Source organism: Bufo gargarizans, chromosome 3 (genome assembly GCF_014858855.1).
Source record: "Bufo gargarizans isolate SCDJY-AF-19 chromosome 3, ASM1485885v1, whole genome shotgun sequence".
Taxonomy (NCBI): domain Eukaryota; kingdom Metazoa; phylum Chordata; class Amphibia; order Anura; family Bufonidae; genus Bufo; species Bufo gargarizans.
Window position 1 is genome coordinate 79,071,007 of NC_058082.1, and position 144,179 is coordinate 79,215,185.

At 44.1% G+C, this 144,179-nt stretch overlaps 1 protein-coding gene across 1 annotated transcript; it reads left to right on the forward strand.

The window, feature by feature from the left end:
- The first annotated feature begins 23,801 nt into the window (after positions 1-23,801).
- On the forward strand, positions 23,802-103,388 carry KATNAL1 (katanin catalytic subunit A1 like 1). Its single transcript, XM_044287252.1, has 10 exons — positions 23,802-23,969; positions 28,274-28,434; positions 41,224-41,389; positions 64,625-64,752; positions 75,884-75,989; positions 79,614-79,772; positions 83,700-83,826; positions 90,628-90,762; positions 100,757-100,883; positions 103,011-103,388. Exons 1-10 carry the CDS (start codon positions 23,808-23,810, stop codon positions 103,207-103,209), a joined length of 1,470 nt encoding a protein of 489 aa, XP_044143187.1. The 5' UTR covers positions 23,802-23,807; the 3' UTR covers positions 103,210-103,388.
- Positions 103,389-144,179: the final 40,791 nt, after the last annotated feature.

Sequence of the window (144,179 nt, forward strand, 5' to 3'; positions counted from 1 at the left end):
GAAGTAACTCACACTCATGCACACGAACGTATTTTCATTCCATGTCCATACTGGGTTTTTTTTGTGGACCGTATACAGAACCATTCATTTTCGTATAGCCTCATGCACACGACCGTTGTTTTGGTCCGCATCCGAGCCGCAGTTTATGCGGCTTGGATGCGGACCCATTCACTTCAATGGGGCCGCAAAAGATGCGGACAGCACTCTGTGTGCTGTCCGAATCCGTTGCTCCGTTCCGTGGTCTGCAAAAAAAATATAACCTGTCCTATTCTTGTCCGCAAAACGGACAAGAATAGGCAGTTATATCAATGGCTGTCCGTGCCGTTTCACAAATTGCGGAACACACACGGACGCCATCCGTGTTTTGCGGATCCGCAATTTGCGGACCGCAAAACACACAACGGTCGTGTGCATGTAGCCTAAGTCTGTATTTCCGTTCCGCAGTACTCCATGTCGTATTTTTATTCTGGCCCCCTCTCAGCATGCTCCATCGTAACTCTGCCCTGCCAGAGCGGTAGTCCGGGGGCACGCGTGCACTAGCGGCAGCACGGATCCGACAGGCTGTTCACCCGCCGGAACAGCCTGCTGGAGTTCCTTGCCGCTAGTGTGAAAGTACCCAAATGCTTCCAGAAACATCTTCAGTTTAGCGTTCTCCTCAAGCATGGCAGTCCCAAGTTGACAGGGCAGCAATTCATCTCTCAAGATCAACAGCTTGAGGGCAGCTCATTGGCCGGACCCCTCTCCTCTCTCACAGACTAGGTTGGTTTGCTGCTGCAGCTCACCATCAGCATTGTGCAGCCTGTCACACTGCACAATACTACGTTACAAGCTATGCTCACCACAAGGCACGAAAAGCTACCTATCAACACAATCCATGTGCTGTTACGCTTCAACATCTGCACTAGTGACCGTTCGCAACGGCTTGGCCAAACGTGTATTTAATGGGGAAGGCAGAGGTACATCCGTGAGGCCTGGTTGAGCTGCTGGAATTTTGGCCATATGGGGATGTTGTGGCAACTTGTGAGTTGTGGTGTGAACTCACAATTCATTTACATTGCTGCGTTGCTACACAGTGGTCATTGGTCAGGTGTTGTGGCCAGGATTGCTGTGTAGACCCAGCTTATGGTGCACGAAATGGCAGAAATCAGACCCAAGCAGCTCTTTTTAACTAGTCCAAGTCCAGGAAATTTTGGGCCTTCAGGACCAGACACATTGTACCTGTTTTAGTAGACGGTACTTGAATGGCTATAATTTTTTCCCTAACGTAATTATGCAGTTTTCAAACAGGGGCTTTTCAATACAGTTCAGTCATCAACTATTCAGGATTAGTAGATCACCTTTTGGATAACTTTGTTTATTACCTTTTTCTTAAACAGTAATACAATAGATGACATCACCTATTGTGAATGGTGGATCCAATGTTTTTTTTATATCTTTTATTTTAATCCTGCCTAATGATAATGACATGACTGCTCAAAAGTGATCTGTACAGTACAGTAAGTCTCAACATATTATTAGGCTTAGTGATCAGTGTGAAAGCTGCAGGATTTTGAGATCTTTTTAAAATGTAGGTAACGACATGGAAAATTTGAAATAACATCACCAACAATTCCTAAACATATTTCTAAAATAAAACCTTGACTTTATACAATAGTTTTTTTTTTTAAGACACTCCCTTTCCCTTTTTTTCATCCATTTTTTTCTGTTGATGTAGCTTTTTATTGTTTATGCATTTTTTTTTGTTTAACATACAGTAAAAATAACGATAACTTTTATACAGTTCGGTACGAATGTTTTCTTGGAGCTTTAGTGCTGTTTCACAATAAAAAGTCATTTTCATGTTGCCATACTATGATATTTCTGTTGACATAGCCCTATGAGGGCCTAGTTGTTTTGTAGGATGAGTTATATGTTGTGATTGGTACTATTGTGGGATAATAAAATATATTTACTGACTCATTTTTTTTTATTTTTGTCTTGGTGGAAAAAAATCCCCTATAATTTTTTAATGTTAAAATGTTGGTGCAATTTTGTTGCCTCTAGTTGCATTTTAAACCATGCAGTTAAAAGTTAGCCTATTAGCAGACTATCCCTCCTGAGTTCCGTCAGCTGACGGCTTATGTGAAGCCTTATCTTTGACCTCATAAACACTCAGAAGATCATCCATTGAGAAGACCCTAACAGATTTTTTCTGTGTCCAAGTTTTCTTCCCATTATACCCTATAGATGCTGCCACTCCACACTATAAGCAGAGCACCCCCATTCCAACCACAGACTACTTTTTTTTAGCACATTTTTCAGTTGGAACCCCTTTGAGAAGACCGTACATTGGACAAACACACACTGCAAATCATCTGATCTGCACTGTGCTGCATCAACAGACTGGAGTGAGCAGGGGCAGGAGACCTGCAAGGGACCTCAGGGGAGTGGAGGAGAAACATTTCCACAGAGCATCACTGGAGGAGGAAAACGTTGTCAGAGAAGAGGAGGGTGGAGTCCATGTCATGCTGCACTGAGCAGCCTTCACAATTGCTGAACAAGGGAGAACACAGACCGCCACTGAGGTGTCAAGGTTTTAGCAATAATAGGGGAAAATGGAGTGGCCATGTTGGGGACCAGGAGTGAGAGGAGACCCACGCAGGGGATTGAGAAACAGATGGGGCCACCTATGATTGCACGTATAGGATGGGGCAACTTACTGTATGTACAGTATCACAGCTGTTTTATTAGTTATTAGCGTTATTCTTTTCCGGTATTGAGTTCCGTCCTAGGGGCTCAATACCGGAAAAAAACGCTTGAGTTTTATCCTAATGCATTCTGAATGGAAAGCATCAGGATGCATCAGTTCAGTCCCTCTTACGGTATTTGGCCGGAGAAAATACTGCAGCATGCTGCAGAATTTTCTCAGGCCAAAATTCCGGAACACTTGCTGGAATGCAGACATTTAATTTACATTGAAATGTATTAATGCCGGATCCGGTATTAATGCCGGTATCTGCAGACCTTTAAAAATGCGAAAAAAATAATAACCAGATACGTTTTTCCGGATGACACCGGAGAGACGGATCTGGAATTTCAATGCATTTGTCAGACGGATCCGCATCCGCATCAGTCTACAAATGATATCCGTTTGCATACGGATTTCCGGATCCGGCAGGCAGTTCCGGCAATGGAACTGCCTGCCAGATCCTTACAACGCAAGTGTGAAAGTACCCTTAGCCTGCTTCTGTGTGATAGGCTGATGTGATGCCAAGCATAGAAAACATGATTTTTAGCTCTTTCATCATTATTTGTGTTTATACATATTTGCTGACATTAGCTACTTCAAAGTGCATTCTGTATAATTCTATCTTTCAGGGGACCACCCCACAAAAGACTATTTTTTTGTAGCATAGGGTATGAATTTATTTTGCCGTCCGAACAAGGGACCGCTTGTTAGACAATTGGCACCACATGTGGAAATGCAAACCAAGGGATATGGGACAAGGTATAGAACATAATAAAACCTGGCTGGAAGAAATAGCCTACGGGGAAAACTCTCCAAAAGACCACTTATTGGAGAAGACCTCATCCAGACCAGCAGGGAGCTGACGACTGAGGAACGTGGCGAAGGTGAGCATTTACAGTGGAGGCAATGTGAGGCAGCTCTCCATGGGGGTCTCAAGGAGGCATCACTCTGCAGTCTTTAGGTGAGGGCATAAGAGAGCATCACTGTGAAGGGGCATTTAAGAGGGCATCGTATTCTGTGGGGAGCCACTTAAGGGGGCATCACTGTCAGGGACCTACATAAGGGTGCATTGCTCTGTGTAGGGGACCACTTAAGGGGGTATCACTCTGTGAGGGGGGCACTAAAGGGACATTACTGTGTGGGACCCATCTAAGGGGACAGCATACTGTAAGAGGATACCACTGTGCGGAGGCACTTAAGAGGGCATCATATTGTGTGGAAGCCACTTAAGAGGTCATCAGTCTGTGAGAAGGCATTATGGAAGAGGTGGACACTTATGGGGGCGTCACTATCTGTGGGGGCCACTTAAGGGAACATCATACTGTGTACCGGGAACTGAGAGTGCACCACTTTGTGTGTGGACATTTAGGGGCCTCATCCTGTGTCAGGACATTTCAAGGTTATGTACACCTTTAGGGACAATTTTTTTTTAATTATTATTGCATTATACTGATTTTGAGCTAAAAATATATTTTTTAATTGGTCTTTATGAAACAGGTGCACATTGCTATGGCGAAATACAGATACAAATGCAATTTGATAAATGATCCCAAAAGTTTATTAGATGACTGGCACAAAGTGAAAATGAAAAGTACGATACACACAGTTAGAAAAACAGTTAACCCTTTGTGACAGAACAGCTCAATATTTTTTACTAAAGACCAAAAAATGATTATTAGCTCAAAATGAATAAAATGCAATCATAAAGATAAATTGCCCCCGAAGGTGTGCATAGCCTTTAAGTGATCATCCTGCTGTGAGGTGGCCACTTAGGAGCATCATACTGCATGGGAGTACTAAGGGGGCATCATACTGTGTGAAAAGGCACTAAGGGGTATCATTACTGTCTAGAGGGGGCGACTGAGGGCGACACTATTGTGAGGTGGCACTAAGGGGACATTCTTATTGTGTTGGGGCTCTAAAAGGATTGGGTGGGATTACAGGCTGGTGTTATAGATCCTTACATTTGTGGCTCGGACCTTCACCCAACGGTAGACCCAGGTGTGTGGACCTTTACAAGAAGTATTTGAGGATCCTTGGTGTAAAGGATGTTTTATTGCATAGAATATGCCTATTAGCAGATCTACATTCAGCTTGGACTGGTTTGCCTTGGTTTCTAGGGGAAAGTTGCTAGTACAGTGGGTTTTTGGACTTGTGCTTCTGATTATTAGGTCTTACTTGTTACAACATGGATGGCTGCCAAATGCTGAACCTAGAAAATGATCTACTAATGAAGTGTTCAGCGCGGAGAATGCACTGGATGGCAGATATTCAATGCCGTCTGAGATCTCCAGAGCTACTGGATTCTGTGGTTTGAAGTATTCCCTGTAACGTGCTGACTGCAGATGAATCTGTGACGACATCCAGGCTGCCTCACCGCGGAGCTCCGCTTAATATTGATTCATTTGTTTTTCAGAGTCTTAGCTGCCAGCCGTCTATAATAGCCGGGCAGGGGTGTTTCTAGCCTTCTTTGAGGTCTGAGTCAACAAGTGAAATGGTGCTCATCCTCCTCCCTCTGAAAAATTGCAGATATTAAAGTTCAGGGATAAATACTTGCAGTGCTGCCCCCTACAGGTAGGGAAAGGTGTCACCTGAGACAAACCTTTCATCTCACTCACCGATGGACTCAGGGGTTAATATCACTGATTATGTTGGGGTTACTTAAAGGGGTCGTGTCACAAAACATATTCTACATTTTTCAAACCTGCACCTGGGTCTGAATACTTTTGTAATTGCATGTAATTAAAAATGTAGTATAGCCAGTGAGCTATTCAATAAAATGCATCTGTATAGCGCCACCTGCTGTTTGTTCTTTACCTTATTTTCTGTCCGTCCGCAGAAAGGACACCCCCTGAGCTGCAGCAGAAAGGACCCCCCCCCCCCCCCCCCCCCGAGCTGCCAGGCTGAAGATAATCTAGCAGAACAATTGGAGCAGTGAATGGGGAGATCTCTGGATCCATGTGAGGTACAGGGCTGGTTCTAGCTTTGTTAGAAAGGTATTGCTATGTACTATGTGATGTCTGAAATTTAATTTTTTACATTTATAATAGGATAACCCTTGTAATAGTGCAAATTAAAAAAAAAATTCTTGAGAATTGTACCAAAAAATGAGTGCAAACTTGTTCTATGATATAGGAATTTGGTGCAAGTTACTGATGACCACTCCAGACAGAAGGTGGCGCTGTGAGTGCTAAGGATAAAGCCTCATTCACACGTCAGTGATTCACGGACAGCACACGTCCCCCATTCATTTTAATGTGTGTAGTCAGACATCCATTTTTTAGCACGGTCCGTGGTTTTACAACGGAAGCATGCTTTATTTTGTCTGTGTTCATGGATCCATCACGCCCATTATAGTCTATGGGTCCATGAAAAACACGGATGCAACACGGCTGCCATCCGTGTTTCGCAGACCATTAGGAGGAGAGGCTAGAAAAATGTATTTTCAGCTGTGCAGTGTACGTGAAATACGGATGACTCACGGAAGGCAAAAAAACGGACAGGCGGACCAAACAGGGATCCTTCACGGACATCTTCACGGATGCATCACTGACCATCTTATCACGGATTTCATCACGTACACATAAGGGAGGCTGAAGTGACTACTGCGAAAAGGGAATCACTGCTGGACACTGCTGCGGTTACTGCTTGGGTAAGTGCACACATGGCACTCGTATGTTGACCATATTTCTATGACTGTCCCATTTATGTGAATGGAGCTTGCAAAAAAACCATGTGCTTGCTGCTGAAGTAACCTCAATCACATGATTACTGCAACAAATCTGCTGTGTGTGAATATGCCCTTAGTTAAGGTATGTGTTTGGGGGGGGGGGCTGCAAATGAGTCATAGATTCAGGTTCAAAAATGTGGCTGACCTGCATGTCTGTTTAGCTATCAAGACCAAGTGCCGTATATGTACGGTGATTGGCGCTGGGCTTTAATCCTTTGAGGACACGGCGACTTTCCGTTTTTGCATATCCGTTTGTTACTCCGTGCCTTCACAAAACCTTAACTTTTTTATTTTTCCGTTCATAGCTGTATGAGGGCTTGTTTTCTTTTTGTGGGACAAGTTGTACTTTCTAATATCACTATTTATTATTGCTTACAATGTAGTGGGAAGCTGGAAAAAAAATTCTAAATGGGGTGGAATTGGAAAAAAATGCAATACCACCACAGTTTTATGTTATTTATTCATTGTATCATCGTATTCTGATGCCCATAACTTTTTTGTTTTTTAATGCGGGCACATATGAACATGGGACCAACACAGATGTCTTTTGCCAAGCGTACATGGAACAGGTCAGCCGGTGTCATAGGCACAAACCTGCTGACAGTCGTCTCACGTCAGCAAATAGCATTAATCATGTAGAGGAAGTTAATACCAGGCACTTACTAATGTATTGTGATTGTCCATATTGTCTCCTTTGCTGGCTGGATTCGTTTCCCCCCCCATATTATACACTGCTGGTTTCCATTTGCAATCCAGCAGCGGTGGTCGTGCTTACACACTATAGGAAAAGGCGGTAGCCTATGTGCGCTCCCACCGTCCCGGCCACCATAAAAAAAAAGTTTAAAAAAACACACACCAAAATATTAAGTATAAATTACATATAAAATATATAAACAATAAATAAACATATCACATATTGCCACGTCCAAAAAATCCAAACTATTAAAATATATTTTAGGCTACTTTCACACTAGCGTTCGATCGGATCCGTTCTGAACGGATCCGATCATAATAATGCAGACGGAGGCTCCGTTCAGAACGGATCCGTCTGCATTATTTTTAGCATATAACAGCTAAGTGTGAAAATAGCCTCGGACGGATCCGTCCAGACTTTCAATGTAAAGTCAATGGGGGACGGATCCGCCTGAAGATTGAGCCATATTGTGGCATCTTCAAACGGATCCGTCCCCATTGACTTACATTGTAAGTCTGGGCGGATCCGCACGCCTCCGCACGGCCAGGCGGACACCCGAACGCTGCAAGCAGCGTTCAGCTGTCCGCCTGTCCATGCGGAGGCGAGCGGAGCGGAGGCTGAACGTCGCCAGACTGATGCAGTCTGAGCGGATCCGCTCCATTCAGACTGCATCAGGGCTGGACGGCTGCGTTCGGGTCCGCTCGTGAGCTCCTTCAAACGGAGCTCACGAGCGGACCGACGAACGCTAGTGTGAAAGTAGCCTTAAATAATCTCCTATGTGGTGAACGCCGTAACAGAATATATTTTTTCAAAAATGAAAATATCGGTATAAGTGATCGGCTATCGGCCTAAAAGTTCACAGGTTATCAGGATCGGCTCTAAAAAACCTATATCGGTCGATCCCTTTCAAGGAGTGCTTAGAAGGGAGCAATGTGTAACTATGTCCCTCAGCCGAGCAGTAGTGATCTCAGCGCCCCCTGGAGGACGCAGCAGTAGCTGCAGGATAAGACGCTCCTCCTCCAGCTCCGTGCCCTGCATCCGCCCGCAGCCATGACAACGCCGCAAACACAACATGGTAACGGCTGAGGCGGGGAACCTATCACGCTGGAAATAAAGAGCTGGGCTGGACCCCTAAACCCGGGCGGGAGACCCCCCCACTGTACCGGCCATTAGTCCGCCTGAACGCTGCTGGCATCACCCAGTGCCATACAATCAGCTGGATCACTTACCCCTGAATCGGGCGCGCAAGGCATGCCGGGATATGTAGTTTGTTCCTTGCTGGTGGAGTAAGGAACCAATAGGCGCAGAACTACAAGTCCCAAGATCCCAGGTCTCTTTCAGGGATTCTCCATCCTTATCCCTCTGTTCATTTATCCCTATTGTAGTGGATACACTGGATCAACCACCCAGGCTGGAATAAAAGGGCGAGCACTGGAAGGTGAGTGAGGTGGTCGGCCATGACGGCTGGTCTGCTGCCTGCAGTCATGTAACATGGGGTGTGAGGGGCTTATTATACGGGGCCTGGTGCTCTTAGTAATGTGTCTGCCTAGAGTCTGTGTTATTCCCTTTGTAATGCTGCAGTGGATTATAATTTTATCTAGAAAAGTAGCTCTGCAACTTGTGGTCCTCCAGCTAAAGGGGCACTACAACTCCTAGCATGCTCTGCCTGTGGCTGGCGTCTTCCAGTGCCACACACCTATAATGCAGGGATGGGTGCTAGCCGCCATCTTCCTTAGCTACAGTATGTGATGGGTTTCCATGGTAGTCACCCACCCGCCACATCCCAGCTGATCAATATACAGTGGGGCAATGGGGTTATTCAATGCAAAGTTTTATTGTCAGCCTAACCATTGATTAGAATGGGAAATTCCTGGTGTTACTGGAGTACCCCTTTAAGGGTGCGGTTTGGTAAAATCGTGTGACAGTGACTGGGAACTGACATGATTTAAAGAGCATAACCGCGGTGTGAGACTCCATTCGCAGGATATCCCTGCGCCCAGGCCCTCTCAGGTTGGAGTCGCAGCGGAGGTTTGGTAATTGTGCTTTATTTTATGTCAAGAAATTGTTTTTTATGTCAAGAAAGATGTTTTTGTACGAATGACAACAGGAAGTGCGGCCATGTTGGCTTTCTGTTTAAAGTGGTATGTACAGCTCGACAAATGTGGCGTATCCCTGCCGTAAATGTCTGGTAGGGGAACGTCCCACCCCAGAGACGCCCATCTGTCTTGAGAACAAAGCCTGGTCTCTCGGGAAACTGAGAGGGAGTTCCAGAAAATAGTCCAAGGTGGGACCCGTAGCTACTGGGCGTTTTATCCTGTGGATATGCCAGAAATGTCGAGATGAGAATACCCCTTTAAGGAGTCTACGAAGATGAGCAGAGTCAGCCAAACCCACCGATTTCATAGATACCAGCAATGTGAAAGGGGTTCTCCGCCCTTTTTTTTTTGACAGATGATTTGGATAGTTCATCAGCATCTGATCATTGGGGGTCCCGAGTGTCATCTGCGCCCAGGCCACGTGACCCAGCCGTGACGCCACTGGCCTGTGGAAGCAGCGAGAAGGCCGCGGTGCTACTGTGAGCGCTCGTGCCCTCTCAAACATCTGAAAGGCAGGAATCCCAGGTGGCGGACCCGTGACAATCAGATGCTGATGACCTATTCAGAAGATAGATCATCAGTAAGAAAAAGGCGGAGAACCTCTTTAAGTGTGGAGTACTCTCTCTCTGTGGTGCTAAGCTAGAAGAGGGAAGGCACCCTGATGGAGGTCAGTTCACACCCTGCTGTAGAATCATCCGACCAATTTATTAAAAGGGTTTTCTGCGAGTTGAATATGGATGACCTGTCCTCAGGATAGGTCATCAATATGTGAACGGTGGCTCTCCGACCACACATAGTAATGGGATCCAGCAGGGATCTGGTGGCTTTCTGGTATAAATGTCAGCTTTTGGCCAGACAAACACTTTTCCGCCGGAAAGCCGGCATGCAGTACTTTTACCCTGGGTTCACACCTGAGCGTTTCCCAAACGCGCGTTTTTGACGCACGTTTCTGACGCGCGTTTTTGTAATAGTGAACGCGCGTTTGACGCGCGTTTGTGTCATTGACTGCAGTGTCCTATGGCCACAAACGCGCGTCAAAACGCCCCAAAGAAGCTCAAGTACTTGTTTGAGCGTCGGGCGTTTTACAGCGCGTTCGTACGCGCTGTAAAACGCCCAGGTGTGAACCATTCCCATAGGGAAGCATTGGATTTCATGTCTTGAGCGTTTTACAGCGCGTTTGAACGCGCTGTAAAACGCTCAGGTGTGAACCCAGGGTTAGTCCGGCTGCCTCTCGGCGTGCGCTGCCGTGCTGCCGCCGGAACTCCGCCCCCATTATAGTCAATGGGGACGGAGCGGCAGTCCGGGGGCACACGTGAACTAGCGGCCGGACGGCTTCGACAGGGTGTTCACCCACCGGAACAGCCTGCCAGAGTCCCCTGCCGCTAGTGTGAAACTAGCCTAAGACTTGTAACGCCCTAAAAAATAAAGTGACATTTACAAAATTAGGCTATATGCACGTGAATGTTGTTTGTTTCCGTTCGTTTTTTTTTTTGGGGCGGATAGGATGCGGACACCATGTGCTGTCCGCATCAGTATGTCCGTTCCGTAGCCCGGCAAAAAAAAAAGAACATGTCCTATTCTTGTCCATTTTAGGCATTGTTACAATGGATCCGCAAAAAAAAAAAAAACGGATGGCATACGGATGTCATCCGTTTTTTTTTTTTTTTTTTTGCGGATCCGCAATTTGCAGACCGCAAAACACATACGGTCGTGTGCATGTTGCCTTATGCCTACATAAAGTAGACATATGAGAAATGTTAAGTAATAACTATATTTTAGAAGGTATTACTATCCTTCTTAAGAGCAGAGAATTTTATATTAAGAAAATGCTACATTTTCAAATTCTTTTGGGCAATTTTTAATAAAAAAAAAAAATGATAACTTATCGACTCAAATTTACCAGTAAGGCTACTTTCACACCTGCGCTAATGCAAACGCTTGTATCCGTTCAGAACGGATCCGTTTGCATTACCATGAACAATGCATTACCATGATAATGCAAACGGATCCGTTTTGACTTACACTGAAAGTCAATGGGAGGCGGATCCGTTTTCAATTGCACCATATTGTGTCAGTGAAAGCGGATCCGTCCCCATTGACTTACATTGTAAGTCAGGACGGATCCGTTTGGCTCCGCATCGTCAGGCGGACATCAAAACGCTGCAAGCAGAGTTTTGGTGTCCGCCTCCAGAGCGGAATGGAGGCTGAACGGAGGCAAACTGAGCGGATCCTTATCCATTCAGAATGCATTGGGGCTAAACTGATCTGTTTTGGACCGCTTGTGAGAGCCCTGAAACGAATCTCAGAAACGGAAAGCCAAAACGCGAGTGTGAAAGTAGCCTTACATGAAGTATGACATGTCAAGAGAAAATCTCAGAATTGGTTGGATGAGTTAAAACATTCCAAAGGTATTATCACATAACGTGACACATGTCAGATTTCCAAAATTTGGCCCGGCCCTTAAGGTGAAAAATGGCTCAGTCCTGAAGGGGTTAAAGAAGTTATCAGAGATGCTTTGCGATCCCGGGCAGCCGCCACTTCTGGGATCATGTACCCAATGTACGTACATTGGGTATGTGATCCCAGACTGGGATTACAACCAGCAGGACAAGCATGAGTCTGAATCTTTTGCCAAAGCGCTTGCGAGAGATTCAGACTCGCACATGTGCAGCGGGTTCTGACCCCAGGCTGGGATGACGTGCCCAGTGTGCGTCACGTGATTTTGGAAGTGGCGGCTGCATGGAATTCTTTTTTTGCGGGGCAACGGAACGGACATACTGATGCGGACAGCACACGGTGTGCTGTCCGCGTTTTTTGTGGACCCATTGAAATGAATGGGTCCGCATCCTATCCGCATAAACAAACAAACATGGAAACAAACAACGTTCATGTGCATGTAGCCTAAAACTAAGGCTGCATTCACATCACCGTTTAGCTTTCCATTCTTATGATCCATCAGAAGAAGAGAGAGAAAAAAAAACAGGATCCTGTTGCATCAGTTGTCAGCTGTTTTTCGACTGAGATCCGTTTTTTTTTTTGTTTTTTTTCGGACAGTATCTGATCAGTGGGGTCCGACACCCGGGACCCCCATGATCAGCGGTTTTGAGAAGGCATTGGTGCTCCTGTGAGCCCGCGGCCTTCTCGCAGCTTATCATGCACAGCGCCGTACATTTTATAGCAGTTGTGCTTGGTATCCCGGCTCAGCCCCATTCACTTCTATGGAGCTGAGCTGCGCCCAGGCCACGTGACCGATGAACGTGTCATCACTCGGCCTAGGGAAAGCTGAGAAAAAGCCATGGTGCTACTGCAAGTGCCGGTGCCTTCTCAAACAGCTGATTGTCGGACCCCCACCAATTAGATACCGATGACCCATCCAAAGGATAGGTCATCCAGTATTAAAATGTCAGAAAACCCCTTTAAGACCTTTTCCGGCCTGGTCTTTAAAGGGTTAACCAACGAGTGCTAACTGCTAACCTACAACTGGGGGGCAGGAGGCGGTAATAACCAATGAGCGCCATCCTCTGCCATGAAGGAAAGCGATCATTTATGAGTAGGAGGCAGGAAGGAGATGTCGCCACTTAGGCCCTTATTACATTTTCATAAGATCGTTCATTCCTGATATCTGGCCTGTATAAATGCCGATCAGCCGGTAAAGGAACAATTGCTCGTTAGTCGGCTGATTTACATCTTTTATCAGGATGATAGATGTATAATAATCGTCGTCACGTCTCCCTGTGTAATCAGGAATGTTCTGCCGACAGTCAATAGAACTGACTGAGGGAGGAACGACTGTGGTAGTGATCATTCCTCCCCCATTCACTTTGCATCAGCCAATGCAAATGAGCGCCGATCTACATTTTTTGCAGCCCCTTGAACTGTGATGATGAAGCGGGCCGGACCAGTAGAAGTTTGTGCACCCCTGCTTTAGTTGGTTTGTAAGGCGAGTGCCATTGAGTACCAAAGGGGGATCACCCACAGCTCTGTACTACTTTCTGTTGTGTCCTCCCGTCACCAAGACCTGGTTACTGACAGCAACAATAGAGAAAAGGAGGAAAACTCATAGGCTGCTCATTTCTTCTCTTGCGCTTTGGGCAGATTTCGGTGGGCCGAGACCTCTAGCGTCTTGACTCCAGTTCAGAGCCAGAATGCTATAATCCGTGCCTTACATCAAGAACATGGCGAGGCGGACATCAGTCACATCAGAGCTCAGCGATGGGGCCTTTTCTTGCGGCTAAATGGTTGCCCCATGACGGAAACTTTATGATTTCAATTATTCAGTGCAGTGATGGAAACAGATCCAGCTTCTCGAACCCCCATAAATCTGGAAGCCATACATCTCCGGTACACCTCAGCCGTTATGGTGACTGGCCCGTTATGTCATTTGTGGGTGGGCTGTACCTGTCAGAGCACAGTTTAAAAAAAAGATCAGGACAGGCCAAAACTCGTCCATTAAATTGGTTTTCCGGGACTAGAATATTTGGTCCTCATCTTGGATAAGACTCCTGTCACTCCTGCTGATCAGCTGTTTGAAGAAGCCGTGGTACTCTGTAATCCTTGCAGCCTCTTTCCTAGGCCTTTGGTGTCACATCCATCGGTCACATGGCCTAGGATCAGTTCAGACCCATTCAAGTGAGTGGGGCTGCGCTGCAATACCAAGTACAGCCACTATACAATGTAGGGCGCTGTGCTTGGTGAGCTGAAGCGCTGCAGCCTCTTCAAACAGCTGACCCATGGCGGTGCCCAGCGTGGGAACCCCACCAATCAGATATTGATGATCTATCCGGAGGGTAAGTCTTCAATGTTTTACTCCTGGAAAAAAACCTTTAATCTTTATGCCTCCCCTTCCATGTACATCGCCACTGCCTGTGTGCCGACCGCTGGAATCTTACTACCATTGTCAGAGCCGGAACTGCTGTTAAAGAGGTATAAGCTAGTCGGAATCTGCACTGAAATCCGCAGGTGTTTGCAGGGAAATCCTTGCGGACAATCCACATCGATTGGAATGGAGAAAATCCGGTCAGGAAAAATTAATAAATTGACATGCTATGGATTTTAAAATTCAAAGGTCAAAATCTGCACAGAAAAAATCTGCATCGTGCGCATGAGAATTTCAATTTCTCATAGAATACAATGTGTATGACCTACGGTGCGGTTTTTATGCACGCAAATCCGTGTGGAAAATCCACACGCAATCCTGATCGTGTTCATTTATCCTTATTCTTTTACTACTATGCTAGGCGGATTCTCTACTGCTGTTTTGGAGGCAGGTACTATGCTACTTTCCATAGTACCCACCTTCAAAACGGCCTGCGGCAATGCTACAGACCACTCATCTGTGCTAGTGACATCACCAGTCACATTGCTAGGCAGGAGTCTCCACCTAGCATAGCGAGGAGAATCCCGGTATGTCACCGGCAGTAAACAAACAGTCCTTGCACTGTGCAATGCAACGCAAGGCATGGGGGAGCATCGGATCAAGGAAATGCTCCAGTGCTCCACTCATGTGTAGTAAGAGGGAAGAATAGCTTATATCCGGGTTCAGCACCGAACCCAGAGAACCCCTTTGAGCGACACTCTGTCTCAGAGAGAAGGGTCCTTTGTGAAGGTCCCTTCTATCATATCCCTTTGCCCTACAGGGCATGTGTACAGGGGTGGTCAAACCCACTAATATCCTATTGCTGCGTATGGCAGGTCTGGACAAATCTTCAGCTTCACTTGGAAGCCTTTTCCAAATGTACCCACCAAGCAATGACAAACCGTAGGGCTTGGTCCGCACTAGAACCGCAGATTTACTGGCTGGCGTTCCGTGTCACGTTGGTCATGGCGAGTCAAAGAACCGCTCTTGTTGGTAACTACACTTTCCACCCAAAATGGATGTTGTAAACTAGACAACACCTTTAGCGATATGAAAGGTTGGGTAACATTGGGCTGGAACATATTGGGTTGGTTGTACTTTTTTGGCCTACACACAAGTGACCACCTGACATCTGTTGTCGGTGACCTCAGATATTCGGTAAAGGGAGAGAAGAGTTGCACTGACCAGATGGTAACTTTGGCGTGTTGGCACAGGTTTCATCCTATAGAAGAAACTGGCTCTTTGATTTGATGTAGGGAATTTTTATGTTGTGTTTTTTTTTTAAGTTGTTTAATGGTGAACAGAAAAATAATTTTACAAGACTCAAAATTGTATGAAATTGCTTTGTAAACCCTTGTGCGACTTTTACTCAGTACCTCTTGTTTTTCACCTGAAGATCTTCCGTTCAGCATGATAGTCAGAAGTAACGATGGGAAGCGGAGGCGTATCCGACAAGCTCTTATGATCTTTTCATCATATAATACAATTTTCCTGTTTCTTTTAATATTTCGAGTAGATTACGTTTCGATTGACATCAGTCTCTTAAGAAAGAAACCTGGTTTTTACCCTTTCATCTTGGACTCCTACGCGTCGTATACAGAGCAGCGTCATCTAATTGAGGAAGTGGAGAGGAAAAATAGAAATCTGCTTTTAGCTTGGCAAAAACGAGACGGAGGAGTGCACTTAGAAGGAACATTTATTATGTAGTTCTTCTTGTAAGGAACCCAAATGTAGATTTGCATGTTTTGTCTGTCTGTGTTTTTGTTCAGGAAGACTCACAATTTATAAAACTAGAACACAGAATAATACAGCGCCTGTTCCTCCACGTCTCTTCTTATTCAGCTCATGATCTTCGAGATCCTCATTATTTGGTGTTGTCAAATTGATTTCAACTCCTACATGTGAATAATGTTCCTTCTAGCTTTTCAGTGCACGTCCGGACAGATATTGACCAGGTTTAGGAGCCCGCAGAGGGGTGCTGTAAGGCTAGGTACAGTGTCCAGCAAATAAGGATGTGTGACTGGCCTTACACCTTACTTGCGCCTCTTTCACACATCTGTGCTGTCTGTGGTCTTCTCAGAACGCTTGCGTATCCGTTGATTTTAATGTGTTTATTCACACACCATGAAAGCATGCACTATTTTTTGCGTGATTATGGATCCCTCACGCATATTATTGTCTATGGGTTTATGAAAACCAAGGACACAACATGGATGCCATCAGATCGTTGCTTTCTAGGAGATGTTCTGGAAACCAATTTTCAGCCTAGCAGTATATATGGAATGCAGAAGACACACACAGGACAAAAAATGGACACACACACCGGACATGGATTCTTCATGGATAAACCACTGACCGTCTTCTCCCAGATGTCATCATGGACACTGTGAAAGGACTCTTTCACATGGGCGTTGCGGGAAAATGCGTGATTTATCCGCTCGAGTGCAAAGCGTTTTAATGTGTTTTGCACGCGCGTGAGAAAAATCGGCATGTTTGGTACCCTGACCCGAACCCGGACTTCTTCACAGAAGTTCGGTTTTGGCACCTCACGCATTGCACCAGCACGGAATAGTCGTCCGTGTGAAAGGGGCCAAAGAGTTATTTTGCTCTTCAGAATACAGCGTTGTGGTAGTCGCGGCAGTGCCCCTTCTTCTAGCAGTAAGACATCCACCGCTCTGCTCCATACTTCTCCAGTAGTTACAGCAGGCAACCCCCACTTCCCCTGTAGTCAAAGCAAGCCTCCTCTCTTCCAAAGCAAGGCAAGACTAGACAGAGCCCAACTTGGAGCCTGACTAAAAGATATCTGATTACGCCCAACTTTTACGCTTTCAAGTTTAATTGTCTTATTAGGTGAGGAACATCTTCCCAGTACATGTCCAAAATTGCTTAAGTAAAGTCACTTATGTTTGGGCATGGTAACAATCGCTCTGTTGGATTACCTTGCCATCCAGGGTGATCTCAAAAGCCTTCATTGGCACTGAAGTTCTAAGACAATACTTTTCTTGTGGCACTTTTATGTTATAAAGTGTATGGGCAGCTCTGTGCCTGCCACATCTGAATGGCCGCTGCTATGGCTAGACCTTTATGTCTTTGTATGAGCTCTGCCGTGGCTGCAGTCTGTGTGTGGTCACTGCTATCCATGGCATAATTACATAGGCTTACCAGTGACTGGGCACTGCTATGTGGTTGGTGCTTCACTGAGTCCACCCGTGATATTACTTTTGTGGGGACACCTTCTCCATGAGCACTGCTGTGTGACTGTATCCATATTGTGGGCACCGTCATAGGGCTTGTCCCATGTAAATAACATCACCCCCTCCAACATACAGTCCCATGTATATATAATCACCCCCTCCAACATACAGTCCCATGTAAATAACATCACCCCCTCCAACATACAGTCCTATGTAAAGACCAACACTCCATTCCCTCCAGGATAGGGTTAATTAGCCCCTGGGATGAATGCAGAGCAGGCAATTATAGCCAAGTGATTAATGGGGTTGTCCGCTTAATTTAGATTGATGACTTATCCTCAGGATAGGTCATCAATATCAGATGGGCAGAGGTCTGACTCCTGACACCCCTGCCGATCAGCTGTTTGAAGAGTAAACGGCGCTCGTTTACCTGCTCGCCATCGCAAACGTAGCGGTGAGCAGGTGTAATTACATCTCAGACGTCCCATTCACTTCTATGTAGGCTCCTTCCTATGCATGTAAGGAGCCAACCTATTGAAGTGAATAGGACGGCTGAGATGTAATTACACCTGTTCACCGCTACGTTTGCAACGGCGAGCAGATAAGCAATCAAGAGAAGGCAGCGAGGAGTAGAGAAATCTACCTGTCTAATACAGCCCTTAGAAAGCCCACCAGGAGGCCAGGGCGCCACTCTGCCAGCAGCATTGAAGATCGCAGTGCCGCTGCTCGAGTCTCCCTCCACCGTTTCAGAGCAGAGTGTCGGGTCCGGCAGCCCGCCAAACTGACAGATAGGCAGCTTCCTTTCAAATAACAAAGCTCCTTTCTGAGCAGAGTTTTGTTATTGGGTATTTCAGGCACCAGTAGTATCACGGCGCTGCCTGTGCCATTCATAGCGCGCAGGGAAAAGTCTAAGGTGTATTAATATGCCTAAGGGTCCATTCACACGTCCGCAGAATGGGTCCGCATCCGTTCCGCAATTTTGCGGAACGGGTGCAGACCCATTAATTTTCAATGGGGCAGCACTTGCGGTCCGCGGCTCCGCAAAAAAATAGAACATGTCCTATTCTTGTCCACAATAGCAGACAAGAATAGGCATTTTCTATTATAGTGCCGGCCATGTGCGGTCCACAAAATGCAGAACGCACATGGCTGGTGTCTGTGTTTTGCGGATCCGCAATTTGCGGACCACAAAACACTTGCTGACGTGTGAATGGACCCCTTGGCTACACTTTTTTTCACTTATGCTTTTCTTTTAACCCCTTAGTGACCAGCCTGTTTTGGGCCTTACTGACCAAGCGTTTTTCTTTTTTCATCGTTGCGTTCCAAGAGCTATAATTTTTTTTATTTTTCCGTCTATATAGCTTTATGAGGGCTTGTTTTTTGCGGGCAAGTTGTAGTTGGGGTACACATAACTTTCTGATTAACTTTTACTAACTCTTTCTGGGAGGGAGATGTGAAAAACAGCAATACTGCCACTGCGTTTTTTACATTATAAATTTTATGGCGTTCATTTTTCGGTATAAATAACATAATTGTTTTATTCTCTGGGTCAGTATGATTACAGTGATGCCAAATACATCAATTTTTTATTTTATTTTTGTTACATTTTACTCCTTTTTTGCCAAAAATGTTATGAATTTTTTTTTTATTGAATAAATTAGTCCCTTTTTTTTTTTTTTTTTTTTTTTTTTTTTTTTACTTTTCTTTACCACAATGGGACTATAACAGACAGCTTTTAGTGCATTGCATTTTAATGGCAATGCTATTCTGACTCTGGCGCAGCCTGCTGGAAATTACTGAAGGCTGGTCAGACCCCAGGCAGCCTTCACACATATTGACACCCCGCAATTGCATTCGCGGGGTGCCGATGGGAGACAGAGGGAGTCCGCTCCCTCTGTTAGCACTTTACATGCGGCGGGAGCCATTGCCCGCGGCATGTAAAGTGTTAAACAGCCCGGATCGGCACTCCTGCCGGTCCGGGCTGTTAGAGGAGGGCCGTAGCTCTCATGCAGCGCTTAGACTGGGCTGCCGTAAAAAAAAAGTGGTGGCCCAACCTAAGGCCCCTTAGTGACTGCCGTAAAAACGCTTATGGGTGGTCACTAGGGGTTAAATGGACATTAAAAACGCACACATTCAATTGTATGGGGGAACAAGATAGAATATTTTTTGACCGTTATTTTCTGTTATTCACTGGCCGTCAAAAAAAACAACTGCCGTGTGAATAACCCCATAGACTACCATTGGTCTTAAAACAGATGTATGATGGCCGTTAAAAAAACGTCCATCACATGTCTGTTTTTCACTGTCGTGTAAATATAGCCTGAGGCTAAAAACGGACACACTGTCAGTTTTTCATGCCATTTTTCAACCATTTGTGTATCCATTTTCTGTCCGTCTGTCCGCTTTTAACAACTGTTTTGCATCAGATTTTCATGGCCATTAAAAAATTTATTTTTTAAAATAAAGATGCCAACCCCTGCGGTGCCCTCAGTACACATAATGTCTCCCATAATGGGCTCCAGCAGTAATACTGTCCCTCATAGTGGCTCCAGCAGTAATAGTGTCTCTCATTGTGGCCCCTAACATTTATAATGTCCCCCATAGTGGCCCCAGCAGTAATAATGTCTCTCATAGTGGCCCCCAGCAATAATAATGTCCCTCATAGTGGCCCCCAGCAATAATAATGTCCCTCATAGTGGCCCCACCAGTAATAATGTCTCCCATAGTGTACCCCAGCTTAAGTAATTTCTCTCATAGTGGCCCCTTACATTGATAATGTCTCCCATAGTGGTCCCAAGAATTAGTAATTGGTAGGCGTCTATGACACTTGTACAGTCATTATTGAGATCTCTCGTTGAACTCCACTGATCTGATATTGATGACCTATCTTGAGGATACAAAAGAGAGTTAGACCAGCACCTCATAAATATGTATAAAGGGAGTTCAGGTTCATGCTAACAAGGCTGCAGTTCAAAAGCAAACAAGGACTACGTACAAGTAGCAGCACAACTGCTTTATGCACAAAAATACAAGCAAACATTGAAAACATGAATAAATGTAAACTGCATTACTGCTGTACTTACTATATGAAAAGTAGAAGCTCTTTGCCTATATTTTTTATCAAGAATATGTCGGGCCCATCTACCAGCGACAAGGTGGCTTCTATCAAACAGAACCTACTCTAACAGTCTTGCCTCTCCTAGGCTTTTGGCCTACAAAATTCAGGGTAATGTAAGATCCAGCTATGTGATACTCTGATTAAAAGCACTAGGTAAATGGGCGGGGGTGCACGATCTATATAGGGGAAGCAACTTGCCCCCAATTGTACAATGCAAACAAGAGTTAGACCACCACCTCCAAACTATGTATAAGAAGAGTTCAGGCGCACGCACCTGAGGATAGGCAATCGGTAGCTAAGTTGCAAACTCCTTTAAGGTTACATGTAGGGATGTTTTTGGAGGTTTGACTAGGCTTGCATGTTAAGAGTTATCCCTTTATTATTGTAAAAATGAAAATTGGACATCATATAGTACATGACAATCTCTTTCTATCAAAGCTAGAACCAGCCCTGTACCTCACATGGGTCCAGGGATCTCCCCATTCATTGCTCTGCTAGATTATATCAAGCTTGCAGCTCAGGGGGAGTGTCTTTTCAGCTGCAGCTCAGGGGGCGTGTCTCAGCTCTCCCTATCACAGCTCAGAAGGCACTTGAAGGATGAAACTGAGCATGTGCGGCCTTCTCAGTGAGCAGGTCAAAGAAATAAGAAAAAGAACAAACAGCAGGTGGCACTATACAAATACATTTTATTGAATAACTCGGTGGCTATGCAAAATTTTTAATTACATGCAATTACAAAAGTATTGAAATCCAGGTGCTGGTTTGAAAGCTGTAGAATATTTTTTTGTGGGACAACCCCCTTTAAAAAATGCAGAACAACAAGCACAATGCATATTCCTATTTTTCTTCATGAAAAGTTTGGAGTTTTTTTTTTTAAATCCTTACAAAACACATTTCAGGTATTTCAGAAGTCCAATGATGAAAAGCAGCTGAAGAGCCAGCACCAAAACAAAGGACAGATTTCAGGCTTGGGCCTACATAGCAAGAGTGAGATAGCTGGTATTGGTGTAAAACCTTCACTTCTTGACACCTAAGATTGACTTTTTCCTCGGTTTAGTAGGGTGTCATCTTTAGTACAAGACCCCATAAATGTAAAGGCCGACATTTCATAACCAATCAAACTAATCTTAGATGAACTATCAGAACTCCTTCATAGACGTAGCTAATGCTAGTGCCGTAATTTTACAGTATGGTGTACCGCTTTTAGGTGTTTAAATACTGCATGTTCATCATGATATATATTTACACCGACATAAAGTTCAGTCGCTCCAGGCGGTATTATTTATCCACATTACTCAGGAACCGTTGCTCACGCCCACATGATTGCACATTCATTTTTTGTGTGCTCTGCAATCAACTATCTGTATCAAGAATGAATATAGTTTTTGGAGAGGAGGATGAGGAGGCTGAGGAGGAGGAGGTTTTTCCAGATGTTGACATTTTTCATACTGAGATGTTAGATTTCTTCTTCTCAGGGGGATAGGTTTCTGAATCAATAGACCTGCAGCAGGGTGAGTTAATATTCAGATGAATGTTAATAACATAAAGAAATGCGTTGGTTGCTATCTAATCAGAATAAAGAAGGCTATAGACATCGCAGAATACAGCCCAATACATAACCAAATCCAACACAACAGATGGTGCAAAGTTCTTGGATGAGACCCCAGTGAAGGACAACTAAGTCAATTGGTCCGAATGGGTCTAATTACCCAAAACATGCTAGTTCTGTTATAATTGATGTAATAGGCTGGACCTCCTAAGGATGGTTTCAGATGGGTATGCTCAGTCTATGCGGCGTCCGCATTTCCTGAACAGACCACAGCATCATATAATTACAGTACAGTAGACCCGAGCCCAGGCGAGAACTCACAGCATCTTAGATCAGTGTGATACATTGAGTTCAAGTCATACAAGCTGCAGTCGGTCTGAGAAATGCAGCGTCACACCAAACATGCTCATCTAAAACCGGCCTTCCAGCCCTGAAGAAAATGAAGACCCATATCTTACCAGAATTCTCGCATAATTTGCATTTTCTTTTTGGTGCAAATCAATTTGATTTATTCCAAACAGGAAGGATAGTTCTACCTTGTAGACGCTTTTCAGAAGTCCTATATACTCCTAAAATGCATCAGATTTTTCTAACTTGGGTCAACTAAAAGTGACTTGTAATGAGAAATGTCTAACTTCATACAAGATACACCGCATTTATCACACAGCGTGGGCAACTGTGATAAAATGAGATTCTTGTGGCTGTCTGGTCTAAGCTTGCATGGTCTGGTCTGGTTGGCCATTTTATTGATGCTCTCTGAACAACAACAGTGGAGCTGAAGACACTCAGCTTTGGGCTGAGTCAGAGACAGTAGACTCTTCAACTCCAGCTCTCTAGCTTCAAAATAAAAATCCAGGTCTCTCCAAACACATGGCACGATGTGACCCCCTTTCAGAAACAGACACGCTGTCTTGCTGGCACAAGCTTTTTAACCTGTAGCTGGCCCCTCTCCTCCCGACCTCTGGGAGGGCTCCACCCCCCCTCTGCTGGGCTGGCAGCAAATGACCCACAAAACCCTTTAGGGTTCATGGCTCCAGACCAGATGGTCACAGGGGGATGGTTCTGGGAACAATGGATCCGCCTGGGTTCCGGCTACCAGTAGAGTCCAAGCATGGTAAAGTTATTTGGTTTCTGTGGGGAGATATGTATATCTCCCTTCCCTGGCCTCCCACCACCACACTAAGACCACGGGCCTGTTCATCGTGGCCACAGGGACACAAATATGTAACTGGTTTGTGCCTGTTATGGCCGGGCGATTCATAATTCCTATTAAATAGCCGGTTCCATGCTGTCTGCTAGATTTGATTGAACTGGGGAATGGACTGGACCTCGTGTTGAGAGATTCTTCCTGTCACATCATCTTGGTTCCTTGCTGACTGATTGAGGTGTGAATTCGTACGCATGTGGCCTCCTTGAAGCCAGAACCCCTGTGGAGTTCACTACCTCCGCTATCTGACAAGCAGATTGATGAAGTGAGAACTTATTTTGCATGTACACTGACAAAGGTGAATCAGATGAAAATCATTGCTGCCAGTAAATAATGATCCATATTCCACACACAAAGCTTATCGTATAAATATTTATTCAAATTTAGAAACCTTTTTTTTGTTCAGAGGTTGTGTTGTATTGGTTGGAGTGTGGAAAATTAAAGTCCGAGTCAGGAACGAACCAATACGAACACATAAAACCCAAGGACCAGTGTAATTATCTCGTATGTCCCAAAAATTGATGTGACTTTTAGTGTTATTTTTATGTGTTGTCAAAATGAAAATGATCTCCTTATTTTATTATTATATCATGAACGTGCAAATCTGTCGATTTTATTCCCCATAGGTTCACTAAAATGAATTTGTCTGAGATGTGCGATAACGCTAAAAAAGGCAGAGAATACGCTCTTCTTGGAAATTATGACTCGTCCATGGTTTATTACCAGGGAGTAATTCAGCAAATTCAAAAACACTTTCAGAATATTAGGGATCCAGTGGTGAAGGTCAAGTGGCAGCAGGTAAGTGCTACTCCTACGCTCTCGTGTGCTGTTATCTATGGGGATTTCACCAACCCTGTATTTTAAAGGGACATCATACCCATAGAGAAGTAGGATTTACCGTCAGTTTATATAATTACAGCTTCATTCTGCATAAGTAAAAGTCAATATTTATAAGGGAATCTCTATCCTGGAGCTACATGTAATATAATTAGTGGGAAAAACATTTTACATCTCTCCCAATGAGGGAAAGTCACATTTTTTTTATTTTTTTTATTTTTTTTATTTTTTTTTTACACTAAGCCACACCTCTAATGCCACCCAATGCCTATATTCATGCGCCCAATTTCACCTAGTCCCCTTAGTGCCCCCACACAGTAGTTATGCCCCATTAGTGCCCCCAAAGAGTTCCTACATAGTAGTTATGCACCTTTACAATAATGTTGCCCCTTTACAGTAGTGCTGCCCCTGTAGTGTTAATAATATAAAAGAGTAAGCATCCGCAGCAGTAGGAGTGATGCAGTGATGTCATCGCGCCTGCTCGGCTGTGTAGAAAGAGACAGGAATCATTCCCCGGCCTGTGCGCTATTTCTACACAGCCCAGCAGGCGCGATGACGTCACCACATCGTGCTTGCTGCTGTGGAGTGCGCAGACTGGTAAATGTTGGAGCAGGAAGCTGTCTGCTCCCTGCTTTACCGTTGCATTCAACTGTATCTGCGTCCTTAGGACGACTCTCTGACATGCGCTCTGTATTGAGTAGGCCCTGGTGCTCGGCTCACACTAGAGCTGTGCGAGTAAAGATATACAGGCGGCACTCACCAATCGGTGCAATCTTCTTTTATTTCTTCCAGGACTGGGTACATCAACGCTGAAAACATCAAGGCTGAATACATCAAAACTGGATACATGAATGGCTTGGGACGGACATACATACGAAGCAGTGGTAAGACTTGCGGCGACGGCCGTTTCATCTGGCCAATAGTCTAGCAGCGCTACTGCACTAGCTATTTAGGTGCCGGCTCCCATGACTCACATATGTGACGTCACCGGCGGCGCCAAAACCCGGGCTTTTTAGCACGTGACGTCACCTTGGAGCCGATATCACACCCAGTGTTTTAAAACAAAACATTCAAAACGTAAAACCACCTTCAAGACGTGAACGAAACTATAAGAACACTCCCAGATCTGTTTTATCATTTAAGCCCAAAGGACCCATTGCGCATGAGCGCAGGATCCACTTGCGCTCTCTCTCTCTCTTAAGAAGCTCGCAATGTCCGTCTCTTCCTTGTGGAGGGTTTTGTACTGTCTCTATATCAGCAAACCTCAGAACGCCACTATTTCCATTATGTTCGGAATTCACATGGTCAATTAGGCGGGGACATCCCTTGCCCGTAGTAATAGAATTAATATGTTCCCTAATTCTTTCATTTAAACACCTGACTGTTTTCCCAATATAAAATCTACCGCATACACATCAACAGGTAGACTACAAATCTGCTTTTACATTCGAGCCAGGTACTATGTTTACCCTCTATGAAACGGCTACAAACTATCCTGTCTTTGAGCGTGTGGCACCTCCTCAATGCTGTTATGGGACGGGTGTTTAAATGAAAGAATTAGGGAACATATTAATTCTTTTACTACGGGCAAGGGATGTCCCCGCCTAATTGACCATATGAATTCCGAACATAATGGAAATAGTGGCGTTCTGAGGTTTGCTGGTATAGAGACAGTACAGAACCCTCCACAAGGAGGAGACAGACATTGCGAGCTTCTTAAGAGAGAGAGCAAGTGGATCCTGCGCTCATGCGCAATGGGTCCTTTGGGCTTAAATGATAAAATAGATCTGGGAGTGTTCTTATAGTTTCGTTCACGTCTTGAAGGTGGTTTTATGCTTTGAATGTTTTTTTTTTAAAACTCTGGGTGTGATGTCGGCTCGAAGGTGACGTCACGTGCGAACGCCGGGTTTTGGCGCCGCCGGTGACATCACATATGTGAGTCATGGGAGCCGACACCTAAATAGCTTGTGCAGTAGCGCTGCTAGACTATTGGCCAGATGAAGCGCTGTGGCGCAAAACGGCCGTCGCCGCAAGTCTTACCACTGCTTCGCATGTATGTCCGTCCCAAGCCATTCATCTTTTATGTATCCAGTTTTGATGTATTCAGCCTTGATGTTTTCAGCATTGATGTACCCAGTCCTGGAAGAGATAAAAGAAGATTGCGCCGATTGGTGAGTGCCTCCTGTATATCTTTTTTCTCGCTTGGAATTTCTTTGCTGTGGGCTGAGCACCGCCAGGTTGCAGTGTTAAACATCCTGTATGCAATAGTAAGTACGTGTAGTGCCACTCAATCTGCTTCTCCTTACTCGTCATCACACTAGAGCTGGTCCATGCAGATGTTAGCAAGACAACTGGGTCAATTCAAGAAAGTGACCCATCTTTCTGCTTTGGGTCTCTGTCACCAGTTTACGCTGTCATCAGATGGAGCAGAATAAAACTGGTGGCAGATTCTCTTTATAAATGGACCCAAATCCATTCTTACTTTATAGATTTATGTTGTCAAGATACTTGTAGAAGTGCTAGTCACGTGGAGATGGAAGCCGGGGAGCTCATCATTGTGGTAGTTGGAGGGAAGGGGATATCACTAGAAACATTACCTCTGATTTGATCACTGGTCCGTGAAGTCTCCATTACATTTTCCACCCTTGTTTATGATGAATTTCTTGTCAGTGAATTTATATACAGTTTATACCAGAAACAAGCTCCATGGTGTTAAGGAAACAGGTGCATTTTAATATTGGTCTGGTTATAGGGTGTCTCTCATGAACATGTAGAAGTGCTGAGAGCGCTATGTAGTTACTGGGGAGAGCAGTACAAACATAACTTTTGTGGAGCTTTTATTTTCAGAAGCAGTGAGAATATGAAGTTTTGTTCTGCCATATTCTGCTACAGCAAGAGCCCAGAATAGGATGTGTTCTATTTTTTGGGAGGGCTGTGGGACAAACGTAAAGATGCAGGCAGCACACAGTGTGCCATCTTCATCTTTTACTGCCCTATTGAAATGAATAGGTCCCCATCCGATCTGCAAAAAATGCAAATATGGTTGTGTGAATGCCCCCTCATACAGAGAGAAGTTCATAGTGAAGCTCCATCTCCTGGACACTTGGAGGAGCAGAATCTGCCAGAAGACTTACAGCGCTGGGAGATTCTTTAAACATAGCGCTCGCTCGCGCGTGCAGCAGGCACCATAGCCGCCGGGTTCTGCTGTTTCAAACAATCATAGACATTTAAGCCTTCAGATGCTGTGGTTAAGTGCGATCACGGCATCTAAATGGCAAAAAAACTCTTCCAGATTAAGACCCAGTGTATTAGAGCTGCAGTTCCTATGTTGGCCAGCAGGTGGCAGGCCAACATAGGATATCAGCAAATTCATCTTGTACTGTCATTCTGTGGGAATACAGTATAAACTGTATATTGTAGCCTCCTAGAACGAGTTAAAAAAAATAAAAAAAATTTATCGCCGCCCCTTTCCCTAGAATAAAAAAAATACATAAAAAAACTATAAATATAATGGGCATCACTGCATCCAAAAATGCCTGTACCATTAAAATATAAAAATATTTATTCCATACTGCAAATGGCGTAATGGAAAAAAATATTAAAATGGCCGATTTGCCATTTTTTCATCTCTTCAATTACCCCAAAAAATTGAATAAAATGTGATTTAAAAAAGTCACCCCCCCCCCCAAAATGGTATTAATAAAAAACGACAGATCTTCATGCAAAAAAATTAGCCACCAGACTGCTCAGTAGACATAACTATAAAAAAGTTATGAGGGTCAGAATATGGCGATGTAAAAAAAAATATATATTTTTTTTTTCAGTATTAAAACAAAAAACCTACACATGTGGTAACGTAATCGCACTGACCCAGAGAATAATGGGCACAGGTCAGTTTTTCCACATAAAGAATGTTGTAGGGACAAAACCCATAAAACTGTTATGAAATTGTGTTTTTTTTTTTTCTTTCTCAATTCCACCCCATTTGGAATTTTGTTTTCCCCTCCTCTCACTACATTGTATGCCATATTAAATGTGTACAACTTGTCCCACAAAAAACTAACCTTATAGGCTATGCAAACGGAAAAATAAAAAAGTTATGGCTGTGGGAAAACAGGGAAGAAAAGCAAAAACGGTATCCAATGGGTTAAGGGATGTCTTACAGGTGCCCTAGTCAGTCGGTCGGTATGTAGAGAACATGGCTACTACGTTGCTGATAACTACAATAAATCCGTTTTTCTACACTGTGTTCCTCACCGTCGCAGGTGTGCCAAGAGCTGGTGGAAGAATATGAGCAAGTCAAGACTATTGTAAATACTTTAGAATCCTTCAAAATTGAAAAGCCGGCCGAATTTCCTGTCGCCTTTCAAGACGAACCTGTGAAGGACCCAGCTGTCTGGCCGCCTCCTGTTCCAGCAGAGCACAGGTGTGTATATAATGGTGCAGCTCGCAGCAAGGGCTGAAAATCACAGTCTTTACATGACATCCGCCAGGCTGCACTTAACCTTCCAGCCTCTGTGACAACCACCTGCAAGGACGTATGTATTCTATGGTGACATTTTTATTTCTGTCCATATTTTATGCTTAAAGTTTGAATTCATTATGGACTATCCTCAAGATGGGCCGTCTATATCGGAGCACCTCCGCCGATCAGCTGTTTCATAGTAGCGCCGGAACTACACATCTCCATCCTTGAGTAACCATTAGTGATTCTCCTGGTAAAATGAACCGAAGCAGCGCTGCGGTCACAGCCTCCGTCCACTGCACTATAGAGCTAGGGTGTGGGATGTCGGACCCTTGCTCATTTGATATTCATGGCCTATCTTAAGGATAGGCTGTCAGTTTTAGAATTCTGGACAACCCCTTTAAATATTGTATGAGCATGCTGATCGATCACGTTAAAGCAGGATGTGCTAAGCAGATTAAAGCGGTTATCCCATGACTAATGTAAAAAATTAAAATCATACAGTACATGACGCCCTCTTTCACGCCCTGTACCTCACAGGGATCCAGAGATCTCCCCATTCATTGCTCTGCTTGATTTATATCAAGCTGACAGCTCAGGAGGCGTGTCCGTGCTCTCCTTATCACAGCTCAGGAGGCGTGTCCGTGCTCTCCTTATCACAGCTCAGGAGGCGTGTCCGTGCTCTCCCTATCACAGCTCAGGAGGCGTGTCCGTGCTCTCCCTATCACAGCTCAGGAGGCGTGTCCATGCTCTCCCTATCACAGCTCAGAAGGCAGTTGAAGGATGAAACCGAGCATGTGCGGCCATCTCGGTGAGCAGGTCAAAGAAATAAGAAAAAAACATACAGCAGGTGGCGCTACACAGATACATTTTATTGAATAGCTCAGTGGCCATACAACATTTTTAATTACATGCAATTACAAAAGTATTCAGACCCAGGTGCTGGTTTGAAAAATGTAGAATGTTTTTCGTGGCACAACCCCTTTAATATTTTTTGGGGAAAAGAGTGAGGCGCCATTTTATGTAGACTGCCATTTTACATCCTTTGCCCACGTTTATTATTATGGTTTCATTTGAATACTGGCGTAATTTGCGCCAGAATTTTGTGTGTCTCATTGTAGATATATTTATGAAGCAAGTAAGCCAAAAATAATAATCCTCTTCGCCTTGGTGGGAAAGGGGGAGTGGCTTAAGATGCACCATTTCCACCAGAAATTAAAGCATAAAGTTAGACAAAAGTGTCTAGCCATGAACCAAATGCTATTGTGATATAAGTAGCGCATCTTTAGACTGCCTATTTGTTTCTCTGCATTTTAAACAGGATTAGTAAATCTCCCCCAATATGTGCAGGAGTGAGATCTTTCAAATTTAATAAGAGTGCATGTGTCCTAATAGATTTGGGGGAGATTTATCAAACTGGTGTAAAGGAACTCTGGCTTAGTTGCTCCTAGCAACCAATCAGATTCCTTCTTTTATTTTCCAAAGGAGCTGTGCAAAATGAAGGATGGAACCTGATTGGTTGCTATGGGTAACTAAGCCAGTTCTACTTTACGCCAGTTTGATAAATGACCGCCTTGGTGCATCAGGAAATCATAATTTACTCCAGCTATGCAGTGGTGTTGATTTAGGCTACATGCACACGACCGTATGTGTCCGCAAATTACGGATCCGCAAAAAAAAAAAATGTTTTTTTTTTTTTTTTTTTTTGCGGATCCATTGTAAAAATGGCTAAAACGGACAAGAATAGGACATGTGTTATGTTTTTTGCGAGGCTATGAAACGGACATACTGATGCGGACAGCTCACGGTGGGCTGTCCGCATTTTTTGCGGACCCATTGAAATGAATGGGTCCGCATCCTATCTGCAAAATAAAACGGACATGGAAACGAACAACGTTCGTGTGCATGTAGCCTTATGCTATAATTTACACCAGTTCCTGGTGGAGATTATAGTAATTTTGACAGATGGTGGTCCTGCACCTTCTGCTGTGTTCTGTCCATTTTTGAAAAGTGTAAAAAACGGTGGAAAATCAGAGGTGCGAATTTTTGTGCAGATATTCTTTACGCAAAAATTTGCATTTGCAAATCGATTGATGAATTCTCCCCTGAGTCTGACATGGAACTGTGGCCTCTTAAAGGGGTTATCCAAGAGTATAAAGTGTCCCCCCCATGTGTTGGGCCCCCCACATGGAATATACTTACTCCTCATGGTCCTCGCACCGCCACTACTGCTTCTCCCCGTACACGGATGAAAACATCCGGTGTCGGGAGGGGGAGCAGCCAATGGCAGGCAGGGACAAGCCTCTCTAGCGTCACCCGCGATGCTAGGGAGGCTCATCCCCGCCTGCCATTGGCTGCTCCCCCCCCCTCCCGCGCCAGATGTTTTCATCCGCGCACGGGGAGAAGCTGCAGCGGCGGTGCAGGGACCAGGAGCGCCGCGGGGAGCGGGTTAGTATATTCCATGTGGGGGGCCCGGCACATGGGGGGACAGTTTATTCTCTTGGATAACCCCTTTAAGGCTGTATTACACCTAGAAATTTTTGTGTCAGGTGATTAGCGATCACCTTGCAGTGTAATACTACCTCACTTAAAATCATTGTTTGCAGACGGCAGACTGTGCTGTCTAATTACGATCTGCTGCCCGCAAACCACTGGACAGCATGGGGATGAGTGATGGCATAACGATCACTCCTCTGCATGCTGCGGAGGAGATCTCTGCATGTAATAGCAGCGGTGTCCTCTGCTAGCTAGCTGGCGATTGCAGGGAGGGAACGCTTTCCTCCCCGGGATCGCTTGCTCAGTCGGCCTGTGTAATACAGGCTTTAGTCCAGAAGATGGAGTGACTCCATGACAACTTTCCCTGTATGAGTGAGTCTGCAGAGAACTTGAAGTGTATTCTCTTACGATCTTTGCATTGCGCAATTCCTCTGTTATTCCTCAATGAAATTAATGAATACATTGGATACTGAGTGCGATCTCTTAACAGGAACCTCTCTGATTTGAGTAGTCTGTCACTTATGTGTTAGGGTCCATTCACATGCACATACGGCCTCCATGCCCGTGTTTCGGACCGCAAATAGCGGTCTGCAATACATGGGCATCGGCTGTGTGAACTTCATTTCGCAGTGCGGACCCATTGACTTGAATGGTTCCACGAATTCTCAAAAGATAGTACATGTCTTATCTTTTTCTGTGCTGAGGCACGAACCTGAAAGCCCACAGAAAAGCTTTCAAGTGTTTCTGTGGGCTTCCGATCCATGACTCCGCTCCACAAAAGATAGGACATGTTCTATTCTTTGCTGTATCTTGCGGATCGCGGACCCATTCAAGTCAATAGGTCCGCATCTGTGATACGGAGTTTACACGGCCGGTGCCTATGTATTGCTGACCTACTGTTTGCGGTCTACAACACTAGCACGGGGTCATACGTTCATGTGAGTGGACCCTTAGGCCCCTTTCACACGAGCGAGTATTCCACGCGGGTGCAATGCGAACACATTGCGCCCGGACCCGTTTATTTCAATGGGGCTGTGTACATGTGCGTTGGTTTTCACGCATCACTTGTGCGTTGTGTGAAAATCGCAGCATGTTCTATATTCAGCGATTTTAATGCAACGTTGGCCCCATAATAGTGAATGGGGCTGCGTTAAAAACTCGCACGCACATGTACACAGCCCCATTGAAATGAACGGGTCCGGATTCCGTGCGGGCGCAATGTGTTTGCATCACGCAAGTGCGGATGCGATGCGTTTTTCACGGATGGTTGTTAAGAGATATTGTTTGTAAACATTCCGTTTTTTATCATGCGCGTGCAAAACGCATTAAATCGCATTGCACCCACACGATAAAAAATGAACGCGATTGCAGACAAAACTGAATGACTTTGTTTGCAAAATTGCGCATTTTTCACTGAACGCATTCGCAGCGCATCTGGACCTAATCCGCACACACTCGTCTGCAAGGGGCCTTAATGGGTGCCTGTTTTAGGAGCAAAATATTTAAAATGCAGCTCCAGCAATTAGTCCAGTGATACACATATGTTCGCTCCCCCCTTCCCCCCAGCCACTGATTCACAGGTTTCTCTATATTACTTTACATTGGGAGAAGTCTGTCAATCAACAGCTGGAGGGTGGGGAGAGCATGCATATCATTGGATTCCTTGCTTCTTAAAAATGGGTGCATATTAACACATAAGTGACAGACTGCTGAGATCAGAGAGGGCAGCACAAAAAGTTTTGTCCAATACTTTACTCTCTGATCAGTGAGGGTCCGGCACCCTGCACCCTCGCCAATCAGCAGTCCTGCAGTATCTCTGGTGCTGGGAATACACAGCTCCATCCATTGTGCAGTGGATGGAACTGGTTTCTGCAGTGCTGCTGCCATTCCCTTCAGTGGGAGCAGGCCTGCAGAAACCAGCTCTGTTCACTGCACAACGGGTGGCGTGAATGTGTAGTTCCGGCATCGGAGCTACTGCAGAACAGCTGATCGATGGGAGTGCGGGGTGTCGGACCCTCGCCGATCAGTGTCAGACTGTGCATGGACATTCCCTTTACCAAGGGAAATGGTAATACCTAGTCATCAGTTTATTCCTAAATATTCAGGAGGAATACCAGAGGAACAGTACAGTTATGAGAATAGATGCCTCAGGATGGTCATTCGATGAGGAATATCAGGAGAGGTGACAGGTTATTTTTAGATATGACACATCCATAATATACATCCCCCATTCCCAAAAAGTTGACACTGGAAGATGTAAATAAATGGAAATAGAAACAGAATGCAATAATTTGCAAATCTCACAATAGATCATAGAACACAGATCTTATGTTAAATTTACATATTTTACCATTTCATGCAAAAAATGTACTCCTTTAGAACTTGATGGCAACAACGTATCTATAAATATAAAGAAGTTGGGGCAGGGCCATGTCTACCATTGTGTAGCATCCCCTCTTCTTTTAACAACAGTCTGTAAATGTCTGGTGAGTGAGGAGACCACTTGCTGTTGTCCCATGCTTGTGTTATGTAGGATTCTAGCTGCTGGACCGTTCTGGGTCTTCTTTGCCGGATTTTTTGTTTTGTGAAGCGGCAAATATTTTCTATTGGTGAAAGTTCAGGATTTCAGGCTCTTGTTCTGCAAAGCCGTGCTGTTGTGATGGATGCAGTATGTGGTTTAGCATTGTCTTGCTGAAATATGCAAGTCCTTCACTATACGAGACACTGGATGGGAGCATATGTCGTTCCAAAACCTCTATCTACTGTTTAACCCCGAACCATTAGAGATGCAGGCTTCTGAACTGTGCATTGAAAGCAAGCTGGATGGTCCCTCTCCTCTTAAGTCCACAGAACACGGCATCTGTGGTTTCCAAAAATAATTAAAAATTTAGATTCACCTGACCACAGAACGGTTTTCCATTTTGCCTCAGTCCGTTTTAAATGAGGTTTGGCCCACAGAAGACGGCAGCGTTTCTGAATTGTGTTGACATGTGGCTTCTTCTTTCCATGATACAGCTTTAACTTGCCTTTGTGGATTGCAGGGTGAACTGTGTTCAGACTATGATTTCTGTAAGTGTTCCTGAGCCTGTGTAGTGATTTCCACTACACAGGCTCACCTGCCACCTGAGTCACCTGAGAGCCCTTAGATGCCGAGCATCCAATATTAACCGTCACCTTTGTCCCCTCCACGCATCAATTTTTCCCGATCCTCTAAATCACAGGTGTCAAACACAAGGCCCGCGGGCCGAATCCGGCCCGCCAGACCTAGTCATGTGGCCCACGTTGCCGCCGCCGGCCGCCAGACTTCACCTTTTATTATCACTTCCTGCAGGCGGCCCCTGCAGGAAGTGATAATAAATCGCATAATGAGCGGCAGGGCTTTTTTTCTGGCGGAACGCACCGGAACGGTGTTCCGCCACCTTTTGACATCGCAGCCTGCCATGCTCCAGCATCGCAGGCTGCGATGTATCAGCGGGGAGGGACTGGGAGGAGGAGCTGGGGGCCGGTGCGTTCACTGTGCTCCGGCCCCCAGCTCCAGTAGTTATAAAATGTGTACAATTAATAAGGATTCTATTCATGAGGCCCCCTCTGCAGTAGAACATTCAATATAGCCACATCCTACTCACAGGGCTGTTATCTTAATGCTGGCCGGCCGGGCAGACGAGCGGCAGCGTCACGACTGACGTCATGTGCCCGGCCTACTTTCTGAATGAAGGAGGCGGCGCAGGCATGTGACGTCAGTCGTGACGCTGCCGCTTGTCTGCCCGGCCGGCCAGCATTAAGATAACAGCCCTGTGAGTAGGATGTGTGGGGTGGGGGGCCTGTGGATGGCACTGTTATGGGGTGGGGGGTCTGTGGATGGCACTGTTATGGGGTGGGGATCTGTGGATGGCACTGTTATGGGGTGCTGGGTCTGTGGATGGCACTGTTATGGGGTGCTGGGTCTGTGGATGGCACTGTTATGGGGTGCTGGGTCTGTGGATGGCACTGTTATGGGGTGCTGGGTCTGTGGATGGCACTGTTATGGGGTGGGGGGTCTGTGGATGGCACTGTTATGGGGTGCTGGGTCTGTGGATGGCAATGTTATGGGGTGGGGGATCTGTGGATGGCACTGTTATGGGGTGGGGGATCTGTGGATGGCACTTTTATGGGGTGGGGGGTCTGTGGATGGCACTGTTTTGGGGTGGGGGGTCTGTGGATGGCACTGTTTTGGGGTGGGGGGTCTGTGGATGGCACTGTTTTGGGGTGGGGGGTCTGTGGATGGCACTGTTATGGGGTGGGGGGTCTGTGGATGGCACTGTTATGGGGTGGGGGGTCTGTGGATGGCACTGTTATGGGGTGGGGGGGTCTGTGGATGGCACTGTTATAGGATGGGGGGGGGGTCTGTGGATGGCACTGTTATAGGATGGGGGATCTGTGGATGCCATCCCCAGATCCCCCATTAACAGTGCCATCCCCATCTGGGGGGTTTCTTTGCTGGGCTGGACTTTTATAGCCCCCCCCCAAATTTTACTTGCATCCCTGTTCTCTAAAGGGGCGGTTTTAGGGGGCGGTCCTAGGGGTGGGCAGATCCCCCATAAGTGTCACCCACAGATCCCCCATAAGTGTCACCCACAGATCCCCCATAAGTCCGATACAACCGGCCCTTTGAGGATGACCAAACTGCTGATGCGGCCCCCGATGAATTTAAGTTTGACACCCCTGCTCTAAATCTTCTGATGAGATTGTGTAGATGGTGGAATATTCAAAGTCTTCGCAATTTGACGTTCCACAATTTTTTTTGATGCGGTTAGATGCCCACCTGTACTTCTGAGAGACTCTGCCTCTCTAACATGTTCTTTTTATACCCAGTCGTGACCTAGTTGCAAATTGCTCCTCTGGCTGTTTTTTATTAGTACCACTTACTTTTCTAGCCTTTTGGTGCCTCGTCCTAACTTTTTTGAAATGCGATGCTGCCATCAAGTTCTAAATAAGTTCATCGTTTTTCATGAAATGGTAAAATGTCTAATTTTCTAGTTACATCTGATATGTGTTTTATGTGAATAAAATATGGGTCTATGAGATGTACAAATCATCGCATTCTGTTTTAATTACATTTTACACAGCGTCCTGACTTTTTTTGGAACGAGGGGGTTTGTATTTTATTATAATATAGATTAGTGGCTCCTCACGGATATCGTTGCCCAGATGCGTCGTATTTTCCTGGCAGTCCATTCAGTAGGATCATACGTCAGAAGAACCTTCGATTTGTTTGACCTTGTAGTAAATACCGCAAGTCAGTGAAATTCTAGCACGCTCTTGTTTACCGAGGACGTTGCGTTCCCAGGTATATTTCCAAGAAGTGACTGGCTGTGGTGGTGAAGGCAGATCAATACTTTCTATTTTCTCCCCAGACCGACCCTTTTCCAGCAGCTCTGCGGTGTGGGGATATTTTTATGAATTGTCTGTCGGTTAGCCTCCTAATTCCTGAAATGTCTGGTACTGACGGATGCTGTCTTCGGCGATATGATGCTGCAGTCTGCCACTTTTACATTTTACAGCGCTGAGTTTTTGTGATGTTATGACACAGACAAATCTAATAGTCTCTTGTGAAAACATAATTTGACACCACGCCAGTGGAAGAATTACTGCGAAGACAACATTTTGTCGTTTGTATACATTTATTTGACAGACGGATAAAGTCACATTTATCTTTATTGGGTTATTACAGTCATTGCTTTCTTTAAGGAAATGTTACATGATAAAGAGGAAACCGGGAGCGAAATGTGTTCTGCTACCCTTCTTTTACTGTTACAGTAATGTCTCTACGCTGTAGCAGTTCTCTCCAATACCAGGATATTTACTTTCCCTACAATTGTTAGGGTCCTTTTCCACAAGAAGATTTCTGCCCTTTGTTAATACAGCTTGTCAATCGACGCTTGTTAAAAGGGGGTATTCTAGGATTTTACGAATGTTGGCTAGGACATAAATATCTGATCGGCATGGGGTCAGACACCCTGCACCCCCCCAATCAGCTGTTCCCCAGTGGGTCCAGCACCAGAAGGTGGAGGCAGAACTACACGTCTCCTTCCGTTGCGTCGTGGACAGAACTGGTAACTGCGGTGCTGATCCCATTCACTTCAATGGGAGCAGCTCTACAGTAACCAGTTCCATTCATTACATAATAGACAGAGCTGTGTAGTTCTGGTGTCGACTTCCAGCTCCGGAGCCAGTCGAGAATCAACGAGGAGTGTTGGACCTGCGCTGATCAAATATTGATGACCTAGACTGAGGATAGGCCAACGTTAGTAAAATCCTGGAATACCTCTTTAAAGAGGACCTTTCATTGGTTTGAGTATTATAAATTGGTAAGCCTACCAGATGGGTCAACTTCTCCACATCTAAATGATTTTATTTTTTCAAAAATGGCGCTCCGTGGGGACGCTGTGCCCCCCACTATTTTTGGCACCTCATATGTTATTCTCTACCGTCGTACAGGAAGGAGGAGACGCCAGGGTTTCTCAGGGGGTGTCTCCTTCTCCCTGCCTGTGACGCCGTCCAATCGCAGTGGACCACATCACAACCAGGGAGAAAGTGAGCTGTTTTTTCTCTCTGGCTGTAACTAGCTCCGCTGCAATCACAGGCAGGGAGAAGGAGACACCCACTGAGGAACCCTGGCGTCTCCTCCTCCCTGTACGACGGTAGAAATTAACATATGAGGCGGCAAAAATAGTGGGGGGCACTTAAAAAAAAAAAAAAAGCATTTACATGTGGAGTTGTTCACCAATGAAGTGTCCTCTACTTGTGCTCCTCATTGTGAGTATGGGGATAAACCATTGGTAATATATTCATGTTGGTAGAACATCCCTTGTTTACACAGGGCGACACACTGCCGACAAATTATAATATTTGGTGCTGCTTCAAAGATGTGATCACCCAATAAATGATCATTTGTTGGGTGATCAGCGGCAATGATGGGGAACGCTATTCCACATCCTTATAATAGGGACCTTAGGCTATCTTAAGTCTCTGCATTGGAAGTGGATTTTGGGAGTACTTCCCAGTCTATACCTTTGACACATGACACCGTGTAAGCATTCAGTGGCATACGTCAGCCATTGGCTACAAAGCAAAAAAAAACTTTAAACTGTGCAGTACAGGTATAGCACCAAATACCACCCTGAAGGGCACTGTTTTGGTGTCTGTCAGGAACATTTTCCCAAGCAGTCATTGAATGTGGGTTTAGCACCACAATGGTAAGTGCGTATCCACTTTACCTCTCCTCTATGATGTCCCTACACTCATGTAGGGGATATGGAAAGAATTACCTGCTGTGCTGATGGGACATCTTGCCAAATGTTTTATATGCTGTCCTTGCTTTTATAAACCTGATACATTTTTATCATGTACCATGTTTTTCAATCCATAAGACACATCTGACCACAAGAAGCACATAGGTTTTAGAGGCGGAAAATAATATATATATATTTTTTTTTATCAGACCCACTATCTTCATCAGACCTCAGATCAGACCCCCCAATCTTCATCAGAACTCAGATCAGACCCCCCAATCTTCATCAGACCTCAGATCAGACCGCCCAATCTTCATCAGACCTCAGATCACACCCCTTAATCTTCATCAGACCTCAGATCAGACCCCCCAATCTTCATCAGATCTCGGTTCACATGAAAAAGAAACAAAACAATTTCTCCTGATCCGAACAGCACCACCACTTGGGAGATCCAGCATCTTCCTGCAGTGCTGCACTGTGACTGGTGTCACACACTACACACTACGTCTTGACGCTGTATGCTGTCAGGGCCCAGCACGCCACCCAGAGAAGAACAAGGAGCGATAAGTAATACTAGTGCTAGCAGCGCTACACTCACTGCTCCCCGCACCTCCTGTGTACTAATGAGTGCCTCCATAATGGAAGCGTTTATTAGTATTCGCTTTATAAGACACACTGCCATTTCCACCACACTTTGGGAAAAAGTGTGTCTTATAACGCGAAAAATACAATACTTCTATCATTTTGCATGCTTGTTTGCTTTTTGATAGATTTCTGGATATGTTGGGAATCAGGTACCAGCAGATGCCCCTCAAAATGCAAAATATATGCAGAAGAAGATCCTAGCATCAGCGGAGGGTTTTGATATCTATTTCTGCTTATTTATAACAAATTGTGTATAATAAAGTGCGAGATTTTGGAGGAACAATTTCCCTTTATTAAGCATGTTTGAAACAGATTAAACGTTTTGCCAAAACCTCACACAGTTTGTATGTCTAAGGCCTCATGCACACAACAGTATTTTTTTGGCGGTCCGCAAAAAGGGGTTCCGTTGTTCCGTGATCCGTGTCCGTTTTTGTTTCCGTGTGTCTTCCTTTATTTTTGGAGGATCTCCAGACATGAAGGAAAGTAAAAAAAAATCTAAGTCAAGTTTGCCATGCAAATGATAGGAAAAAAACGGACGCGGACGCGGATGACAATCTTGTGTGCCTCCGTGTTTTTTAACGGACCCATTGACTTGAATGGGTCCGCGAACCGTTGTCCGTGAAAAAAATAGGACAGGTCATATTTTTTTCACTGACTGGAAACACTCATCACGGACGCGGATGACAAACGGTGCATTAGCCGAGTTTTCCACGGAAAGTCAATGGGTCCGCAGAAGAAAACGGAACAACGTACACGGGACACAACAACGGTTGTGTGCATGAGGCCTAAGGGTACTTTCACACGGACTGGAAACACGCAGAAGAAAACGGAACAACGTACACGGGACACAACAACGGTTGTGTGCATGAGGCCTAAGGGTACTTTCACACTTGCGTTTTTCTTTTCCGGCATAGAGTTCCGTCCTAGGGGCTCTATACCGGAAAAGAACTGATCAGGTATATCCCCATGCATTTTGTATGGAGAGTAATCCGTTCAGGACGCATCAGGATGTCTTCAGTTCAGTCTTATTGACTGATCAGGAAAAAGATAAAACCGCAGCATGCTACTGTTTTAGGGCTCTTTCACACCTGCGTTATAGTCTTCCGGCATAGAGTTCCGTCGTCGGGGCTCTATGCCGGAAGAATACTGATCAGGATTTTCCTAATGCATTCTGAATGGACAGTCCGTCCTTCAGGATGCATCAGGATGTCTTCCGTTCCGGAACGGAACGTTTTTTGGCCGCAGCAAATAGCGCAGCATGCTGCGCTTTTTGCTCCGGCCAAAAATCCGGAACACTTGCCGCAAGGCCGGATCCGGAATGAATGCCCATTGAAAGGCATTGATCCGGATCCGGCCTTAAGCTAAACGTCGTTTCGGCGCATTGCCGGATGCGACGTTTAGCTTTTTCTCAATGGTTACCATGGCTCCCGGGACGCTAAAGTCCTGGCAGCCATGGTAAACTGTAGTGGGGAGCGGGGAGCAGCATACTTACCATCCGTGCGGCTCCCGGGGCGCTCCAGAGTGACGTCAGGGCGCCCCAGGCGCATGGATGACGTGATCGCATGATCCATGCGCATGGGGCGCTCTGACGTCACTCTGGAGCGCCCCGGGAGCCGCGCGGACTGTAAGTATGCTGCTCCCCGCTCCCCACTACTACTATGGCAACCAGGACTTTAATAGCGTCCTGGCTGCCATAGTAACACTGAAAGCATTTTGAAGACGGATCCGTCTTCAAATGCTTTCAGTACACTTGCGTTTTTCCGGATCCAGCGTGTAATTCCGGCAAGTGGAGTACACGCCGGATCCGGACAACGCAAGTGTGAAAGAGGCCTTATCTCCGGCCCAAAAAACTGAAGACTTGCCTGAATGCCGGATTCAGCATTTTTTTCCATAGAATTGTATTAATGCCAGATCCGTCTGTGCATGTGCAGACCGAAAAAAAAAAAATGCCTGATCCGTTTTTCTGGATGACACCGGAAAGACGGATCCGGCATTTCAATCCATTTTTCTGACTGATCAGGCATTTTTCCGACTGATCAGGATTCGGATCAGTCTTACAAATGCCATCAGTTGGCATACGTTTTGACGGAACTGCTTGCCGGATCACTCTGCCGCTAGTGTGAAAGTAGCCTAAGCAACAAAATACAGTATATCAAGACCCTCCTGTGATCATCTAGTAAAATATTTAGATTTTCCAGGGTTGACTCCCTGCTGGTCAGGTGTACAGCAGAAGTGGAAGTTACATCGATTTTGACTGTTTCTTTTCATCCAGTAGCGTCACAAAAAATGTAAAGCTAGGAGTTTAGTTGAATTTATGGTTTCCTTTTATGTTTAACAGGGCTCCTCCTCAGGTCCGAAGACCTAATAGAGATGTAAAGATTTTACGTAAAGAATCTCCAGGAAACCAACCACACGGCCCTGTTGGCAGAGCCCACCCCATATCAAAAAATGACAAAGCTTCAAACCGCGAAAGAGATGTCCGAGGAAGAGCGAAGGATGACAAGGTAGGGGATTCCATTAGTCAAGTGAAACAAAAAGAACGTTTTTACCCTCTTCCCACACCATCTTCTCAGATGCTGTGATAACGTTCAGGAGGGGCCTGTTTGCATCCCTTGAAAGTAGTAGTATCACAAGTTCTATGTACTAGATCAGGAATCGGCAACCCTTTGGCAATCCAGCTGTTCTGAAACTACAACTCCCAGAATCCTTCTTTCAATTCTTTGGGAGTCACAAGAGCAGCCAAGAAAGTGTACATGCTGGGAGTCATAGTTTTACAGCAGCTGGAGTGCCGACGGTTGCTGATCCCTGTACTAGATGTTGGTGGTGGATACGTCTATAGGTTAAACTTGTAATTTTTTGGAGATTTGGTCCTCCGGTTGCAGGAAGCTGATGAAAGTCATGAGAGACTACTGTAGTTGCATCCCACTGAAGAGGACATGAAGGTGGAGCATTGTATGTGTGCCCTAACAGAATAACTGTGACTATTCCCAGTGATGGTGATTGGTTGAGAGTAGTTGATTGACAGGCCACACCTTTCAATGCTCCACCCTCATGTCTTTTTCAGTTGAATGCTAGCCCTGTATACTGTGTTGAACCTATGAAAATATCCCACATTTACATGAACAAATATATCTGTCCTGAGCCCAGTCTTCTCTGCTGATATCAAATATATTGAACTGGTTATTTTTGTTTCTCACTTTTATACCAGTTACCCAGAAAACAATTGAACTGCGGCTCCTAGAAACCAAGTTAATTTCTCTGTTAACCTTTCCATCTATTTTTTAGCTAATTTTGCATTGCAATGGTGTTCTGGTTCTGGCCAAACTGCCAGTTCGGTTGATGTACTGCTCCAAATTAAGATACGTGCACGGAGAGATCAGACAGACAACTCACTACATGGAGTTAATCAGTATCTCTGGTTTATTTCTGAAAACAGCAGACAATACATAGTTTTCACGAGAGGCACGAGAGGAGGGAGTGAGAGGGGGGTGAAAGATAGGTAAGTCATAAGTATATATTTTCTATCGGCTATGAACTCTCTACTTTTCTGTAACCTTGACGGCCAGAGGAAATTCCTTCTCCCTCCCCCCTTGCTCCTGGGTGAAACCGTTACTACTTTCTTTCTTTGTAACTGCTTGCTTGAGCTGAACGGAAACCACAAAGAAACACATGATAAAAACACAAAGTAAGATTCTAGTTTATAGGTGTAGGCTGAATGCCTGGCCGCCATCTTAGCTCAACAAGCAAGTATCCATTTTGTATCAATAGTCCATAACAGTCCCCCCTTGGAGACTTGATTGTAGACTTTCCCTTCGCCTAGCGAATCCCCTGGGCATACCATTCGTATCCTCTTCACCCGCAGTGGCGACAACCTACCCCTTATAGGTAGGCTCCCGGTTGCTCGGACTTGTGGTAATACCCTGGGATTCATCTCACCCTATCTCAGCCAGGCATCATTGTGAGGAGGGGGAGCTGTGTTGAACGATGTTTCCTTCTGTCCTTCCTCATCGTAGAGGAGCATAATAGGTCGTTCATCAGTTTTCTTCATTCTTTTTGAAAAGCGGGTCACACAAATAAGAACGAGCTTAATCACTACATATATCACCAATGTTATTAGGGCTACCTGCAATATTACCTGGACAATTCCCATTAGCCAACCTCCAATACCTTTGAACCAGTTATTGGGGTTAAGGGGAGAGAAGGTATCAGACCACCATGTATCTTTATCAGCTTTATGTGCATCCAGCCATTTATCTCTTAAATCCGCCATCTTCTCTATACCCACCTTAACTTGCAAATTACCCTGCGGGTCTATGTAATGGCAACAAGAGGGTCCCACAATCTGGCACATACCTCCATCTTTAGCTGTAACATAATCTAGAACTAATGTGTGTTGGTTGGTGACAATGATTAACTGGTTTTGCACAATGTTCGAGGTATTCATAAGTCTCATCACTTCCCATATTTGGTCATCCAGGTCTGTTGCTACTACCAGATGATCCCACATCTGCGCTATCATGGGATATATGAAGATGGAACTAACAATTTTGTTGGTAATGCTCATCTCTACTACATGTGGCTTGCCATTTGGTCTGGGTGTGTTATCTTAGGCCTTACGATACAAGGTGTGTTTAGGTACTGCATTTATGTCAATTTCAGAGTGTGGTACTATAAAGGTGGCAGGAGTAAGCCTGGCGATGGTGCACAGTCCTGTGACATTCTTGGATAACCATTTGTATGCTTTGTGTCCACAAACTAAGTATATGTCTTCTGGAACTGCTACTGCTGTGCCATTGAATAATCGGGTAATTAGTTTGGCTAATTGTGTCCCTTTCGCCAACTCATATCCTTTTGACTGACTTTCGGTGTCGTTAGCTAATATACCTGTCAGGAGATCCTGTACAGTACGGTTGTTACAGGGCAGATCCTTTCCGTTCTCAGCATCTACACCAATACACTGCACGTGGCTGTCTGTTTTTGAATCATTGCAACCGGAGTGTATGTGTGGACTAAATGTCATACCTTTGGTTTGTACTTGGAGACAATAACAGTGTGTCCAGCTAGGAAAACATGTGACATTAGCCCAGTGTCCCTCTTGCCAAGGAGTAGAGCTATAATCTACCAAGGGTCCTGATCTGTTTATCATGAGCCATGGGGCATCTGCCCACCCTGCAACAGGTAAGGCTACTTCCTTGTCCTTGTTTGTACTGGATTTAACTTGGTGTATGCTAGTGAGAAAGATGGTAGAATTAGACAGGTCAATCAGTTCAGAAAGGTCCACGGGTATTGCAAAATAAGGCATACTGGTTGAACTCACGGGACTGTGGGTACAGATCCAACAATCTCTGAGTGTCTCAACCCCTGGACTAGAATTTGATGGTGCCGTGTCAGTGAATTGTCCCATTCATCACCCAGTGGCGTGAACACTGCAGATATGCCCACTGTCAAAGTCATAAGTAGGTGGACCCTCATGGCTTATTGTTCCAGGGTCGTCGGGACAGCCTTTACTCTTACAAGGCGTGGATCCAGGTAAGCCTCCCTTCGAGTTTCACAGAGGTCTGGGTAGTCAGCAACATCTGGTAAGGCCCCTTGTATCGTGGTTCGAGGGTGTTTCTGATGTGTTTCTTGACCACCACCCACTCTCCAGGTTTGAGAGTGTGTATTCCCTCTAGGGAGTCAGGATCTGAAATGGAAGAGAAAACTTGTGCACGTATGTTAGACAATTGTTTACTCAAGGCAATCACATATTTAGCAACAGATTCATAATGCATTTGCAATTGCTGTGGGAAGTACTGTCCTATCCTAGGCCGTGTCCTAAACAAAATTTGGTGTGGAGGCCTAGGGGTGTGTCTAACTGAAAATAGTGCTATTGGCAGGCATTGTACCCAACTGAGCCCTGTCTCCCCAGTCATTTTCAGCATCTTGGACTTCAGTACCCCGTTCAGTCGTTTGACTTTGTCGCCGCTTTGGGGTCTGTAGGGTGTGTGATAGGCTAAGTGTGACCCTACCATCTTCCAGACTTCTTGGGTTAATCTAGCAGTGAATGCTGGGCCCTGATCACTCTCAATGACCTCAGGTACTCCGAACCTACAGACAAGCTCCTGCATCAGTTTTTTTGCAGTAGTGGTTGCTGTCTGGTTTCGGACGGGTGTCGGGCATATTTATATCTGCACATTAAGGTCTGACAATATTAGAACCAAAATGGAGATTCACATTACCTTTAAGAGGCCAAACTCTCTGTTGGAATAAGCCAGAGAAGATCATGATGGTCACTGGCATACAATGTATATTGTTTTAAAAGTTATTGCCAACAGATGTGGTATCTTAAGAGAATGTAATGGGTCTCACATAAACTGTATCAACTACCGGGGTCATCATTACTCAAATAGCTGTGACAATTAGGTGTATACAGACCAGGACAAAAGTTAAAAGATTATGGTTCTCTTATCTGACCATAAATAAGATGGTCTGTTGACTGTCAAAATGGATCCATGATGTCTGGGAAAGTGATCCTAAAGTGTCAGAAAGAATACCTCCTAATTGATTTAAATTGGGAGAGACCAAAGGTTAAGAGGTGTAATAAAGCCAGATATATATGTTAATTCTTAAAATTGCTATATGATACAACAGTGCCATCAAGTGGTAGATGAGCAGAAGGAATGCCAATTAAATGACATCATCCCCATGATTACCATACGTAACACCCACCTTATCTAATTGGAAATCCCTAATCCAAGAGGGGATGGGCATAGATAAGGATGTGGATATCTAAACCAGTTTTTGGGGAGAGAGAGGAACTAAGATCACTTGAAAAATCACTTGAGACAAAGAGGACTGGAGCCAAACATCACTTGGAACTTCTTCAGGGAGAACACTTCGGAATTCATTCATCAGCATCACTTCACACGTCAGGAACGTACCTTAGGACGGGATAGATCTGAATCTTGGAAAGCTGGGTCCCTTCTAAAAGCTCTTTATCCCAAAGCAAGGGGTAATGTATAATCCATTTTATTTGCAGTAATTATAAATCGCTCCAATTGGCATATAGTTGAGACCCCATTATTAGTGGGTCAATAGTGTTAAAACAATAATTTTATGGGAAATTTTAATGAACGTGCACATCATTAGAATTTCTGTAATATTGCTATCAGAGTGAAATCTCTGATCGGATTTTATTATCCGTAGTTAGGTCAACGGGCGTATTTATAAGGTGTCTCTTACTGCCATATTCTCTGATTGAGCATAAGGGATTTTCCACAGATTCATTTCTATTGTTTTTTTTTGTTGTTGTTGCATTATAATATTTTGATTACCAGTATATTAATCGGTAATAATTTGATAAAAAGGAAAAGTAGTATTGTATTGTACTTAAGTCAGCCTGTAAACGGTGGAGCACCATCTTATGGTCAATTTTGATATATCTTTGTATTCATTTGTATGCCATTTGTACTGCTTGTATTTATAATAAATTATATTTTGTATAATTAATTGCACCCTGTTTCATTAGCTGCACAAATTAACTTTAGATCTCATCAATAAAAGAACTGGCGTTTATATGTCCGCCAATTAAATTTCCATTTTTATTTTTTTTATTTTTCATAAAAAAATATGAAATCATAATTTTTATGATTTCATATTTTTATATATGATAAATACCCGACACGGGGTAGGCTTCTGGCCACCCAGAGAACAAGTCTACCACTACTAGCACATATTGAAACCCTTGGCACATTGGCATCTGGATGTGGTCAATTTGAATCCGTTGGAACGGTTACTGGGCTTTGGGGAGACATTTGGTTGGTGTAGGCTCAGGTCTTTCCGGGTTGCACTGCGCACAGATGAGGCAAGACTGAGTATGCCTCACCAGGACAGGGGTTATCCCTGGGGCCATTGTCTATTAGTTCTTTCATGATGGTCTTAGATTGGTGGGTGGGCCCATGAGCTATTGAAGCTATCAGAGGATAGAGAGCTTTGGGCAGAGATGCTCTCCCTCCTTGGGTCCACAGTCCAGATTCTTTCTCTTCTTGGGCTGACTCTTTTAGCCAATCCAATTTTTCTTGTGGCGTGGCCTGTTTCTGTATTTGTTTCAGGAGGTCCCATGTGATTTCTTCTTGTTCCAGGTCTTCCTGTGTTATCATAATCTGGTCTGACTGGACTCTTTCCTCTTTCACTGCTGCTTCCTTGGCTGCTTGATCAGCTAGGGCTTTTCCTCTGGCTTCAGAGGTGTCAGCTCGAGTGTGCCTGTAGATCAATAAAATCTTCAGATTCTCCAGTATACTCCCCCCTTGGAAGAGGAAGGAGTGCAGCAGGATTGAGGATGTGGCACCTCTGAATGGTGACATTATCTGGCAGAAGCAAACTACACGGAAGCCGGAGGTGGCGCTGTGCAGTGAGGTGTTTAGGTTGAGTCTGCTGGAGGATGGCAGAAATGTCATGGGGAGCCAGAATAGTGAGGGGATGACCCAGCACAACGTCAGATGTGACGTTTAGAAGAGAGCTGGCAGCATGGATAGCTCTGACACAGGAAGGGGCTTCTCTGGCTACTGGGTCCAGTCTCTTTGTACAGTGACTGGTGGGACATTGAGGTATCCAATATCCTGGGGTCCTCTGGCCCAGAGAGTATTGGGGATGAGGTGAAAAATGGTTTGCAGTGAATCCCCTTGCTCATATGAATCAGTGCAGAATTTTATTGTCAGACATCCGGCAGCCGTGGGTGTCACATAATTTGAGTGAAAACCACAAAGACCAAGAAGCGAGACAGTTTCTTATCAGAAAGAGGAGCTTAAACTAACACAGCAGAAACTAACATTTCTGTGAAAAGAAAAAAGGTGGGGGTCAACTGATCCCCCGTAGCTGTCCTGCAATGTGGAATGATCTGCTAATTTAGCTTTTGTCCATTTCTGTAGTTGTTCTATAAAGAATTTTCCAGACTCATGATCCCGGGGGTCAAAGTTAGCACCTTTAAGTTCAGGGATGTGGATTTGATCCATTATCAGTGAGGAGTATTCACCTGTCTTGTTTTCCACTATACTTTGCAGGTCCGACCATGTGCATCCATAGGTTTGATGCACTTGGGACAGTTTCCTGAAAAAGGGCATGGGATGGGTCTCAGGGTCAGGCAGTAAATTCACTATGGTGAATAACTGTTGTGGGGTGAAAGACACATATTTTGGTGGTCCCTGTGGCCGGTTAAGTGCTAGGGCTTCTTTCAGTGTCTCAAGGTTTCCCTGCTCAATTTTCTGTAAGTTCTTTTGTAACTCTGTAATCTGACCCTGCAGTATTTGATCTTGTGAACATCGTGATGGGCGCACGGTCATGGGTACAGTCCACTGTGGTGCCAGGGGTAAAGTTGGCGGATCCCCGTAGTCTGTCGGGGTACCCCGCGAAGGAGTCTGCATATTACCCGGTGCATTTTGTATGCCCATTGTGGATTCTGCAGCACCGTCTGCATCCCCCTGTTCTGCTTCATCAGGTTGCCCCCCTACCATTATAGGAGTAAGGGTGGCAGGTGAGTGGGGTAGCATGAATGTACCGTCCGGGTTAACCATGGGGTACAAGGTAGTAGGAAGGGGCAAGGGTGACATAGGAGTGACGGGGGGGTCCGGACCGAATGATATTAAAGGTCCGTTCATGGGCGTTGCCTGGGGACAAGATGGCGCTGTAGCTAACACGGGAAGTGATGGGACGTGCCGGGGAGTAGTTACCAAGGTGTGGTTTTGTGGGTGGGGAACCCCACAGGGAAGGCACGTATCACGGGAGGAGGGATTCTGTTGACCACATGTTTTGCAGGTCCACCCACCTGCTTTCTTCCCGGCGCCATTATAGGGTGGTGGCAAGTCATGTATCAATGCAACACCAGGCTTACAGAAATATCTCTGTCTTTTCTCATCAAAATTTAGTTCCCCCCGGTCTGTTCAAATTCTTTACTACAGTCCAACCACACACGGACCATGTCTGTCAATTTATCATCTTCTAACTTCCCTCTCTTCTCGTTTAACAACACTTGCCAGGTGGCAATACATAGGATGCCTCCTTTACAGACACCTTTAACTCTTCTCCAACTTACTTAATCCTTTTATGAAACGTTTGCCTCTCCTGTCCGCCACATACTGTTCAGGTGAACAGTAGCCCTTCGGGACACTTTCCTCATTTCCCATTATCTCTCGTACCTACTGAAGCCGCCTAAAGACCTCTGCATAGAGTAATCACTGGACGTGAAGACCTTTGAGTCCCGGTCAGCACACTCTGGGCTACCGCGAACCGCTCTCCACCCATCTGTGATCGTCCCCTTTATGGAGATTCGAGTCAGACACCGGGCTGAACTCCGATACAGGCACACAGGAGAACTCCGTGTCTCAGTCAATGATACTTGTCAACAGGGTCTTCACAACTTATAGGCACAACACAGTACATCAAGACTTTAAAAAAACATATGGGGTTCTTACTTTCATGCCCTCGAGGACGTCCCAGACTGCTTCCGCACCCCTCCCTCAGACGAACACCAAGAGGCTACACCAGGGGACACTTTATAGGCAAGATGACTTAATTTTCCTACCTCATATCAAGGGTTGCGATCCCGGTGTCCGTTAATGCGCCTCTCCTCGTCTGGTCTCTGGGGGTACGGGAACAGAGGGTCCAATCCTCGAGCCCCACGATTGGGCGCCAAAATTGTTCTGGTTCTGGCCAAACTGCCAGTTCGGTTGATGTACTGCTCCAAATTAAGATACGTGCACGGAGATATCAGACAGACAACTCACTACATGGAGTTAATCAGTATCTCTGGTTTATTTCTGAAAACAGCAGACAATACATAGTTTTCACGAGAGGCACGAGAGGAGGGAGTGAGAGGGGGGTGAAAGATAAAGTATATATTTTCTATCGGCTATGAACTCTCTACTTTTCTGTAACCTTGACGGCCAGAGGAAATTCCTTCTCCCTCCCCCCTTGCTCCTGGGTGAAACCGTTACTACTTTCTTTCTTTGTACCTGCTTGCTTGAGCTGAACGGAAACCACAAAGAAACACATGATAAAAACACAAAGTAAGATTCTAGTTTATAGGTGTAGGCTGAATGCCTGGCCGCCATCTTAGCTCAACAAGCAAGTATCCATTTTGTATCAATAGTCCATAACAATGGTTGTTATTGTTGTCTGCGGAGGACGGTAGTCACATTTTCAGTTGGTGGAAAAGTAGAAATCCTGTGCTGCAGAGCTTCTCGTGCTGTGAGGCAGGCTGCACTACTGAGACTCGCTGTCACTCCCACAGTGATAACTGCTCATGGCATACTTCTGTATCGTGTAGTCCGCTGCAGCCATGTGGTCTAATCAATGATGCCGCTGAGCTAACAAACATAGGAAAAAGCAGTAACTTGGAGCATATTGCTTTGTGCATCTCTCCTGCCTAATACCAGGTAGATCACACTGTCTGCAGGGTCTGTATATCATCGGGCGATCCTGGTATCCGTAGTGTGATACATCCGGCACTGCATCATGGTTACTGTCGCTTCAACTCAAAATACCTATGTGAACACAGCCTTGGGGTATATTCATACGGCTGTGGACACCTGTGCTGAAATTTCGCCAGTGGCTGTGTGGCTGCTACCTCCTATTCAGATGAGGATCGCGGAGCGAAGGCTTAATGGCGCAGATGAGGATTGCGGAGTGAAGGCTTTAAGGGGTTATCCAAGACTATAAAATGCCCCCCCTCCCCATATTGCAGGCCCCTCACAATGAATATACTTACCTGGCTCCCCGTGACGCTCCTGGTCCCCGTGCGTGGATGAAAACATCCGGGGAGAAGCCAATAGCAGACGGGACGGGGATGAGCCTCCCTAGCGTCACCCACAATGCTAGGGAGGCTCGTCCCCGTCTGCCATTGGCTGCTCCCCCCGACACCGGATGTTCTCATCTGCGCACAGGGAGAAGCAGCAGCGGCGGTGCAGGGACTAGGAACGGAACGCGGAGCCAGGTAAGTATATTCATTGTGAGGGGCCCGACATATGGGGGGGCATTTTATAGGTTTGGATAACCCCTTTAATGGCGCAGCCACGCCGAGGAGGGACATATTTGTTTCATGTTGCCGCTGTGAGATCCTCAATTCTGTCTCTGATTGAAATGAACGGAAGGCAGAAATAACGCAGCTGCCGACTGGATTTCGGCAGAATTCAGCGGTAAAGTACAGTCCGCAAATTGTGGGTCCGCAATATACGGATACCGGCTGAGAGTCTTCCGCCATTTGTTTGCAGTCATTCACAAATGTCCTGTCCCTCAAAAAGGACAAGAATAGGACATGTTCTATTTTTTTTTTCGCGGCAGCGGAATGGACTTACAAAAACCACAGTAGTGTGCATGAGCCTTAATACTGATGCCTATCCTTTATGTTAAGGAAGTCACTTCTTGGCCTTTTCATGGCTGACATGGGAATAACCCACAATATGCACTGGCCTGGGAGGCGGAATTCGGAAACAGCTGGTGCTCCGCCATAGCAGTGAACGGAAACTGCGCAAACAAGTTGGAAACAGTATAGCTTCCTGGGCTATGCGATTTGCATAGCTCTTATTCGCTGCTATGGGATATATGAAAACATACGTAGCTCCATCCACTACGCCGTCTCCGTAACTCTGGCCGTCCTGGGACGGTGCTTAATGCAGGTCAAGTACAAAACTATGTCAAATACAAAAAATATTTTGAGCATTTTTATTTTACATTGAAGGGTTATTCCAGGATTAGGTCCCTTTTTAATTAGGACCCCTAGCATGTGGTACCTAAAGAAGGAATCCTGCTCGCTGCCACTCACGTCTGTTTGGTCTCCAAATCGTTTAACTCTGGTGGGGTACTGACTGGTACATGCTCCACTGCAACCAATGACTGGCCTCAGCTATGACATATCTCCAAGCGCTATGTCAGTGCTGGGTCACATGCGCCTTTGCAACCAATGACTGGCCTCAGCTATGACGTATCTCCAAGCACCACATCAGTGCTGGGTAATATGTGCCTCTGCAGCCAATGACTGGCCTCAGCTGTGATGGGTCCCCATGCGGTATGTCACTTCTGAGTCACATGCCGTTAGGGGACCCTGCAGCAGAGTGCACAGGACCCTGTCCATAGCCTGGTAGGAAGTCAGGGATCGAAAGATCGCCTACCAGAGAGTGGGAAGCAGGTGAGTGTGATTGCATTAGGTACCCCACACATGAGGCCTACTTAAAAGGAGCCCTATCCTGTAGTAGGCACTATCCCATTACCGCCAGTCTATAACTGAGCCCATGTCGCAGTTGGGCAACCTGTTGAGTATTATATACAGCTATAAATAATTATACTAGTGAAGCTAAAAGCTTGTTTGCTTTACTATATATTTTTTTCTTCATTTCCCCTATGCACGCAAGATGACTGTAAAAATAAAGCGCCGGTCTGCAGCTTGTGTGGCTTTTTATCCGAAGGTTTTGAGGGCTGCTCATTAGCGTGTGTGGCCGGCAAAGTGATTGAACAGCAGGTTTGCTTAGCAACCAACCACAAGTGTCAGCAGAAGTGCGGCAGACGGCACCGCCGCTCGCATCATTTTCAGATCCCGCATAAGGGAGTCTATCCTGTGGGGTTTGGCTTCTCGTTTTATTATTGTCTAGGCAAGTGTAGGCATGATTTAACCCTCTGCATCCTCCAGGGAGTATAAAATAGAGAGAAATAGGTCTTTTTGAATGATGCAGTATGTTCCTGATCTCGAGATACTCATTTAAAATGCACTTTTATGCCCCCCAAAAAAAGGGGGCTGTGCGAGCACTGATTCTGAATTATACTAGCTAGAGAATTTATATGACATAGTTCTGTTTTATCTGATGTCGGGAACAGTAAACTACCTGTGATCAGTTACACCAGGTGAGTACATGGGTATAGGGTACATGGGTCCAATCTGCATCCATGTATAATAGGGGTAGTAAAAAATGCACTGCAGAGAGATATATATATATATATATATATATATATACATACATACATACATACATACATACACACACACACACACACACACACACACACACACACACACACACACACAGTGTTTGTTTTCAACCTAAAATGAAATAAATCCAACAAATTGAAAATAACACTTGAATATTCCGTTATGCCTGGCGCTATAATATTAGAACAGCAGGCCTTTAAACCTTAGAGGACCGGGAGATTTTCCATTTTTGCATTTTCGCCTTTCACTCCCGACCTTCCCAGAGTCATAACTTTTTTTTATTTTTCTATTCACAGTCTTATAAGGGATTTTCTTGTTTTGTCTTTTACTACGTTCACTATGTGGTAAGATTGACCTGTTGCCTTCATTCTCCAGGTCAGTAAAATTACAAGGATGCCACACTTGTATAGTTTTTCTTGCATTTTAATACTAAAAAAATATGATAACAAATGATGATAAAAAGCTTGAAAAAAATATTTTTTCTTCATCCCCATATTCTGACCACTATAACCTTTTTTGTAGTTAAGTATATGGAGCTGTGTGAGGGAGATCTGTACTTTTGAACTGTATGTAACTTTTATTAAATTTGAATAATATGGGCGTTTTCGCATGCAGCGATACCCATGAGGTGTATTTTTTTTTATTGGTTAAGTATTTTTATTTTGAATTTGAGGAAAGGGAGGTGATTTCAACTTTTGTATTTTTAAAAAAATATTTTAAAACCTTTTTTATTTTTTTTTAAGCCACCCTGGGTGACTTTAAAGGGAACCTGTCACCGGGAATTTGTATATAGAGCTGAGGACATGGGTTGCTAGATGGCCACTAGCACATCCGCAATCGCCAGTCCCCATAGCTCTGTGTGCTTTTAATATGGAAAAAAAAATATTGGATACATATGCAAATTAACCTGAGATGAGTCCTGTATGTGAGATGAGTCAGGGACAGGACTCATCTCAGGTTAATTTGCATATGTATCAAATCATTTTTTTTCACAATAAAAGCACGAGCTATGGGGACTGGGTATTGTGGATGTGCTAGCGGCCATCTAGCAACCCATGTCCTCAGCTCTATACACAAAATCCCGGTGACTGGTTCCCTTTAAGGCCCATTTCAGACAAGCAGATGACAGCATTATGTCAGTGTTATCCAGTACATTCCAGACCTCTAAGGGTTACATAGCATCATAAATCAATATAATGCTATGCCACCCCGGCAGTGCTGGAAGTTCAGAATGGGTGCTGCGCTGCGAGTCCCACTTCTGGACCACTCAGATACTGTGGTCACATTTGATATGGCTGATCGCATACATGTGCGCACAGGTCTCTGCTGTTTGATACAGCAAAAACCCGGCGACTTTGGCTCCCACTGCACACGCAAGCGGGCGCAATGTTTAACCGCCTCCGGACCGCCTAACGCAGATGTGCGGTCCGGAGGCGGCAGCCCTGCGCTCAACGACGCATATACGCGTCATCTCGCGAGGGCCGGGATTTCCTGTGAACGCGCGCACTCACAGGAATGGAAGGTAAGCGAGTTGATCTCCAGCCTGCCAGCGGCGATCGCTCGCTGGCAGGCTGGAGATCCGAATTTTTTAACCCCTAACAGGTATATTAGACGCTGTTTTGATAACAGCGTCTAATATACCTGCTACCTGGTCCTCTGGTGGTCCCTTTTGTTAGGATCGACCACCAGAGGACTCAGGTAGCTCAGTACAGTCGCACCAAACACCACACTACACTACACCCCCCCCCCGTCACTTATTAACCCCTTATAAACCGCTGATCACCCCCCTGTCATTGATCACCCCCCTGTCATTGATCACCCCCCTGTCATTGATCACCCCCCTGTAAGGCTCCATTCAGACGTCCGTATGATTTTTACGGATCCATGGATACATGGATCGGATCCGCAAAACACATGCGGACGTCTGAATGGAGCCTTACAGGGGGGTGATCAATGACAGGCGGGTGATCACCCATATACACTCCCTGATCACCCCCTGTCATTGATCACCCCCCTGTAAGGCTCCATTCAGACATCCGCATGATTTTTACGGATCCATGGATACATGGATCGGATCCGCAAAACACATGCGGACGTCTGAATGGAGCCTTACAGGGGGGTGATCAATGACAGGCGGGTGATCACCCATATACACTCCCTGATCACCCCCTGTCATTGATCACCCGCCTGTCATTGATCACCCCCCTGTAAGGCTCCATTCAGACGTCCGCATGTGTTATGCGGATCCGATCCATGTATCCATGGATCCGTAAAAATCATACGGACGTCTGAATGGAGCCTTACAGGGGGGGTGATCAGTGACACCCTGATCACCCCCTGTCATTGATAACTCCCCTGTAAGGCTCCATTCAGACGTCCGCATGTGTTTTGCGGATCCGATCCATGTATCCATGGATCCGTAAAAATCATACGGACGTCTGAATGGAGCCTTACAGGGGGGGTGATCAGTGACAGGGGGGTGATCACCCTGATAACCCCCCTGTAAGGCTCCATTCAGACGTCCGCATGTGTTTTGCGGATCCGATCCATGTATCCATGGATCCGTAAAAATCATACGGACGTCTGAATGGAGCCTTACAGGGGGGGTGATCAGTGACAGGGGGGTGATCCGGGAGTCTATATGGGTGATTACCCCCCTGTCATTGATCACCCCCCTGTCATTGATCACCCCCCCCCCCCCCCCCCCCCGTAAGGCTCCATTCAGACATTTTTTTGGCCCAAGTTAGCGGAAATTTTTTGTTTGTTTTTGTTTTTTCTTACAAAGTCTCATATTCCACTAACTTGTGTCAAAAAATAAAATCTCACATGAACTCGCAATACCCCTCACGGAATCCAAATGCGTAAACATTTTTAGACATTTATATTCCAGACTTCTTCTCACGCTTTAGGGCCCATAAAAGGCCAGGGCAGTATAAATACCCCACATGTGACCCCATTTCGGAAAGAAGACACCCCAAGGTATTCCGTGAGGGTCATATTGAGTCCATGAAAGATTGAAATTTTTGTCCTAAGTTAGCGGAAAGTGAAACTTTGTGAGAAAAAAACAAAAAAAAATCAATATCCGCTAACTTATGCAAAAAAAAAAAAAATTTCTATGAACTCGCCATGCCCCTCATTGAATACCTTGGGGTGTCTTCTTTCCAAAGTGGGGTCACATGTGGGGTATTTATACTGCCCTGGCTTTTTAGGGGCCCGAAAGCGTGAGAAGAAGCCTGGGATCCAAATGTCTAAAAATGCCCTCCTAAAAGGAATTTGGGCACCTTTGCGCATCTAGGCTGCAAAAAAGTGTCACACATGTGGTATCGCCGTACTCAGGAGAAGTTGGGGAATGTGTTTTGGGGTGTCATTTTACATATACCCATGCTGGGTGAGAAAAATATCTTGGTCAAATGCCAACTTTGTATAAAAAAAATGGGAAAAGTTGTCTTTTGCCAAGATATTTCTCTCACCCAGCATGGGTATATGTAAAATGACACCCCAAAACACATTCCCCAACTTCTCCTGAGTACGACGATACCAGATGTGTGACACTTTTTTGCAGCCAAGGTGGGCAAAGGGGCACCTTTCGGATTTCGCGGGCCATTTTTTACACATTTTGATTGCAAAGTTCTTCTCACACATTTGGGCCCCTAAATTGCCAGGGCAGTATAACTACCCCACAAGTGACCCCATTTTGGAAAGAAGACACCCCAAGGTATTCCGTGAGGGGCATGGCGAGTTCCTAGAATTTTTTATTTTTTGTCGCAAGTTAGTGGAATATGAGACTTTTGTAAGAAAAAAATAAAAATAAAAAATCATCATCATTTTCCACTAACTTGTGACAAAAAATAAAAAGTTCTATGAACTCACTATGCCTATCAGCGAATACCTTAGGGTGTCTACTTTCCGAAATGGGGTCATTTGTGGGGGTTCTCTACTGTTTGGGCATTGTAGAACCTCAGGAAACATGACAGGTGCTCAGAAAGTCAGAGCTGCTTCAAAAAGCGGAAATTCACATTTTTGTACCATAGTTTGTAAACGCTATAACTTTTACCCAAACCATTTTTTTTTTTGCCCAAACATTTTTTTTTTTATCAAAGACATGTAGAACTATAAATTTAGCGAAAAATTTATATATGGATGTCGTTTTTTTTTGCAAAATTTTACATCTGAAAGTGAAAAATGTCATTTTTTTGCAAAAAAATCGTTACATTTCGATTAATAACAAAAAAAAGTAAAAATGTCAGCAGCAATAAAATACCACCAAATGAAAGCTCTATTAGTGAGAAGAAAAGGAGGTAAAATTCATTTGGGTGGTAAGTTGCATGACCGAGCGATAAACGGTGAAAGTAGTGTAGTGCCGAAGTGTAAAAAGTGCTCTGGTCATGAAGGGGGTTTCAGCTAGCGGGGCTGAAGTGGTTAAAGAACTTCTGTTGTCACAAAGGGGTTAATACTTTTAAGGCCCCATGGGCCATTGATCGGGACAGTTATCTGAAGGAACGTTCCAAGGAATGCTCATTCTTGATAATTGCCTTCTGTAAAAGTGCGGCTAATCACACGATTGGGTGGGAGAAGACATTGCTGATGTGGTCACCTAAATCTTGGAAAGCAGATCATCTTGTGTAAACAGTAAACATCTATTACCCAGAAACAGTAATTGTGTATGGGCATGAGAGATCGCAGCAGTAATCCCATATGACGGAGATGACTGCTACATCTAAATGCAGCTCTCACCTCTGATGAGCAGTCAGTTATCAGGGATGAACAGATCATTTCCGATAATTGCCTGCTGCCTTGGCCCATGTATAGGGGCGTTTGAGCTCTATTTCCATCTGGTTACATGTTATAAAAATTATCATTGGTACATTGGGCATCACGCTTACAGTAAATAACTCTATAAAAGATTCCAGGTTTGGCACCAAAAATAAAAATAAAATAAACAATTATATCTCATAACCCCATGAATTAGTAAGAGCATTACCAGACTATGTTGTACTTTATTTACCCGATGAAAGGTATAGCGGAAATAATAAATCCAGGAAAATGTCCTCAACACCACTCCCTAACCTGGCGGTCATAGCACATTCATCATAGCAAGAAATTCCCTTCTTCATTTGTCTTCAGCAGGGCCCCATGATCCGGTAACAGCATCAGATCCTGGCTCCTTCTGAGATCTAGCAGCCTCCTCCCTCATGTGCTCTCAGTCTATGAGCGGGTAGGCGTATGCATAAGTTACTGACTTAACCTCCCTTTCCTTCCAGCTCAGCTCCTTGATTTCTCTTGATTCAGTGTTGATAGGGTTAATGACCACTTCCCTTTTCTCAGCTGTTGCTCAGTGGTCATCACTTCTGCCCTTTATAGTCTGACCCCTCCCTTCTGACTATGCAGTAGATAGCTTCATTTGGGTTTGGCTGAGCTGGTGAGAGGTCGTCTCTGGTGTTCCTGCTCTTCCGTCTCTACAAAAGTTAAAGGGGTTATCCGACTTTAAATACATTTATTCTAATTGCTCTTATTGTAGTCCAGAGAAAGTTTTAAAAAATCGCTTTCATAACCTATCTTTCACTATTTGGCCAGTTCAGTTCTGGGTCATGTGACCCCCGACGTAAGCAAGCCTGCTCTGGTGATGACGTCTCGTTTACAGCCTTCTCCCTGCTTGAGGGAGTGGCCAGGCTCTGTAAACGAAACATCAGAGCCTCTGGTGCCCGCCCCTCTCCAGCTCTTCTAACACTGCCTCGGCTTTGGTATGCGATCGCTCATGCGATATCTTCTCCGGCAGCAGGGTATGTTTCTCCCTCCTGCATTCACTGGGGCTAGAGGTGGCAGTTTGTAAACGTTCCCCTCTGCATCTGGGGATCGTCATTACAGCCCTGCCCCCCCCCCCCCACCCACCCCACTAGTACACATTGAACACCCCCTGGGAAATATAAATAAATAATTGGCCATCATTATTATCATCATCATCATCATCATCATTATTCAGCTATATAAAATCCTTATCTGCCACCAATATATGTATTTATCTAAGCAATATCCATATTGAATATATATTTAAATAATATAGATATTGCTTAGATACAGATAATGCTAATGATATTTTCACACTAGGGGCAGGACGTATCCGACAGGCTGTTCACCCTGTCGGATCCGCCCTGACGCTATTTGCCCGTGCCGCTGGACGGATCCGTTATTGCAATTCATTTTCAGACGGATCCGCACCTGGATCCGTCTACAAATGCTGTCAGTTGTCACACTGATCGGCGGATCCAGCAGGCGACGACGGAAATCCGTCCTTCCGGTCTGCGCATGCACAAACCGGGAATACTGTGAAAAAGACTGACAGAGGGATCCGTCCATTCGCATGACAAGCGGATAGACGGATCCGTTATTGCAATGCATTTCTAGACTGATCCGCACCTAGTTGTCAGTTGTCACACTGATCGTCGATCCGGCAGGCAGATCCGACGATGGAACTTATTTGACGATGGAACTTATTGGAACTAACTGTATTTTTTTATTTATTTTTTGCAAAGTGCAGAGCAGGGTGAAGGAAAGGTCAGGTTGTTCACGCCCAGAAATATTCATGAGGCAGAGCTCAGGCTTTGTTGTTATACGCCCCCTCAGCATGTAAACACAGCAATAACAGAACCATGAAAAGGTGTAAATATGGGTTTTAACTTGATGAAATCTAGCTTAACCAAATTTTATGTATATCCCGATGGATTTTAAGTGTTTTTTTTTTTTATTAACGCGGATAACCCCTTTAAGTGTCACGTTTGTTTGTGTTTGTTATATTCCCTGTTGTTTGTATCTGGGCCTGAGACAGAGACTTCCATTCATCTATCTGGGGAGGAATGGGTCGTCTCTGGTCCCAACCTTTTCCAGGGCCTAATATGGATATAAAGTCCTAGGTATCATGCATATGAATATTCCTACCTTCAGGGTCTATTCATCGTGATAGATGGTTAGGGCCCGGATTAGGGTTGTCTAGGAGGTAACCTGTTTCTTTCCTAGTTTTAAGGCCCAGTTACTGTTTCCCTTCCCTCCTGTGTTCAGTGTGGAGTTCCCCCCCCCACACTGATCGTGACACCAGTATCTCCTAGGGACTCCCAGAGCAAGGATTAGAGAAAGGGACTTGAAGTCCTGACCCCCTCCGGCACATTTTAAGACCAAGACAATCGGTCTGGCAACCCCGTTATTGCCAGAATTTCTTTTTATGGCTCTCTAACTCTGGCACACCAGCTAGCGAGTTAAGAGCAATACAGAATCACCATGAAGATGGTGAGTCTGACACATAGGGGGAATTTATTATGCAACTTGCACCAATTTTCTGAAACAAAACAATTTACAGGTTTTGGCACAAGCCAGATTTTAAAGAGGACCTTTCACCGCTCCCGACATGCCTGTTTTAATAGCTTCATACATTCCCCATGTAATAACATTTCTGGAGCATCTATTCTTATGGCTCTATTCCTTTATTATTTCTATTAGAAGTTATGAATGAATTGCTAGCAGTCTGCAGTAAGGGTACAGAGGGGTGGTAACCGGTTGGGGGTGTGTACCTGCACAGTCTCACTCTATCCAATCAGTGCTGCCATTGTCAGACTGTGCAGGTACACCACCCCCCCCAAAAGGTTACCACCCCTCTGTACCCTTACTGCAGACTGCTAACAAAACATTCATTCATAACTTCTAGTAGAAATAATAAAGGAATGACACAACATAGAGACATAAGAATAGATGCTCCAGAATTAAAACAGACATGTCAGGAGTGGTGAAAGGTCCTTTTTAAGTTTTAGACTTCATAAAAGTGGGTGGAGCTTATCAGGAGGGCGGGGTTTCCTGGTGCCTGTCAAATAATTTATAGTGCAAATCTGCACCAATTTATAGCAGGTGAGGATTTGATTTACTGCCACACAAAACCACCAAGTTTAGGAACCCAACACCTTTTAATAAATGTGGCACGTCTTTCTCCAGCGCACTTCTCATTGAGAAGGTAATAGCAGTCTTAATACATATCTCTATAAAAATCCTGTAAAAAAAAAAATATATATATACAAGTCAACAAAATGAATTTATTTGTAAAAATAAGCTGCACACGATGCACTGTCGCTGGAATTTACTTTGTGGTATTTCTTAGAATTGGACAGTTGAGGGCGCCGCTGTTTCTTTTCTCGCCGTGCAGTCCGACTGAATGCAGCGTCTCCATCTGCTTTTCAGAAAATAAAGTGTAAAAAAGGCACTTGACATTAGAGTATACTCGGCTTATATCTGCAAATACAGAGGAACCGCAGCGGGAAGGAGAACTCCTTATGCAGTGATCACGGAAGGAGGTGCCCTGCAATATAACCGACAAGTTGCTCACCATATTTTTACCAATCTAATCATACAAAACATAATTATGAAATGTTAATAATTTGAACCAATATTCAATTCTGGGGTTTCCTGAGGCCAAAAACCTGAGGCCATAAATACGTAACTGGGTTTTTGAAGGGTTATGACAGATATGGATTTGAATATTACCCTTTCCTTTGTACTTCATAGATAACTCGATTAGATGGGCTGGAGAGCAGCTGGGAATACCGCCCAGTCACGCATAGGCTGTGGTGGGTCATAGCTGCGTAGCTGAACTGCATTTCTAGCCATTTCCTGCTGTGTAGCAAAAAGTGGACCAGGTTGGAACAGCATCAGTGGGGGATTGGCAATGTTTATTTATTTTTAACCATTAGATGGCCATGAGACATCGTTTCTTTTCCGTTCTGGAATACCCCTTTAAGTCACTTCAGAGTCTCAGTGTATTCCTATGTTTTGCAAGTTCAGCCTGTGCCCCCTTGCTTGTTTGTAAGTTTCTCCCAGTGAAGTCTGACCAGAAGGAGGCAGTGGAGAGCAGTGTGAAGCTGTGTCTCATAGGATACACTGGAGATTCTGCACACAGCAAACACAGATAGTATAGACAGGCAGTATGCATCAGGCAAAGCTTTATATCTCTGCAGCTTATTATTGCATGATATCACCTATTACATTACTATACTCCTCTGCCTTAAATGGGGCAGAAGTGGTATTTTAAGCAGAACTCTATGCATTTGTGGGCGGAGGAGGGTGTAGTTTGTTGGGGAGGTGAGGCGTATTAGAGCTAAGAATTTATTGTTCTACAGTTCTGACGTTCTGTCTACACAAGGGGCATGTTCTGGGGATCTCATGACACAGATGCCCATAATGATAGGGTACTAAATATATGGGTACAACCAAGCTGGGATGAAACAAACCATACTGCTAGTTAGCGTAACATGTCCAAAGTCACAGTGAAGGACATTATTGGAAATGAAATAAAGGCAAATGACATTGTATAGAACTCCTTGGGATATGCTGGAATATTGAGCATGATGTCTGTGGGCATGTGGCCAGCTGTAACACTGCTCCTAGACATGGTTAATGGAGCGTGCAGTACAGGGCGGCACATTCGCAGTGTCCAGGTGTTAGGTGGGCCGAGTGGATGAATGTCAATAACTTAACCGAGCGCTGAGCTGGTTTATTGCATTGCCACTTAATCGTTTTTGTTTTTGCTGGCTGTGACTCTGTACATTAATAACGTATTTAATGGAAGGAGCCCATTCTATTGCTGGCAGACTCTTAATGAATAGCATGTATTCATTATGCAGCAAGAAGTAATGTGGCCACAAGTATTCTGTAGATCCCAGAGAAAGTCATTTATATCTATAGAACGTTCCCAGGAGGACAGAACACTTCAGATTGCTGGCTTTTCTGCAGTGTTTCATTTCATCTTTTTCATTGAACCTGCACAGTTCACAGCAGTGGCCTAGATGTACTAATCCTATAGACGGTGTGAGTGTAGACCGGCCGTCTAGACCTGCAGCAGACTTATCACAGGGAGGGCACATGTGGTGCAGAGACAGACACTTTTCTCTGATTCCATACCAACTATTCTTTGGCTTACTTTGAAACAGAAATTAAAGGGTTATCCAACTCCTGAAATGCCCGGGCCCCTAACACACAAGGCACTTACCTCGCCCCCAGGGGCGTAGCTGAAGGCTTATGGGCCCTGGTCCAAGGGTTCAGCTTGGGCCCCCCCTTCCCTCAGTGTTTTGTGGCTAGGGAAGCACATAGCCTTCATGCTGCCCGCGGCAAAAAATTGAAACCGTAGGCCCCCCCAGCACCCCCCATGCCAAATTCTTGACCTAACCCCTTCCCTCCAGCCAGAGCTATAACTTGACCAGCATGCACTTTCTATACTGGTGTCTTTCTATATTACTGGTATCTTCTTATGTGGCACAAGGGTCTTTGGGCCCCCTCAGGCTCCTGGGCCCGGTAGCGACTGCTACCTCTGCACCCCCTATAGCTACGCCCCTGCTCGCCCCCCGACACCCGCTTTGCTTTTGACACCCGCTGCATTTTTCCGTTGCACGGATGAAAACATCCGGCATCGGGGAGGGTGGCATGGGCTGGTGGGTTTGTTTGGAGGGGGGGGGGGGGCATCTAATAGCAAGCCGTGACAGGGACAAGCCTCCCTTGCATTGCAGGTGACACTAGGGAGGCTCGTCCCTGTCACCGCCAGCCATTGGCTGCCACCTTTCCCCCCCGACGACGGATGTTTTCATCTGCGCGACAGGGAGATGCAGCGACGGGTGTCAGAAGCAACGCGGGTGCCGGGGAGCAAGGTAAGAACACTGTGTGTAAGCGGCCCCGGCATATTGGGGCCATTTCAGGGGTCGGATAACACCTTTAATTCCAGAATTGTGGGTCAATTTTGGCATAAAATGATGCATCTTAGGTCCTCTCCCTTTCCCATGAAGACACGCCCATTTCACCTAAAGCGGTTTTCTCACTTACGTTGTTGTTTTCCGGGGTTGAGATCCGGCAGAGGATTCTCCAACAGCTGCACACAGAGGATATATCATAGGCATGATGAGGAATAACTGCTTATATTTTAATTAACCCCTTCCCGTTCGACCCATGTAAATTAATGTCTACTGGCGGCGACCCTGTGACAGAAGCCTGTTTAGTGCAGTTTTTGTAGCCCCCACACCCAGTGCCATTGGACGGATTTGGGATGTTGCTTTCATAGCTCAGTTTAACGCTGTACATCGGTCACATGACCTAGTTGTAGTACCAAGCACTGCCACTATATGATGTACGGCACTGTCCTTCAAAAATGCTGCGAACCTGCACCACAACAGAGCTCCGGTGACCAGTGTCTCCCTGTCATAGATGATCGGTGGAGGTGTCAGGATTTGGACCCCCAACCATGTGATAATGATTACCTATCCTGAGGATAAGTCATCATTATCTTTTCCAGAATAACCCCTTTAATTTATTATACCCTTTGTGCTATTTTATTCATAACCAGTGTTACAAGTATCTCTATAGAGGGGCATAAAGTTGTGGAAAAGACAGACATTTTTTGAAAATAAGCTTTTTTTTTTTTTTTGCTCATTTAAAGGCACTTATCGGTCCTAGGCCAAAGCAATGTTTGTACCAAAATCACTCTGAACTATTAAATTATAGCAATTTTTTGTCATTTAGTCATTTTCTTTTAACAATGTAATGTCCTCTTGTTTTATTGCGTTTTTTTTCACAGTTTTGTGGTGTATTGTTCAAATGCTCCTGTTTTTTGAGGCAGTAAATACTGAGATCTATTTTTGCAGTTTGTGGTTTTTCTTCGTGTATTGGTAGGTAGTGTACTTTCAGTAACATAGTATGGATATGTCACCCTCATGAATGGCTTTTTGATTGTTGGTTCCCAAGACACAATATAATTCTACCTGTTTTTTAGGGGCGAAAAAATCAGCAAGATGTGGGTGGGGAAAACGAGCTGAAGAAGTTTGATGGTGCTGGATATGACAAAGATCTCGTTGAAGCGTTAGAGCGTGACATCATCTCTAGGAATCCCAATGTCCATTGGTATGTACAGAATAAGTAATATTGCAGTGAATTTGATGTGCAAGAATCTTGATGTTGCCGGGTATTTTTTTTACTTAATAAGTCCATCTTTGCTCACATTTACTTAAAGGGATTGTCTGACCTTGGGGATGACAACCCCTGGGTTCCTCCCTTTTTTCTCCACAACATAAAAAACCCCACTCACCTGTCTGCTGCTCCATTCCTGGACACTTCTAGTTCCTGGAGGACCAGGAAGAAACTTGGTTGCGTGACTGCTGCGACCAGTCTTAAGCCTCCGCAAACACAGCGGCTTGAATGGTAGATCAGTGCTGTCACGTGGCGTTTAAGTCACTGTGACAGCGTATTTTTATGCAGAGTTAAGCTGATTGGCAGGCTCCCAGTAGCCGTACCCTATGCACCTGTTATCAGCTCTTGAACCATTGCCCCCATCAGATATATCTGGGCCCCATAGGAGCAAAGGGTCAGGTCCCAAGAAGATCTCATTATTTCCATCAACCTCCATACATTCGGTGGACAATTAAGGAAAACTTCTGAAGCACAGTGACCCACTGATTTCACAGTGAAGAGAATAATGTGATGCCTGTATACCCTTTCAGCTGGGCTCCAGACAACAGTACCACTGGTTGGTTAAGGTTATTATCTGTGGGTAATAAAGTGGGATTTATTTTGGGAAACTTTCTTTTTTACTCGACCATGTCTCATGTTGCCATACAAGCAAATCGAAATGGTACTCTGTTCTAATACATTTGACCGGGGTGGTCATTCCACATCCTCACCATCTGATCACAATAGAAATCCTGTATAGAATAGTAAAAATAGTATCATCTGACTATTGGGTGTCCCTTATATAATTTATTATCATTCAACAACTCTGAGCTTTGAAGTTTAGCTGTTTTATATGTACATGAAGAACACTGTATGTGGCAATTGTGTGACCTGTATATGGTTTCTTTATCGGTCTATCCTTCTGCAGGCTCCAATTCTAATTATTTATCCCTGAGCTCAGCTCCAGAGTTGGTAGAAATTACCTGCTGTAAAATACTTTTTTCATCACAACCACTTTAGCAACAATCTCAATGTCTTTCTCCTTACATTAGTAACATAGTTTATAAGGCCGAAAAAAGACATTTGTCCATCCAGTTCATCCTGTTATCCTGCAAGTTGATCCAGAGGAAGGCAAAAAAAAACTGTGAGGTAGAAGCCAATTTTCCCCACTTAAGGGGAAAGAAATTCCTTCCCGACTCCAATCAGGCAATCCGATAACTCCCTGGATCAACGACCCCTCTCTAGTACTTATAACCTGTAATATTATTACCCTCCAGAAATACATCCAGGCCCCTCTTGAAGTGAATTCACCATAACCACCTCCTCAGGCAGACAGTTCCATAGTCTCACTGCTCTTACCGTAAAGAATCCTCTTCTATGTTTGTGTACAAGCCTCCTTTCCTCCAGACACAGAGGATGTCCCCTCGTCACAGTCCTGGGAATAAATAGATGATGAGAGAGATCTCTGTACTGACCCCTGATATATTTATACCTAGTTATTAGATCTCCCCTCAGTCGTCTTTTTTCTAAAGTGAATAACCCTAATGTTGATAATCTTTCACTGTACTGTAGTCCCCCCATTCCAGTTATTACTTTAGATGCCCTCCTCTGAACCCTATCCAGCTCTGCTATGTCTGCCTTGTTCACAGGAGCCCAGAACTGTACACAGTACTCCATGTGTGGTCTGACTAGTGATTTGTAAAGTGGTAGGACTATGTTCTCATCACGGGCATCTATGCCCCTTTTGATGCAACCCGTTATCTTATTGGCCTTGGCAGCAGCTGCCCGACACTGGTTTCTACAGCTTAGTTTGCTGTTCACTAAAATTCCTGGATCCTTTTCCATGTCAGTGTTACCCAGTGTTTTACCATTTAGTATGTACGGGTGACTTTTATTATTTCTTCCCATGTGCATAACCTTACATTTTTCAGTGTTAAACTTCATCTGCACTTATCTGCCCAAGCCTCCAATCTATCCAGATCCATCTGTAGTAGTATACTGTCCTCTTCAGTGACAATTACTTTACACAGTTTAGTGTCATCTGCAAAAATGTATATTTTATTGTGTTAGCCTTCTACAAGATCATTAATAAATATATTGAGGAGAATAGGGCCCAATACTGACCCCTGAGGTACCCCACTAGTCTAGTGACAGTGACGCCATCTGAGTGTGTACCGTTAATAACCCTCTGTTTTTGGACCCTTTTTGAATATTGGCACCACATTTGCTATGCGCCAATCCTGTGGAACACTCCCTGTCAGTATAGAGTCCTTAAAGGGAACCTGTCACTGGGATTTTGTGTATAGAGCCGACGACATGAGTTGCTAGATGACCACTAGCACATCTGCAATACCCAGTCCCCATAGCTCTGTGTGCTTTTATTGTGTACAAAAACAGATTTGATACATATGCAAATTAACTTGAGATGAGTCCTGTCCCTGACTCATCTCATGTACAGGACACATCTCAGGTTAATTTGCATATGTATCAAATCGTTTTTTTTTTACACAATAAAAGCACACAGAGCTATGGGGACTGGGTAATGCGGTTGTGCTGGCGGCCATCTAGCAACCTATGTCCTCAGCTCTATGCACAAAATCCTGGTGACAGGTTCCCTTTAAATATCAGAAATAAGGGTCTGGCTATGACATTTCTTATTTTTTTAGGATAATGGTGTGTATGCCATCTGGTCCTGGCGATTTTGTCTATTTGAATCTTTTTGAGACGCCGCTGTACTTCTTCCTGGGTCAGAGTGGGGCACTTTTAATAGGGAATTTACTTTTACATTCTGCATTTCATCTGACAGTTTATTTTTTTTAGTGAATACAGTGGGGGGAAAAAATTGAATAGCTTTGCTTTCTCCTCATCACTCTATGCAACTCCCCCCTCATTACTCTGTAAAGGGACAACACCTTCAGATTTATACTTTTTACAATTTATATAATTGAAGAACATTTTAGGGTTAGTTTTGCTCTCTTTGGCAATTAATCTCTCGGTCTCTAGTTTGGCTGCTTTTATTTGTTTTTTACATATTCTATTTTTTTCCTTAAAGTTTTTCAGTGCTTCCGTGCCACCCTCCTGTTTTAGTAATTTAGTAATTTAAATACTTTGGACCAGTTGGGAAAGGTAATTGTCTTTGGTTATTGCCAAGAACCTGTTTCCTTTATGAGATGTATAGTTTCAGTTCCCCAGTCTATATCTGGGTAGTTGAAGTCCCCCCATAATAACCACCTCATTATGATCTGCCTCCTCGTCCATCTCGTTTAGTAGTAGATTTTCTGTGGTATATTAGGTGGTTTATAATAAACTCCTATTAGTATTTTATTATTGTTTTTGCCCCCATGTATTTCTACCCACAGTGACTCCACATGTTCATGTCCCTCACTTATATCTTCTCTGACTGTGGGCTTTAGACAGGACCTTACATAAAGGCAGACCCCTTCTCCCCCTCTCTGGTTTTGGCAATCCTTTTTAAACAGACAGTAACCCTGTACGTTAACCGCCCAGTCATAACTATCATCCAGCCATGTCTCAGTTATTCCCGCTATGTCATAGTCCTCCTCACACATCACTAATTCCAGTTCCCCAGTTTTATTAGTCAGGCTTCTGGCATTAGTATACATACATTTAAGAGGTTTATGTATATTTTTCCCCCTAACCTTTCCTTCTGAACTGTTCTAGTCCCTCCTTCCATTCCTCCCCCAGTCCCACTACCTTGCCTCCGGTCTCTATCTGCACTATCTTCCCATCCTATAATGTAATTTCCCTCCCCCCAGTCCCTAGTTTAAACCCTCCTCCAACCTTCTAGCCATCTTTTCCCCCCAACACAGCTGCCCCTTCCCCATTGAGGTGCAGCCCATCCCTACGATGGAGCCTGTAGCCGATAGAGAAGTCGTCCCAGTTCTCCAGGAACCCAAACCCCTCCTTCCTACACTAGTTCTTGAGCCACTTGTTAACCTCCCTAATCTCCCGCTGCCTTTCTTATGTGGCTCATGGTACAGGTAGTATTTTGGAAAACACTACCTTTGAGGTCCTTGCCCTAAGGTTGTGACCTAAATCCATAATATCATTTTTAAGTAAGGTTGCTCCACCTGCCTCTAACTTTGTCATTGGTTTTGATATGGACCATGACTCGTGGATCTTCTCCAGCCCCTCCCAGTAATCTGTCAACCTGATCCGCGATGTGTCGAACTCGACCGCCAGGAAGACAACACACCGTTCGACGAGCCTGGTCTTTGTGACAGATTGCCCTATTTGTACCCTAATAATTGAGTCTCCCACTACCAGCACCTGTCTGGCCTTCCCTGCTCTACTGGTCCCCTGCTTACTGGAGCTGATTCCCCTGACTGGCAGAGGAAGTGTCCGGCTGCAGCAGTGCGCTCCCTGAACTGACTTCCCCCTCATCTGCCAACCTTGCAAACTTGTTGGGGTGTGTCAGATCAGGGCTAGCCTCCATGGCACTCTTCCCTCTACCCCGCTTTTTAACTGTTATCCAGCTACCTCACTTTCCTCAGCCTCCTCGCTACCACCCTCCCCCACATCTACCCCATAGAGTGCTTGCTCAGTGAGCAGCAAACTCTTTTCCAAATTGTCAACACTTCTCAGTGTTGAATTTCGCCTGGTTAGATACACGATGTGCGATTGCAAACAGGCAACTTGCTCACATTTTGAACAAAGATATGCACCCTGAAACGGCTGTTCCAGGACTGCATACATTAGACAAGATGTTCACTGGACTGCGCTGTCAATAATGGAACACATACTAATGGGGATTACGCAAGAAAAGAGAAAAAATACAATATAGTGGAGTGATAAAAATCTAACTTACTGTAGTCCGCTGCTAAAGTCCCTAAATCTGAAGTCACGTAATCAAAAGTCACACACTTAATACAAACACACACTTGAAATCAAACACACGAGCGCTCACAAGCTCGCGTTGTTTGTCTGCTTGTATAAGTGCAGCCCTCAAATCAGACAGTTTTTTTCCTCTGGATTTTAACATGTGATATATATATATATTAGCTTATATGTATATATAAGCTAATAATATAGGTAAATTGTGCTGCTTTAAAACGGTCATCAGTATCGCTTCGCGATGGTCCCCGACCCAGGGCTCCAGTGAGCACAGCGCCATACATTGTATAGTGGCTGTACTTGGTATTGTAGCTCAGCCCCATTGACTTGAATGTGACTAAGCTGCGCCTAGGCCATGTTACTGTTGCACATTGACATCATTGCCCTAGGAAGAGGCGCAAGCTCTCATGGAGTGCAGCAGCCTCTACCAACAGCTGATCGGCGGGATTCACGGGAGTCGGACCCCCACTGATCAGATATTGATGACCCATCCCAAGTATAGGTCATCAATATCAATTCCCGGAGAACCCTTTAACTGAGATATGTTTCCATTTTCTTCCTTATATGCTGATTTTTTTATTTATTTAATTTTTATGACCCCATAAGCTCACCTTCCTCTTCTTTGCCCATCTTCCTTACTAAGCTGGTTATTGGTAGTCAGCCATGCTTATTTTTTCCTTTGGGTTTATATTTCAGCATGAGAAAAGTGGCCCTGACATTTTATTATATCTGCCCAAAGTGAAATAAAGAAATTTAGCAGCATGAATTGCGGCTTCCTGTAAAGCGGTTATGTTGCGCGCTGAATGCACTGATGCAGGAAAATCCACGCTCTTTAGAAATATACTTTTGGAAATTGTTACTGGCTTAAGTGATTAACGTCTAAACAAAGCAGAGCTGCACTTAAGCCCGCAGAATCCTCCACCTAGCCGGGAATTTATATTTTAGTCTCTTGAAATGTAATATGGTATTTAGAATAAAGCAGAATTTAGGGCTAAAATGCTTTTGTTTGTTCATAAGGGAATTTCTTGGTATTCTTAATGAAAGATAACATGACAATTGGCAAACAAAACTTCAAATATCAGCTTTGGCGCCTACATTAGAGCCACAAATCGGAGAAAGATAGATAGAAATCCTGTTCTGATTATTTACTTAAATGGGTTTGTTAACCCACACATTTCAAACTCCCTTGTCTGTTTATTTGGAAGACTTTCTTTCCTTTCTGTGGGTGGACAGAAGCTCATCTCTAGCTCTCACTTTACATACTTAAAGGGATTCTGTCAGCTAGTTTGAGCCTATAGAGCTGTGGACGTGTGCTGCTAGATCGGCACTAACATGTCCACAATATACATTTTCCATAGCTGTGAGTGCTTTTATTCAGTAAAAAAAACGATTTTATATATATGAAATGAGGTAAGTAATGAACCCAAGGGGCTGTTACCAACATTTCAGGAGCCCAGCCATGCCCACTGTGAAAGAGCCCAGGACCCCCCACATCCTCCGAAGCACTGTAATCCTGCGCATGCGCAAGTATGCCGCATGTGAGTGCCAGCATGGTGTTCCTTCCCTGTGCTGTCATTAGCCTCAGGGAACGAACTGCGCATGCGCTAGCTGGCATGCGCGAGATTATGGCGCTTTAACTATGTGACATCAGGAGAGCAAGGAGGAGATTCAGAGGATGCAGGCGGTGATGGGCTCCTTCACAGTGGACGTGGCTGGGCTCCTGAAATGTTGGTAACAGCCCCTTGGGCTCCTTACTTGCCTCATTTTGTATATATACAGTCAGGGCCATAAATATTGGGACATCGACACAATTCTAACATTTTTGGCTCTATTCACCACCACAATGGATTTGAAATGATGAGCTTTAACTGCAGACTGTCAGCTTTAATTTGAGGGCATTTACATCCAAATCAGGAGAATGGTGTAGGAATTACAACAGTTTGCATATGTGCCTCCACTTGTTAAGGGACCAAAAGTAATGGGACAGATTAATAATCCTAAATCTAACTTTCTCTTTTTAATACTTGGTTGCAAATCCTTTGCAGTCAATTACAGCCTAAAGTCTGGAACGCATAGACATCACCAGACGCTGGGTTTCATCCCTGGTGATGCTCTGCCAGGCCTCTACTGCAACTGTCTTCAGTTCCTGCTTGTTCTTGGGGCATTTTCCCTTCAGTTTTGTCTTCAGCTAGTGAAATGCATGTTCAATCGGATTCAGGTCAGATGATTGACTTGGCCATTGCATAACATTCCAATTCTTTCCCTTAAAAACTCTGTGGTTGCTTTTGCAGTATGCTTTGGGTCATTGTCCATCTGCACTGTGAAGCGCCGTCCAATGAGTTCTGAAGCATTTGGCTGAATATGAGCAGATAATATTGCCCGAAACACTTCAGAATTCATCCTGCTGCTTTTGTCAGCAGTCACATTATCAATAAATACAAGAGAACCAGTTCCATTGGCAGCCATACATGCCCACGCCATGACACTACTACCACCACCATGCTTCACTGATGAGGTGGTATGCTTAGGATCATGAGCAGTTCCTTTCCTTCTCCATACTCTTCTCTTCCCATTACTCTGGTACAAGATTATCTTGGTCTCATTTGTCCATTGTTCCAGAACCGTGAAGGCTTTTTTAGATGTCGTTTGGCAAACTCTAATCTGGCCTTTCTGTTTTTGAGGCTCACCAATGGTTTACATCTTGTGGTGAACCCTCTGTATTCACTCTGGTGAAGTCTTCTCTTGATTGTTGACTTTGAGACACATACACCTACCTCCTGGATAGTGTTCTTGATCTGGCCAACTGTTGTGAAGGGTGTTTTCTTGACCAGGGAAAGAATTCTTTGGTCATCCACCACAGTTGTTTTCTGTGGTCTTCCGGGTCTTATGGTGTTGCTGAGCTCACTGGTGCGTTCCTTCTATTTAAGAATGTTCCAAACAGTTCTTTTGGCCACGCCTAATATTTTTGCTATCTCTCTGATGGGTTTGTTTTGTTTTTTCAACCTAATGATGGCATGCTTCACTGATAGTGACAGCTCTTTGGATCTCATCTTGAGAGTTGACAGCAACAGATTTCAAGTGTGCTATTTGCATTTGGAATAAACTCTGGACCTTTTATCTGCTCATTGTAATTGGGATAATGAGGGAATAACACACACCTGGCCATTGAACAGCTGAGAAGCCAATTGTCCCATTACTTTTGGGAGGCACATATGCAAACTGTTGTAATTCCTACATCGGTCACCTGATTTGGATGTAAATACCCTCAAATTAAAGCTCATAGTCTGCAGTTTAAGCACATCTAGTTCGTTTAATTTCAAATCCATTGTGGTGGTGTATAGAGCCAAAAATCGTAGAATTTGTCGATGTCCCAATATTTATGGACATATATATATATAGTACAGTACAGACCAAAAGTTTGGACACACCTTCTCATTCAAAGAGTTATCTTTATTTTCATGACTACGAAAATTGTAGATTCACACTGAAGGCATCAAAACTATGAATTAACACATGTGGAATTATATATATATATAACAAAAAAGTGTGAAGCAACTGAAAATATGTCATATTCTAGGTTCTTCAAAGTAGCCACCTTTTGCTTTGATTACTGCTTTGCACACTCTTGGCATTCTCTTGATGAGCTTCAAGAGGTAGTCACCTGAAATGGTCTTCCAACAGTCTTGAAGGAGTTCCCAGAGATGCTTAGCACTTGTTGGCCCTTTTGCCTTCACTCTGCGGTCCAGCTCACCCCAAACCATCTCGATTGGGTTCAGGTCCGGTGACTGTGGAGGCCAATCATCTGGCGCAGCACCCCATCACTCTCCTTCATGGTCAAATAGCCCTTACACAGCCTAGAGGTGTGTTTGGGGTCATTGTCCTGTTAAAAAATAAATGATGGTCCAACTAAACGCAAGCCGGATGGAATAGCATGCCGCTGCAAGATGCTGTGGTAGCCATGCTGGTACAGTATGCCTTAAATTTTGAATAAATCCCCAACAGTGTCACCAGCAAAGCACCCCCACACCATCACACCTCCTCCTCCAGGCTTCACGGTGGGAACCAGGCAAGTAGAGTCTATCCGTTCACCTTTTCTGCGTCGCACAAAGACACGGTGGTTGGAACCAAAGATCTCAAATTTGGACTCATCAGACCAAAGCACAGATTTCCACTGGTCTAATGTCCATTCCTTGTGTTCTTTAGCCCAAACAAGTCTCTTCTGCTTGTTGCCTGTCCTTAGCAGTGGTTTCCTAGCAGATATTCTACCATGAAGGCCTGATTCACACAGTCTCCTCTTAACAGTTGTTCTAGAGATGTTTCTGCTGCTAGAACTCTGTGTGGCATTGACCTGGTCTCTAATCTGAGCTGCTGTTAACCTGCGATTTCTGAGGCTGGTGACTCGGATGAACTTATCCTCCGCAGCAGAGGTGACTCTTTGTCTTCCTTTCCTGGGGCAGTCCGCATGTGAGCCAGTTTCTTTGTAGCGCCTGATGGTTTTTATGACTGCACTTGGGGACACTTTCAAAGTTTTCCCAATTTTTCGGACTGACTGACCTTCATTTCTTAAAGTAATGATGGCCACTCGTTTTTCTTTACTTAGCTGCTTTTCTCTTGCCATAATACAAATTCTAACAGTCTATTCAGTAGGACTATCAGCTGTGTATCCACCTGACTTCTCCACAACGCAACTGATGGTCCCAACCCCATTTATAAGGCAAGAAATCCCACTTATTAAACCTGACAGGGCACACCTGTGAAGTGAAAACCATTTCAGGTGACTACCTCTTGAAGCTCATCAAGAGAATGCCAAGAGTGTGCAAAGCAGTAATCAAAGCAAAAGGTGGCTACTTTTGAAGAACCTAGAATATGTCATATTTTCAGTTGTTTCACACTTTTTTGTTATGTATATAATTCCACATGTGTTAATTCATGCTTTTGATGCCTTCAGTGTGAATCTACAATTTTCATAGTCATGAAAATAAAGAAAACTCTTTGAATGAGAAGGCTTATCCTTTGTGTATACGCTAATAAAATAATCATTTGTTGGTACCCAATCTCCTTGTGTGAACAGATATGTTCTGCCGACAAACAATGAATCTGTACAAGGATGAATGATCATAGTTGGGATAATTGCTGCATGTAGCTCACACGAGTGGCCAATTATTGTGAACAAATGGTTCATTCCTAATAATTGTGAAAAGTGAAGTAAATGTAGGACATGTAGTGGCCCTGATATTTCTTAAATCCTGTATTTAATTTTAATAGGTTTAAAGGGATATATCCACAGAATAGGCCATAAATGTCTGCTAGATGCTGGTTCCACATCAGACCTCCAACCCATGGAAGAAACAGTTCCAGTCACCTCTCTATTTAAGGGGTTTTCCAATGCTAACATAGACCTCACCTCCCAGAGTGGCTGACCCACGGTGGTGACCATACTTATTTGGTCACTGCTGCTGGGTCTCTGTCGCTCCCAGTTCTGCTATTCCTATCCATGCTGCACTTACATCAACATCTGTCAATGGAGGGACACGTGTGTGTGTGTGTATATATACATACACAGTATATATATTTATGTCTGTAATAGGCACCATAGTTTTCACCCTATAAGAAACACCTGCCTATAAGACACACCTATAATTTAGAGATGCTGCTCATATCCACACTCTTCTAGTCCAGCCTGCCGCATTCTGTGCTGTGACCCAAAGCTCACAGCGTGAGGTCGCAGCACGCTGACGTCCTCACTCTGTGCGCAGTAACAGCATAGCGAGCAGCCGAGGATCATAATGGAAGCGTTCATTAGTATTTTCCCCATAAGATGCACTGACATTTTCCCCCCACTTTGGGGAAGGGGGGGGGGGGGGTGTCTTATAGGGCGAAACTGTTTTCTCTTGTCACATTCCCTTAAATGATTGTTGCTCTTTATATTCTAAGGTGTGTATATTAACCTGTACGTGGCTTCGTCATTCCATGGAACCTTGTTTTCTTCCTTTTTGTTGTATTTTTAAGAACATAAGTGAAAAAACATATTGTGCAAAGTTTTTCTTTTAATTTCTTTTAACTTAAAAACTGTGCATTCTTGAGTGGCTCTCGAGGATCAAGGGTTGTCTTAAAGAAAGGGCATTTTGACACTTTTTCTCTTTCTCCTTCTATTACCTCTTCATGTTTCAATGTCCGTTCTCATTATTTCAACAACGTCCCGCTTATTCTCTTATTACTTGTCCCTCATTAGGGAAGACATTGCTGATCTGGAAGAGGCAAAGAAATTATTACGAGAAGCTGTAGTCCTTCCTATGTGGATGCCAGATTTTTTCAAGGGGATCAGAAGACCATGGAAAGTAAGAAAAAGAAATAAGACAATAAATGGGTTGTCCAAGATAAATACAAACTACAGTGGCAGTAAATGTCATAAAATAACAAAAAAAAGGTCATGCGCACCCTCTTTTCGCTCCTGCTGCTTCCAGTGTAGTGCTTTGTTCCTCCAGGCTGGTGTTTGTTTTCCTGGCTACAGCAGTGTCATCCCATACACAAACAAAAACAAAAAACACAGAAAAAACTAAGATAAAAACATCCTTCACAGTATGATCTATAAATGTGCGGCTGTCACTGGCCATATTATTGAAGAAAATCACAGAAACAAGATAATAATGCACTTAGTAAAGTAGATGCAAACATTATATATGGACAAAGTCCTCACTCTGATATGATACAATCTGAGACACTTAGCCAATATATTTTGATCAAAACACATCTCTGCCCGCCTACCAAGCGCCAAAGTGGTCTCAGGTCAGGCGGATCCTACGCTAAACCTACCTAGGCCATTGGGCCTCTATGTACCACCTAATCAAGGCGCTCTATTGGATAGGAAGGGCAAAAGTGCAGAGGAATGCTACTCCCAAGATAAAATAGGAGCGCAGACTGAACATAGATGCCCAATGGCCTAGGTAGGTTTAGCGTAGGACCCGCCTGACCACCTTGGCGCTTGGTAGGTGGCACAGATGTGTTTTGATCAAAATATATTGGCTAAGTGTCTCATATTTTATCATATCAGAGTGAGGACTTTGTCCATATATAGTGCTTGCATCTACTTTACTAAGTGCATTATTATCTTATTTCTGTGATTTTCTTCAATAATATGGCCAGGGACATCGGCAAATTTATAGATCATACTGTGCAGGATGTTTTTATCTTAGTTTTTTTCTGTGTGTGTGTTTTTTTTTTTTTGTCTATGTAGTTGCTTGAGGGAGTGGCACCTTCAAGTGTTAATGCGCACCTATTTATCTTGGGAGTAGCATTCATCTGCACTTTTGCCCTTCCTATCCAATAGAGCGCCTTGATTAGGTGAACATAGAAGCCCAATGGCCTAGGTAGGTTTAGCGTAGGACCCGCCTGACCCAAGACCACCTTGGCGCTGGGTAGGCGGGCACAGATTTTATCATATCAGAGTGAGGACTTTGTCCATATATAATGCTTGCATCTACTTTACTAAGTGCATTATTATCTTATTTCTGTGATTTTCGACATCCCATTCACATCATATCACCGCTGCAGCCAGTCATTGTCCTCAGCAGTGATGTCCCGTATACTGCTGAGGCCAGTGATTGGCTGTATGGTAACCTATGTGCATAGAAGGTCACTGTTGCAGCCAGTAATATGATGTCAGCACTGCGGGACAGGATTGCAGTGGTGGAAGGGGAGAAGACTTTAAGTATGACCTTACAGTTATTTTGTGATAGTTACTGCTGCTGCCAGAGTTTTTGATTATCTTGAACAACTCCTTTAATTATATAATTGTAGAATTTTTTTCTCATCTGGAGATGAATCCTCAGACTTCCCAAATCATTACCTGGGTCCTGGGATACAGAGATCTTGTGGTATCGGACTGTCTGCCTCCTCTGATCCCTTAGCTCACTCATCTCTAGGTTGTTGTTTTTTTTGTACAGATTTCATAAATCAGCTGACAGTGTATTTAGTGCCCTGGAGCAGGGGTACTGTAAAGTCTGGACATTTGTGGACATTTGCCTATTTCTACTATGTTTCACCTGAAAGATTTAACTTGTACTGTTTAATAATACTGTGTAACTGCATTTTATATATATATGTTGCGATATACAGGTGAAACTCAAAAAATATGAATATTGTGCAAAGTTCATTTATTTCAGTAATGCAACTTAAAGGAAACCTTTCACCAGGATTTTGCGCATAGAGCTGGGGACATGGGCTGCTAGATGGCCACTAGCACATCTGCAGTACCCAGTCCCCATAGCTCTCTGCGCTTTTATTGTGTTAAAAAACAGCCAGCACCGCCCCGCGTCCTCCGAATCTCCTCCTTGCTGGCTGACGTCACAGAGCTGGAGCGCCGAAATCTTGCGATGAGCGAGCTAGCGCATGCGCAGTGTCGGCATCATGTTCATTCCCTGTGCTGGCATCAGCACAGGGAACGAACTACGCATGCGCTAGCGGTGCTGGGCTCCTTTCCGCTTGACTCATCTCTGGCTACAGGACTCACATCAGGTAATTTGCATATCGATCAAAACTGTTTTTTTTAACACAATAAAAGCGCAGAGAGCTATGGGGACTGGGTATTGCAGATGTGCTAGCGGCCATCTAGCAGCTCTATGCACAAAATCATGGTGACAGGTTCCCTTTAAAAGGTAAAACTAACACATGAGAGACTCATTACATGCAAAACGAGATATTTCAAGCCTTTATTTGTTATAATTTGGATGATTATGGCTTACAGCTTATGAAACTCCAAGGTAACAGTTTTGAGGTCCCCTTTGCTGAGGGGGTATGGATCAATTATCTGACTAGAGTGTGACACTTTGAGGCTAGAATATTGAACCTTTTCACAAAAGTCTCATTTTAAGCTACATTTATGCAATTCCTTTTAATTTGCATTACTGAAATAAATGCACTTTTGCACGATATTCAGTTTCACCTGTATATCCTGTTTATTTGCACTGTATTTGCAAGGCTCTGTGGAAAGGGTTAATGCATACTGAGAGACTATTGAGAATTTGCATAAGAAGCTGGCAATTTTCCACAGCTACCATAGGGTTTAAAGAAGCATGTTTTGGAGTGAAAAAGTCAGACTTGTTTACCACCAAAACCAGATAGATTGACCTTTTGGATGTCTGGTTTAGCTCTGTTATTATGTCTGGAAAAACTGCTGTGCCAATGCCATTGAGTATCATTGAAGCTCTAATGTAAGTCTATGAGAGATGGAAAGTGTTACAATGTATCTGTTTGTGCTGAGCTTCTCCACTTCACCCTTCCCACTAGAAGGTTCCAGTCTAGCTAGAAACTGTATATAAGGAGAGCAGTCAGAGCCCCTAGTGTTCTGCAGTTAGGGACCAGTGCTTGGAGAGGAGACTCATGCCAGTCTCCATGAATGACCAAAAGAAGACTCTGAGATGGAGATGCTGAGCCACAGACTATGGGGTCACTAGCCCTGTGACCAAGGAGCCACCCAGACTACTAAGCTACAGACCGTGGACCTCCATTCTTTGACCAGGGTACCAGTCTTCTGAGAGAGAGAGAGAGAGGAACAGCTAGCTCAGGCCCTTCCTCAGCATCAAACCCTTCTTCTGCCAGGGAGGAGACTGGAGAAACCAGCCCTATGCCTCACCTGTATTATTTTGCATCTGAATTCCTCCAGTAAAGAAGCACCCTGGTTAACTGCAGACCCTGACTCTCTGGACTTATTTGCCATTGGGGTGCACCACGCCTTACCATTGTTTCTGGAGAGCAGCAACACGTGGTGACACCTGGACGGTGTCCGGGGGACAAAGTGTAGCGTTGGGGCCACCCCAAACCTGCCCACTGCATGCTTATGTTTCTCTTAGAAGTAATCTGAATGAAAAGTGACCTAAAAATGACCAAATACAACGTACCCGTAATATTTATTGTAGGAAAAAGTACTGCAAAATGTAATGTGTTTTTATTCTTTATTTCTTTAGGGTGTTTTAATGGTTGGACCACCTGGTACTGGTAAGACCATGCTCGCTAAAGCTGTGGCTACAGAATGTGGAACAACATTTTTCAATGTTTCCTCGTCAACCTTAACATCGAAATACAGGGGAGAGTCTGAAAAGTTGGTGCGCTTATTATTTGAAATGGTAGGTTTCTTTAGTAGTTTATTTCATACTGTGTTAGTGCAACTGTGATGTCTAAATAAGATGATCAGATTTCTTCCCAAACCTTTCAGGTCATTAGTCTTAGGGATGAAACAGACCATCAAACCCAATTCAATGGCTGAACTGTAGCTGAGCCATGTATCGCCCCTACACCAAGTTGTACCTTAGGCATGACAGTGTTTTGCCTGAAGTGTTCATTTAAATAAGTCCTTGAGATATTTATTTTCACGAATTCTGAAGATATAGAACCTGTCTGAATTAAGCTTGCTTGAAAACTTAACACTAAGGCCCCTTTCACACAGGCGAGTTTTCCGCTCGGGTGCAATGCGTGAATTGAACGCATTGCACCCGCACTGAATCCGGACCCATTCATTTCTATGGGGCTGTGCACATGAACTGTGATTTTCACGCATCACTTGTGCGTTGCGTGAAAATCGCAGCAAGCTCTATTTTGTGAGGTTTTTCACGCAACGCAGGCCCCATATAAGTGAATGGGGCTGCGTGAAAATCGCAGGCATCCACAAGCAAGTGCGGATGCAGTGCGATTTACATGCACTGTTGCTAGGAGACGATCGGGATGGAGACCCGATCATTATTATTTTCCCTTATAACATGGTTATAAGGGAAAATAATAGCATTCTGAATACAGAATGCTAAGTAAAATGGGGCTGGAGGGGTTAGAAATAAATAAAAAATAATTTAACTTACCTTAATCCACTTGTTCGCGCAGCCAGCATCTCTTCTGTCTTCTTCTTTGAGGAATAGGACGTTTGACGTCACTGTGTTCATCACATGGTCCATCACATGATCCATCACCATGGTGCTGGATCATGTGATGTACCATGTGATGAGCGTAGTGACGTCATCAAAGGTCCTTTTCCTCACAGATGAAGAAAGAAGAGATGCTGGCTGCACGAACAAGTGGATTAAGGTGAGTTAAATTATTTTATTTATTTTTTTAACCCCCCCCAGCCCTATTTTACTTAGCATTCTGTATTCAGAATGCTATTATTTTCCCTTATAACCATGTTATAAGGGAAAATAATACAATCTACACAACCTTGAACCCAAACCTGAACTTCTGTGAAGAAGTTCGGGTCTGGGTACCAAAGTCAGTTTTTTATCACGCGCGTGCATAACACATTGCACCCGCGTGATAAAAACTGAACAACGGAACACAATCGCAGTCAAAACTGACTGCCAATTGGGTACCTACTCGCGCGGGTTTGCCGCAACGCATCCGGACACGCTCGTGTGAAAGAGGCCTAAATCTTGGAACCATTGGACAGTGATGTGTAATAGCGTAAGAAACCCTCAAAACGTCTGTTTTGCCTTAGCCAGCATGGTGAGGCTCCTCTCTGTACCCATGGGTATCATCTTCTACTGTTCATGCACTGAAGGCATTCAGCGTATGAGCAGATGCCAGGAATATAATCTTCTCTATCTGTAATTCTGCTAAAGGCTTTCACTGCCTGTGCAGTAGAGGATGCTGGCGTCTTCTTGGGAAGCTATGGACATCACGGTTTCTTTACAGTACATGTATTTATGACCAATGGACACCAGGGAGTTTCACCATGTGGGATAAGGTAAGCCCTGAAGTGGTTTTAGTGTTTCCCATGACACTTCATGTCCGTGTATGGCATTTCTGAAATTTGGCAGGAATGCACCCTTTAAAGCAAAACAATCACACAGAAAGTGTAACCTGATCTGATCAGACTGCATGTTAGGGCTCTTTCACACCTGCGTTCTTGTCTTCCGGCATAGAGTTCCGTCGTCGGGGCTCTATGCCGGAAGAATCCTGATCAGTTTTATCCTAATGCATTCTTAATGGAGTGAAATCCGTTCAGGATGCATCAGGATGTCTTCAGTTCCGGAACGGAGCGTTTTTTGGCCGGAGAAAATACTGCAGCATGCTGCGCTTTTTGCTCCGGCCAAAAATCCTGAAGACTTGCCGCAAGGCCGGATCCGGAATTAATGCCCATTGAAAGGCATTGATCCGGATCCGGCCTTAAGCTAAACGTCGTCTCGGCGCATTGCCGGATCCGACGTTTAGCTTTTTTAGAGTGGTTACCATGGCTGCCGGGACGCTAAAGTCCTTGCAGCCATGGTACAGTGTAGCGGGGAGCAGCATACTTACCGTCCGTGCGGCTCCCGGGGCGCTCCAGAGTGACGTCTTCAAATGCTTCAGATCCGTCTTCAAATGCTTTCAGTACACTTGCGTTTTTTCGGATCCGGCGTGTAATTCCGGCAAGTGGAGTACACGCCGGATCCGGACAACACAAGTGTGAAAGAGGCCTTACAAGCAGAAGGAACTGAGCAGATTGATGTTGATTCTGAGATAAGGAGTCCAGTGGGCGGCCTCACTCAAAGATTAACAGCAATTGCCAAGAAGGACCTCCCACTGGACTTCTACATTTGGGGAGAGTTTCTGGGAGAGTACCTGGCATAGATACTACACTGCCTAGAGTGTAAATCCCTAGAATAAGCTCTGTACAGACACTGAGTGTGCGGGGAATGCTTGGATATTTGATCTACAAGATAAGTAAAGTATAATTATTTGCAAGGTTGTGGTGATCCTAAACTTTATACTAAATATAGACTATAGTAATAATTCTTACAGATGTTAAGCCTAACTTGCTTTGCTGTGCGCCCTTTTCTGCTCTTGTTCCTCCTAATTATCTTCAATGATGAATCCACTGAAGAAGTGATAGATGGCTTATGACTTATTAAAGGGGTTATCCCCTATCCTCTGGATAGGTCATCATTATCTGATCGGTGGAGGTTCGACACCCGGGACACCCACGATCCACTGTTCTGAGACGGCGCAGTTTACCAAGCTTATCAGACATTGTATAGCGGCTGTGCTTAGTATTGCACCCAGCCCCATTTACTTGAATGTAATGGAGCTGCTCCTAGGCCACGTGACACTGGCCTAGGAAAAGCAGAGGGAAGGCCGCGGCGCTCACAGGAGCCCCGCTGACTTCCCAAAAAGCTGATCAGTGGGGGGTTCCGGGTATCTGACCCCCACCAATCAGTCAGAGTTTGAGTTTCTAGTCTTGATAAAGGACTTCTGTCACCCCCCAAAAGTCATTTTTCGTTTTTGGGCTACTTAAAATCCTTATACTGCGATTCTTCACTATATAGTGCTCTTACCCTTTTTCGTTCAGTAGTTTCTTTAAAAACTGCACTTTTATAATATGTAAATTACCTCTCTACCAGCAAGTAGGACGGTTACTTGCTGGTAGCAGCCGAATCCAGCTTTAAAAAAAAGCCCCCTCCTCTTGTTGATTGACAGGGCCAGTGAGCGCTCTCGTCCCCTGGCTAGCCCTGTCTGTGTTCTAAATCTCGCGCCTGCGGCGTACCTATCTTCAGTCGGCGCAGGCGCCATGAGAGGAGGACGCTCGCTCGGCCGCTCCTTCTTCAATGCGCCTGCGCCAATGACGTCACATCTACACCTGGCGCAGGCGCACTGAGGAAGGAGCGGCCGAGTGAGCGTCCTCCTCTAAGTGTGATTTAGTGAGATTTAGAACGCAGACAGGGCCAGCCAGGGGACGAGAGCGCTTGCTGGCCCTGTCAATCAACAGGAGGAGGGGGCGTTTTTTTTAAAGCAGGATGCGGCTGCTACCAGCAAGTAACCGCCCTACTTGCTGGTAGAGAGGTAATTTACATATTATAAAAGTGATGTTTTTAAAGAAACTACTGAACGAAAAAGGGTAAGAGCACTATATAGTGAAAAGTCGCAGTATAAGGATTTTAAGTAGCCCAAAAACAAAAAATGACTTTTGAGGGGTGACAGAAGCCCTTTAACATTGCGCCTTGTCATTGTATAAGCCCCATTGGAAAGACATGTGTTTATACCCTCATATAGTCTTGTATAATTTTTATTTTGTGTAATTTCCTTCACCATAGGCACGATTTTATGCTCCCACCACCATTTTTATTGATGAAATTGACTCGATCTGCAGCCGTAGAGGAACGTCAGATGAACATGAAGCCAGTCGAAGAGTCAAGTCAGAACTGCTCATCCAAATGGATGGTATGATGCATCTAAACAAGTTTCTATAAGATCTATACACTGGGGTGCTGATGTTCAAGGACAAACTGAAGGGGATGCAGCGTTACACCAGTGCTGTGGCCCCCTTAATTATTAAGATTAAAGAGAGTCCTGAAAATTGGATCCTAGTGGTATGCCACCACTTTATAAGGTGGAAATACCCCTTTAAAGGGAATCTATCGTCATTATTATTATTTAAAGGCTATGTACACCTAAAATACTGAGAGGTCATAAACCCTTATTTAAGCCACATTCTTATCAGTATGAGTGTTTATAATGTCAGAGAGCAGAGATAGGAGTCCGTCTGCTCCCCAGATGACGGAAAAGACAGAAAATCCACCGGCTGCTACTAGAGCATCTCCGTTATGTACAGAAAAAAGGGCTCCATATTTTAAATAAAGACCAATTGAAAAAAAAATTACTCATTTTGAGCAAAAATATATAATACAATAACAAAAAAATGTCCCCAAAGGTGTCCGTAGCCTTTAAATAAAGTGTTTATTATGAACAAGTTTTTGTGATTAATGACTGCCTTGACAATACAGGTCTCTAAAGCCCACAACAGCTGACTGTCTGTCTGGTTCCCCGCTGCCAGAATCTTCGGGGACCCTGGAGAGAAACTTCTGTTTTTGCTCTTCTCACATACACATCCCCCAGTGAGCACAGCGTATAAAGTAATGGGTTTTTGGTCCTAGTGGTCATGTCACTGGTCACATGATCCCTGGGATGCTGTGCAGCCCCAGTTAAAGTGGGAAAGTTTGGTATAAAAAAACATATACAAAAATACCTCAAATTGGACATGAAATAGATTAGAATTAGAATTTATAATGACAAACAAAGATAAGTCTTAAAGAGGACCTTTCACTACTGTACAAACTAAAAGCTAACTAGATCAGTGGGCAGAGCGGCGCCCAGGGGTCCCCCTGCACTTACTAGTATGCCTGGGCGCCGCTCCGTTCGCCCGGTATAGGCTCCGGTGTCTGCGCTCCCTCTGACTGATTTTTTGTAGGAGGCGTGTCCCTTGCTGCACTGCTGGCCAATCGCAGCACACAGGCTGTGAGCTGCACAGACAGAAGGAGCGCCCGGCGGCCACGGCGCACGTGAGTATAATGCTGCTCACTGACATATCATGGCAGCCAGGACTTCAGTAGCGTGACTCCTGGCTGCAATGGTAACCGATCGGAGCCCCAGCATTACACTGCTGGGACTCCGATCAGAACTGCTGCTGCCACCAATGATGTGGGGGGGGGAGGGGGCCCCCTGCCACCAATGATCAATACTGGGGGGGGGGGGGCGCGCGCACTGCCCTCTGCCGCTAATGATGGGGGGGGGGGGGGACCCTGTGGCCACTGCGGCCACTGCCACCAATGATGAATACTGGGGAGGGAGGGGGGGTTTGAGTTACCAGAGGGGGCTGATAAGAGTGAGAGGCTGGGGGGCACATGAGAGGCTGGCTGCCATAATCAGCTCCCTGCTGCTGTGTGAACAACGCACAGGGCAGCAGGGAGAGTGTAAAGCCCTATTCACCCTAATAGAGATCTATTAGGGTGAATATGACATGGGTTCTAGCCCTTAAGGAGGCTAATAGTTATTAAATAAAAAGTAAAAAAAAAAGTTTAACCCCTCCCCCAAATATAGAAAACAATATATCGCGATATATATCGCACATGCTTAAAATTATATCGCAATATAGATTTTAGGCCATATCGCCCACCCCTAAGTTCAAAGTATTTGCTAAGGAGCATTTAAACTAGGAAAGGGGGGCAAAAGAGTGATAATCCAGCAGTCTAACTGCCCCCCGGAACAATGCCGGAAGATGCCAGTAGCACATAGGTTAAGAAATGACAAGCTCAGAGTCTTGTCTACAAATGCTCGCAGTCTAGGGAATTAGTTCAATGAACTAGAGTCTATAATGGCATCTGAGAGTATAGATTTAGTGGCTGTTACTGAGACATGGTTGTCACGGTCATGTTGGTGTTTGACCGTGACGCAGTTGCCGTGCAGACTGGTTGCCAGGGGCAACATGTAGTTTGTGGTTTTCACGTGCACTTCCCCTTCAAGGTGTGCCTCCCTGCTCTTTGGTGAGCAAGGGGTTAATCTTCTGACTAGTGGGGATTAAGGTGTTTCCTGGGTGTGGCCGCAAGCTTGATATAAACCTGTGGCTTGCTGGCTGGGTATAGTTGTACTACAGCCTTGCTTGGTGTTAGTGCTTTGATCCTTGCCTGGGTGTTCCAGCCCAGTCCTTGAGGGCCACCTTATGGAACATAAATTGTCCTCCCCTTTGTACCTTCCTTGTACCTTTACCCTCACTTGTTGTATGTGTGGTGTGGGTTTATGTTCTCGGTGTGTGTAGCATTTTGTTGGTTGTTACATGTCTGGGTTGTTGTTGGTCCCTGCATGTATGCTATACGTCACCTGGTATGTTGATACCTCCGGAGGGGTTAACCATTAGTCTGTATGCAGTGCTGCCTGGGCCTGCCGTGCTCCTTGCTGCATGGGGTCCAGGCAGTATCAGGAGTGCTGGATACCTGTGTGTGTGTGTTGTCTGTATAGTGTCCTGTTTGGTGTTTTGGCATCTGTACTTATGCACGGGCTCCAGTCGTTGTGGCAGCGCAGGTAAGTGTGGTGTCTGGTGATCTTACCTGCTGATCCAGTTGCTGCATATGGTCTTTTTCCCTTCCACCTGTTACTAGGCAGCTGGAGACACCGGTTCGTCTGAGTCCTTGAGGAACCAGTTGTCTCCTATTCCTGACCCCTATGCCAGGGACTGTCAGGGTCAGCAGGATCCAGGTTCCAGTGCATGAGCCCTCTCACCTTCAGGGTTCGCTCATGCAGTCAGGAGATCAGGGTCAGGATTAGGGCTGCTGTAGGTTTTGGCCTGCTCCTTTCACTATAGTCTGGACTAGTAACAGTTCCCATTATACGGTGGGGGTTTTCCCCCACTCCCCACCGCGACAATGGTTCAATGGGAGTAATGACTGGGATATAACAATACCAGGGTTCTCTCTATATAGGAAAGATAGAGAAGGCAAGAAAGGGAGAGGGGTGGCTCTGTATGTGAAAGGTAGCATAAAATCGAATTGAATACAAGTTAGCGAGACCAATTTAGAGTCAGTTTGGGTTACGTTGCAGCTTGATAATCATAAGGTAACTCGTGTAGGGGTGATATATAGACCACCTGGCTAAGTCAAAGAATTAGATGATATACTAGTTGAGGAAATAGCTAAAATGACATTGAAAGGGGAAGTTATCATTATGGGAGACATCTTCCTGATGTAAACTGGAAAACCAAAATAGCTAGTTCTGCCAGGAGTACAGATATTCTAAATTCCCTACTGGGATTATCTCTACAGCAAGTAGTTGAGGAACCAATCCGGAAGGAGGCCATTTTACATTTAGTATTCACAAATGGGAATTTGGTATCTGATATTACTGTAGGTGAAAGCTTGGGATCTAGTGATCAGCAGTCAGTGTAGTTTACTATAAGTTCAGTGACTGAGTCACACCACAAAAAAACTAGTTTTAGATTTTAGAAAATCTAAAACTAGATTAGTAGTATATGAGTCCCTATCAGATTGTAACAGTTTTTGCATATTAGATAGACTAACTTGTTGGTTAGAGAGAGCCCATATAAGACACATAAGAAGTCCTGGTGGTAAAAGTTCTGACCAATTTGTATATTTATTGCTAGTGACCCTATACATTATACAGTAACACAGCAGTAAAGCTCTGTATGCACCCTCCTGTTAATTACTCTTTTCTGGGGCAGGGGGCCCTTATGCTATTGTTTACTGGGGTCAGTAATAAATGTATAATATTTGTCTCTCAGTTGACTCCTATTCATTAACCCGTCAAAAAGCACATATCCTGCTGTACTGTCTGAACAGTCTGCAGGATCAGACGACACAGGGTTTGTTTGTTGTCTGTTACTGTGGAGATGTATTGTCTGTTCAGAAGCTCTAGAAAGAAATCGGTAGCAGAGTTTTGATCAAGACTATTTGAACATTTTTTTTAAATTATACAGTACTTAAAGGGGTTGTCTCATCATAGACAATGGGGGTATATTGCTAAGATATGCCCCCATTGTCTTATAGGTGCGGGTCCCACCGCTGGGACCCGGCACTATATGGAGAACGGAGCCCCGCAAGGTGGTGGATGGAGGATTTCGGTCCGGACACCACCAAGCCGGCTACCTATAGAAGTGAATGGGAGCGCACCGTGCATGACCGGCCACCGCTCCCCTTCACTTCTATGGGCTCAACGGAAATAGCCGAACCATCGCTCAGCTATTTTTGCCAGCCCCATGGAAAGTGAATGGAAGGCGGCTGCACATGAGGTGGGACCCGCACCTATAGGACAATAGGGGCATATCCTAGCGATATGCACCCATTGTCTGTCATGAGACAACACCTTAAAAAGGATTTTCTCACTTCAGCAAATTGCATTTATCATGTAGAGAAAGTTAATACAAGGCTCTTACTAATGTATCGTGATTGTCCATATTGCCTCCTTTGCTGGCTAGATTCAGTTTTCCATCACATTATCCACTGTACGTTTCCATGGTTACGGCACCCTGCAATCCAGCAGAGGTGGTCGTGCTTGCACACTGTAGACAAAAGCACCAACCTATGTGAGCTCCCACAGTCCTTGCCACCAGAGGGACCAACGCTTTTTCCTATAGTTTTCAAACACGACCACCACTGATAGATTGCAGGGTGGTCGTTACCATGGAAACGAGCAGTGGATAATGAGAAGGAAAAATGAATCCAGCCAGCAAAGGAGGCAATATGGAGAATCACAATACATTAATAAGTGCCTTGTATTGACTTTCTCTACATGATAAATGCTATTTTCTGAAGTGAGACAATGCCTTTAAGCCTTATGTAAATGAAACTGCCATATGAATAGATATTTACTGTGTACGGTATATGGGAGCATTGATACGACCGTTTTTTTGGTCTGCATCCAATCCGCATTTTTTTTGCAGATTGCACAGAGACCCGTTCATTTCTATAGATGTCATCTGTTTGCTGTCAGAATTCATGCAGCTGAGCTGCAAATTATAGGACATATTTTTTTAATGGGGCCCTTAGAAAGTGCAGGATGCATAGGGACTACATCCGTAATTTGCAGATCCATGATCTGCAGACCACAAAATGGATATGGTAGTGTGAATGCCCCCTAATGATTATGGGAAGCAAATAATCAAAATAGGATCTCTAAAGCTCTGTGCAGACTGCATTCAAGCCTTTCATTGAACGTATACATTGGGAAGATTTCCTGATAAATACCTGAGACAGAAGATTCTGCCATACGGCACTGTATAAGCATACAGTGGCATACTATGCCCGTGCAGTATATATATATATTTTGCGGTGGCCCTCTATTTAGCAAAGCAGTTTAAAAATGGCATGCCTATATACATAGCACCCCAACAGAGGCCACTAGGGACACTCTTTTTGGTCTCCTTTTGGGTGAATGGTGGCCTATAAATACTGTAGACCTTTACAGCTTTACAGTAACTATAGGCGTTGAGCAAAGTGTGCAAAAAAGCTGTAAAGTCATGGCCACTAGGGTCTTACTTCCACATAACTTGCATTCTACTGCCTGTTTGGCTAGATCCTTCTATAGTAACATAGACTCAAAAGACGGTTCACAGGAAATGGGGGCATGTCAGAACTCTGAGCCCCTGAGCCTTATAAAGGAACTACTTCTACACAGATTCTGAAGAGCAGAGAAGCTCTTGTGTGTCTGTAAGTGTGATCTCCCCCTCCCTATCAGCTTTCTGAGCTTCCTAGAAGAAAACAAACACAGTAGGAAGTGAGGTCACAGTACACCTTACTGGCAGATTTAACTGAAGGGAGATGTGCCCTGCTTGTGAGAGAAATGCATCTTGCTGTGCAAGCGAAACAGGGAATAGTATGGCTGAGGAATACATTAGAGTAGCCCTATAAAGACCTGCTCCTTTACAGTCTTGATTCTACAATGAAACAGTCATTAACTCGGGTATTCTTTAAAGAGACCAGCTATATATGGAGACTTACTGGAAGTGCTCTAAAGTATGGAGAGTTATTGGCAATGCTCCATGGAAAAAGAATGTGCAAAGAGGCATCTCCCAAAGAAAGAGAACCATCTAGCGTGCTGGCGCTACTGAAATGGTTCTCATTCCTTGGGAGATACCTCTTTGGATATTCCAGTCTGTGAAGAATAGAAGTCCTTCCTGATACTTTCTGTATGCCCTCGGGTGGGCTTCTAGTCATTTTCATATAGATCTGGAATAGAAAGAAACTATATAGGTTCTTTTAAAAGAACTTGGACTTTATAATAGAGTTTGGCATTTTGCACAGGACTAAAGTGCCTAGATGTAGTTCTGCTTTTTGTGTGATATAAAAGAATTTTAGGAGTATTTCCTTTAATAAGTTTTCATTGCCCTTAGTCTGAGAGCAGTAGAGACAGTTATATAAATAACCTGTCTCCCTCGGCTGAGCAATGTACAACAGTAGTTATTTTATGTAAAGCCCTCCAGCATCAGACTTCAAAACCACTGTGCACAGATGCCATTTGAGAAATTGCCTGGGACAGTTTGTTTTATGAATATATACTTGGATGAACTAGCAGAGCAGTGGTGTGAAAGCAGAGCTCCTGTGATTGATGGCAGGTGGTCTCAGAATTCTAAGTCTACAGAGCAAAGTGCGGTTTTAATAAAGATTATGGTTCCTCCATTGTCAAACCCCTTTTCGATTTTCTTCTGCTAACTACATAATGCACGTTTTAATATTGCAGGGGTTGGAGGTGCCCTGGAAAATGACGATCCTTTAAAAATGGTTATGGTTCTGGCTGCTACCAATTTCCCATGGGACATCGATGAGGCTTTACGGAGAAGATTAGAAAAGAGGATCTATATAGCATTACCTACAGGTATTCAGATATTCATATCATGAGGACAGGTGCAATTCTCATAAAGGGCAACTAAACCCAAAAATGTATGCATAATACTTATATAAAAAGGCAGCGCCTATGTCCACCTGCAGAAGGGATGCTTAGGTCTGCTCTGTCAAAGGGAACCCGTTGCTGTTTTGGGGCCACTAAACCAAAGGCACGCATTTGGGGTTTAGGGTCCTAACTCCCAGCTTTATAATGGCATGCTGATGGTTAATTAGCTCAAACCAGGGGACAGGTTCCCTTTAAATCCCTGGACAGCTGCATAAACAAACTAGCGAGTTTCACAATCTATTAGGGAATTGCTGATTATGCTGGCATTTAAATGTAAAATTGAACATAATATATATATATATATATATATATATATATATATTAGGGATCGACCGATATTGATTTTTTAGGGCCGATACCGATAATTTGTGAACTTTCAGGCCGATAGCCGATAATTTATACCGATATTCTGGGAATTTTCATTTTTGAAAAAAAAATTAAAATTCCCACAAATCTGCTGAAAATTAATGTTTATTGTTAATGTGTATTTTTTTTTTTTGTAAATCTTTCTTTTTCATTTATATTTAATATTTTGGTGTTTTTATTTTTAACTAACTTTTAGCCCCCTTAGGGACTAGAACCCTTGTCCTATTCACCCTGATAGAGCTCTATCAGGGTGAATAGGAGCTCACACTGTCCCTGCTGCTCTGTGCTTTGTGCACACAGCAGCATGGAGCTTATCATGACAGCCAGGGCTTCAATAGCGTCCTGGCTGCCATGGTAACCGATCGGAGCCCCAGCATTACACTGCTGGGGCTCCGATCGGAGGAGCAGGGGAGAGGGAATCCTGTGGGGGGCGCACTGCGACTGGGGTGGGGGGGGAGGGGGGGCGCACCACTGTTTAATACTGGGGGGAGGGGGGGGGCGCACTGCGCCACCAATGCTTAATACTGGGGGGCTTGGGGGGAGGCGCACTGCGCCACCAATGCCTAATATGGGGGGGGGAGGGGGGGCGCACTGCGCCACCAATGTCTGATACTGGGGGGCTTGGGGGGCGCACTGCGCCACCAATGAAGCTTAATCTCTAGTTTATTCATATACAGGAGGCGGGAGCTGGCTGCAGGATCACATAGCCAGCTCCCGACCTCTATGAGCTGTAGCTGCGATCCGCGGCACCTGAGAAGTTAACTACCGCAGATCGCAGCTACAGCTCATAGAGGCCGGGAGCCGGCTATGTGATCCTGCAGCTCCCGCCTCCTGTATATGAATTAATGTGAGATTAAGCTTCATTGGTGGAGCAGTGGCCATAGCTCCTCCCCTCCTCCTGTCCCCTGTACTTTCATTGGCTGGAGCGGCAGCAGCAGCACAGGGGGAGGAGACACTGCTCCTTCTCCCCTGTGCTGCTGCTGAGGGAACACGGAGAGCGCTGTCAGCAGCGCGATCTGTGTTCCCAGGACGTTATCGGAATATCGGCAAAATAAATGCCGATACCGATAACGTTCAAAATCCTGAATATCGGCCGATAATATCGGTAAATCCGATAATCGGTCGATCCCTAATATATATATATATATATATATATATATATATATATATATATAGTTTTATACATAAACTCCTCGACATTAGAAATTGCAACGCCAGCAAGGACAAGCAATAAGGTTATGCAAATCAAGGAAGTAACAGTTGTCGCTATGATCTGCAAACTATCAAATTTTCAAGCACCTAGCTCCAATCTGTGGCATGTGCAGAAAAGACAGAGTGAAAGCAAAGTTTTTTTTAGCCACACGAAACCTCAAAAATTGCATCAAGTCTTCTGTGGGATGATTGTGCAATGCCTCCTGTTCGTTGACATGCCAGTTATCACAAATTGTTACAAAAGGAGAGGGACGTAATATTTCAACTGAGAGACCTTGGTTTATCACTCCAGCACATCACTATGTGCCTAGTCTGAGATGTTGGCACCGGTCATAGTTGCGTGTCCCAGTGGTTGGAACAACAATGACGAATTGAAATGACAGCAAGAGGTGCACAGAGACGAGCCTCTGCACAAGCGATTTGTCAGATTAGAAAAACTGAGTGTAGTGATCCAAGTGAAATTAGATGTGACATCCCAAGACTAGGGTGCCAAACACTGTCTACACAAACCATCAGAAGGTGTTTGTATGACATCAGGCTGCAAGCCATACATCCAGCTACAGGTGTTTCATTGGCCTGATGCCACTGTTCTCAAAGGCTATCATGGTGCACACCAAGACTGCAATGGAGGCGGGAATCTATCCTCTTCAGTGATGGAGACCACATGAGCAACTCCATGAAGAGGTCATCAAAAGGGAACATCACACTGTTGACAGACCCCTCTAGTCTACATTTCAGATACACTAACAGCTCGACAGCTTGGTTGTAGAAACAGTGGTACCGCCATTTCTCCAAAGTGTTCCAGGAGCTGTTTTATCATCAGGCCAACACTAGGCTGCATGCTGCTTGTGCTACTGTGAGCAGCCTGTGGGGCCTAAATCTGCTACCATGGCCTGCAGAGTCTGTGAACTTGTCTCTGTCACTTCTGGGACGTCATTTGTCAGCAATTGCAAATGGAGCTGCCAGCATCAAATCTTGATAATGTGGATGCCCAAGTGCATTTAGTGGTAGAACATTCCTCAGACAACAATTAAAGGAGTTGTCCGGGTTCATAGCTGAACCCGAACATACCTCTATTTTCACCCAGGCAGCCCCCTGACTTGAGCGTCGGAGCAGTTCATGCTCCAATGCTCTCCTTTGCCCTGTGCAAAGGTATTTTTTAGAGATCCGGTGACAAACCGGGCTCTCCATAGGGCTGCCAGGAAGCCTGGTGACGTCACCATCACTGATGGGCGGGCTTTAGTGCTGCCCTAGCCTGTAAAACGGCTAGGGCAGTGCTAAAGCACTCCCATCAGAGCCGGTGACGTCACTGGACACACTGGCAGTGTGTGATTGTAAACAAAAGAGCCCTTGCCCTGCACGATTTAGCGCAGGGCAAAGGAGAGCATCGGAGCATGAACTGCTCGATGCTCAAGTCAGGGTGACTGCCGAGGTGAAATTATGGGTGTCTCTGAACCCGGACAACCCCTTTAATAACCTCACTAATAGCATACCAGGGCATGTAAGTGCATGTATTTCTGTGTGTGGCGCTCAGACTTGATACTGAATAAATACAGATGTTTTGAATATTTTGTTTCCATTTTTTGGTATCATTTGCACATCATTAACATGTCTGTCTGTGATGTCCATAATTCCACATCATTACCTTCTTGGTGTTCCAATTTAAATGTTGAGTAAAGTAAAAATAAATATATATAATATATATCCTTCGCATCTGCTTCCAGGCTATACCACTATGTTACTATTCCTCTCTCAGTATTCCCATTTGTTCAGTTTGCTTGACCCAACTCTTTTTTTTATGTCTCATGTGGGTTCCTTGGGGGTGGTTCGTGACAGAGTGATTCAGTTTTATTTGTTCTTTGGTTCACTGTGTCATGCTCCACCCTCTCAGGCACAAGACTAAAGATTACACAGTGTATCAGATGTGAAAGGAGTGTTCCTTTAAAGGGGTTGTAACAAGTTTAGAAGTATCCCCTATCCACATGATAGGGGATACTAACTGATCGCTTGGGGACTTATTCTCAAGCTAATGGACCAGCAGGACGGGCATGTGCCCTGCCGCTCCATTCATTCTCTACTCTGTACTCCGCCTTACCTGGCGCTCCATCAGATCGGGGGAACGGGACCCCCTGTTCTTTGGATGAATCGGGGTTCCGGCAGGCATACCCCCAGCGATCAGTTAGTTATCCCCTATCCTGTTATTAGGGGATAACTTGTACACTTGGTACAACCCCTTTTAAAAGGCATCTTTTAGCAGTTTTGTACCTATGACACTGGCTGACCTGTTACATTTTCACTTGGCAGCTGAAGGCATCTGTGTTGGTCCCATTTTTATATGTGTCTACATTGCTGAAAATAATGATGTTTTAATATATGCAAATTAGTCTCTAGGAGCAACGGGGGGGTTGCTGTTACTCCTAGAGGCTCTGCTTTCTTTGCAACTATGCGTCCTCTGCACTTTGATTAAATGGGCCAGGCAGTGAAAACGTCAACTCACCTGGCCCTGTCAAAGTGCAGAGGGTGCAGCAGTTGCAAAGAAAGCAGAGCCTCTAGGTGTAAACGTAACACCCCCATTGCTCCTAGAGGCTCATTTGCATATATTAAAACATAATTTTTCTCAGCAATGCGGGCACATATGAACATGGGACCAACACAGATACCTTCAGCTGCCAAGCACACCTGTAACAGGTCAGACAGTTTCATAGGTACAAATCTGCCGACAGCCCTTTAAGCCAACTTGTAACAAAGACGTTTTCTAGAATAATTGCAAAGAAAAAAAAGGGGGGTCAGTCAGCACATCCCAATGCGCAGGTGCACGTTGCTGTGGCAGAAAACATAAAGTAAAAAATACAATTCAACAGCTCTCTGCAAACCAAATAAAATACAAAAAAGTATTCTAATGCTAATGCTACCCTTATTATGTAAATTAGAGATGCTTGGCAAATACATTTTGTACAAAATTATTTGGGCCCGTCTGCCACACGTCAAGGCAATCTCTGTAAGACAGGAACCTAACACTAAGCTCTACCTGTTATGTGCCATGACGGCTACCATACAATTCAGGGAGTGTAAGTTCCACATGCATGCTGGGCCCACCTTAAAGGGGTTTTCTCATCTCAGACAATGGCATATTGCTAGGATATGCCTCCATTGTCTTATTAGTGCGGGTTCCACCGCTGGGACCTGCACCTATATCGAGAACGGAGCCCCGAAAGTGAAGGAGAGCGCACAGCGCATGCGCAGCCGCTCTCCATTCATTTCTATGGGGCCGCCAAAAATAGCCTAGCTCGGCTTGGCTATTGCCCTCTCCTCATAGAAATGAATGGGAGCATGGGCCGCACATGCACTGCATGCTCCCATTCACTTCTACGGGAGAGGCGAGGATTAGCGCTTGGTGGTAGACGGATCCCGGGAAATCTGGGGTCCTCCAGCCACAGCGCTCCCAGCGGTGGGACCCGCACCTATCAGACAATGGGGGCATATCCTAGCGATATGCCCCCATTGTCTAAGATGGGAATACCCCTTTAAGGACAAAAATTGAGGTGGGCCCAGCATGCATGTGGAACCTACACTCCCTGAATTGTATGGTAGCCGTAATGGCACATAACAGGTGGAATTTAGTGTTAGGTTCCCGTCTTACAGAGATCACCTTGACATGTGGCAGATGGGCCCAAATAATTTTTTACAAAATGTACCGTATTTGCCAAGCATCTCTAATTTACATAATAAGCATAGCATTAGCATTAGAATACTTTTTTTTATACTGTTGCATTGTATTTTTGTTGCATTGTATTTTTTACTTTCTAGAATAATGTTTTATCCCCAGTCACAGGTCTATATTTTTTCCGTCAGACTTTAAGAATTTTTCTGTCTCATTGGCAGCAAATGAATTACTTGTCAGTGTGCCGGACGAGATATTTGTTGTATACTCCATTGTATGGAAAGCGGTGCGGAATGTGAAAAACATCTTTATCAAGCGTTAAAATGCCACGTTAACCCTGTCTGTTCTCATCACCTGCACTAGCTGCATTTGTGCTAAACGTCTCGGATAAAATATAGTGTAGTTATGTATCTATATGTCCACCTAAGATTAAAGTGATAGAGGAGTTGCTTCCATATCTGACTTTTTCCCAGTTTCTTTGGACCTCTATGTTGGGCTACTTTCACACTAGCGTTTTCAATTCCGCTATTAAGATCCATCATATGATCTCAATAGCGGAGGAAAACTCTTCCGTTTTTGTCCTCATTCATTGTCAATGGGGACAAAACTGAACTGAACAAAACGGAGGACTCCAGAATGCATTCTGTTCCGTTTGGTTGCGTCCCCATGCAAGCAGCGTTTTTCTGTCCGTGATGTGGTGTAGAGCAAGACACAATGTAAGTCAATGGGGACGGATCAGTTTTCTCTGACACAATAGAAAATGGATCTGTCCCCCATTGACTTTCAGTGGAGTTCATGACGGATCCGTCATGGCTATATAAGACATAATACAACCGGATCCATTCATGACGGATGCAGACGGTTGTATTATTGTAACGGAAGCTTTTTTCCAGATCCAGGACAGATCCACAAAAAACACTAGTGTGAAAGTAGCCTTAGTTTGGGGGTTGGTGTTTTAGTGGGCCCTTTTTTTTTTTAGGAAATAGAGGTGTCAGCCATTTTTTCCAGTCGTGGAAAGGCTTAATCCATCATCTCTATTCATACAAACACTCCCCCTTCAAGATTGGAAAACAAAACCAGTATTAAATTAATCGCAGCGCTGCAGCATGGGAGAATGAGACGCCGGCAGGTTCCCCTGGGTGGAGCCTAACATATGAAGATACCGGAGGCTATAATGGGAGAACAGAGCGGCGCCCAGGTATAACAGTAAGTGCAGGGAGATCCCTGGGCGCCGCTCTACATGTCTGTATAGTTAGTTTAGATTTTCTAGTGAAAGGTCCTCTTTAAAGTCCCAGATTATGTCGCAATGGTTATTTACAGCAAAAATCTGCGACTTTTTGTCTGTCACACCACTTTTCCCGAGTGCCAAGAAAATGGGGAGTGGCATTAGCAGGAAAGATGGCAGGCCGGGAGGCCTGTCTCATTTATCATTTTCCATGTCAGTTTTTGGCATGGAAAATGACTTAATACTACAGCAGCAAGGGAGCTGGCGTAGATTTTAGTATGTCACACGGCCTGCTGGAGGAAGCGCCAAAGTTACATAGAGGCCTGCACCTCAACATAACTTTGGCGCACACCCGCCGGCAGCACAGAGAAACTGAGACTGGCGTCTAATTCTTAAGAAATGTCCCCCTTGATCTTTTTCATTCCACTATTTCATATACAAGAGTTGTTCATCCCCGGTAGTCGTTATCTTCAGGGAACGCCCGCTCCTCTTGACATACAGTTAATAAAGTAGATGAAGCAAAGGAAGTCAACAAAGGATTGCAAGTGTTCAAAGTAGAAATATATCTATATGTAAATATAACGAGCAGCATCGAAAGGCAGACTTCCCAAAGGATAGTCTGACATAAGGTGATTTGCCTTTCACAGGCGTTAATGCATCTGTAATTCCTTTTAAATATTTACAAGCACTGACAGGCAACTTTAATCCCAACATAATTTCACCATCACCGGGAGCTGTCGAAGACGGTTAAGAACATAAGTTACCACGGTTTTTTTCACGCAAAGGAACAGATCATTGTAATCAGATCATTGTAATTCACCGATGGCTGGTCCCTGTGACTGCGCTGTCTGGACTCGAGCTACATCAGAATGCAGAAGTCTCTTCTCTCCCATTACTAAAATTTCATCACATGTCAAACTGTTTCATGGCTACAAACGGGCAATAACCCGATGAGTAAAGTTAGTTGCAAATAGAAGTTGTTATATCAGATATTCCCTTTGAAGGGAGTCTGTATGCAGATTTGACCATGCTATACTGCTGACAGCATTAGGCGGGGCCTAGTGAGAGAATTACACTACTTCATTAATAACTAACTTCGGCTCATCGGAGCCCATACAGTCCAATACTTTACGGAGATGAATCTCCTGTACAAAATTATTCCGAAGTTTTGAACGAAGCGACTTCGGATTAAGCATCCGAAGCTCGCTTAGCCCAACTCTAATTACAAACATACCTTTTGTAAAGCTTTTAATATCAGGAGTAGTGTGAATGTGAACTTTTATTCTGCCGGGTTCTGGGAGTGGAGCTTCACTGTGAAGTGCTTTCTGCTCTTTGCATTTATCTTCTTCACAGCCCCTCCCCTATGATCTGAATGACAGCTGTAGTATCCCATCAGGAGACAGCTACAGCTGTCACTCAGAACAGAGAGGAAGAGCTGTGAAGCAGCTTAATGCAGAGTGCACTTCACAGTGAAGCCCCTCCTCCAGTGTGTTGCAAGAGCAGAACCTGGCAGAATAAACATTAATATTCACACTACTACAGGTAAGAAAAGCTTCACAATAAGTATGTCTGTACCGCTCTCCCCTGCCCCTCCCGGGTTATTGGCATAATAAATCTTCTCAATGACTTCTATTTGCTGGGTTGGGTTTTCCAGTTTGCAGTTGCTCTAATGCAGGCAAGTCCCCTGATCGATCCCCTTTCTATTGCTTAGGGCAGAGACCTGCATCCTGCATCAATTTTTTTCAGTAGGGACTGCATATAGTTTACTTGATTTCAATACAGCACTCCACCCGATGATGCTAGCTAATCATCAATCCTTCCTCTCCCCACCACAATCCTCTGTTTTTGGGGAACACATAGTATGATAGACGGCTTAAATAGACTGGTCTGCCCCTTTTAAATTTAAAGAGACTGTATGACTGTATATTTTTATAGGTTATTGTGATGTACTGTGTGTTGCCCTCTTGATACAACGGTACTTCTCTGGCGGTGCTGCTATCCCGGCCAACTATCCAGACACAAAACATTATCGAGGACCTTATTAATCCTCTTTCTCATAATAATCTTCTGGTTCAAGGGCATTTCCTTCCAGACTGGAATAGAAGTATGAATTATGGGATTGTTGCTGCGTCTGGAACAGTTGTGATCATTGTACGGGCTGCATGTAAAGTGGATATGTTTCCAGTGAGGACTTGGCTGAAGTATATGATTTTTCTAGCTTTTCCTGGGAAGTGATGTCATTAGATCAGATTTATTCATACATGTATTTTATGCTCCCCGTTGCTGGGAGAACTTATTACTTAGCACATATAAAAATGAATTGCAAGGAACATTAGGAGAGTTTTCAAGGTCTTTAAAAGTTGACTTTCAAAAACAAAATCCATTTTCAAGGGTAACACCGAGAAATGTATAAGCTATTCGAACGGCAATGTCAGATACTTTCTAAAATAGTATGTTTTGTACTGCAAAAATGTGTCCTTTATAGGGAACCTGTCACCTCCTAAAAACATCCCAAGCTGGCAGCAGTACCTGAGAGTAGCCAGCAGCATGTTTGTAACAATCCTTTTCTTCCTGCAGGTAGTTGAGCAGAAGCTGTAAAAACGATCTTTAATCCCCCGGCGCGCTTCTCTAGTCAGGCTTGAAGTCGCGGGGGCAGCGGCCTCCTTGCTTCAAGTCACGGTAACCACGCCCCCTTCGCTGTGACTGATAGCCGGCTGTTCGGCAAAGGCAGCCGAATTCTCGCGCATTCAATCACAGCAAAGGGGCAGGGAAGGAGGCGTGGTTACCGTGACTCTAATGGGATCCGGCGGTGATCCTGCGGTGATCCTGCGGCCGCTTTCGACATAACTGCTGGGTTTTAGCCGGACAAATAGGCTTTCGTCCGGCTGATAGCCAGCATTTATGCTGGATCATCTCTGACGGAGATGTGAACGCAGCCTTACACCAGGCAGTGGTGGGGGGAGGGTTTGTGCACCAACCAGTTGCATTACAGAAAGACAGTTTGTGGGAAGAGGAGGAAACAGTCTGGTCTCTAGCAAAATATATTACATTTTTTTATTTTTTTTATGCATTTCCTACATGTAGCGTATATTGAAACCAATGTTTTGTCCCCATTCTGATAATTGCCAATTGTTTTATCACTGCTGAAAGAACCAGAACAGACACGACACGGGACACAGCCGGCTACCTAGTTAGCCATCAGTGACTGTTTCTGTGCTCATTTTTATTATACACTGCACATATGTTCCGCTAAATCTGCCATGATGGCGTGGAGTAGCATTTTATCAGAATTTGGCACCTGCCAGCCTAGTGGAATCTCACGACAGAATATAATTTGTATTTAATTGATTTAATCCTGGCAGATTTTAGACCTTGCTTATGTTCTCAGTTCTTCGGGGAACTCGTTCTATTATTAATCGCTGCAAATGTAAGTCTGCTCCCTCTCTGTGTCACAGCTAATGGAAGAGCTGAGCTGCTGAAAATAAATCTCCGAGAAGTTGAGCTGGACCCAGCGGTAAACCTGGAGGAGATTGCGGAGAAGATTGAGGGATACTCTGGCGCAGACATCACCAATGTTTGCAGGTACCTCAGCCCTAATGTTACACTGCGGCGTTACAACGCAAAAGTTTTCTGCAAATAAAAAGGGTTAAAGAAATGAAATACGAAATGTTCTTGCTGTTTTTATCTCTTGTCTCATTCTCTGTTGTTCCGCTTTTCTTAAAGGTATAATCTCCTCGGGTAAAAACCTTAACCTTTCTTAAATAATTTAGCAATCTGTTAGCAGTCTTAAGGAAATCCTGCTTGTGCAATTAATCAACCGCTTTCCTCTCCTTAGAAATGTAATTACAGATTTAATATCTGGGGGGAAGTATTTTTCGATTGTCTACTTAATTACTTTTAGCAGCGCTCCTCTCCTAAAAATTAAGTGAATTTGTTTCCTAGAAACCTTGAAGCGGTGTCACAAATGCAGCAATTTGTCTGATGAATGCCTGTAGTCACAGAGGGGTTAATTTCTGCTAGTTTTTTTGTTTTTTTTTAAATAGATTTATCTATGTGAAATTTGCATTTTTATTGGGACAGAATTTGTAGCTCTGATGTCATCATAGAGGCGTTTCCTTTTGCAGCATTCTGGCCCACTAGAGTTGCCATGACGGTAGAGTTCAGGGGGTTAGCAGCCTCCACACTCCAACTGTTGTACAACTCTCATCGTGCACACTTGCTCGGCTGTACTTGGAACGCCCCATAGAAGTGAATAGAGCATGCTGGGAGCATTTGTTTTCCAACAGCTGGAATGCCGGAGCTTGATGGCCACTGGAGTAGGTTGTCAGCTTGAGCCTTCAGGACATATGTGCAAGATGTGAATGAAAGTATACAATTTATTTAACGCACATGGTACCCTTTAAAGGGGACCTGTCAGCCGCACTATGCTGCCCGCTGATGCTGCTCGCTGTCCCTACCCTCCCCCGCCTCCAGACAACAAATGACAGGCATAGGAAAGAGACTTGTCACTCATCATATGGAGGTGGGGGAAGGCGGCCACGGCGAGCAGTGTCTGACTACTCCCTCGCAGGGCTGGTGTGCACTGCAGGATCGGGAGGTCACTACTGTAAAAGTACCGACTGCCACCACAGAAGTGACAGACCACTGTAATCAGCAGGGCTGTCACTACACTATACCGCCCTGGATGAGGTTCCTTGTAAACATCATTTTACAGTATTTAATGAATTTCATACAGATAGTAAGTTTCTTAATAAATTGTAAGTTTATCTTGTACTAGTACAAAGTTACAGCCTGTGTTATTAATGGCCAGAACTGCATTCACATTTCTGTAGGCTTTAGAGCTGAAATCGCTATTTCTTGCTGAATCATAGTCCTTACACAAGGCACAGCACAGAAAACTGACATAAGAAAAACATGACCATAAGGGCTCATGCACACAAACGTATTTTCTTTCCATGTCCGTCCGTCTATTTTTTTTTTGGCGGACCGTATACGGAACCATTCATTTCAATGGACGTCATCCGTATTTTTTGTGGTTCTGTTTTTTTGCGGACCGCAAAATACATATGGTCGTGTACATGAGCCCTTTTAGGAGTGCTGCTAAACTGTAAAGCTGGTGTCTGACAACAAGCTTGTTGACTGTTTCCTATAGCAACCAGCTGAATTTTGAATGCATTTTTACATTTTTGGTATCAACATCGTCAACCTGTAAGTGTAATATAATAAGACCATACAGAAAAAAATTGCAGCATTTTACCATTCAGTATTCAAAAAATTATATATATACCAAAACGGTGCCAATAGAAGCACTTTTCTTGCAAAAACGGCCAGCCCTCATACAGCTGCGTCAACATAAAAATAATGGAGAAGTTATGGCTCTTGAAAAGTGGCGATCACAGTCTTCTGAAGGCCCAAACTATTCCAGTCCTTAAGGGGTTAAACTGCACTGGGCATTAGGGTAATTTTGTTCTAAAAACCACACAATCACTCCATTATAATTAATGCAGCCCCCAGCTAAGACCGATCAGAGATGGGTTGGCGTGGTGCTTTTCCAGTGCCGCCGCCACCACCTTTTTTGTTCATTTGATCGCTGGCAGTTGAACATTGATGGCACATGCTAAAATACGTCTTCAATGTCTGTCGTGAGACAAGCCCCTTTAAGTGGTCTTTGAGATTTCTCACACTGTCTTGGTTGATTATGTTTTTCAGGGATGCCTCCATGATGGCCATGCGCCGACGTATCCAGGGCTTAACACCAGAACAGATCCGTGCTTTGTCTAAGGATGAGCTACAGATGCCAGTGACGATGGCAGACTTTGAGTTGGCACTAAAGAAAATCTCAAAGTCTGTTTCTGCTTCAGACTTGGAGAAATATGAGAAGTGGATGAGTGAATTTGGTTCTGCTTAGCAAACCTTCTCTCGTGTATAGCATTGGGACGTTTTCAAGCTCTACAAGTTATACAATTCCCAGCGGTTTTTACCAACTCCAGACACATTGACTTGGTGCCCTGCATCGACTACAGCCAATCCTCATAAGGTCCAGCTCTGCCTTTCCTTTCCATTCTTTTACGGGAAAAGGATATCGTTCCTCTCAATTAAATGTATCTGATCCAACAGTTAGCTGCTTTAAGGTTCATTCCCTGTGACAATTTGAACATTTACCTATCCAAGTGAAGAAGTCTACTTTGTGCCCATAACCCATCATTTGCAAGAAATACCCGCTTTTCCACATTACAACCTCCTGCTACAAATCTTTCGGGCAATCTTATTATCACTAGCCTTATTAACTGTAATAAGTTGCACTGTGCAAAGTGCACTTAGAAAGGTACTTCTCTGGTCCAACTTATACTCCAAATTTCAGGCCTGCATGAATGTATAACACAGTCTCAGTATCAGGCCTTGCCCTGAGGGATAGTTAGCACATCTTCCTCCAATTTGTGATATCCTGCAGTTTTTTCCCACTGGTTCACCATATTGTAGCTTCAGCTATATGGACCAGAAATATATAAATAATGGGGCACATATACAAAGGCTTTAGGCTGCTTTCACACTAGCGTTTTCGTTTTCCGGTATTGAGATCCGTCATAGGGGCTCAATACCGGAAAAAACGCCTCAGTTTTGTCCCCATTCATTGTCAACGAGGACAAAACTGAACAGAACGGAATGCTCCAAAATACATTCCGCTCCGTTTAGTTGCGTTCCCATCCGGAGAGAAAACCGCTACATGTTGTAGTTTGCTTTCCATCTTGGGATGAGGAGCAAGACGGATCGGGCATGACCCTCAATGCAAGTCAATGGGGATGGATCAGTTTTCTCTGCCACAATAGAAAACGGATCCGTCCTCCATTGACTTTCAATGGAGTTCATGACTGATCCGTCTTGGCTATGTTAAAGATAATACAACCGGATCCGTTCATAACGAATGCAGGCGGTTGTATTATCATTAATGGAAGCGTTTTTGCTGAACCCTGCCGGATCCAGTAAAAACATTACTGTGAAAGTAGCCTTATGCCAGTTAGAAAGTTGCCCGACACTTTACTGGGAGGGGTCTGCCATTTGGCCCCCCCGATAAGCTGTTTAAAGAGGCTGCGGCTCTCTAGTAAGTGCCGCTGCCTTTTCCGAGGCCACATTCATAGGTCACATGGCCTGTTTCCAGCGCAGACCCATTCAAGTGAATGGGCCTGGTCTGCAATACTAAGCACAGCCACTATACAATGTACGGCGCTGTGCTTGGTGAGCTGTGAGGAGGCCACAGTGCTAACTGAGCTTCCATTTCTTTGCAAACAGTTTATCGGTGGTGGTGCTTCATGTCAGACCTCCACTGACCAGATATTGAGGACCTGTCCTAAAGATAGGTCATCAATATTGTACCCCTTTATGAGATGTGTACCTCTTAATAATAAATTTGATGCATCTTACTCCAACCGACTTTCTAGAAAGACTGCCATATGAAATGCCAGCCTTTAGCAGGTGTCCCAGTATAACAATGTACAAGTAGTGCCATATCTTTATAATACTTTTGGATCCTTGGGTGTCCCTTTAAGTTAGCTGTGAGTGGCAGAAGCAGATGGTCGTGCCGGGACACAGCCTATACTACAGAAATAATACCAATGTAAAACCATATCATCTGCCGTGTGCAAAAAAACTGATAGATTTGCCCATGGGAACTTTTTTTTAACTTTTGCAGAAGTGTGTCTAGCGTAACATTTGAATTGCTCCTAATGTAAGATTCCTGTCAAGGTTTTATTGCTCAAATGCATAAAAAAAAAAAAAAAGAAACTTTGCTATCAGTTTTGTAAGTTTCCTACAGTTTTGTGTCTACAACTTCAGCGCAGAACTATGTGTCTCTATAGTTACCTCTACAAAATAAAACCTATGTGGTCTGATCCTGCAGTCATGCGTCCGGCCCTTCCGTCTTTCCACCTGCTCCCTGTTCTGCAGGTTAGAAAGAAGAGGAGCACATGACTGCCGGATCAGACTATAGAGGGTTTGTTTGCAGTCTGTAACCATGTTTACTCATAGGTTGACAGTATACAGAAGACAATATGCTTCATTGTTTGCTGTACATGCCTTGGAAAAATAGTTACGAAAAGTTCCATAGCCTTTAACCATATAGGAAGGCAAGTCAAAAATTATCCGCACTTTGGCTGTAGAATTTCTTTTAATAAACTTTTAGAAAAGGCAAATACCGTACTTAATTTTTTATTTACATAATCTCCCTGCTTTTCAATGCACTTTGTCCATCTGTCAACAAGCTTTCGTCTTCCCTCATAAAAAAATATTTTAGGCTGAGCTGCAAGCCATGAATGCACCGCTGTTTTCACCTCTTCATCAGAAGTGAATCTTCGTCCTCATAGGGCCATAAAATTCACGGTCGCTCATCTGTCCGACAGAACCCAGCCCACTTGAATGCTCAATGTTGGTTGTGGACACGTCCTTCATGGCTGACACCTTTGCGACCTTCCTTGAGCTTCTCTATACATTCATACACGCTTCTTGACACTTTCTCCATACTGTGCACACAGTCTCCAATAAGTATCCGCACCAGACACGCCCTCAGACTATAAATAACCAATCACTGCACGCTGCTCTTTTTTTTTTTTTTTTGTGCAACTCACAAGTTGGGCAGCCATTGCTTCTCACTGGGGAGATTATGGTGACAAATGATGCATTTGTCTTTTCTGAAAGTTGATTAAAAGTAAATCCTACAGCTAGAGTGCGGATAATTTTTGACTTCCCCCCTCCTTCCTTCTCATCATCTGCTCCATCAAGCCATGTAAAGGGGCCTTCAACCACAAAGCATAACATTTGCTCCACCTGGATCAGTGTTAAATAGCTGTTGCACATCTGTTATTTACTAGAGCTGGGATTTATTTTACAATTTCCTATAGTATAACATACCAGTCCTATTTTTACATTCCTGTTTCTACTAATGACACAACTCCTCTTACAGCCCCTTATACCAGTGTGTACTATACCTGTATCATCACCATTTTTTTTTAGCATCTCCTTGTCTATGTGAATGTAGCGTCCCCCCCCCCCCCCCAATGCAATAGAAAGCTACTTAGGAATACAATTAGATCATGTTTCACGCCTGTTGTGATCCATTATGCAATTTGAACCTCTGTGGCAAAGAGAAGGCAATAATTCAGTTTGCTGTGCTCAAATCCTTCCAGTTGTAAAGATATTACAAGCATAATTACATTCCTGTCTGTTTGGTAAACTCGTGCCACTAATCCAATTATAATAGCGTTCTTGCAAAATTTGAGATGAGGATGTTAAGAGGTTTCTTCCTGACTACGTTCCCTTTATAAGAATCTCATGGAAAATACTGACCATTGCTTTGTACATTTTTAACCATTTGCTCCTTTCTAAAGGGATGTTTACACGAGGCGATTGAGCGACGAACGAGTCATTTCTTGTTGTAGTGAACAATGACCCTTTAGATGCGCGAATCTTAATTTCGATCGCGTATTCCATCGTTTCTAAAGCAGACTGTTGCATTTACAAAAAGCGAAATTTGAGTGGCGTGCAGTGAACGATTCCGGTTTACATATATGAAATCGTTAATGTCCAACGAAGATTTTTGTGCCCACACAAACGATCGAACTATCGAGAAATCTACTGATTGTTGGTTGTCGCTCTATCGTTCATTGCTTTTACACTGCTCGATAATCGTTCGGTTTTGCTTGATTTACTGATAATTTACACAATAATCGGCTTGTGTAAAGGTTCCTTGGAATATGGGAATTTATACAGTGTACCCCTAAAGAGCGCTTTGCGTGAAGGGAGAGGATACTGTAAACCATATATCAACTGAGGGACATCTCATTCTATGACTTGCTAGAAAAAATGATCAGGACTTAAAAGGGGTTGTTCCATCTTGGACATTGGGGGCATCTCGCTAGAATATGCCCACAGTGTCTGATAAGTGCAGGTCCTACCTCTGAGACCCGCACCTATCCTTAGAAAGGTGCCCGTAAAGTTCAGGAGGGTGCACCGTGCATGCGTGGCCACCCTCCATTCATTTCTATGGGACTGTGAACCACTCGGCTATATTGAAATTAATGGGACGCAGACCGTGCAAGCGCAGCCACCGCTCAATTCACTTCTATGGAGCTTACGGAAATAGCCGAGCCAGCGCATGGCTATTTGCAGCAGTCCAATAGAAATGAATGGAGGGTGATAAGTCACTGGCAGAAGTGTCTGGCAGGGCTCTCTTCCTGACTGAGAACACCTGCTTCGAGCATAGCATATGCATGTGTGTGGAGGTTGGTTGGGAGAGACCTATTCAGCCAACAGTTCCCTTGTGTATGGTCAGCCTTACTGTAATCATCCAAGATTAGAATATATAATATATATAGGGCTGCTTGTCTATCGGTTGAGCATGGTATTGCAGTTCAGCCCCATCTGCACAAGCCCTTTAATTCTTAGGCTTCTTTCACACAATCAGTGATTTCCATCAGCGATCCAAAACCAGGGCCGGTTAAAACACACAAAACAGGTGAAGATCTTTCTATTATGCCTTATCTCTGGGAATCCTTCACTCCTAGTTTTGGCTCATGGTCACTGATTAAATACTGACAAAACACTGACTGTGTGAAAGCAGCCTTAGCCACCTTAGGCCAGCCAAACACCACGTGCAACCTGAAAATTCAGGGGCGACTACATTTAGCCTAAATATCCCCACATCATTGTTCTTTTCTGAGCAACCATATAGTGGCTCTACAGGGCCATAATTATCAATTTTTGACTCCTTATCCCTGCACCGTAACTGTTTGGAAAAGAACATTGGGAAAAAAATGTCTCATATTCCAGCTTCCTTGATGCATGTTGGCAGGTGAGGGATATTAGGGGATTAACTGTCGACATACCGAAATTTCACTTTATGGCTGTTTTGCCTGGTAGGGTTGATTCTGCTGGTTAACATGATACCTGTGTTGTAGAAATCAGATTCCGAAAGAAAAAGACGTACGTTCTTCATGCAAGTGAGGGTTTCGGTGCACTAAGGGGCATAGCCAGCACTGGAAAGTTGAGTTGCTGAGGTGCACCAGGAGACTAGACCCCACCCCTTAGTGTACTGAAGTCCTCATTTCCATAAAGAATAAGTGTTTTTTTTTTCTCTGGAACATTGCAACTGATTTTTACAACATATTTATCATTTTACTCAGCAGGATCAGGCCTACCAGGCAGTATGTCTGGTTATAGGGTTGATCTTGCTGATAGGTTCCCCTTAAAGGGGTTTTCAGATCTTACTATGGTTTTTAACAGAGAAACTGATTAATTTCCTTACCTTCTATACATCTTACCCGTCTTTTTTTTTTTTTGGACTTTCCTGACCCATTCTCACCCTCTCTACAAATCCCTCTGGTTTGTTTCCACCCTGTATGTAGCACTTCCTGTTCCTGTATCCAACCAAACCCATGATGCACCTCTCCTTCCTCTGCCACAGCTCCAGCACCGCCCCTAACAACGCCCAGCTGGTTTATAACTCCTCCCACCCAGCTAGTTACATAGACACTCCCCTATCACTGCCCCGTCCATTGACATAACATCACAGGAAATAAGAAAGCGCGGCATGGACATGGTCATGTGACCACAGCCCAGAACGGGACATGGGAGCAATAAAGGGAAAATAAATAGATTACAAAATTACAGCTATCTTCATAATTGAATATTTTAAAGGTGATTAATGCAAACTGCAAAACCCCTTTAAGGCTGGCTTTCCACATTCAGTTTTTTAATGCAGTTTTTGAAACCAAAACCAGGAATATATTTAAAAAAGGGTGACGACTCAGTCTTTTCTTTATACGTATCTTCCACTTATGATCCATTAATGGCTTTGGCTTTAAAAACTGCATAAGATCACCTGAATGTGGAAACCAAGCCTAAGGCCCCTTTCAGACGAGCGAGTGTCACGCTCCGGACTCGCAGCACAGCTCCTGGCCTGAACTTCCAGCACTGCCGGGGTCGCATAGCATTATATTGATTTATGATGCTATGTAACCCTTAACCCTTACACTCTGGAACGTACATGATAGCAATCAATATAATGCTATACGACCCCGGCAGTGCTGAAAGTTCAGGACGAGAGCTGTGCTGCGAGTCCGGAGCGTGACATTTGCTCATCTGAAACCAGCCTAAATGATTTGTTTTAACATATCCCCTTTTATTTAGCACATGATGGAAGTATATATGTCAGCACATTCTAGAAGACGGATCAGTCTCGATTTACATGAACTTTAGTTAAATGGGTTGTCTCATTTATGTGATATGGATAGGATTTGCCATAAATGTCCAATAATTACAGTTCTCACATGGGGCTCCGCAGGGAACGGAGAATTGCGTCCTCTGCACTTATTGCTATGGGACTTCAGAAGATAGCCGAGCACTGGTTTGGCTATTTTCACAAGCCCCATAGCAGTGAATGTAGAGCAAGCCATGCATGATCTCCGAACCCAACATTCACTGCTATGGCATTTCTGAAAATTGCCAAACCAGCGCTTGGCTACATTCAGAAGTCAGTGAATGGAGGGTGGTCGTACATGTGCCACTTTCTTTTACTTTGGGTCCTTCAGGTGGGACCCACACCTATCAGACATTTATGACATCACCTATGGATATGCAATCAATGTCCTAGATGGGAAAACCCCTTTAAAAGATTTGTATGCAAATTTCTAATCTGAAAGATTTATGAAACTGTCTAAAAGTAAACCTTGTTATCCATAACAGCCAATCACAGAGCAGTTCTCTTTTTTCAAGAGCTCTGAGATATAAAAGCTGTGCCGTGAGATTGGTTGGCGAGTTTTTTTTTTTACAGTTTAAGGATCTCTGCTTGCTGTCAGAGGCTAAAAACCAGACCTACTACTGAGAAGTGACATTCTAGTCTTGCATCCAGTCTAAGAAATCTTCTGTCTGTTAGCCAGACAGACGGGATACAGCTGTGTCTGGTGTCTGCCTGACAGAAGAGATCCTGAAAACTGTACAAAATTGAAATGTATAATAAAACACAAGATGGCTTCCACCGCTGGGTAGGTCATCTCACCACTGTAATATTTGTGATAACCACAGGAACAAGTACTGTGATATTATACTTGGTACTACTATTATTTTTACCTAGGGATACATGGTCGATATTTCTTTTATTTCTAACCTCAACTGTGTAAAATAATATTTATTGAGCAGATGGAAATCTCACAATGTGCTGGTAAATGCTGATGTTTTATTATTTTACCTTGAATTCATAATAAAAGTACATTCATAATTACAGCTTTGTTTTATTTTATCCATTTGCAATCCATTAAATCTCTTAAAATGTCTCCTATGTCATTTAGCTGGAGCTGCCATATTGTCTTTTTAGTGCCATCTGACAAGCCCAGATAATGCCCAGGCTTCTTTTAAGCCATGGGGGCAATCCATTTTGCAATCCACAAATCGCGGCTCTGCAAAATACGGATGCAGGGCCCATTGAAAGAATGCCTATTCTTGTCTGCAAAATGGAGAAGAATAGGACATGTTCTCTAATTTGCGGATTGCTCGCACGGATGACATCCGTGTGTTGTCCTTATTTTTTGCGGCTCCAAAGGAATGAGTGGGACCGAAAATACAGTGGTGTGAATGTGTAGTGCCCTGGAGCAGGGGTACTGTGAAGTCTGGACATTTGTGGACATTTTCCCCTGTTTCCCCTATACAAAGTTAAAACTTCTTACTTTATTTCTCTTGAAAGGGTTAACGTGCACGGTTTATTACTGTGTAACTGCATTTTATATGTGTGTTGTGATATATATCCTTGTCACAATCAGTGTGACGGAAAAACTCTACACGAAACACAGGAGGGAAGGGGAACAGTAACTGGGCCTGGAAACTAGGGAAGGAGCAGGTCACCTCCTAGACAACCCTAATCTGGGCCCTAACTACCTATCAATATGAATAGACCTTGAAAGTAGGAATATTCATATGCAGGATACCTAGGCCCTTATATCCAAATAAGGCCCTGGAATGAGGTTAGGACCAGGGACAACCCATTCCTCCCCAGATGGACGAATGGAAGTCTCAGGCACAGATACAAACAACATGGAATATAACAAACAAAAAACAATAAGAAAAGACGAGACTTATCTGAAAGTAGAAAACTGGCAACTCCAGAAGCACCACAGAGTACAACCGACCAGCTAGTTAGAAGGCAGGAAGAAAATCCATAAACCGCACCTCCAAGAGTGAGAAGCGGCTACTTATGGGAAAGGCAAATCACCAACAAGCAACACCTGAAGCAAAGGGTGTGGCATTCATCAAAACACAGACACAATAAGATCCACAGTGAACTTGTCAATTTAACCCACGATTTACCAGTCTCTCCGATCTCCTGGTACCTGCCACGAAAACGTCCGTGACAATCTTGTTCATTTGCACCGTATTTGCAAGGCTCTGTGGAATGGGTTAATGAATACTGAGAGACTTTTGGGACTTTGCATAAGAAGCTGGTAATTTTCCACAACTGCCATAGGGTGTAAAGAAGCATGTTTTGGAGGGAAAAAGCCAGACGTTGTTTACCACCCAACCCAGACAGCCTGACCTTTTGAATGTCTGGTTTTATGTTTGGAAACGTGTTTTTGTCTGGAAAAACTGCTGTGTCATTGCCAATGAGTATCATTGAAGCTATAATGTATGAGAGATGGAAAGTGTTATAATGTATCTGTTTGTGCTAAGCCACTCCACCCCTCCCCCTAGAAGGTTCCAGTCTAGCTAGAAATGGTATATAAGAAGAGCAGTCAGAGCCCCTAGTGTTCTGCAGTTAGGGACCAGTGCTTGGAGGGGAGACTCATGCCAGCCTGTATGAGTGAACAGAAGACACTGAGCCACAGATCATGGGTCACCAGCCCTGTGACCAAGGAGCAACCCGGACTACTGCACTACAGACCGTGGATCTCCAGCCATTGGCCAAGGTACCAGCCTTCTGAGAGAGAGGGACAGCTCCTCAGCATCTAACCCTTCTTCTTCCAGGGAGGAGACTGGAGAAGCCAGCCCAATGCCTCGCCTGTATTGTTTTGCACCCGAATCCCTCCACTAAAAAGCACCCTGGTTACTGCAGACCCTGACTCTATGGACTTATTTCCCATTGGAGTGCACCACGCCTTGCCATCGCTTCCGAAGAGCAGCAACACATGGTGACATCTCAACAGTGTCCTGGGGAACCAGCATAGCGTTGGGGCCACCCCAAACCCGGCCACTGCACATGCACTTTTATCAAAGTCGCCAGTGTTGATATTCCCTATGCGCTTAATTTATGACGAGACGTGCACTTCATCATCACTTGCCTGGTCTTTGCCTTTTTCAGTATAGGGGGTTGATAAATCTCCCTCTATGTTTATTTTCTGTTAAACATAATAATTTTTACTGAAATGTTAGAAAAAGGATGTGTTTGATGAATACGTAGGCTTCAATAGAGAAAAAAGAAACGCTAAAAGTGCTCATGTTTGTCTAGTTTACCTTCCTGTCTGCGCTTTACCATCCAGCTAAAAAAAAATTGTTGCTTTCTTTTGCAATCTGCCTGAAAAATCAGTAAAAGTAATGAGGATCCGTTAAATGGATTGCATATAATAGTATCCTTTTTTCCATCCATTTAATAGATCCTTAAAAAAAAAAAAATGACACACCCCTTAGCCAAAAATTCAACCAATTACAGGTCGTGTAATCCAAACTGCACCCTTTTGCTATATTTGCCTTGTTTCCAGCTAGAAATGTAAAAATCTAGATCTTGGAGAACCCCTTTAAGGCTACTTTCAGACTTGCGTTGTTAATTCTGGTATTGAGATTTGGCAGAGGATCTCAATACCGGAATTAAAAAAAACTGATCCGTTTTGATTTTGCACATCAGGATGCATCCGTTCCGTTAGGATGCAGTTGTTTGAAATCAAAACGGAAAAAAAAGATCCGTCACTAAATACATTTTTTTGGCTCCATTGACTTACATTGTTTTCAGTGCCGGATCCTTTTTTGTTTCCGTTTTATGACTAGACACAAAACCGCAGCTTGCAACATTTGTGTCCAGTCGCAAAACGGAATACTGACGAATAGGAAGACATCCTGATGCATGCTGAACGGATTTCTTTCCATTCAAAATGCATGAGAACTAAACAGAATTTTTTTTTTTTTCCGGTATTGAGACCCTCTGCCGGTTCTCAATACCGGAAAACAACGACGCAAGTGTGAAAGTAGCCTAACTTTAATTTAATCCATGTGAATCTGCTACATGTGAATATACGCTAACTGATGACGTGCCCAAAGTTTTGGATGAAACCGCACAGATCAAATTAGCGATTGATTAAATGTGAGCAGCAGATTTCTTGCCCAGTAGTTCAGTGACTTACAAATGAAATATGGCAGTCGCAGCTGATTTTCTCTGACCTCTGCCATAATTATGAGATTTAATTTGCAGTGTTATCATAAAGCAAAGCAGTCTTGTTAAAGCTGTCACATACGGTTTGCGGGAACGCTTAATTATGCTTCACTGAATCCCTGATTGTCGTTGTTCCCTGTGTAACAGTACATTTCATTCCCGGGACATTAAGCATCTTGTGAGAGATGTAGCTTGTGTTTAATACTGTGGGCTCTATGTTGCTTAGGTCTTCTATATGAGATCAACTTGAACAAGATCTGGATCATGTGTATTCCACTAGTGATATTTACAAGGTTATTCCTTCCTATCTAATAATGTTACGGCAGGGCATGCCATAAAACGTATGATTGGTGGGGTTCTGACGGGGCCGACTGGAAACTTAGAATGGCCCTGGAAAAAAAACTAAAAGTGACCCCAGGTTGCAGGCAAGTTCAAATTGACAGAAGGCGGGAGAACACAAGTAGGCAAGGCCAACACAAGCCAAAAGTAGTCAGAAACAACAGAAAGAGGCAGGGCCAGCAATACCATAGTGCAGCACGAAATACCGCTCCAGCAGAACCATGTACCACAGTGCATAACATACTGCCCTATGGCCATAATGCGGATGGTAATACAGTTGAATTCAGGAGGACCACTGTGGCCACTAGTCCGATGCATAAATACCTGATGCTCTTGGCATTAATTCATGCTGAAAGCAGCAGATCATTATGTACCTGGCCAGAGGCTGTGAGGAGGGCTCATGTGCACCCTGGGCATCGGCCAACCGGGAAATTTCCCTGTAGGATATATGGCCAGTCCGCCCCTGGGTTCTGACATTTGGATCCCTGCCAATCTGATAACCAAAAGTGCCATGGACCTTTAGGCTTATACCAGTGAATGCTCTGTGTTGTAGTTTCATGCATGGCATGAGAGGATCTGTGCCCGGAAAATCTGTGAGGGAGCAGCTGTGCTCAACCATTGCTTCAGCTTTTGTATTCTGTGGATCTGAAGTAGAGGACCATTATTATTATTAGTTCATAGTCTGGACACCCCATGTTCAGGATCCTCATATTTTAACCAGAGGAGGAGGAGCTGCAGAGATCCACAGTTCAGATGGGAGAATCTGTCCACATGACAACTATTAGTCGTGTACTCCACAAATCTGGCCTTTATGGAAGAGAGGCAAGTAGAAAGCCATTTTTGAAAGCAAGCCATAATAAGTCCCGTTTGTAGTTTGCATAAGTCATGTACGGGACACAGCCAACATGATGAAGAAGGTGCTCTGATCAGATGAGACGAAAGTTGAACTTTTTGGCCCAAATGCAAAACGCTATGTATGTTGGAAAACTAAGCCTGCTCATGACACTGAACATACCATCCTCGCCGTGAAACATGGTCATGCTGTGGGGATGTTTTTCTTCAGAAGGGACAGAGAAGCTGGTCAGAGTTAATGGGAAGACGGATGGAGCTAAATAGTGTGCAATCCTGGTGGAAAACCTGGTAGAGGCTGCAAAAGTCTTGAGACTGGGGTGGAGGTTCTCCTTCCAGCAGGACAACAACCCTAAACATACACCCAGAGCTACAATGGAATGGTTTAGTTCAAAGCCTATTCGTGTTTTAGAATGGCCCAGTCAAAGTCCAGATCTAAATCCCATTGAGAATCTGAGGCAAGACTTAAAAATTGCTATTCACAGACGTTCTCCATCCAATCTGACTGAGCGCAAACTATTTTGCAAAGAATAGGCAAACATTTCAGCCTCTAGATGTGTAAAGTAGGTAGAGACATCTCCAAAAGACTTGCAGCTGTAATTGCAATGAAAGGTATTAACTCAAGGGGGCTGAATACGATTGCACACAAAACTTTTATTTATTTTAAAGTTTGAAACCCATGTAGCTTTTTCTTTTCACTTCACACATACTTGCTACTTTGTTTTGATTGATCACATAAAATCGCAATAAAATACATTTAAGTTTGTGGGTGTAACATGAAAAAATGTGGAAAAGTTCAAGAAGTATGAATACTTTTTCAAGGCACGGTATGAATCTGAATCAATCAACTGCAGTTGGTACAAAAATTCTGATTGTTAACCCTACAGAAAAACTTGCCAAGGAAAAATACCAGAGTTCTCACAAGGCTGACAATCCACTATTAGAGAAATACTGAAAATAAATCACTTATGTATAGCACAAAAAAAAAACTTGTTATACATGGTAATGCTCCTGAGAAGCTGGCGACTATTGACCTTGTGATCAATGAGAAGAAACTGCCCTGTGTGCATAATTTAAAAATGATATCCTTAAGGCAAAGGATCTGTGAGGAACAAGGTTAATAGGCTGGTTTTACAAAACTTGCAAAATAATAATTTTGATGACAGTTTTCTTAGCATGCATAAAAAAGGTCCATGAGCAAAAAAAGTGTGATATTATGTCTATAATCCAATGTGGTAGACGGAATTTGATAAACTCTCCTCAATCTGGATGGGGCAGCAATATATGGTTCAGGATTATGTCATGTAACTAGATCTTTTACCATTGTCCTTTTGTAATGGGTATAATCATCATGAATTCATGTCAAAAACATCCCTGATACACTGGCTGACTTAACCCTTTTAGTATGTGTATATTGTAATCATTACCTTACTAATTGATATTTTGTCGCCCATGGTCCCCAACCCTTATCCAGCATTGTAACTTCAGGAAAAATATTCATATAGAAGATGGAATTGGTATTATCAATCACCTGGTCCCATAATCTATAGAGTTTTGGTGGCTGGGGTGCAAGTAGGTTCCTATCGAAAAGAGGTAATCTTACCGTCATAAATGGGCCAGTTTATTTTGATCATTTGAAGTATTTGTGAAATATTTATAGTAATATTAATTTCTATAATGAATATAGTATAGTAAACATTTCTAATTCATATATTCAATTTTTGCTGTGGATTTGTGTTTACTTTTGTATTTCAGCCAAAGGGTACATACACCAAGACATTTATTTTATAAGATGTACTGACTAACTTCGTTTTTGCATTGTGTATGTGGAGGTATGGCTGCTTCCACTTTGGTCTTACACCTTATCCACCCATCTATCCATGACTGTTTTTAGTTAGACCATATGTCTGGATCCTACTTTCCCTTGATTCATTTGAAACCTATAGGCACAAGAACAGGTAAGTCATCTTGGTGTAGGGTCCCATGTAAAAGCGGTCACCTTGTCATGGTGGATGGGCACATTAATTTTGATCAAACTGTTTGCAAAGTGCCTCATACTCATTTATATAGTGAAAGATTTTTTTAAACCCGTTTTATTGAAAAAGAGTAACAAGGCATGTTTGTGGTACATTCATATAAACATGATACAGTATTATACATCATACCAAATCATACAGTACAAGAGTATCATCTGTGCTTAGGTGATTCAATACAAGAAGGGCATATCAGTTTCTTTACATATATAGCGAAGATACAAAAAATTGAATCAAACATAGAAATCGTGTGAGACTTTGAGTGACCTGACCCGCTTAAGAACCAGTGGAGATCGCAGATCTAGCTAAAGTTGTTAAATGTGATTTGCACCATAGACCCCATACTTTCTGGAATTTATCAGGACATTTTCTATTTATATATATCACATTTTCAAAGGGTATTATTTGGTTCACTAGTCTTTTCCAGATCCCCAATGTGGGCAAATCTTCCGCCATCCACTTATGGGCGATTACCTTGTGGGCTAGGAACAGAGTTTCGCTCAGAAATATCTTATTGTAGTGGGACCAACCATCATTATCCAGGATACCCAGTAAACATATCTTGGGGCACATCGGTACTGGACCTATACCCAATGATAAAAGTACCTCAAGCACTGCCTGCCAATATGATTTAATGTGTATACATTCCCACATCATATGCCAGAAATCAGCAGTATTATGAGAGCATCTTAGACAATTAGGTTGGGGCATCCTCCCCATCTTGTGTAGTCTATTGAGGTGGGGGAACAATGGGTTGTCCCACAGAGGTATGGTATCGACCCAATCCTGATATCGTCTTAGTTTGGCATCTCTCCAGACCTGCTGCGCTAGCCTATGTATTTGTAACAGTTGTCCCGATAGAGATCCAGCCTTTTCTATCACTGGCCATAGGTTGGAAAGACCCAGGTACTGCTGTAAATAATACTCTATGTTCTGTAGGGGTTCCCCATTGACACAATTAGCCAGGAACCTCAGTTGTCCTGCAAGGAAGTGCAAATGAAAGTTTGGAAGCGACGCTCCACCCTGCATCCTGGATCTCTGCAGCGTGGTCAAAGCGAGCTTGTGCCTGGCCTTTCCCCATATAAATTGCACCATTAGAGAGTGAAGGCGGTCAAAGAAGCTCCGGGATATTGGGGTGCAAGTGTGTTCCAGTATATACAGCCCCTTGGGTAATAGGATCATTTTTATTAGATTGATCCTACCCATAATGGATAGCGGAAGGGTTTTCCACACCTTAAATTTGTCAGTGAAGATGGGTTCTAAAGGGGCGAAGTTTTTAGAGTATGAGTCCTTCGGCTCTCTGGTGATGAAAATCCCCAGATATTTAAAGTGGTCCACTACTTTGAGGTTGTGATAGACCTCGGGCCAATAGGAACGCCACAACGGCATCAAGGCCGATTTTGCCCAATTAATATGTAGCCCCGAGAAGTGTCCAAATTGTTTGCTCGTGGTAGAGAAGTGTCCACCTCACTCATATACAATATGAGGTCATCTGCGTATAGGCCTACTCTGTCCTCTCTCTCCCCTAGCACCACCCCTCTGAATGTCAAGTCTTGGTGGATTCGTAAAGCCAGGTGTTCAATGGCAATTGCAAACAATAGGGGGGAGAGGCCGTGCCATTGACCAGAATACTGGCCTTTGGGTCTCGATATATTATGGGGACCCAATGTAGAAATCTAGGTCCAAGGCCAAACTTTTCTAACGCTTTTATTAGATATGCCCATTCCAGTGAGTCGAAGGCCTTGGCCGTATCCAAAGAAGCCATCGCCTATTGCCTATCATGATGGGTTCCAATTTGGGCTATAACTTGGGCCCTAGGATGTTATTGGACGTCGACCTCCCTGGTCTCACCACCTGGAACCTGAATACGTAAAACTGGTGGGGCGGTCGTATTTCTGTGGACTATGTGGGCTAGAACCCTTCCTGCCTTATCTCCTATCTCAAAGGCCTGTTGTTTGTAAAAAAATAACTTACGATTACTTTTTTCATGTAGGTGAACCATATACATCCTTCCCTTCTGCAGCCAGTCCTGTCTATTTGCCTCAGATGGATCTAGAGCAAACCTAGTCTCAGCTTCCTTGACACAAATATTAAGGGAGTCCTCTTTTTTCCAGGCGTCTTTTTTAATATAGGAAATGGATGATCTAAGGCATCCCCTTAAATATTCCTTCATAGTCTCCCATAGGAGCAGAGCATTCGTCTCTGCATCATGCACTTCCAAAAACATTTGCAATTGGTCTGGGATCCTATCTTGTTCTTTTTGGAGGGTGAGCCAAAATGGATGTATTCTCGTTTTCAGGCGGGGGCTTAACTCCTGCAAAACATTAAACTGTGCTATCAAAGGTGCATGATCAGACACACTTTGGGGGCCATGAGAGATAGTGGATAATTCTAAGTAGACTTCGGGGGATCCAAACATATAGTCAATCCTGGATAAGGCTCCACAAGAAGGAGTGAAGCAAGAATATTCCACAGTCCCTGGATGTTTCTTCCTCCACAAATCTAGCCACCCCATCTCCTCGGTCCAGGCAGACAACAAAGTGTGGATGAGCCATGGGCTGAGGAAGTCGGCTGAGCATGAAAGCGGTCCACCGTGAATTCATGACCATGTTAAGGTCCCCTACACATATTAGTTTAGCTTGCGGGTGCTGAGCCGCAAACAGGGCTGCAGTCTGCAAAAGTGACAAATCAGCAGGAGGGGGACAATAAATGTTCAGAATCACAAATCATCCATTTATTTAATGCTTGCAGTGCGCTATTACATCTTTTGTTTGCTTTTAGCTTATTCTGGTCACCTGTAATGACAGGTACACTTTAAATGTTATTGATTGGACAATAACCAATTGAGATTGAAGGTAGACTAATCTAGAAAGCAGTGTTGGAATAGATTTCAAAGCGGTAACCGATGCTTGATCTGAGAATCCACTCAGATCCTCCCTCCATTTTTCTTCAGACTTATGAGGGTATTCATCCTATACATCCTTAAGTATTCATTTACAGAGTTTACAGTGCACCAGCAATATATAGTGTTAGAATCTATGACAGTAAAAAGACTTCAGCAGAAAGGACACACTCCCTGAGTTGCTAGCCCGAATACAATCCAGCAGAGCAATTGGAGCAATGAATGGGGAGTTCTCTAGATCCATGTTAGGTACAGGGCAGCTTTGTTAGAAAGAGATTGTCATGTACTATACGATGTCTAATTTTAAATTTTTTTCATTAATTATATCATAATTACTTTAACCACTTCAACCCCGCTAGCTGAAACCCCCTTCATGACCAGGCCACTTTTTACACTTCTCCACTACACTACTTTCACCGTTTATCGCTCGGTCATGCAACTTACCACCCAAATGACTTTTACCTCCTTTTCTTCTCACTAATAGAGCTTTCATTTGGTGGTATTTCATTGCTGCTGACATTTTTACTTTTTTTGTTATTAATCGAAATGTAACGATTTTTTTGCAAAAAAATGAAATTTTTCACTTTCAGCTGTAAAATTTTGCAAAAAAAACGACATCCATATATAAATTTTTCGCTAAATTTATTGTTCTACATGTCTTTGATTAAAAAAAAAAAATGTTTGGGTAAAAGTTATAGCTTTTACAAACTATGGTACAAAAATGTTAATTTCCGCTTTTTGAAGCAGCTCTGACTTTCTGAGCACCTGTCATGTTTCCTGAGGTTCTACAATGCCCAGACAGTAGAAAACCCCCACAAATGACCCCATTTCGGAAAGTAGATACCCTAAGGTATTCGCTGATGGGCATAGTGAGTTCATAGAACTTTTTATTTTTTGTCACAAGTTAGCGGAAAATGATGATTTTTATTTTATTTTCTTACAAAGTCTCATATTCCACTAACTTGCGACAAAAAATAAAAAATTCTAGGAACTCACCATGCCCCTCACGGAATACCTTGGGGTGTCTTCTTTCCAAAATGGGGTCACTTGTGGCGTAGTTATACTGCCCTGGCCATTTAGGGGCCCATATGTGTGAGAAGTACTTTGCAATCAAAATCTGTAAAAAATGACCAGTGAAATCCGAAAGGTGCACTTTGGAATGTGGGTCCCTTTGCCCACCTAGGCTGCAAAAAAGTGTCACACATCTGGTATCGACGTACTCAGGAGAAGTTGGGGAATGTGTTTTGGGGTGTCATTTTACATATACCCATGCTGGGTGAGAGAAATATCTTGGCAAAAGACAACTTTTCCCATTTTTTTAATACAAAGTTGGCATTTGACCAAGATATTTATCTCACCCAGCATGGGTATATGTAAAATGACACCCCAAAACACATTCCCCAACTTCTCCTGAGTACGGCGATACCACATGTGTGACACTTTTTTGCAGCCTAGATGCCCAAAGGTGCCCAAATTCCTTTTAGGAGGGCATTTTTAGACATTTGGATCCCAGACTTCTTCTCACGCTTTAGGGCCCCTAAAAAGCCAGGGCAGTATAAATACCCCACATGTGACCCAACTTTGGAAAGAAGACACCCCAAGGTATTCAATGAGGGGCCTGGCGAGTTCATAGAATTTTTTTTTTTGGCATAAGTTAGCGGAAATTGATTTTTTTATTTTTTTTCTCGCAAAGTCTCACTTTCCGCTAACTTGGGACAAAAATTTAAATCTTTCATGGACTCAATATGCCCCTCAGCGAATACCTTGGGGTGTTTTCTTTCCAAAATGGGGTCAGTTGTGGGGTGTTTGTACTGCCCTGGCATTTGAGGGTCTCCGCAATCATTACATGTATGGCCAGCATTAGGAGTTTCTGCTATTCTCCTTATATTGAGCATACAGGTAATGAGATTTTTTTTTTCCGTTCAGCCTCTGGGCTGAAAGAAAAAAATTAACGGCACAGATTTCTTCATTCGCATCGATCAATGTGGATGAAAAAATCTCTGCCAAAAAAAAAAAACGGCAGGGAACGGCATCTGCCAGGACATAGGAGCTCTGCCCAACATCCATACCCACTTAGCTCGTATGCCCTGGCAAACCAGATTTCTCCATTCACATCAATCGATGTGGATGAATAAATCATTGCCGGGATTTTATTTTTTTTATATACAAAGTGTTTGCCAAAGCATAGGAACGCCGCCTCCTCCTCAGCTCGTATGCCTTGGCAAACGTATCTTTTACTGCAGAGTAGAAATCTCGTCTTGCAGCGCCGCATACACCGACTTGCGTGTAATCTGACAGCAGCGCAATGCTTCTGTCAGAATGCACATCAGTGCTGCAGCTAGTCGATCGGTTGGTCCACCTGGAAGGTAAAAAAAAAAAAAAAAACAGGCCGCAACGCAATAATTTTATTAACTTTGGAACAGAACATATAAACTTTACTTTTTGAACTAAACATTAACCTTTTTGCTTACTGGTGTTTTTTTTTTTTTTTTTTACCTTTATAGAACAAACCTCTCCTTCCCCATGGGTCAATGTGCAAAGCGCAAATCGCCCAAAGATGTGGCGAAGTGCGTTATGCACTTTGTCCCAGGTGAAAGGAGACGTTTGCAGCAGCTGTGAGTGAATGGGCCCTAATAGCCCTGTGTGCCTGTCATGGTGAGATGTGATCCCTATGCTAGGTGTACCTGTGTGTGGTACTTCCGGAAACACTCTCCAAAGCATAGGGCAGGGTGGTCAGGACAGTCAGGACAGAAATAGCGGGTGTCGCGCCTTATTCCACTCCTGCTACAGACACGACATCTTTTTCGGGGTGACGGTTGGGTTGAGGTACCAGGAACGACATTGGGGAAATGTCGCTCATGTAGACGGCTAACTACACTGGTGGATGGGGCCACGGAACCTCCTGGGTACAGGAGGTTCTCGATGATCTCTTCCTGAAATTTGAGGAAGGATCCAGTTCTCCCAGCCCTACTGTAGAGAACAAAACTATTATACAGAGCCAATTGAATCAAATATACAGACACCTTCTTATACCAGCGTCTGGTTCTGCGGGAAACTAAATACGGAGACAACATCTGGTCATTGAAGTCCACCCCTCCCATGTGAAGGTTATAGTCGTGGACTGAGAGGGGCTTTTCAATGACATGGGTTGCTCGCTCAATTTGTATTGTCGTGTCTGCGTGAATGGAGGAGAGCATGTAAACGTCACGCTTGTCTCTCCATTTCACCCCGAGCAGTTCTTTGTTACACAATGCAGCCCTTGCAAGACGGGTGGTAACGAGCCGTTGGGGGAAGCCCGCGCGACTAGTTCGCGCGGTGCCAAAGGCGCCAATCCGTTTTAGAAACAAATGCCTAAAGAGGGCCACACTTGTGTAGAAATTGTCCACATAAAGATGGTACCCCTTGCCGAATAAGGGTGACACCAAGTCCCAGACTGTCTTCCCACTGCTCCCCAGGTAGTCAGGGCAACCGACCGGCTCCAGGGTCTGATCTTTTCCCTCATAGATCCTAAATTTGTGGGTATAGCCTGTGGCCCTTTCACAGAGCTTATACAATTTGACCCCATACCGGGCGCGCTTGCTTGGGATGTATTGTTTGAAGCCAAGGCGCCCGGTAAAATGTATTAGGGACTCGTCTACGCAGATGTTTTGCTCTGGGGTATACAAATCTGCAAATTTCTGGTTGAAATGGTCTATGAGGGGTCGAATTTTGTGGGGCCGGTCAAAAGCTGGGTGGCCTCTGGGACGTGAGGCGGTGTTGTCGCTAAAGTGCAGGAAACGCAGGATGGCCTCAAAACATGCCCTGGACATAGCAGCAGAGAACATGGGCATGTGATGAATTGGGTTCGTGGACCAATATGACCGCAATTCATGCTTTTTAGTTAGACCCATGTTGAGGAGAAGGCCCAGAAAAATTTTAATTTCGGAAACTTGGACTGGTTTCCACCGGAAAGGCTGGGCATAATAGCTTCCCGGGTTGGCGGTTATAAATTGTGTGGCATACCTGTTTGTTTCGGCCACGACTATGTCTAAGAGCTCCGCAGTCAAGAACAGCTCAAAAAATCCCAGGGCCGAACCAATCTGAGCTGTCTCAACCCGAACTCCAGACTGGGCGGTGAAAGGGGGAACTACAGGTGCGGCTGAAGTTGGGGACTGCCAATCAGGGTTTGCCAGCACCTCTGGGATTCTAGGGGCTCTACGAGCCCGTCTTTGCGGTGGCTGCGACGGGGTCACTACTGCTCGTGCCAACGTACCAGCTTCAACTGCCCTTCTGGTGCTCGCCACTTCACCAGGTTGTACGGCAGTGCTGGTACTAGGTCCAGGGAGGGCTGCTCTGCTGGTGTATGCCTCACCACGTAATCCGACAGCGCCAGCCCCACTCTGCTGCTCTTGAAGCGGATCCTGCGCAACCTGTGGTCTAGCGACACGGGGCCGGGTACGCCTGGTGCTATCAGGGACCTCAGCCTCCTCGTCCGAACTTTGGGTCAGAGAGCCACTGCTTTCTACAGGTTCGTATTCTGACACGCTAGATTCATCAGATGAGGGTTCCCATTCCTCATCCGACTGGGTCAGAAGCCTGTAGGCCTCTTCAGAAGAATACCCCCTGTTTGACATTTGGGCAACTAAATTTAGGGGTATTCCCTGAGACTACCCAAGAAAAAAAAGCAAGCCTGTCTTACAAATGGGAGGCTAGCGAAGTACCGGAGGCCGCTGCGGTTGATAAAAAATATCAAAACTGATTTTTTTTTTATCGCCGCAGCGCGTGTAAAGTGAATGTGCAGTGATCAAAAAAAAAAATTTTTTTGTCACTGCGGTGGGGCGGGTGTGGGCGAACGCACATGTGGGCGACCAATCAGGCCTGATCGGGCAAACACTGCGTTTTGGGTGGACACTAATACTATTATAGATCTGACCGTCATCAGTTTTGATCACTTCCAGATACTATAAAAGTACAAATGCTGATTAGCGATACGCTAATCAGCGAATCAGTGACTGCGGTGTGGTGGGCTGGGCGCTAACCGATCCCTAAACTACCTAACCAAGGGGCCTAAACTAACCTAAAACCTAACGGTCAATACCAGTGAAAAAAAAAAGTGACAGTTTACACTGATCACTTTTTTCCTTTCACTAGTGATTGACAGGGGCGATCAAAGGGGTGATCAAAGGGTTAATTGGGGTGCAGGGGGTGATCTGGGGCTAAAGTGTGGTGTTGGTGCTACTCACTGTGAAGCCTGCTCCTCTGCTGGATCCAACCGACGAAAAGGACCAGCAGAGGAGCAGGGCAGCCATATAACAGATCATATTTACTAATATGATCTGCTATGTGGCTTCTGATTGTTTTTTTTTTAAATCATCAGCTTGCCAGCCGCGATCATTGGCTGGCAAGCTGATGACGCGACCCCCCTTGACGAAATGCCGGCCCGAACTGCGCATGCGCGGGCCGGCAAAGCGCGTCATCTCGCGTCTCGTGAGATGACGCGTATATGCGTGACTCTGCGCAGCGCTGCCGCCTCCGGACTGCACATCTGCGTTAGGCGGTCCGGAGGCGGTTAAGGAGGTTCTCTGGTCCCAAAATGATTTTATAATCTGCCCAGAATACCACAAACACTGCATGCTTTTTCCCCCTATACCTATTTTTCATGTTAGCACTTTCCTAGCTTTGTTCTGGGCATCACTGCATGCTAACAAGATGTTTACATGGTGAACTTCCTGTTTTCATTACCATCCTGCTGAGAATTCTAACCGATCCTAGCATACTGCTTGATCTGCCTTAGTAACATGGAGAGAGGAGGTGTAGGGGGCATGACTATGGCAGAGAGAGAGAGAGAGAGAGAGAGAGAGAGAGAGTGTGGCTAGTGAAGCAGGTCCCGGGAAACATTACAGAGCAAGGCATGTTGGGTTTGATTAACAAACCCAGCAAGAAGCTGAGGAAAACAGGAAGTTCTCCATGTAAACTAAGCTGAGCACACATGTGCATGAGGCAGAAAGAGGAGATAGCTGTTGGCCGAACAGGCATTTAACTGACAGATATCACATGTGTATGGCCAGCCTTATAGTATTCCCATATTTTCCAAAACAAGAGTCAAGTAGGGTAATTTTAGAACGCCAAGTTTTGATTTGTCCAGATTCAATCTTTTTAATGTATGTTGTACTCCTGGACATCAACTACTGCTCCATTGTAAACTGATAAGAAACCAAGGGTTAATGAGCTCTCTCTATCAATTTTTACTCTATTATATCTTTCTATTATAGTTTCAGATTCCACCTAACATCAGGTGCATTTACATTTTCTACGCTTCCTTAAATCCTCGATCACCAATAGCTTCATTATGAGAATATTTAGCAATGGCCCCTGGCAAATCATTCTGCAGCACACTAGGATGTCATTAATCAAAATTGAAAAAAAAATATTATAATCAAATCACAGCTCAATGTTTTTTCTTCTAAAGCTTCTTTTAGCATAATTCCTCTGCTTTGTTATTTCAAGGATGACATATTTCAGGAAACGCTCAATATATGTGAATTGTTGCTAGGGGCAGAGAGCAAGTGATCATTTATGTGTGTGCTTCAGAAATTGTGAGCTTGTTGTTGTAGCTTAAAAACCTTTTATTCAGTGTTGCATTCTGCTTGATTTATTGCATATCTAGCAGGTTTTAATAACATTCCACCAAGTGAGAGATGTAATATATATTCTATTATCTATCTATATATTCTATTATCTATACATATATATATATATATATATATATATATATATATATATATACACAGTGCGTTCAGAAAGTCTTCAGACCCTTTCACTTTTTCACATTTTGTTATGTTGTGGCCTTATGCTAAAATAATAAAATAGAAAAAAAAAATCACCCCATCTGTCTGCACTCCGTTCCCCCATAATGAAGAAGTGAAAACAGAATTTTTGAAATTTTTGCAAATGTATTAAAAAGGAAAAAACAAAATTGAAGGTCCCAATCCAACCTGACAGAGCTAGAGAGGATCTGAAGAGAAGGATGGATTATAATTAGAAATGAGAGAATTTCTCAAAAATTCGATTCGGACAGTTCGGCAAATTTTTCGAAAATATTTGGTTCAATCCGAACTTATTCACGGCGATTCGCGTAAATAAAAGGCTATTTCCTGACTGCAGAGAGCCTTTACAGTGGTGTAGAACACTGTGCCTTGCAGTAATACGCATAGGGAGTCTGCTGTGGTAGTGAAATAATACTGTGAGTCAGTATGACATGCAGATGACAGGCATTACTCTTAGAATCACTGCACACTTCACGGGGCCAAAACTGTCCAAATAACTATGAACTCATACTTACAGGTCAATGTTAGCGTCAAGAAGAAGCGCACTCCTTTTACACCGTCATCAGCTGATTCCACATAGATGTTTACAGAACCTGTTATATTAAACACTTATACAAGTAGACCTCCCCCCCCCCCCCCCCGACAGAGTGGAGAGGTGTCAGTAGTAAGTTTGTGTTGACGTCACTGATTTTGCCCTTCCTCTGATCCCTTACAACAAAAAACGGATCCTGTCTGTTGAGCATCCACCTTCACTCGGTCAGCATTTGGTCAGTAATCCATCAGCATTGCTAATGCAAAAAAAACCTGGAGTGGATCCAAAACAGAGATGACACGTGAATGGAATATCTGCATGTTTTGTACCCACTCCTGCTTTTGGCTACCAAATCATAAGCCAATTCTGATGGGACTATACAGGCCTTCGAGCTGCTACACAGACCGGATCCATTGTGCGTCTCATTTTTCCTTCCTTCTGACAGATCTGAAGAAGGGTCAAATAAATGATGATGTCAGCCAGGCCGAAAGGCCCAGAAGTCCACAGAGTGGCTCTATGACATAGTGGTGAGGTGGAAGCAGCATGAGGAGACCACAGAGTGGCCCAATGGCAGAGTCTGGAGGTCGTGGCAGCATCAGGAGGAGGCCACAGAGCGGCACAATGACAGAGTGTGGAGGTGATGGCAGCATCAGGAGACCACAGATTGACAAGGTGAAATAGTGTAGAGGTGGCAGCAGCATCAGGAGACCACAGAGTGACCCGGTGACATAGTGTGGAGGTGGCAGCAACATCAGGAAACCACAGAGTGACCCGGTGACAGAGTGTGGAGGTGGCAGCAGCATCAGGAGGCCACAGAGTGGCACAATGACAGTGTGGAGGTGGCGGCAGCATCAGGAGAACACAGAGTGGCACTATGACAGAGTGTGAAGGGGGTGGCAGCAGCAGCATCAGTAGGAGGCCTTATAGTGACACAATGACAGTGTGGAGGTGGCAGCAGCAGCATCAGGAGACCACAGAGTGGCAAGGTGACCCAGTGTGGAGGTGATGGCAGCATCAGGAGACCACAGATTGACAAGGTGAAATAGTGTAGAGGTGGCATCAGCATCAGGAGACCACAGAGTGACCCGGTGACATAGTGTGGAGGTGGCAGCAACATCAGGAAACCACAGAGTGACCCGGTGACAGAGTGGGGAGGTGGCAGCAGCATCAGGAGACCACAGAGTGGCAAGGTGACATAGTGTGGAGGTGATGGCAGCATCAGGAGACCACAGAGTGGCAAGGTGAAATAGTGTAGAGGTGGCAGTAGCATCAGGAGACCACAGAGTGGCAGGGTGACATAGTGTGGAGGTGACAGCAGCATCAGGAGACCACATAGTGGCAAGATGACATAGTGTGGAGGTGATAGCAGCATCAGGAGATCACAAAGTGGCAAGGTGACATAGGGTGCAGGTGGCAACAGCATCAGGAGACCACAGAGTGACCTGGTAGCAGAGTGGGGAGGTGGCAGCAGCATAAGGAGACCACAGAGTGGAAAGGAGGCATACTGTGGAGGTGAAAGTAGCATCAGGAGACCACAGAGTGGCAAGGTGACATAGTGTGGAGGTGGCAGAAGCATCAGGAGACCACAGAGTGACCCAGTGACAGAGTGGGGAGGTGGGTGGCAATACGAGTACCAGCTGAAGATGGTGGGTGAAAGAAGGAGCACTTGGCATCAGATGTGCGGCTTCAGGCGGGTGGCAGCATCAGAATAGTAGCTGAGGCAGGTAGCCAGAAGAAACCGGTCTCTTTTGTCAAACTGTTGGTGTGGCACAATGGATGAACTAGTCCAGGGATGGCCAATCTGAGGCTCTCCAGCTGTTGAAAAACTACAACTCCCAGCATGCCCAGACTACCAAAAGCTATCAGCCTACAGCAGAGCATGGTGGGAGTTTCACAACAGCTGGAGAGCCGCAGGTTGGCCATGCCTGATCTAGTCTGATGCATCAGGCATTGGTGGGTGGAAATCCTGGCTGATCCACGCTTGATTCATCTTGACAAAGGACAGTCTCTCCACATTTTGGGTGGACAGGCAAGTTATTTTGGGGGTAACTATGGCCCCCGCCGCACTAAACACTCACTCTGATTCCACACTACTGGCTGGGCAACACAGCTTTTCAAGGGCAAACTCTGCCAGTTGTGGTCATAAATCCAGTTTGGCTGCCCAGTAGTCCAGCGGATCTTTAATGTGGGGTGGCAGGGTGCTGTCCAAGCATGCCACCACCTGCTGGTTCAGGTACTGCTCTATGTCTAGCTGCTGCTGGTGAGTAGTTTCTTCACTAGGCATCAGCGAAGCTAGACTCAAGTTGCTGCTGATGGAGCTGGAACTGCTCCTCCCCCTCCTCCACCCTGCCACAGCAGCCATGGCAGAGGAACGTGAGCACAGAAGGCCCCCCCGGTCAGACCTGCGAGAGGATGGACAATGGCGCATATAGGCAGCGGCCAACTGGCTACATAGGATGTCTCTATAGTAGTTTATTTTTTTCTCCCTCTCAGCGGGTGTAAAAAAGGTCCCCATTTTAGACCGGTAGCGAGGGTCCAACAACTTGGAGAGCCAGAAGTCATCCCTCTGCCGAATGGTGACAATTCAGCTGTCACTAAGCAAGCAAGTGAGCATGCATCGGGCCACGGTGTGTCTGGGTCCTCTGCCTCGTCTTTCTCATAGCCCAGGACATAAAGCAGTGAAATGACTTTGTTCATCCCGTAGTCCTGGCGACTGACAAATAACGTGGCCTCCTCAAAGGGCCTTTTTTTGTGCCACTAATACACGCAAAAAAGGGCTTTAGAACATATAACTGAACTGCTGAATGGCAAATATATTTTTCTTTTGCCACTAATACACGACAAAAAGGGCTTTAGAACATATAACTGCACCGCTGAACGACAAATAGGCCCTTATTTTTTTCACTTATACAATTCACAAAAGGCTTTAGAACATATAACTGCACCGCAGAATGGCAAATAGGCCCTTATTTTTTTCCACTTATACACTCCACAAAAGTCTTTCCTAGCTTTGTCCCTAGCGCCTGCTGACGTCTCTCCCTGCACTAAGTACAAAGGGAAATAGCAGAATCCAAGATGGCTGAGGCTATTTATAGAGCTGTGACATCACAGGGCTGGCTGCTGATTGACTGCATGCATGGCATTCTGGGTGATCCCTCGTTCCTTGCTCCATGTCCTCACACGTGCAGCAGCCATTTTAGGAAAAAATGCAGATTCGGCGCGGATCGAATTTTTCCTGAAATTCGGATCGAATTCCACTTCATTAACTTCGATTCGCTCATCTCGAGTAACGGGTCTAAAATCTTATGTCAATGCAATATTTTAGTTTTTTCTTTTCAATAACTTAGCAAAGATTTTGAACATTTTGTTTCCACTTTGTCATTATGGGGTATTAAGAGCAGAATGATAGGGAAAAACGTTTTTTTTTTTTTTTTTTTTTTTTTTTTTTTTTTTAATGTAACAAAGTGAGAAATACCAAGCTAATCCCACAAGTCTGACAATCCAGTATTAAAGGGGTTTTCGGGGACTTAGATACTGATGACCTATCCTCAGGAAAAGTCATTAATATCAGAATGGCGGTGGTCTGACACACGGCAAATCCCCTTTTTTGGGCAGTTGCCTGCACCAGAAACTATACAGTTTATGGAAAGCACTGTCCACTGTGTAGAAAGGGGAGCTGAGCTGCAGTACCCCGGCATGGGCCCTATACTGTGGATCAAGCCTTCTACTTCCACAACTGTCCACTGTATAGTTTCTGTGCAAGTAGCTGCCCAAAACAGCTAATCAGTAGAAGTGCCGGGTGTCAGATCCCCATCAATCCGATATTGATAAACATTGATAAACATCCCGAGGATCCGTTATCAGTATCCCAGTACCAGAAAACCATTTTAATAGCAAAAATGGCCCCAAATGATTTATTTGTAATACCTTGCATTACCATGGAAATAGGATTGGAAGAACATTCATTCTATAGTTAATCAGAGGAAAGTCTCATGTTACCATGAGAAGTATGAAGTACATTAGCAAAATCCATAGCTAATAAAGCGCCTAACTCTTATCTGTTTGAAGGCCCAGGTCATGGAAAAATCCAGGAGAAAAGTAGGCTTTGACCAGGCAGAGAAAACTTTTTTTAAAATTATTATTCCATAATATGGCCATGTGTACGTACAAGCCCTTAGGCTGCTGATGTAGGTTGGAATGGCAAAATAGTGTATTTTTCTGAACTTTTTTGTGTTTTCAGTTGGGGGTGTGAAAGATATCACTTTGTTCAGTATGGTAACTTCTGTGGTGTGAGACATCGCTCACTCAGACTATTGCTGAGGGATCAGTCAGGCACTAGGGCTATGTTAAGGGCAGATTTAATCATATTGAGGCGGTAGGTTACAAAAAAATGTACATTGTGGAAGGACTGTGATTACTAAAAGCGAGGCTGCAAAAATAGTGGAACAGATGGCAAGTTTGGGGCACACAAAAGAAGATGTTTGTTGGAATAACAGCTGCTAGCTGCAGCCAGTATTGTCAGCTGAGGACCTTCTCATCCCTTCTATGGTTTCTATACACTTAGTTTTTTTCAACTCGTCATCCTACCTCCAGTCTATAAGAGATATAGATTCGTCTGATGTTTTTGCTGCTGACGAGGACCCACCCCAGGCAAAATGTTGATAGATTAGTAGAAGTCAATGGTCAGAAACAAGTCATGTCTGCCACATTCTCTTGGAAAGGGAAAGATGTTATGACTTAGAATTTCAGAGATAAGGGTTACCATAAGTAATGGTGACACTAGTAGCGGCAGACGCAGCACTGGCTGTGATTATGGCCCCACATGTTCAACATGAAAGAAAAGATCAAAAGTAGGGGTCAGTCCTCTGCTTTATCTGACTGTGGTGAAGGGCAGTACCAAAATCGAAGGGGAAGATAAGAGAAGGACCAGTCCTTGGAACCAGGTGTGAGTGAGGAGACAAGAGAATAGGGCGATGGTGGTTCCTCACCTCAGTCTTTGGCCATCTTTGTCACATGAACATTGTGCCTAACTGTTCCTCTTCCTAACAAAACCACAACCTACCTTAGTTATTGATCTTACGGTCTGAGACCATTGCCTCCTTTTTTACATGTATTTCTGCCATTTTCTTCTCTTCTGGTGTTTCTGTAATATCATTACTCTTGTTTAAGTTTTTTATTTTCACACTAATGCCAGCTAACTTAATTTGAATGAAGGTCCCTACTATGGTTTGAAGAACCACTGCTGTGTTTTATGAAATATCTTAAGGCAATTGTATAAATACCAATAAATACCATAGAGGCATCCCATGCAGCTGTTTATAGGTCCCTTGAGTTGATGGGCCCAGTCCTTGTTGGTTCAAGCTACTACTATTAGGTGGCAAGAATCTCTGTGGAACTGTGTTGCTACCAAACAGAGTGGGGTGGGGGTGTTGATTTTGGCTAAATAATCATGGAAAGGGCATGGAGTGGGAACACACACTTGATCCTTGTGTTCTGGATGGCCCAACTTGATCTTTGCTATGGGACTCCACCTGTGTGCACCACTGGTTTAAAGGGTTTGGCCTAGGCACAACGTTTACTACCTATTCACATATTTTTATCACCTGGTTCCCTGTGTGAATGGAGAAGTAGTATGCATGTGTGACCACCACTCTCATCACTGTCTGTGGGATTGATGGAGATAGCTGAGCGCTGTACGTGCTAGTCTCACAGACAGTGAATGGAGTTGAGGTCCTGTATACACTACTGCTCCTTTAACCCTGGGGACTTGGAGACTCTCATTCTTGTGATCACTGTGGTGCCAGTGGTCGGTCCCCCATTGGTCATATATTTTTCAGCCGTCCTCCCGACCGGTGATAAATGTTGTTAGTGAGCCTACACCATTAAGGTATTACCACCCTAATTCCCCCATATGCGGTATCTTCAGTTCTAAGCTTGGTAGAAAACAAGCCTAACTAGGAAATGTTAGATTTCTTTGCTTTGCTCTCTAGAACTATTGCATTGGATTGGGTCCAATACATACAGTTTATGGCATTCCAACCTTGCAATTCACCTCTGGTCTTTAGTCTTTCTATAACCAATTTTTCCTAATAGTCTTTACTGAATGTTCATTGATATCCTGCTTATGTTTATAGTACACAGTTTCCATAATTGTGCTGTGTAATTGGATGGCAGTTTTATATGGAAATGAAGTGCAATTACTTTACATTTATACATTTATATTTAATATGTGGACAGAATTGTTCCTCTGCGCACGTACGTCTTCCTTTGCCGCGTGACAGAACAATTTATATTTCTTTCTGTGCAGATTCCGCTCAGTGTAATTTTCTTACAGACATTAAAGCTACACTTCTATTTAAGTGCCGGCAAAATGGTAATTTACCAATAAGACTGTTATACATTCACTCGCAATAGAATATTATTGAGTTTATAATATTTCCTGTGTGCAGAGCATTTTGTCTTAAAAATATTTTATTCTTAAGGAAAGTTAAAGTGTAGGTCCTTAACCCTTTCAAGACCAGGTGATTTTCAGTTTTTTCGTTTTCATTTTCTAATTCCAGCCCTCCCAAAGCCATAACTTTTAATTTTTTCATTCTCATAGACATGAAGGCTTGTTTTTTTGAAGGACAAGATGCAATTTCTAATTACCCAATTTACGTTTGCATACAAAGTGGTGGGAAATGGGAATAAAAAATCCAAATGGAATTATGCAGGAATTATATATATATATATATATATATATATATATATAAAAAAACACCATTCTGCCACAGTTTTATGGATTTTTTTTTTACACCGTTTCCTATGCAGTAAAACTGATCCGTTACTTTTTTTCTCCGGGTCGGTACAATTACAACTATAACACATATGGATAGTTTTTCTGTGTTTTAAAAATACATTTTTCTTCTTTGCACTGCCATATTCTGACCCCATATAACTTTTTAACTTTTATGTGTACGGAGCTGTTTGAGGACTCTTTTGTGGGGCGGTCTGTACTTTTCATTAAATTTGATCACTTTTTATTAAATTTTGTGTGGAAGGTGAAGCGACCAAAAAATTGCGAAACTGCTATTTTGCCTTTTTTACATTTCACCATTTCACATATGAGCTAATATTTTTATATTTTAATAGTATGAGCATTTTCACACACGGAAATATCCATGATGTTAATATTTATGTATTTTTATTTTAATTTTGGTGAAAGGGGGGTGATTTGAATTTTTATACATATTTTTTATATTTTTTAAAACCTTTTTATTCTTTTACAATTTCTAATAGTTCCCCTCGGGAACTATAACAAGCAATCAATAGATTGCTTTTCTCATAGACTCCAACGCACACTGCATCCGACTCCCCGCACCTCGCCAGAGCACGGCCAAGAGCACTCGCTCCCGGTCTTAAACTTCCCAGATGCCGTGGTTAAAGGTATGCAATCAACATTTTACCTTTTTTTTTGTTGCACTTTTTAATATTTCCCCTATTAGATTGCTTTTCTCATATACTCCAATGCATTAGCATTAGTTCCATAGGAACTAACATGCAGCAGTCCTGAACCACTCCTGAGTACATAGACTGCCGCTGTCACACGTAATGGGGAGGGGACAACACAAGAAAACATACAGAAGGAAATAAACCAGAGTCTAAGCCTCAAAGCTAAGAAAGAGGGCTGGTGACCTCCTAGGAATCCCTATACCTCTCCCTGACACCTGCCAGTATGAGTAGACCATGAAGGGGGAAAAACTCATACACCGGAACCTAGGCCCTTGAGACCCTGGAAATCCCTAGGAACGGTGGCAGGGAAGGAGACTACTGGTTCTTTCCCAGGTGAAGGACCCAGCATCTCCCTAATGCCTAGATACACAACACACAAGTGTCACAACAAAATGCACAACAAAAGCACTTATCTTTAAAGGTGGAATGGAGAAGCCAGTGATCCACAGGAACAAAACACCAGCTCAACAAACACCAAGCAGGAAATATCAACTGCATGGTAAGCACTGTGAGAGTGAACTAAATAGATACTCAGTAATGACCATAGGCAACACCTGACAAGGGGTGTAGTCATCACTAAACAACAAACTGCAAGGTGAGAACAGAGACTGTCAGATAGCCTCACGTGCTGCCAATCTCCCTGATCTTCTCACCTCTGTCATGGGAGGGGCCGTGACAGCCACACATTGCATCCAGCTCCCCTGATCCTTGTCAGGGTGGTGCCAGAGCGCGGCCAGAAGTGCTCGCGCCTGTTCTTTTACTTCCCAGATTCTGTGGTCACATTTCACCATGACATCTGAGGGGTTAAATGTATGTGATTGACGTTATATTAGTGGGTGCCTGATGTTTAAAACTGCCATTTTTAAATGCCCAACAGCCAACGTAACTTTATGTGGGGCGGTCAGGAAGGTGCTTAAAGGGCTAAAATACATCTAGGTTGAAAAACTGAGATTGAAAAGTAAGAGAAACTTAGGGGGTCATTTACCATTCTGAAATATGCCTAAATTAGGAGTATTTCTGGCGCAGATGACAACGCAGCAGTTAGTTGTGCCGCTATCTGCGACTTCACTCTGCTCATGCCAGGTCTAAAATTGTGGATGTGGTGTGGGCAGGGAAGGGCTGGCACCTTCCTCTTCATAAGTTCGGTGGGACCACTGCCAGCGCAGGGGCTATTTTTTTTAACTTACTCTTAATAAATCTGCCCCTTAGTTTTTTTAGTGGCTTTTTTTTGCACTTGTGTTTTTTTCTATTGCATCAGTTTTTTTATGTGTTTTTTTTGTGGTAAAAATGCCAGCTTTTTGTCTTTTTGCTTCTTTTCAAAAACCAAAGCATGCTGGGGGTTTGGGGGGTTTTCAGACATTTGGCCAACACCTTCTCTATATTGAAAACAAACACCATAAAAAAAATAGTTGTAAGCCACGCTGTATGCAAAATACACCACAAAAATGCCATAAAAATTGCCAGTGGCGATAAAAAACACTAGTCATTATTATGCCAGATCCAAACTCGTGTGTTTAAGGACTCTTACAGTTCTGTTATTACAAGATCCAAGTTGTACAGTTGATAATTTGGCACTAGTAAAATTTCATACAGAATCCAGCTCCTCCTAATTATGTATATTATTGCTTGTAGGGGATAATTTTTGGTTACAGAAAGGAAGCACCAAAGTCCTGATATGTCTAACCAAAACATAAGCTATTAGTTGTGCCGTAAGCTATTAGTCTTCACCATATTTTGGAAGATTCCAGTTATTTATACACTCTGCCAATTGCAAAAACTTTGATATTTTTAAAGGTGTTTTCTGAGACTTTTTAACTGATGACCTATCCTCTGGCACAATAGAAAACTGATCCGTCCCCCATTGACTTTCAATGGTGTTCAAGACAGATCCGTCATCGCTATAGAAAACATAATACAACCGAATCCGTTCATGACGGATGCATGTGTTTGTATTATTGTAACGGAATCGTTTTTGCAGATCCATGACGGATCCGCCAAAAAAAGCTAGTGTGAAAGTAGCCTTACCAAGCACAGTGCCGTACATTGTATAGCGGCTGTGCTTGGTATCATGCTCAGCCTTATTCAGTTGAATGGGGTGGAACTGCTCCTAGGCCACGCAGGTTTTGCCAACCATCCAGAAATTTCTGGACAGTCCTTAAAAATGGGTGACTTTTCTCCTGTGCCCGTGAAAAAAAATAGATGTGTCAGATTTTTTTTTGAGGCTGGAGGTTCTTGACTAGATTATTTTGGCGGTAATTCTTATCATTGTACATATCACACAATGCTGGTAATGCGTACTTATCTGTATATTGAGCTACAGACATGTATTACTTAAAATATTTATAATTCATTATGGTTTTACAATTTGTCTGTAAAAAATGTCACCTGTTTGTGATTTTGGGATAAGTTGTCCAGAAAAAAGGAAAATTTAGGTTGGCAACCCTGAGGCCACGTGACCAATAAACGTGACGTTACTGGCCTACCTAAGCTGCAAGAAGGCTGCAGTGCTTACAGGAGTGTTGGTGTCTTCTCAAACAGCTGATCGGCAGGGGTCCTGGGTGTTTTGGGCCCCCACCGATCAGATACTATTGACCTATCCAGAGTGAACCAATCAAAAGAGGCCACCATGATGTGGTGAGTGGTCTATGCATTTTAAAAAGCCTTATGTTCATGTGTATAAATGATGCTTAGCAGCAACAGATCAATGCATATCGTGTGTATGTGCGAACCTTGTCTTTTTTCTTGTCTTTTTCTCTGCAGTTGGTGAATAAATAAATCTAAGATCTGTCGTTTGTGAAGTTATTTATAAAAAAATGAGGAAATGCAGGTACTGGCAATATTTTGCCACAAGAGGGTGCAATTAATAAATGATACAAGTACTGTAAATCATGTACAAAACATGGAATGTTTACATATTTGGGTCAAAGTATGCTACTCAAGTTATCATAAAGGCTTATTCTCTTCTCAGACATTGTTCACATATTGTTAGAATATGCCATCAATATCAGATAGGTGTGGGTCCCACCTCAGGGACCCACTCCTATCTCCGAAGTGAAGGGAGAGCAGCCATACATGTGCGGCCACCTTACGTTTACTGCTATGGGAGTTGCAAAAATAGCCGAGTGCTAGCTTGGCTATTTCCGACAGTGCCATAGCGGTGAATGGAGAGTTGGCCAAGCATGTATGGTGAGCTTTTAATTTACTGCTATGGGACTTCCAAAAGTAGATGAACACACTCACTCAGCTATTTTTGGAACTCTTTTAGCAGAGAATGGAGAGCACCCTGCGCATGCACTGTATGCTCTCCTTTATTTTAGGGGCCCCGCTCTGGAGATAGTAGCGGATCTCTGACGTGGGGCCCGCAGTTATCTGACAATGATGGCATATCCTGGATCTCCTCTTTAGGTTTATTAATACAGCTCCATGTCAATTTCTGATGGTCATGAGTTAAATCATTGTATGACCTATGACCAAAGATGTTTTTGATATGAGCAAAATTTCACCTTTTGGAATGCTGTATTTTTTTCTAGTCTACTTTTTTGATGGGAGGTGTTTTTTTTTTTTTACTATTTATCATTCTGTTAATTTTGTTTTTATTTGTATATGGTACTATATTATGAATTATTAAGTCATTAAATTTAACACAGTTTAGCAGCCACAGTTGCACAGTTCTCTCTACCTTCTCCCTGCTCTTATGTCTTATGCTCTTATGATAAGTGCAGGGGGAAAAAAGGAAGTTACAACACTGAATGCTAGAGAGGTGAGTAACAACTGAGCCCCCAGGTATGTAGTAGCATTAACCCTTCAACTGTTTGCAGCAAGGGATATTTACACTAACTCTTTCAATGCCCTACACCCAAAGGAATCCTTACAGTAGCCCATTTAGTTTCCTAGACAACCATAGGTACTGGAATTAACCTCCTTAATGACTTAAGACTACCAGTAATATTGACCCTGACGCCTTCACTTGCCTAGACCACCAGGTATACTGAGATTAACCACTTAATTGCTCTAGACTACCAGGAATCCTTACGTTAACCACTTCATTGCCCAAGACCAGTAGGGATTCTGGAATTAACTCTCTCACTGTCCTATACCACCAGACATACACAGTAACCCCTTTATTGGCCTAGACCAACAGGAATGCTTATATTAACCCATTCACCACACCAGGAATGCAGACATCCTTCACTGAATGCCGTTTAATACTATTTGCCTGAATGTTGTGCTGACTTATGTGGCTTCCTATTTTATTGCTAATTATTATAGCACTGTATGTTAATATTTTGTTGTCTGTATTGCTTAGTGAAAGGGCGGTAACCCAATGTAATTTAATATTTGCCAAGTTATATGTAGTTATGGACGAACATCGGCCTGGGCGGTTCACGAACGCGATCGTGTTCGCGGCGGGCCCCACTCACTTTAATGGCAGGCGAACCTGAAAAACCTTTAGCTCATATTTGCAGCCTCCAAATACTTAGTAAAAGTGTACAAATAGTCCCACAACATGGACAGTGACATACTAGAGGGGGATCAATGACAAAAATTCCAACAAAAAATATGTATCTTAATCAGGCGACATTTATATGCGTTTCCAGCAGGCCAGTGTACTACAGGCCCCAAAAATTATGCATTCAGCGTACATAAAACAACAAGTAAGTATGTGGCTGGAGGTAGATTAAACGGTCATTGGATATCAATTTTCTAGCAGGCCTGCGTACTATAGGCCCCAAAAAATATGCATTCAGCGTACATAAAAGAACAAGTAAGTAAGTGGCTGAAGGTAGATTACACAGTCCTTGGATATCAATTTTCTAGCAGGCCAGTGTACTACAGGCCCCAAAAATAATGCATTCAGCGTACATAAAACAACAAATATGTATGTGGCTGGCGGTAGACTACACCGTCATTGGATTTCAATTTTCCAGCAGGCCAGTGTACTACAGGCCCCAAAAATAATGCATTCAGCGTACATAAAAGAACAAGTTAGTAAGTGGCTGAAGGTAGATTTCACGCTCATTAGATATCAATTTTCCAGCAGGCCAGAGTACTACAGGCCCAAAAAATAATGCATTCAGCGTACATAAAAGAACAAGTAAGTAAGTGGCTGAAGGTAGATTACATGGTCATTAGATATCAATTTTTCAGCAGGCCAGTGTACTACAGGCCCCAAAAATTATGCATTCAGCATACATAAAAGAACAAGTAAGTAAGTGGCTGAAGGTAGATTACACGGCCATTGGATGTAAACTTTCCAGCAGGCCAGTGTACTACAGGCCCCAAAAATGATGCATTCAGCGTACATAAAAGAACAAGTAAGTAAGTTGCTGAAGGTAGATTACACGGTCATTGGATATCAATTTTGCAGCAGGCCAGTGTACTACAGGCCCCAAAAATTATTCATTCAGCATACATAAAACAACAAGTATGTGGCTGGAGGTAGATTAAACGGTCATTGGATATCAATTTTCTAGCAGGTCTGCGTACTTTAGGCCCCATAAATTATGCATTCAGCGTACATAAAAGAACAAGTAAGTAAGTGGCTGAAGGTAGACTATACCGTTATTGGATATCAATTTTCCACCAGGCCAGTGTACTACAGGATAATGCATTCAGCGTACATAAAAGAACAAGTAAGTAAGTGGCTGAAGGTAGATTTCACGCTCATTGGATATCAATTTTCCAGCAGGCCAGTGTACTACAGGCCCAAAAAATAATGCATTCAGCGTACATAAAAGAACAAGTAAGTAAGTGGCTGAAGGTAGATTACATAGTCATTGGATATAAATTTTTCAGCAGGCCAGTGTACTACAGGCCCCAAAAATTATGCATTCAGCATACATAAAAGAACAAGTAAGTAAGTGGCTGAAGGTAGATTACACGGTCATTGGATATTAATTTTGCAGCAGGCCAGTGCACTACAGGCCCCAAAAATTATGCAGTCAGCGTACATAAAAGATCAAATAAGTAAGTGGCTGAAGGTAGATTACACGGTCATTAGATATCAATTTTCAAGGAGGCCAGTGTACTACAGGCCCCAAAAATTATGCATTCAGCATACATAAAAGAACAAGTAAGTAAGTGGCTGAAGGTAGATTACACGGTTATTGGATATCAATTTTCCAGCAGGCCAGTGTACTACAGACCCCAAAAATTATGCATTCAGCATACAAAAAAGAACAAGTAAGTAACTGGCTGAAGGTAGATTACACGGTCATTGGATATAAATTTTCCAGCAGGCCGCCAGTGTACTACAGGCCCCAAAGATTATGCAGTCAGCGTACATAAAAGAACAAGTAAGTAAGTGGCTAAAGGTAGATTACACGGTTATTGGATATCAATTTTCCAGAAGGCCAGTGTACTACGGGCCCCAAAAATTATGCATTCAGCGTACATAAAAAAACACTAAGTAAGTGGCTGAAGATAGATTACATGGTCATTGGATATCAATTTTCCAGCAGGCCAGTGTACTACAGGTCCCAAAAATTATGCATTCAGCGTACATAAAAGAACAAGTAAGTATGTGGCTGGAGGTCTATTAGATAGTCAATGGATATCAATTTTACTAAAGGCCAGTACAAATACAGGTCAAATACATATGTTTAAAAGAACTAAAAATATTAAATTGGATTAAAAACATGGCTTACAAAATCCCCCCTCTTGAAAAAATGATAAAAATGATAATAGTTGAAACGTGGTCGTCACAGGTGTTGAGTTCGTCCGAGGCCCAAAACATTAGGCATTCAACGAACAGAAAAGGCTTTTTATGCCACTATATTTACCTAAGACAGGAACCAAGACAGGAACCAATATTTGTTCTGGGTGGTAGCGAATATTTGTGGGCTGGCATGAGGAAATTCTATTAAACGTGGTCGTCACAGGTGTTGAATTCCACCGAGATTCATGCCTCATTCATTTTATAGAAATGTGAGGTAGTCCACACTGTTGTGAGCTAGGCGAGTGCGCTTATCTGTCACAATCCCCCCTGCTGCGCTAAACGTCCTTTCGGACAGGACACTGGACGAGGGGCAAGCCAACAGTTCCATGGCAAACTTTGCCAGCTCTGGCCACAGGTCAAGCCTGCACACTCAGTAGTTCAGGGGTTCCTCGCTTCTCAGATCGTCCACATCGGCCGTTAACCTGATGTTGTCGGACACCTGTCGGTCTAGGCATTCCATGAGGCTGGATCCGTAGGGCGGCTGTCAATGGGTTGGCTGCATATCCGAAGTGACCAACACATCTTCAAACTGCCCTCTGCTTGCATGCGCTGTTGGATTGGTACCCACAACTGTTTCTCTGTGAGTGGTGAATTCTTCTGCCAGCGCCTGCAACAGCAGAATACAATTTTTTTTTATCAAAGCAAGGCCTGTAAATGCTGCATTCTGACAGCCCTCTGTGATGCTGGTAACATGTCTGCCATTTCGTGTTTTTACCGGGGGTCTAAGTACGTTGCCACCCAGTATTGGTCCTTGCCCTTTATGCTTTTTATACGGGGGTCTCTCTTCAAACACTGGAGCATGGAGGCCCCCATTTTCACTAAACTGGAAGCAGTGGAGTGGCCTGGCTCTTGCTCATCGTCCCGGATAATGCCATCCTTGGTCTCCTCCCCCAGCCACAACACCAGGGATCCCAGAAACATTTAAAGCATGTTCTTCATGTTCTTCTTGCTCCTCCTCCGCCCCGGCACCATCCTCCTCTGATTCCTCTACAGACTCCTGTTGACTTGTCTCAGATGGAGTTAGCCCCCCCTGGCAATTCATCCAGCATTGCGACTTCCTCATCTTCCTGCTCCTCGACGGCTTGATCAATGACATGACGCATTGAACGCTCCAAAAAAGGTACTAGGTCACTGATGGCACCATGGCTCAGAGCAATTTGGTGATCTCATCAAATGGTCGCAGAAGTCTGCTTGTCTCGTGCATGAGCAGCCACTGGCGCGGTGCAAAAAAAAAAGCTCCCCAGAACCTGTCCTGCCGCAGAGTTCACACAGGTAGTCGTTAACTGCACGTTTCTGCTGGAGCAGCCTATCAAGCATATACAAGGTGCAGTTCCATTGCATCGGGCAATCATAAATCAGACGTCAGACGGGCAGGTGGTGCCGCCGATGAACGTCAGCAAGGCGAGCTGTGGCCGTGTAAGATCTTCTAAAATGGCCAGAGATTTTCCTGGCCTGCTGCAAGACGTCCTGGACCCCAGGGTATTTGGCAACGAATCGCTGCACGACTAAGCTCAGGACATGTGCCATGCACGGCACGTGTGTCAATTTGCCCTGTATTAGCGTGCTCAACAGATTGGCACTGTTGTCACACACCACTTTACCAACTGTCAAATTGAGCGGGATTAGCCACTGATCGGTCTGTGACCACAAAGCTGAACGGAGTGCAGGACTACTGTGGCTCTTGGCTACCAGACACAACAGGTGCAGCACAGCCAGTGGCATACACACAATCCACGGGGGCCCCGGTGCGAAACTGATCAATGGGTCCCCCCCCCCCAAACCCGCTGCCGCGCGTGTATGCGCGCGCGTGTGTGTATGTGTGTGTATAAATATATATATATACTGTATATTACTATATACAAGAGGATGATATTCGGTATAACCCACGGTATTCCCACGTAAAACCAGCTCTGCTACATTATGTATTAGTGCTGGTTTTGTCATGCATTTCTTTTGCCTTCATATAGTAAAATACTTCATTGGCCTATCAATGGCTTTATAACTAACTCTGCTATATTTCTGTAGCCTACAATCTCTGACTGCCCAGTTGAAACTACTACACCCAACATGTTCTGGCAGTAATAGTAAATGGATATTGGTGCAATTCTGAGCTACTAGTCTATATAATAAATATGTAGGCTACATATGTATTATATAGACCTGTAGCTCAGAATTGCACCATTATCCATTTACTATTACTGCCAGAACATGTTGGGTGTAGTAGTTTCAACTGGGCAGTCAGAGATTGTAGGCTACAGAAATATAGCAGAGTTAGTTATAAAGCCATTGATAGGCCAATGAAGTATTTTACCATATGAAGGCAAAAGAAATGCATGACAAAACCAGCTCTGCTACATCCAAGCATATACTAGAAGCTCAATAGAAGTGCCTACACAAAAGAGCTGCACCCCAAGACAACAGAAAAAAAAACATTACTTCATAGCACAAGTCACCGGTCATAACTTTACATACATTGCCCAACTCTCAGCCCCCATCAGACCTCACTCACTCTGAAAGCCGGACCGGCTTCTTTGCGCAGCGCTCTCCCTCTCCCTTTCTTTTCCGGCGCCTTCTCCCTGCATCTCAACGTCATGTCCGGCACGCCGCACTGCCGGCCGGGGAGGAGACTCAGGGGCAGGAGCGTACATAAAAATCACTGGGGCCCAAAGCAGGAATCTAAATTGGGCCCCCATTCCCCTTTAATAGCCCCTCCCTTTGTTCCATGAACTATTCTTGCTGCTGCGTTTTATAATTTATGCCATCAGGGCCGGATTGGGATTACAAAACAGCCCTGGCACACAAAAGAGGTATA

What these genes read in the sequence shown, in the direction of transcription:
- KATNAL1 (XM_044287252.1), top strand. Translation starts at nt 23,808, where the DNA reads ATGAATTTGTCTGAGATGTGCGATAACGCTAAAAAAGGCAGAGAATAC. An exon ending in CCTGTTCCAGCAGAGCACAG is followed by an intron (nt 28,435 to 41,223) that starts GTGTGTATATAA and finishes TATGTTTAACAG; the next exon opens with GGCTCCTCCTCAGGTCCGAA. An exon ending in GAAGAGCGAAGGATGACAAG is followed by an intron (nt 41,390 to 64,624) that starts GTAGGGGATTCC and finishes CCTGTTTTTTAG; the next exon opens with GGGCGAAAAAATCAGCAAGA.